The 135,843-nt window shown below is 54.7% G+C and overlaps 7 protein-coding genes and 1 pseudogene across 11 annotated transcripts; 3 read left to right on the top strand and 5 right to left on the bottom strand.

The window, feature by feature from the left end:
• Positions 1 to 6,305: 6,305 nt before the first annotated feature.
• Positions 6,306 to 36,673, top strand: MARK4 (microtubule affinity regulating kinase 4). 2 transcript variants are annotated; one of them, XM_032388360.1, is made up of 18 exons: positions 6,307 to 6,548; positions 10,862 to 11,062; positions 13,916 to 13,969; positions 14,074 to 14,122; positions 14,807 to 14,872; positions 14,949 to 15,019; positions 15,786 to 15,842; positions 17,747 to 17,983; positions 21,030 to 21,149; positions 21,607 to 21,706; positions 23,077 to 23,186; positions 23,293 to 23,452; positions 27,245 to 27,462; positions 29,464 to 29,567; positions 31,880 to 32,158; positions 32,324 to 32,403; positions 33,292 to 33,336; positions 34,611 to 34,766. In XM_032388360.1, the coding sequence occupies exons 1-18, from the start codon at positions 6,498 to 6,500 to the stop codon at positions 34,673 to 34,675; spliced, it is 2,067 nt and encodes a 688-aa protein (XP_032244251.1). In that variant the 5' UTR covers positions 6,307 to 6,497; the 3' UTR covers positions 34,676 to 34,766. The 2 variants fall into 2 exon arrangements, with proteins under 2 accessions (XP_032244250.1, XP_032244251.1); XM_032388359.1 differs by lacking the exon at positions 32,324 to 32,403 and having other exon boundaries at positions 6,306 to 6,548; positions 34,611 to 36,673.
• A 2,429-nt stretch (positions 36,674 to 39,102) lies between these two features.
• CKM (creatine kinase, M-type) lies at positions 39,103 to 48,588 on the bottom strand. The gene is made up of 8 exons (XM_032388033.1): positions 48,535 to 48,588; positions 46,156 to 46,366; positions 45,116 to 45,270; positions 44,588 to 44,720; positions 41,698 to 41,869; positions 40,685 to 40,808; positions 40,137 to 40,326; positions 39,103 to 39,623 (listed from the first exon to the last, which is right to left on the bottom strand). The coding sequence occupies exons 2-8, from the start codon at positions 46,346 to 46,348 to the stop codon at positions 39,445 to 39,447; spliced, it is 1,146 nt and encodes a 381-aa protein (XP_032243924.1). The 5' UTR covers positions 46,349 to 46,366; positions 48,535 to 48,588; the 3' UTR covers positions 39,103 to 39,444.
• A 10,282-nt stretch (positions 48,589 to 58,870) lies between these two features.
• On the top strand, positions 58,871 to 66,842 carry KLC3 (kinesin light chain 3). Its single transcript, XM_032388532.1, has 13 exons — positions 58,871 to 58,953; positions 62,205 to 62,464; positions 62,916 to 63,146; positions 63,480 to 63,549; positions 63,939 to 64,158; positions 64,476 to 64,563; positions 64,649 to 64,750; positions 65,166 to 65,339; positions 65,808 to 65,898; positions 65,974 to 66,011; positions 66,104 to 66,210; positions 66,404 to 66,467; positions 66,686 to 66,842. Exons 2-13 carry the CDS (start codon positions 62,207 to 62,209, stop codon positions 66,755 to 66,757), a joined length of 1,515 nt encoding a protein of 504 aa, XP_032244423.1. The 5' UTR covers positions 58,871 to 58,953; positions 62,205 to 62,206; the 3' UTR covers positions 66,758 to 66,842.
• An 85-nt stretch (positions 66,843 to 66,927) lies between these two features.
• ERCC2 (ERCC excision repair 2, TFIIH core complex helicase subunit) lies at positions 66,928 to 81,142 on the bottom strand. Of its 3 annotated transcripts, none has more exons than XM_032388529.1 (23): positions 81,102 to 81,142; positions 80,663 to 80,762; positions 79,283 to 79,360; positions 79,144 to 79,206; positions 78,865 to 78,978; positions 76,461 to 76,577; positions 76,259 to 76,375; positions 75,926 to 76,049; positions 75,730 to 75,826; positions 75,460 to 75,593; positions 75,212 to 75,380; positions 73,842 to 73,960; positions 71,726 to 71,795; positions 71,582 to 71,651; positions 71,381 to 71,482; positions 70,244 to 70,307; positions 69,607 to 69,728; positions 68,312 to 68,404; positions 68,126 to 68,198; positions 67,924 to 67,994; positions 67,687 to 67,830; positions 67,424 to 67,567; positions 66,928 to 67,121 (listed from the first exon to the last, which is right to left on the bottom strand). In XM_032388529.1, exons 1-23 carry the CDS (start codon positions 81,104 to 81,106, stop codon positions 67,029 to 67,031), a joined length of 2,283 nt encoding a protein of 760 aa, XP_032244420.1. In that variant the 5' UTR covers positions 81,107 to 81,142; the 3' UTR covers positions 66,928 to 67,028. The 3 variants fall into 3 exon arrangements, with proteins under 3 accessions (XP_032244420.1, XP_032244421.1, XP_032244422.1); XM_032388530.1 differs by lacking the exon at positions 81,102 to 81,142 and adding an exon at positions 80,853 to 80,997; XM_032388531.1 differs by lacking the exons at positions 78,865 to 78,978; positions 79,144 to 79,206; positions 79,283 to 79,360; positions 80,663 to 80,762; positions 81,102 to 81,142 and adding an exon at positions 77,155 to 77,183.
• Positions 81,143 to 87,273: 6,131 nt separating this feature from the next.
• Positions 87,274 to 87,649, bottom strand: LOC116622485 (annotated as a pseudogene).
• A 5,005-nt stretch (positions 87,650 to 92,654) lies between these two features.
• PPP1R13L (protein phosphatase 1 regulatory subunit 13 like) lies at positions 92,655 to 108,324 on the bottom strand. Its single transcript, XM_032388369.1, has 13 exons — positions 108,269 to 108,324; positions 103,667 to 103,743; positions 103,419 to 103,561; positions 102,538 to 103,048; positions 102,350 to 102,448; positions 102,181 to 102,272; positions 101,420 to 101,882; positions 99,432 to 99,886; positions 96,696 to 96,827; positions 96,465 to 96,598; positions 96,178 to 96,344; positions 94,093 to 94,292; positions 92,655 to 93,244 (listed from the first exon to the last, which is right to left on the bottom strand). The coding sequence occupies exons 2-13, from the start codon at positions 103,719 to 103,721 to the stop codon at positions 93,206 to 93,208; spliced, it is 2,490 nt and encodes an 829-aa protein (XP_032244260.1). The 5' UTR covers positions 103,722 to 103,743; positions 108,269 to 108,324; the 3' UTR covers positions 92,655 to 93,205.
• Positions 108,325 to 110,018: 1,694 nt separating this feature from the next.
• CD3EAP (CD3e molecule associated protein) lies at positions 110,019 to 112,541 on the top strand. The gene is made up of 3 exons (XM_032388675.1): positions 110,019 to 110,100; positions 110,472 to 110,613; positions 110,971 to 112,541. The coding sequence occupies exons 1-3, from the start codon at positions 110,079 to 110,081 to the stop codon at positions 112,376 to 112,378; spliced, it is 1,572 nt and encodes a 523-aa protein (XP_032244566.1). The 5' UTR covers positions 110,019 to 110,078; the 3' UTR covers positions 112,379 to 112,541.
• Positions 112,519 to 128,253, bottom strand: ERCC1 (ERCC excision repair 1, endonuclease non-catalytic subunit). Of its 2 annotated transcripts, none has more exons than XM_032388676.1 (10): positions 127,941 to 128,253; positions 127,359 to 127,470; positions 126,913 to 127,128; positions 124,092 to 124,195; positions 122,567 to 122,666; positions 120,264 to 120,340; positions 114,540 to 114,639; positions 113,258 to 113,329; positions 112,951 to 113,019; positions 112,519 to 112,625 (listed from the first exon to the last, which is right to left on the bottom strand). In XM_032388676.1, exons 2-10 carry the CDS (start codon positions 127,449 to 127,451, stop codon positions 112,572 to 112,574), a joined length of 885 nt encoding a protein of 294 aa, XP_032244567.1. In that variant the 5' UTR covers positions 127,452 to 127,470; positions 127,941 to 128,253; the 3' UTR covers positions 112,519 to 112,571. The 2 variants fall into 2 exon arrangements, with proteins under 2 accessions (XP_032244567.1, XP_032244568.1); XM_032388677.1 differs by lacking the exon at positions 127,941 to 128,253 and adding an exon at positions 127,674 to 127,744.
• Positions 128,254 to 135,843: the final 7,590 nt, after the last annotated feature.

Genomic DNA, 135,843 nt, shown 5'->3' with positions numbered 1-135,843 from the left:
ATCTAATGCAAACATTTGCTCTATTTGGTTCAGGTTGACTTTATTTATTTATTTATTTTAAGAATCAAGCCTTACAGATGCACCGAAGCCCCCCGACTCTCCTCCTGACCCTGCGTACTCTAGCCCTCCCCCAAGGAAAGCAGATCCGGGATGTGTGTCCCCCATCCAAGCCGACTTTTTACTCTATGCCTCCGCAGACTTGCAGCCAGAAATAATGCATTGTTTCACGTGGTTTCAAGCTCTCTGTAAATGCTATCATACTATGCGTATCCGGCAACTTGCTGTCCGATGGCTGTTTTTTGGCTCACATACAAGTGAGATGTAGCCACGCCTCGCTCTGTGGCTCTAGCTGATTTCTCTTAACTGTTGCGTACTATTCCACCGTAGGGCTGTGGGGCAAACCTGGATCGGCTGTCAGCCGTTCACACGTTCTCCTACTGCTGGCCACGTAGGTTGTTTTGAACTGGGACGGGTTCTGAGCAGGTGAGGGACAGGGTCGGGATTGGGCAGGCGTCAGGGGTCGGCGTCGGGGGGTTGCATGGATCATCTGGAAGGATGCTCAAAGGGCCCTGAGTTGGCTGGGCTGTGAGCGAGGGCATCTCCTTTCGTGGTGGTGACCCCCTTCTTTCCTCCCTGACTTCAGCCTCTAGACCTCAGCTGTTGTCCCTCAAGCTTCTCTCCAGTCTCCATGGTCCGCTGTCCCCCAGGGAGGCAGTCACCATGCCAACCCTTGCCTGGAGCCCCCACGGCTGTGGGAAATCGATACTACCCCCCCATACACACATACACACATACACACACACACACACACACACACACACACAAGCCACACGCCGATTTCTGTCTTTCGTTTTCCAAATAGGCTTCTCTGTGCTTCATCCCCCAAATGGCTTCACTGTCCCCCGGAACTGCCTCCATCATCCCCCCAAAACCCCACCTCCCCCCGCAAAACAGGGGGCTCCCACTTCCCTCTAACAGAAGTCAACATTACCCAAACTGGACTTGCCACTCCCCCACTGGCTCCCACATCCATCCCCAAACTGGATCCCATACCCCCAAACCATTTCCAACATCCTCAGAGCGCACTGCAACATCTTCTGAAAAGCGGCCCCCTCGTCTTTCCCCTTCCTGGCTCCAACACCCGCCTCTGCAAACTGGCTCCGACATCCTGCCCCCTCCAGCCCCCTCATCTGCCTCCCAGTGCCCGGCCCCTGACTCACTTCCGAGGCATCCCTCAAGCCCCCAGCCTCCCGACCTCCCACAGGATGTCTTGGCCACCAGCTTCCCTCTCTGGGCTCCGGCTCCTCCCCCTCCCCTCCCCCCTCCTCCTCCGTGCTGCCAGCCTTTTCCCCCAAAGCCCTAAACCCTCCGCGGGCAGCTTAACCCGTTTGCAGAAGTCCCCAAGTCTGTATCAGAGAACAGCCCTCACACATTGTGTCCACACTGGACCCCAACCACACAACCCCCACCCAGACCTTGCCCCCAAACAATGCTGTCACCAGCCCAGCCTGGTGACACGCACACCTTCCTTCTGAACCCCATCTCCTGCTCCTTCTCCATCCCAGCCCTGTCTTCTCTCCCATCTCCAAGCCCCCATCTCTTGGGGATGGAGCAAAGCACCCATCCCTCTCTGGCCGGTCTTCCCACCTGAACTCAGAGGGCATCAGACCCAGCCATGGCTTGGGTCTCATCTCCCTTGATGGTCCAAACTCTCCCTGCTTCTTCGAAGCTTCTCTGGATCCCCAGGGCCCCCAAATTCTTCCCTGCGCCCTCCTCCTGCTCCCAGTTCCTCCTACCCTCTCGCTGGCACCCTCCTGAGGTCAGACCCCACATTCTCTCTTTGCCTCCTGCCTCTCCTGGCTTCAGGGCATGTGTTCTCACCACCTCTGGTCCAGCCCAGATCCAGGGGGGGCCCCGGGCTGCGGGCATGCGGGTCCTGCCCCCTCCTCCAGCACACTCACCTCGTACGTAGTCAGTGCCTCCGTCCTTCTGTCCCTGCGGCTACTGTCCTGCCCTGAGGACACTTCAGTCAGAACTGCTTAGAGCTTGGAACTGGGGGGGGGGGGTTAGAGGAGGTCAATTTCCTGTCAGGAAACCCCTCCCTCTCTGGGCCCAGGGGCGGGAAGGACTCTTTATCTGTCTGCCCTTTTAGGCCAAGCTGGGGTTGTGCTGGGAAGGACAAGGCCACAGCCCGGCCCCCACCCTCATCCCCACCCGGAATCGGCCCCCCCTCCTGCCTGCTCTTCACGCCTTCCAAGGTGACAACACCATCCTGGGCACCCTGGGGAGACACCAATGCTGGACACGGGCCCAGAGCTCTCCTTCGGGGTCCTCGCTCTGGAGTAGAGACAGGGAGGAAGGTTCTGCTGGCCCAGAAGCTGGGATTAGAGGCCGAAAGGGGGTGGCACTGGGCATGGCTTTGGAATTGTTCTCTCTGCCTAAAAGGCCCTGTCCCCAGGTCCCTGCATGGCTCCCTCCTTCGACATTATCCTGGCCTCAGCTCCAGCATCTGTTCCTCAAAGGAGACATTCCCTGAGCAGCAGAAGCTCTTCTCCACACCCCCCCCCAACCCTTCTCTCTCCCAGGGACTGGCTCTGATTGGTCAATTCCTTTATATCACCTTCCTCAATTTGAATGATAAGCTTTCTGTCTCCCTTGTAGAGTTCTTTTTCTTTTTTTAAGAATTTATTTATTTATTTATTTATTTGTCAGAGGGAGAGGGCAGAAGCAGGGGGAGAGGCAGGCTCCTCGCTGAGCAAGGCTTGACGCCAGGGCCCTGAGATCATGACCTGAGCTGAAGGCAGACGCTTAACTGACTGAGCCACCCAGGTGTCCCTCCCTTGTAGAGTTTCTGACTCTCCCATTGGAATGTGAATTCAAAGCAGATTTTGCTTACCTGTTCATCTTTATATCCCTATAACCGAGTGCACACATGGGGATAGATTAGAGCTAAGGATTGGAAATTGGGGATGCGTGTAGCAGGCGCAGTGGGGGCTGGGAATGGGTTGGGGATTGGGTGGGGTTAGATGCAGGATTAGGGTTACTTTTTTTTTTTTTAGATTTTATTTATTTATTTATTTGAGAGAGAAAGAGAGAGAGAGAGAAACAGCATGAGAGGGGAGAGGGTAAGAGGGAGAAGCAGGCTCCCCATTGAGCAGGGAGCCCGATGTGGGGCTCGATCCCAGGACTCCGGGATCATGACCTGAGCCAGAGGCAGTAGCTTAACCAACTGAGCCACCCAGGCGCCCCTTAGAGTTACTTTTAAGGTTTTAGGTTTAGGGAGTCTTTCGGGAGGTCAGGCCCAGCGTCCCAGGTGTTAGGCCTGGGACAAGAGATCACGTGCCTAGGCAAAGTTGGGGTTGGTGTGGGATTAGGGTCAGGGCTGGATTCAGGGATCACTGCTTCTGTCCCTGGCCCCAGGAAGGGCTCTGTAGACACTCAGGCTGGGAGAAGTGGGTCAGGGGTTAAGATTCCAAGGTCTGAAGCCTTCCGATCAAGGACTGGATTTGCCATACAATGGGCCCTGGGAAAGGAGCTGCTTGAGTGGCCAAGAGGGGAGGGGGAGGCTTTGTCCTCAGCAGGTCAGTGTGGATCGAGGTAATCAGAAGGCGGTGAGTAGCCCTGGCTGGAACCAGCCAGCCTGTTGTGGGCGGGGACAGCTTTCAGATCTCCTCCTCTTTTTTAAAATTTAATTTTTTATTGAGATATAATTCACACGCCATAAAAATTCACCCTTTTTTAGGGGGGGAGGGGCAGAGAGAGCTCTTTTTTTTTTTAGGATTTTATTTATTTATTTGTCAGAGAGAGAGCCCAAGCTGGGGGGAGCAGCAAGCAGAGGGAGAAGCAGGCTCATCATTTTTAAGGTTCAGCATTTTGTAGCTTCCCCCCTCATTTAGCCTCAGTGCCCTCGTCTGGGAAGTGGGGTGGGGCCACTGCTGGGGTCAGGGGAGCCGGGGTGGGGCCTGAGGTGTGGTGGGCAGGTGTGTGGAGGGAGGGGATCTGCTGCCCCCTCGTGGTGCCTGGGAGAACTGCAGCTCTCCCTGCTAAGCCTGGGAAGGAGTGACTCAGCTCCCCCAACCCATCCCCAAGACCCCAGCCCTCACCCTGCAGAGCCCTTGGGATCTCAAAACTTCCAGAACTCCGGCCTGAACTCCTCCCTCTCTGCATCCCACCATCCCTGGGACTCCTTGGGCCCCATCTGCTGAGTAACAACAGTAATGTCATCCACTTATAAAGTTCTAATCTGTTCACACGCGGAGCTTTTACGTATATAGTCTCATTAATTTACTGCAGACTGATTTTTCAGGGACAGGAAGCCATAGTGGTTAAGAGCCCAAGTTCCAGAGTTTGGAGGCACTTTGTTTCAAATCTCAGTCCTGCTGCTCACCAGCCATGTGACCTTCAGCCTGTGATTTTTTTTTTTTTTTAATTCTTAGGCTCTCTGCTTCCTCATGTGTAAGTGGGGCTGATAATGATGGTCCAACCTCACAGGGTGGCAGAAAGGATAAAGGGCTCAGAGCCTGACACAAAGGAAGCCTCTGTGAGTCTATGTAGCTGATAGGATCAACCAGTGATGTGCTGATAAATGTTTCACAACCAGCTCTCTGGGGGGTTGAGGGCAGGGAGCCTTGATTTGTGGCGTGTGCCAATTTCCATGGTGTAAATATTCCCACCATGACTAATTCAAGCTTGAATTCAGTGATGTCAAGCTACAGTGATGTCACTGAAAGAGTTTTGGGGGGCAGAGATGCGCAGTAGCACATCATACAGTTGTATCTCTATGAACGTACAATAGATGTAAATAACCTCAGGATCACAGATAATAGTAAAATGTAGTAAAATAATTGGGTTGTGATGAGTATTTATTACCTTTGTTTTCAGTATAACTTATTTAATTACATGTTTGCATAATTCAATTTTTTATAATGGCTGTTTAACAACCAGTTCCAAAATTCCTGCGACTTTAACAGTCAGCTCACTCGGGCTGACTCCAACACACCGTTGTTGGCATCACACCCCTATTTTAGAAAGGGAAACTGAGGCTTGAGAAGATGATCAGTCAGACAGGGGCAGGGCATGGATCCCGTCCCTCCAAGGGCTGTGGGATTCTGGGGCCAGGGCGGGCTATGCAATGCCCCTCTTTCTTTCATCCCACCCTGGTCTAGAGGGCATGGGTGGTCCCCACAGTACTGGATGACCTCAGGGAAGCCCTTGACTCTCTGGTTTCAATTTGCCCATCCCGACAGCAGCTGCACCCTGCAGGTGAATACTTACACAGGGCTCTCTGACACCTGCTTCAGCCCTGCCAGGAAGGCAACCTGTCTATCCTTCCCCTCACTTTATAGGTTGGGAAACTGAGGTCCGCCCTGAGTCACAGAGCTATAGGGAGAGTCTTCAGATCCCAGCTGGGGTGCACAGGAGAGGAACCGGTAGCCACGACCTGGGGCTCTGGAGTTTTCTGGGAGGTGGGAGGCAACCTGGCTAGAGACGGTGGTCAGGCTTTGCCAGTGGTTCTGCCTAGCACACTCTGCCCCCGGCACCCTTAGCCCTACGCGCCCAAGAACTTCCTGGGCCCCTCGACCGGAGAGAGGGTGGCTGGGAGGGAGAATGTGGACAGCGCCGTCTGCCTGGTTCTCGTCCCTGGGGGCTTCTCTGCCTCTGTCGCTGTCTCCAGTCTCCTCACAGGTCTCTGAGTCTCTGTCTCTCTTTGTCTCTTTTTGCCTCTCCCTCCGTGTCCGTGTGTGGGTCTCTCAGGCTTTGTCGCTCTCTGTGTCTCTGTTCTCTCTGAATCTCTGTCTCTTTGTGTGTGTCTCTTTCCCTGTGTTTTCTCCCTCTTTCTTTCTCTTATTGTCGCTCCGATCTTTCGGCTCCCTTTACATCTCTTTGTGTGTCTGGGTTTCTCCCCACCTCTGTCCCTCTCCCCTTGTGTCTCTTTGTCTCTCCCTATCTCTGCGTCTCTCAGTATCTTTCTCTGCGTCTCTGGCGCTCTGCCCCGGCGTTTCTCCCCTTCTCTTCCGGTGAGTCTCTACACTCCTGTGAGAACACGCTCCCTACCGACGCGCCCCGACCTGCCTCCGCCCCCAGAGCCCCCGGCTAGCCCGGGCCTGCGCCTTTAAGGGCCGGCGGCAGAGGGCGGGGTCTCGGCGGCCCCGCCCTGCCCGCCCCTCCCCCTGACGTCCCTTCCTCCCCAGCCCCTCCACCGCCTCCCTCCGCCGCCGCCCGGGCCGGCTCCGCGCCCCCTCCCCGGCCCCCGCCCGCCCGCCTGCCCGCCGCCCCCATGGCGCCCCGGGCCCCCACTGCACGGGGCCACTAGGACCCTCGGCGTCCCCTTCCCTTCCCCGCCCTGCCCCCCTCTCCCGCGGCGCGAACCCGGGTGTCCACGGCGCCCAGCTTTTGAGCTCGCGTCCCCAGGCCAGCGGGGGGGGAGGGGAAGAGAGGGGACCCCGGGACCCCCGCCCCCCCCACCCGGCCGCCCAGTCCCCCGGGATCCGGAGAAAATGTCTTCGCGGACGGCGCTGGCCCCGGGCAACGATCGGAACTCGGACACGGTGAGTGGGGCCCGGCCCCTTGGGGAGCGCCGGTCGGGTTCAGCCGCCGAACCCCTCGTCCTGGTGTGCCCCTCGCCGCGCGAGCCCCTACCTGCATTCCCCGGGCCCGGCCCAGCTTGCCACCTCCCGACCCCCGCCCGGACTTCCAGGCCTCTCGACCCTCCCCCACTCCAGCTCAGCCCGACCCCTGGGGGCGCCCCTCTCTCGGGACCCCTCTCTTGTCCCTCTGCAGACCGCTTCCGCTCGGGTCTCTTCCCTCCAGGAAGCCCCCTCCTCTGCCTTCCAGGAGCCCCTCCCTTCTCCGGCGTGTTCTTAAGCCCCTTCCCCTCCTGGCCGCCCGCATCCGATAACTCGCCCCCTCCCGGATTTGCAGGGCTCCTGACCCCAAGGCCCGGCCCTGGCCCTCTCCCAGGAAGGCCTGGCCCAGTCCTGCCTCTGGCTCCGGCCTTCCCCATCTGGATGTGGGTGCCGGGCTCCCCAGGAACCCCCCTCTTCTCATTCTCAGCCCTCCGCCCCTCTGGATCCTCCCAGATCCTGTGGGCACCCCCTCACAGGAAGCCGGTTTCCACCTTTTCCTGGGCCCAGGGCCCTTTCTAGCTTGTTCAAGGTCTCTCCACTCCCAGGCCTGGCCCCTATCTTCCAAGCAGCCCTGTCCCTGGATTCCCAGTACCCCGGGTCCCCCCCCCACCCCCCGCAGTAACCCCCAGACCGTCTCTGGCCTTGGCCTCCAACTTCCAGGCCCCTAGCCTAGTCTGGGATTTCTAGGCCCTGAACTAGTCTGACTCCAGGCCTCATCCTCCCTGTATCAACTTCTCAGCTTCAGGCAAGCCCCCTCCCCAAGCCCCCAACCCCTTGATCCCCTCCTAGGCCAGGAGCTTCCTCCCAGGACACCACCTCTTCCCCTAATCTCCAGGTCCCCATCCCTTCTGCCCCAGGGCCTCCCTCTTCCTTCCTGGGGGTCTGGCCTCCCAGGGAAACCCCCTCCTCAGCTTCGGAGGCCTCTCCCCACTCACAAGGCTAGGCCCCAGATCCTCCTTCCAGAAGACTCCCAGACTCGAAGCCTGGGGTCTTGCCCTGGCTGTAAGCCTTCTTCTCTTGGGGTCTGTCTGCTGGAAACCTCCTCCCCAAGTTTCTAGGCCCTTTTGACATCCACAAGGCTCAGGCTTTCTTCTTCTGGGTTGCCCCTTGCCCAGCAAGCCCCTTCTCCAGGACTTGCATGCTCCTGGACCTTTCTCTGCTCCCAAAGACTAGAAACTCCTAGAAACCCCCTCCTTTAACTTCTAGGAGTTTCCTTGGCTCTTCTGAGTTCCACTGCCCCATGGCTTTAATCCTTCCCATTATTCCCAGGCCCTCTGTCCCTATACCACAGCCCAGAACAGTCCTGGGAGACCCCCCCTTCCCATCTCCCCGGTTTCTGATTACTCTCAGCCCTTCCAAAGGGCCTCCCACCACCCCCAGCTGGGGTCTTTGTCCCTTTTCCCCTAGGCCTCTGCTAGGTCCCTGCACCCCCACCCAGCCACCCTCACTCCAGATCTCCCACCGGAGAGACTGATCTCCGTCCCTTCATCCTGCAAGACCCTCCCTCACAGAGAGCACCCCCCCCCCCCCCCCCCCCCCCCCCCCCCCCCCCCCCCCGCTGCCGCCGCTGCAGCCCACCTATGATAGGCCAGACTCTGATTTGGAGTCTCCAGTGAGATCCCCATCCCTCCCCCAAGTCCCTCAGGAAGTGCCAGGGAGCCCACGGGCCCGGGTTCAAATGCTGGCTCTCTCTGCCAGCCGGTTGGCGCTGTGTCCTCAGACTACTCGTTCTTCCTTTCTGTGCCTCGGTTTCCTGCTCTGGAAAGTGGGGATGATCACTTGAGTCCCTCAGAGGATGACTCGAGATGACACGGGGGAAGCCTGGTACATAGGACGCACTCCTCACTTGTCCGCTGCTATCGTGAATAGTCACAATATGAGTCAGATGGGCCATGCGTTCTCCACCTGGGGGCTGTCATCGGGTGGTTGCAGGAGCTCACAGATCCCCTCCCTGCTCCGAGCCTCAGTTTATCTCGAAATAGGGTTGATGATAGCACCTCCCTCTTAGGGATGTTTTAGGGAGCCAAGGAGAGGATGTGAGTAAGATGCACTTCAAATCTAGTTTCTGTCCCTCCCTAGCTGTGTGACCTCAGGCAAGTGACGTCACCGCCGTGAGCCTCGGTGTCCTCATCTGTAAAATGGGGCTCATCCGAGCACTTCCTCCTCTTTCGTGGTCCAGACTTGTGCCTGGTGGGCATTTGAGGAGGGCCAGTCCCCTTCTCTCCTCTTGTCTCCTGTCCTCCCAACTAGTGTGTAAGTCCTGCTTGTCTGTCCTGCCTGGGGCTCACCTCTCCCTCTGGAACTGGAGGTCTCAGGCTCTTCCCGTGCCACCCGGTTACCATGACAACAGCCATGTGGGGTCATGCTCCCCCACCCCAAGTTCTAGCCCCCCCCCACCGCCGAACTCTCTGGAGGTTCCCTAGCAACAGGCCCCGTGTTGGGGCGCCAGCCGGGCGGGAGGGAGGGAGCCGGGCCAGCTGGTGGTGTGGGCCAATTTTAGCTCCCGCCCCCGGCCCCTGGGGGCTCTGTCACCCAATGCCCCAGCCGCCCCTTGCAGGGGTCCCTCAAGCATGCTGCTTTCAGTGGGGTGCCAGCCCACCCCCAGTTTGGCTCCCCTGGTGCCACCTGATGGGGATTCTTCTCCCAGACCTTATCTCGGTGGGGATCAGGGCCTTATCAGCCAGGATCTCCACCTCCCTGCCTGCCCTCCTTCCCCTGGGCTGAGACCTGGGGTTGTGAGCAGCTCAGTGGGATGTGGGTAAGAGCTCAGTACTCAGGAGCCACCAGGCCCGGGATCAAATCCCTGACCTTGGCCAAGGTGCTCACCCTGCCTCAGCCTTGGGGGTCCCTGTCTGGAGAGTGTGGATGGTAACTGGACCCAGGCGGGAGGCCCCGGGTGAGGGCACAGTGGGCAGTGGGCATGTGGTTAGGGCCGCAGCGGCGGCGGTGGTTCTTCTGCGCCTTGTGGGGGAACTGTGTGACCTTGACATGGTACCTTCTCTCTCCAAGCCTCAGTTTCTCCTCTGGAGTGTGAGGATGTAGGTTCCGCCCTCAATGGGCTCCCGTGGGAATTAAATGGAGATGAGGTGCTTACTAGCCCGAGCCTTGGCCCCGTAGTAAAAGCAGCGTAATAAAAACATGTAGGAGTGTGAGTCAGCGTGATAAGGTGATGGTGAGGGTCAGCAACTCTGGGCTAAACTCTGTCTTGCTCCGGGCCTCAGTTTCCCCACCTTAAGACGGGGATGATGACCGAATCAGACAGTAGCCATGCGGATTCCCTGTTGCCTACCTGGCCTTTCTCCTCCTCAGCAACCTTTGTCCCCGCGCTTCCCACCCCCGCCCCGGGAAGCAGGGAGGGCAGCGCAGGGTCTGAGCAGAGCCACCTCTGCTGGGGCCTCTGGCTCCCTCCGCAGCCTGCACCCTGGGCCCCAGCGCTGAAAGGGAGGCACAGTCCCTGGGGCTCACAATCAGGAGCAGGCAGTGACCTGCGGGGGAGAGGCCCAGGAGGGACAGGACAGCAGGAACAGAACGTCGGGGACAGATGGGAGCGCGGGTGTGGGAGACAGCGGTTCCCAGGGCGGTGGGGGGGCCACGAGGGGGAGGCAACAGTGTTTCCACGGGAGGAAGGTAACCGTGTGGGGCTGGAAGGTCAGGGCAGAATGAAAGAGTGTTGGTTACAGTGTTTGGAGTCGAATTTGGGGCAAGAAGAATTGGGAGAAAATGTTAGGGGCAGTAAGCTGGGAATAAAATGCTGTTCTTGGGGTTCAGAGTAGAATCGGGGGGTGGGGGGCTGGCGGATGGGGAGGTGATGGGTGACCCGGGAAGTCGAGAGCAGCGAGAGAGACCTGGGGTGGAGTTGAACCCAGGTTGAGGACACAGATTGGGATTGAGGACCACAGTGTTTAGAGTAAACTACTGTGGTCCCAGCACCTGGAAAAGGAAGTTGGGGGTAGACTGAATGTCGGGATTTGGGGGGTGGGGAGAGGAGCCTGATGTCTGGGACCCCGGATGCTGCAGAGTTGGGGGACCCCAGCGTTTTTGTTCTTGGAGGCGTCTTCTTGTAGCAAGAGATGGGGACCCCCAAAGGCAGTGTGCTTCTCTCTGGCCCGCGTTCGAGAAGGACCACGAAGGGGCCAGTGGCAGTGGCTGGAGCCAACCGCCCCAGCCCACGGGAGCCACCAAAGGCGGGATCAGATGGGCACTGCCCACCACTCACGCTCCGTCCCCCCATCCAGCATGGCACCTTGGGCAGTGGCCGCTCCTCAGACAAGGGACCGTCCTGGTCCAGCCGCTCCCTGGGTGCCCGCTGCCGAAACTCCATCGCCTCCTGTCCCGAGGAGCAGCCCCACGTGGGCAACTACCGCCTGCTGAGAACCATTGGGAAAGGCAACTTTGCCAAAGTCAAGCTGGCCCGGCACATCCTCACCGGCCGGGAGGTGAGTGGGGGGATGGGCGGGGTGCGGGGCCCAGTCCTGCGGCACCAGCATTGTGGGAGGTGGGGCGAAGTCAGACTTGGCCCTCGCTTTGCTTTGTGATCTCAGGTTAAGTCCCTGACTCTCTCCGGGACAGGTCAGGACATCTCAGATTTGTCCAGAAGAATCCAAGTAGAATTGGGCTACCGTGGGAATTAAATGTAGATGAGGTCCTTATTAGCCCAGGACTTGGCCCGTAGTAAAGGCTATTTAATAAAAAACCATGTGGGTGGGGTGCCTGGCTGGCCCAGTCAGTAGAACATGTGCCTCTTTTTTTTTTTTTTTTTTTTTAAAGATTTTATTTATTTGACAGAGAGAGACACAGCGAGAGAGGGAACACAAGCAGGGGAAGTGGGAGAGGGAGAAGCAGGCTTCCTGCTGAGCAGGGAGCCCGATGCAGGGCTCGATCCCAAGACCCTGGGATCATGACCTGAGCCGAAGGCAGACGCTTAACGACTGAGCCACCCAGGCGCCCTAGAACACGTGCCTCTTGATCTCTGAGTCATGAGTTCAAGCCTCACGTTGGGCCTAGAGCTTAAAAAAAAAAAAATGATGTGGGAGTATGAGGTGATGGGAGGACATCAGCTCTAGAATAAACCGTGTTCACCTCTGGGCCTCAGTTTCCCCACCTTAAAACAGGGATGATGGCGCATTAATGGCCAGTGCTCATTAAATATCGGTCATCGTCCCTGGAATTGTTGGGAACTCTCAGATCGCGGGCAGAGCCATGCGTTGTGTTTCTAAGAATTCACACGGCTTTTGTGTCTAAACCCGGACCACCTCCCCGTTGCAGTGGTGGGCTTTGGTTCCGTCAGATCTTGCAGCGATCTTCATGAGACCCCACGAGAACTCACTGGAGTTCTCAATTCCCCACAGTCCCATTCTCCTTGCCCCCAGAGTAGGGCAACATTACTGTGCCCACACAGACCTGACCTTGTAACCTAGATATGAAGCCTCTCACTCACGCCAGGGGGAGGGGGGAACTCCTCTGTTCCCCTTTAATTTTAGAGGACGTGGCTGGAGCGATTTCCGCTGCCTCGGATGAACTCTGTCCTGCCCACACGCCATCCACACCAGACACACAAAAGATACCAGGCTCCTATGGTTTTATGGGCATGTTCTACCAAACATTCCGATTTTATGCCCATCCTTCCAGAGATTAACGAAAGAGGTTCCACTGCCCAGCTGATTGGAAGTGCTAGCTGCATGATGACCAAGACGTCAGAACGAGCTACGGACACCATTATGGGCTGGCCTTACATGTGAACATAGATCCAAAAATCTCAAACAGAATATTAGCAAAGAGACCCGTCACATCAGTTAAAGAAAGCCGTGTGATGACAGAGCTGGGTTCATCCCAGGAATGCACAGTTCTTTTCAAATTGACAATTTATTCGTGTACTTCGCCACGTTCCCAGATTCAAGGAGGGAAACCATATGATCGTCTCAATACTGGCATGAAAAGTGCCAAAATTAAAAACCCGTTCGTGAGGATATGAGAAAAGCTAACGGACCCTCTCCCGCACAAAGAATACGTCGTTCCCCTTGTGTGGATTTTGAACTTGATTCCAGGGGCTTCCTAGAGGATCAGCTTCTAAGGAAACAGGGCCTCTCAGGGGAAGGATTCTGTAATCCAGGGGATCTGGGGGTGGCCCCAAAACCCTTTGGGAAAACTATAGACCTAGAGCTGAGTTAAGACTTTTTTTTTTTTTTTTAAAGATTTTATTTTTATTTATTTATTTGAGACAGAGAGAATGAGAGAGAGAGAGCACATGAGAGGGGGGAGGGTCAGAGGGAGAAGCAGGCTCCCCGCTGAGCAGGGAGCCCGATGCGGGACTCGATCCAGGGACTCCAGGATCATGACCTGAGCCGAAGGCAGTCGCTTAACCAACTGAGCCACCCAGGCGCCCCTGAGTTAAGACTTTTAAAGGTCCCTCACTACTGAAAAAGTTATGGGGCTCTGCCCCAAAGTGCAATTCAAAATAAAAACTTAACCCCACTGCAGGATGCATATAAGGAGAGTTCATTAACTTTCCGATTCTTCCCCCATGGTCACTGCTCAAAGCTCTTTTAAAACTAGGGGTCCCTGGCTGGCTCACTTGGAAGAGCATGCAGCTCTTGATCTTAGGGTCGTGAGTTCGAGCCCCACGTTGGGTATAGAGATTACTTAAAAAAATTTAAAAAGTAAATAAACTATACGTATTTTCTTCAGTTTTAGATGTTTAAGAGGTAAACTTGGTCAGGCTGCATGAGTTCAAACCCCAGCCCACAAACTTCCTAGCCATGTTACCTTGGCCAACTGCCTGAGCAGTTCTGTGCCTCAGTTTCCCAGCTTGTAAAATGGGGATAATTCTAACACTCATACTGTGAGGATTGAAAGAGTTCTCGTTTGTAAAGCACACAGACTGAGGCCCGGTGACTCCTCAGGAAATGTTAGCTACAGTTATTTATTGTTTCACAATTCATGCATGCAAGACAAACAAGACATGCTGGGTGAATGGTCTGAGGTGCCCTCACAGAGGGGCCCTCAAAAGGTCTCACTCTCACACGCATTCACACAGGCCCCTGAGTAGCCCCACCCAGGCCCTGCTGTGGAATAGGGGATATTTCCCTGTAGAAGTCAGGGAGCACTGGACACAGTGGCTTGTGCAAAGGTCCTGAGGCCCAGATCTCCCATCCACCAGGAACGGCCCTGATTGAGGGCTTCCTGTGAGAGGGGGCAAAGGAAGGACACTCCTGGGCAATCTGGGTTGGGAGGGCCTTTCCCAACTCGAGCCCTTGGCACCTTGATCTTTTACCCCTTCCTTCCACCTCCAGGTCGCCATCAAGATCATTGACAAAACCCAGCTGAACCCCAGCAGCCTGCAGAAAGTGAGGCCTAGGGAGAGGGAGCGGGGTGGTGACAAGGTTGGGAAGAGGGTCATCGAAACCGCCCACCCTCATCTTTCTCTTTCTTCTTTTCTGGCCATGCCCAGCTGTTCCGGGAAGTCCGCATCATGAAGGGCCTAAACCATCCCAACATCGGTGAGGAGGGGAAGAGTGTGGGCTCAGAGACTACCAACTGGGGCACTTGGCAGAGGAGAGAGTTGGGGGACAGAAGAATCGGCAGTTTTCACAGTTAGAAAGACCTGTTTTCTCTTAGCGGTGTCGCTGCTCACTGGCTGTGTGACCTTGGGCAAGTCACTTAACCTCTCTGAGCTTCAGTTTCCTCCTCTGGAGTGGGGTTTATAAGAGGGCCTACTTCAAGGTCATTGTGGGGTTTGGATAAGACTGAGCATTCGAAACACTCCATTCAGAACTAAGCTGGGGGACCTGGTCTGATTACTGTCAGCAGCAGTGAGCACTGTCCTTGTCATTGTGAGGCAGAGGGGAGACAAGACTTAGCCTGGCCTGGATGTGGCCACAACATTTATTCATCCACGTGTTTGTTCACTCAGGAAATGTTTATTGAGTGGCTGCTATCTGGCATAAGCAGGAAAGAAAACAGACACAAATCTCGGCCTCAGAGAGCCGACTTTCTTGTGAGAGAGAAAGTAGGAAAGGTGGTGAAGTAGGGCTGAGGAGTTTGGGAAATCTTGCCATCAGTAGGGAGCCATGGAGCGTTCTTGAGTAAGGGGTGTTCTGGTCAGCACATGCGTAGTTACAGAGTGTGGGCGGAGCTGGGGGGTTCTCGTCCCAAATAACCCTGCTCCCCCCGGGTCCTTGCAGTGAAGCTCTTCGAGGTGATCGAGACGGAGAAGACGCTGTACCTGGTGATGGAATATGCAAGTGCCGGTGAGGCGTCCCTCCCCGCCCTGCCCCCTGCGCCCCCCGCGCCCCTCGCTGACCCCACTTGGCCTCTGCCCTGCAGGAGAAGTGTTTGACTACCTCGTGTCCCACGGCCGCATGAAGGAGAAGGAAGCTCGAGCCAAGTTCCGACAGGTGGGGGCGGTCAAGGCCGTGGGCAGGGCTGAGAGTGGCGCCCCATCCCCGGGCAGGAGGGGGTCTGGGGGCGTAAGTCCGGGTGTCCACGAGCCTGCAGACGCCCGGGTGTGAGGATGCCCTAATGCAGGTGTGCGGGTGGCAGACGTGTGGGTGCGAGGGTGGGCCCAGTGCGTAGGAGCGTGGTTAACAGGTGCCAGGGTCCTGAAGCCTGTGAGCGGGGCAGTGCGGATACGGCGTGGGGGAAATAGGGATTTGGGTGCCCAGATACGAAGGGTGTAGCTGTGCGGGTAGAAGTGTATGCGTGAGGGGGGCCCGGGTGTCTGGCTAAGGGGTGCGTGTCTGATGGGGGGAGGGATTTGAGCCAGGGTGTTGGTCCACGACTGTCCAGATGCCCTGACGGGGCTAGACTGGGTGTATTGGGGCAGAGTGTCTGTCTGTGGGTATGCGGTGTTCTTATGTGTGTTTCCAGATGGGAAAGTCGGGAGGGGACCAGTTGTGATGTCCTGGTTCCGAGGCCCCTGCCGGGAGGGTGTCCAGGGGTCTGGGGGTGTCCGGGTGTCTGAGTGGGGATGTGGGTCTGTGCAGGGCCCTTGGCATTTCCCACTGTGATTGAATCGGAGCATGAGGCCCCAGCATCCCGGCCTGTGCCTAGGGGAGGAGGCCTGGGGCTCTGGGTCTTGGTTGTGAGTAGGTTCATGGGGCCGGAGAGAGGCCGAGGGCTTTGGGGCCCCAGGTCACTGACCTTCTCTTCCCTCCGTTCCAGATTGTATCGGCCGTGCACTATTGTCACCAGAAAAACATTGTACACAGGGACCTGAAGGTGAGTCCCCCACCCCACGGCAGGCTCCCCACCGCAGCCCGCACTTGTCCCCAGTCCCGCCTCCAGGCCCCCTGGGGATCCCCTGTAGCCTCCACATTCCCTCGCTCTTCTCCCCGTCCTCCTCCCTCAGCATCCAGGGCCCCTTGACTCTTTCCCAAGCTTCTGCGGCAGAGGAAGGCCAGCAGATGGGGGAGCAGGTAGGGAGGTGGGGGCAGGAGGAGAGAACAAAGGAAAGGAAACAAAACGTCCACGGACACTGCACACGATTACGTGTGTGCCGAACAAGGACTCGATAAAGGGTTCACCGCTCTCAGAGCCTCTAGAGCCTTGGCATCTCTCAGACTTTAGGACATTCAGGAACCTTCGAGAACTGAGGTTTTAGAGCCCCAGAGTCACATGGCCTCTGGGCCTTAGAATCGCAGGCATCTCCGAACTCAAGAAGGACCTTTGAGAGAGAGAGAGAGAGCGAGCCCCTGAGGCTACTCCGAGCAAGGAAGGGACTCAGCCAGCCTGGACCCCCCACCCCCCACCCCGCTCCACACCTTCCACCCTGAGAACCACACGTCTCAGGGCTTCTCGACCCAGACCGGAGAGAGAAATGTTTGTCCTGCTCAGTCGAGTTGTCTTGACTCTCGTTTCTGGAACACCTCCTGTGTGCTAGACGCCGTGCCTTAAGGAAGGTCTTCTCAAGGTATCAATAGTGAAGGACCGGGTTTGTTCTAATATTTTCAATTCCCAGTCCGCCCTGACAAATACTTTTGTGAAGTACAATAAAAATGAAGTGGGGGGGGGGGGGAAGATGTCCAAAATACAAGACCAATTTTTTAAAACTATTATTACATTAAAAAAACAAACAAAAAACCGACTGTCAGATTGCTCTAGAAGTTTCTAGACACATTCCGTGTCTGTACCGACCCCCTGAGAAAGCCCCTTGAGGCTTGGGAGTTTGCCGTCACCTGGAGGAGGCACGCCCCCTGGTGGAGGGTCCTGGAAGTGGCTGAAAGGGATTTGGGGAATCTGATTAGTGCACCCCGGGTGGGGGTGGGGGCCAACCTGACCTGAGGGAGCCACCCAGACACGGGGTTGTGGCTAGGTGACAGAGCTTCAAACGCTAGGAAGGGAAGTGTCACCTCTGAGCAAGGTTGAGATGCCATTACGTTGAGGTGTGTCTTTATGGGTTCTCTGCCCCTGTTGGTTTGGAGGTGGGGAAAGGAGGTAGGGAGACCATGAGGAAGCCGGACGTGCAGGTGGCCTGGCCGGGGGAAGGGCCGTGGCTGGGACCAGCCAGACGTGGGCAACACTTTGAAGGGCTATATGTATCCAAATCTACAAGAGGCAGGAAGCTGGAGGCTCCTTCCACGCTCAAGCCATGGCGAGGCCAGGCCTCTTTTGGAGTCTTGCTGTGGGCACGAGGTGGTCTCCCTAAGGCTCCGTTTCCTTGCTCGCGAAATGGCATTTATAAGAATGCGTGCCACCAAAGGTAGACAGAACCTTGATTTTTTTTTTTCATTTTTATGAGTCTTGAGCAGTCAGTGCTCATGTTGGTTTTTTTTTTTTCCTGCTGGGTAAACTGAGGCTCAGAAAGGGGCAGGAGATTGCCTGAGGACCCCCAGCTCTGCAGACCACATGGCATAATAATGGCTAATGTTATATAGTGCTTATTGGGTACAAAAGATTGTTCTAGGCCTTTTAGGATTCACTTAATGCTCAGACAGCCCTGCGAGGTAGAAGCTATGATTATCCTCCTTCTTTGGATGAGGAACCCGAGGCCCAGACAGATAAAGTCACTGCCCAAGGTCACACGGGGAGTAGGGAACCGGGTCACAGTCAGTACTGGGTTGGGGGGCGGCTCCGGAGCCCGTGCTCCTGTCCACCACACACGTCTACCTTCTACCCCCTCCCAGGCTGAGAACCTCTTGCTGGATGCCGAGGCCAACATCAAGATCGCTGACTTTGGCTTCAGCAACGAGTTTACGCTGGGCTCAAAGTTGGACACGTTCTGTGGGAGCCCCCCGTACGCCGCCCCGGAGCTGTTCCAGGGCAAGAAGTACGACGGGCCAGAGGTGGACATCTGGAGCCTCGGCGTCATCCTGTACACCCTCGTCAGTGGCTCCCTGCCCTTCGACGGGCACAACCTCAAGGTGCTGGGCGGGGCCAGCAGTGGAGGTCTTCATCTCCCGGGAGGGTCTCCCCGGCCCCCTACAGTTGGGCCCGCAGCCCCTCCCCCCACACCTGCTCCGTAGAGGGCCAGAGGGGTGGCGGGGCTGGCCGGGTCAGGTTCTGATTTAGGTTTTACAGATAACGGTGTGAACAAAAGAGACAAAAATCTCTGCCCTCCAACATGCTGGCCCTTGAGAGCCTGCTAAGTGGGAAAAGCCAATCACAAAGGCCACCTGTTGTGTGATGCCATTTCTACGAAACGTCCAGAACGAGCAAATCCAGAGACAGGAAGCAAATGAGCGGTTGCCCCAGGCTGGGGGAGTTGGAGAACAGGCTTTCTCTGGGGGGATGGAAACGTTCTAGAACTGCCCAGTGATGGCCACATAACTCGGTGAGCGCACTCAGAACCTTTGAATCAGGCACTCCAAACGGAAAAATCCCTGCCCTCACGGGAAAGAGCAGAGCAGGTGATATGGGTGGGTTGGGGGGGGCGGGGGGGGAGTCTCTGTGTGGAGCTCTGTGCTGGCGACTGGGGACTGGCCTGGTCTTTGAAAACAAAATAAATAAGCAAAACGTACATCATGTCAGAATCTGGCCAGTGCTGGGGGGTGGGGGCGGGGACGGAGAACTACCTTCCGGAAGGCGCTCTGGTAGCGAGCGTGGGGCCGCGTGGGCCCCGTCGGTCTGTCCGGGCGCATCGTTCCTGATGGACTGTTCGGGGGTTAGTTGCAGCACCACGTCCGTCTGTCCCTGAAGGGGACCCACAGCAGGTACCTCCTGGGACGGGGTTATTTTCCTGTCTGCGGCCACACTTGGGGAGAACCGTGGTGGTGCAGTCCTGGCCACGCTCCGATGTCCTCAGCTGTCCTGAGACTGTCCCTGTAGCTTTCTCTCCCGCCCCAGTGTTTATTCAGGCTTCCGAGTTGCCCGCAGTTGACCGGTGTCTTAAAAGCCTCCTTTCATCTCGAGCAGTTCCTCTGTCTTTCGTGCCGTGGCTTTGTGGAGCTTTGTGGTCCTCGGGCCAGTTGTGCTGCAGGGCCCCCCCTCGGTTTGGGGTGAGCGGCGTTTCCTCGTGATGGGGTTCCGGTGGTGCGAGCAGGAACGCTCGGTCCTCTCGAGGTGGCCCACGAGCTAGGAGCGCTCAGGAGGTCAGGGAGGTCGCTGCCGAGGACAGGCCACAAGAGCAGGGACCTGAGTGATGAGGAGGAGGGAGCCCCCCGAGCGGCCAACCCCTCTGAGCCTCAGGCTCCCGCTCTGTTCCGCATCTCTAGGGTAACCAGCCTTGTAGCCGCGATTGGAGGGCTCGCTGAGATCAGGCGTGCAAAGCGCTCATGATCACAGGATGATCTGAACCCCAAGCATGAAGCCAAGGGACCTTTTCCGAGGGCAAGGCCAGTGTCTCACCTGCCCCAGGCCCTTGTTGCCTCCTGCTGTCCTGGTTCGCCCCCCACAGACCCCCCGAAACCTTTCCGGGGAAAGGAGACAGGCAGCTGGGGGCAGGTCCCCACTCTGTCATTTCCTTGCGAAGCGACCTGGGACATACCCCCGTTTCTGAACCTGTTTCCCCACCTGTAAGATGGGGAGGTGAAGAGTATTCACTTAGGGCCCCACTGGGTGTCTGAAGCCCTCCCCCGGGGACCTGGCACCTGGCCAGGGCGTTAGACTCGGGAGCCTCACCAGTGATGGTGTTGACAGCCCGGTGGCTACTTCTCACCATCTTTGAGGTGAGAAGGGTGGAGCGGTGGTTACACAGCACAGGCTCCGGAGCCGGACTGCCTGGGGTTCAGCCCCGGTCCTGCCATTTTCTGCCCCAGGCTCTTCCCGCAAGTGACTTACCCTCTCTAGGCCTCAGTCTCCTTGTCTGAAAAATGGGCATCATAGTCCTGCTTCGCAGCTTTGTTGTGAGCACAGATGTGCCTTGCATAAAGCACTTAGAACACTGCCCGGCCTCGGGGTAAGTGCTCTGCTCTGAAAGTGATACTCAGTATTATTAAATATGCACGACCCTTCAGGGTTGCGCTGGTCTGCAGACCCAGGAGGCTCCCAGGTGCATGCCTCTTCCAGCCCTTTGAGGAGAATGCGGGGAAGGGGGCTCCCAGGCCAGTCCCCAGCACAGAGCTCCACGCAGAGACGCCCCCCGCCCCAACCCACCCACATCACCTGCCGTCCCTCCATTTCCTGAGGTTGGAAGGGGCTCTCGCTGGTGCGCCATGGCGTGGCGCGTGGGATTTATTTTCTCTGTCTTGGCAGGGCCCCTCATAAAAGGCCCTTTACCAAAAAAAGGTCTGCGTGTAAATCAGTTCTCATTCTTTGGGACTACCAGGGGGGTCTCGTAGTTCTTTGGAAAGACAGGCATGCCTAGGGGAGGGGGAATCCGAGGGGTGGGAGGCGGGTGGGCAGGATCCCGCCGCCCCCACCCCCCCACCCCCACTCTTCACCCTTCCTAAACCTCATATTGAAGTAGCACTTGCTCTGGGCCAGACATGTACTGGACATTTTACTTAAACTCACTCACACCCTGGCCTGGCAAGTGGGCGCTGGGAGCCCTGGGTGCAGAGAAGGAGACTGAGGCCCCGGATGCTGACTCGCGTCTGACCCGGCTTGTAGAATTCGCTTTCTCTGTGAGATTTCCTCGGAACGAAGTCGTATACAGGGCTCCCATTTTAGAGATGGGGAATTGTGCTGAGGAGAGAGGGTGGGGACGCCTGGGTGGCTCAGTCGGTTAAGCGGCTGCCTTCAGCTCGGGTCGTGATCCCAGGGTTCTGGGATCGAGTCCCGCATCGGGCTCTCTGCTCGGCGGGGAGCCTGCTTCTCCCTCTCCCTCTCCCTGCTGCTCCCTCTGCTTGTGCTCTCTCTCTCAAATAAATAAAATCTTAAAAAAAAAAAAAATTAAAAAGGGGTGGGTTTTCGCCACCTGTTGCTTCTGTGAGGGGAGAAAGGTGTGCGTGCGCGCGCATGCATGCGTGTGAGTGAGTGACGGGTGGGGAGGTGGGGTGGACCCCTCCCCCAGTAACCCCGTCCCCCCAGGAGCTGCGGGAGCGAGTCCTCAGAGGGAAGTACCGGGTCCCTTTCTACATGTCAACAGACTGTGAGAGCATCCTGCGGAGATTTTTGGTGCTGAACCCAGCTAAACGCTGTACTCTCGAGGTAAGCCCCAGCCCCGCACCCCTCCCATTTCAACCTTCGTGCCCTCATTTCTCCTCTCCTGTGTCCATCTGCTTAAGATCGCGGCTAGGAGGGGGAGGGGAGCCAGGCAGCCCGGGAAAAGACTCCCGGGCCCGTCTCAACACCACCCCCCAAACAGCTTCGCCCACTCCCCGCCATGCCAGTAATTAGCTAATGAGCTCCTAGGCTTATTATAGGGTGCTGGGGACCCAGATGATGCGGAGGAGGGAGGTGACATCGGGAGGGGTGCTGGGGGTGCGGGTGAGGAGGTGCTAGCTGTCAGGAAGCCCTCGATTCTGGGGTGTTAGGTCTTGGAGGTGGGGGGCAGGGCAGGTGGCCCTACCTGGGGGCCTGCCTGGGCGATGGGGAGCTGTATTTTCCCCCAGTTTCTTCTGACATCTGTCTTCCCCCTTCCCTGTCCTGCCCCCGATTCCTGCAGCAAATCATGAAAGACAAATGGATCAACATCGGCTATGAGGGTGAGGAGTTGAAGCCATACACAGAGCCCGAGGAGGACTTCGGGGACACCAAGCGAATCGGTGAGGGTCAGGGAGAGCAGGTGCCCCAGCTCCTCAGAGCTACGGGCCACAGAGCCAGGGGTGGGAGCTTCCCAGCACCTGCCCCTCGGGTCAGCGCATGAGAGAAGTTTGCAAGGCAATTAGGGAGAGTGGAGAAGTCTAGGCTCCCATCTCTGTGCTGCTACTTTCTAGCTGTGTGACCCTGGGCAAGTGGCTTCTCCTCTCGGTGCTTCTATTTCCTCATCTGTAAAACAGGACAATCGTAGAAACGATCGTAGGGTTGCTGTGAATATATTAAATGCGTTAATCTACGTAAAGTACTTAGTTGTGACTGTTAAGACACAAAAAGAAATTGCAGATCACGTCCAGAAGTATTTGGGCACAAGTCATCAGTAACCCGCATGTTTGGGGAAAACCCCCATGTAGGCATGTGCCTCACCCACCTACCCTTTGATCCCAGATCCTCCAGCCTGGAGCCCTTGACCTCTTGATCCCTAAGGCATTAGCCCTGCAAGAGTCCCTTAGGAACTATCCAGTGACCCTCAAGGCCACCAGCAGAGCTGGCTGCATTAATCAGGATTTTTGTGGTTTTACAGAAGACAAAACCCAAGCCCTTCTACGATCGTTTCAACACCACAGATTACTCTAAGCCAGTAAGAAGAGTAATAGGCTGAACCATTTGAAACTGCCATTTTTATAGGTCAAAAATTGTTAACATCAGCAATTCTGTGTGGTTATAACCTAATCGTGGTAACTGATTCATTCACATAACTAAAAAGCCCAGGGTATGCCGGCCTTCAGGCATGGCTGGATTCAGGTGCTCAGAGACAGTCGTTGGGAATCTTAGTGGTGGCTTCTTTCCCAGGAAGCTCTGGCCACAGGAACGAGCTGGCAACAGCAGATCCTAGCACCTGGACACCCCCTCAAGAATAGGAGCCGCTTTCCTGAATGTGCCAATAGAAGCTCTAGGCTGGTGCCCATTGGCTACCCCTGAACCAATCAGTCTGGCTTTGGGGATGGAATGCTCTGATTGGCCAGAGCCAGGTCATGTGCCCACCCTGAGCCAATCAACGTGATTTTGGGTCTGGAGCGTTCTGAATGGCCAGACCTGGGTCATCTGCCTGCCCTGAGCCAATCAGTGTGGCCTTGGGGGTGGAAGACTCTGGTCAGATCTGGGTTATGTACCTGCCCTTGGGGTTTGGCGCAGGCAGGAGTCTGCCCGGTGATGTGAGCAGGAAAGAAATGTTCTTCCAAGGAAATCAGGGTGCTGCTGGCAGAAGGGGGTACGGATCCTGAACAGGCCAAAGAGCAGGCGTTGCTATGTGATGCAGAAACGAGTGGAAGGGAAGGGTCTGGGGAGATTGAACCTCCTCTCCATCCCCCTCTCCCAGAGGTGATGGTGGGTATGGGCTACACGCGGGAAGAAATCAAAGAGGCCTTGACCAGCCAGAAGTACAACGAAGTGACCGCCACCTACCTCCTGCTGGGCAGGAAGACTGAGGTCAGAAGGCGCCAGGGGCATTTGGGATGCGCGATGCCCGGGGTGGAGGGACTTCTGGGGCAGAGGGGACAGAGGCTGAGGCTCCTCGTCTGTCATCCTCCTGCAGGAGGGTGGGGACCGGGGCACCCCGGGGCTGGCCCTGGCACGGGTGCGGGCGCCCAGCGACACCACCAATGGAACGAGCTCCAGCAAAGGCACCAGCCACAGCAAAGGACAACGGAGCGCCTCCTCCACCTACCACCGGCAGCGCAGGCATAGCGACTTCTGTGAGTATGGCCCCGCTCCCCCACACGCCATCCCGGGCCCCGAGGCCTCAGACCTCTGTTACATCAGGGTTGTCTGGACCACAGGCAACAGAAACCCCTGCTCGAGCCAGCTGCAGAGAAGGGAGGAATTTCATATAAAGATGCAGGGACATTATAGGGAACTTGGAGGCGGGAACACACAGCCAGGGTCAGGAAGGGATTGGAAACTGAAAAAGCAGCCAGAGCAGATACTGTTTTGTTTCTTGCACCCTCTCTGTTCTTGGCTTTTCCTTTCTCTCTTATGTATCTCCCCTTATCTTTTTCCCAGTCTCTCCCCTTCCGTCTCCCAACTCCAATTTAGAGACCAGCCCAAGTGATAGCTGGAATCCCTTTGTTCCACCTGTCAGGGATAGAGCTCTCACAGTCAGGGTCCACTTGGGATCAGGACATAGGAGGACACATTGCACAAAGTGGCTGCTGAGAGCCTGCCCTCTGGCTCTCCTCCACACTGAAAATTTGAAAGGCCCTTCCTAGTGGAAAGGGGCTGGGCAGACACCCACCTGTACCCCACATTCTGTAACTGAAAGATATCACCCACAGAAGATAGAGTTTACCACCACCAACACCACAGATTAGGCGTGGAAACTTCCAAGAGGTCTCTTACCCACACCCTCTTCAAATGTGAATCCTCCCAACTATTCTTTTTTTTTATTTTTTTAAAAGATTTTATTTATTTTTGTGAGAGAGAGTGCACATGTGCATTAGTGGGGGGGGGAGGGTCAGAGAGAGAAGCAGGCTCCCTGCTGAGCAGGGAGCCTGATATGGGGCTCGATCCCAGGACCCCGGGATCATGACCTGAGCTGAAAGCAGACACTTAACTGGCTGAGCCACCCAGACGCCCCCTACCAGCTCTATTGAGAAATAATTCACACACCACACAATCCACCCATTCAAAGCGGACAATTCAGTGGTGTTAGTATCCACAGATACTAACAGCAGCCATCACCACAATCCACTCTAGCACATTTTCATCGCCCCAGGAAGAAACCCCACAAGCCCTAGCTAGCCATCAACCTCCAAACCCCCATCCACCACCCTGTAGCCCCTGACAACCACCAATCCATTCCCTACCTCTACAGATTCCCCTATCCTGGACATTTCGTGTAAGAGGAATTATACAATGCATGGCCTTTTGTGTCTGGTTTCTTTCACTTAGGACAACGTTTTCATCCACGTGTTAGCATGGACGAGCACTTCGTCCCTTTTAATGGCCCAGTAATGTTCCATGTCGTGGATCTACCACATTTTATTTTTCCATTTGTCAGCTGATGGACATTGCATTGTTTTCGCCATTTGGCGCTTGTGAATAACGATGCTGTGACCGTTCACGTGCTGGGTTCCGTATGGACGTATGTGGCCATTTCTCTTGGGCATGTGGTAGGAGTGGACTTGCCGGCTCACGTGGTAACGCCATGTTTAGCCGTGTGAGGAACGGCCAGCGTGGTGTCCAACTCCCCACTTTTTTGCAGCCCTCCTTCGAAATGCTTTACTCTGGGACAGGCATTGGCATGGGGAGGGGGGTGTCAGGGAAACCCACGCGTCACTCCTAAGCAGGAAGTTGTGGGATTCTGGATGGTCAAGTCATTTCCCTTCCCTGGATTTCCTTTTTCCACCTATAAAATAGCCAGATTGGCACAGAAAGTCGCTAAGAAGCTTGTGACCCTGGTTACAACATATCACCTTAAAGAACACTCACATGGAAACTTTCTGGGCTTCTGGGGTTCTCGGAGGATTGTCGACGGGTGCCCCGTGTCCGTCATTGCAGAGCTTGTTACGGTTCTGGGACTTTGGAGCATGAAGGTTCCTGAGGATGTAACACATAGAAGTTTCGACTGTCCGAAGTTCGTGAACATACTTAAACCTGCTGGTTCTAAGACGATAATTTCCTAAGATGTTCCAAGGGACCAGATTTGTTTGTTTTGTTTTTGAGATGAATACAGTCACATCCTTCAAAATTTGATAGTACAAGGAGGGTAGACAGTAAAAAAGTTTTCATTGGACACCCATCTCCAGCCCCCAGTTGTCCTTGGAGGCAGCCACTGTGACCAGTTTGGGAGAGATTTTATTCATAAATCCATGGAGTTAATCCCTGAACAAGGCGGGGGTTAGGGCACCAACCCCCTGTGCAGTCGAAAATCCACATATAACTTTTGACTCCCCCCAAACGTAACTGCTAATGCCTGCCGTTGACTGAAAGCCTCACTGATAACGTAGTCCGTCAACACATTCTTTGTTGTATGTGTTATATACTGTATTCTTACCATAAAGCAAGCTAGAGAACAGAAAATGTCCTTCAGAGAATCTTAGGGAAAAGACCTCTGCAGTACTGTATGGTATTTATTGAAAAACATCCACATAGAAGTGGACCTGCGGAGTTCAAAGCCGTGTTTTCAAGGGTTGACTGTATATAAAGATAGAAACAAAAAGGAGATAGAGAAAAAGAAAAGAAACATAGAGGCACCTGGGTGGCTCAGTCGCTTGAGCGTCAGATTCTTGATTTTGGTTCAGGTCAGCTCAGGTCGTGAGATCGAGCCCTGCGTCGGGCTCCATGCTCAGCGGGGAGTCTGCTTGAGATTCTCTCTCCCTCTGCCCCTCTGCCACTAAAAAAAGTTAAAAAAAAAAAAAAGAGAGAGATAAAGATGTATAAATACAATACTAACATATTCACATACCATAAAGGTAACGTTCTCACCTTTTAAGACATGATAGCCTTTTAAGATGTTCATGTATAAGCAAGTAAATAGAGATAAATAGAAATCTATACGTTTCCCCTTTCACAAATGACAGCATACCTTAGACGTCAGGCCCTGCCTTTTCTGCTCTACAGTCTGTCTTGAAGATCACTGTGTCTTGGTACATAAGCAGCTTCCTCCTTGTACAGAAATAGCTTGACTTCATTTAGCCATTCCCCTCCTAAGGGGCACTTGGGCTGCTCCCAGTCTTTTGGCCTTAAAAAAAAATAGCAATGCGGGGTGCCTGGTGGCTCAATCAGTTAAGCGTCTGCCTTCGGCTCAGGTCATGATCTCAGGGTCCTGGGATCGAGCCCCACTTCGGGCTCCCTGCTCAGTGTGGAGTCTGTCCCTCTCCCTCTGTCCCTCCCCCTGCTCATTCTCTCTCTCTCTCAAATAAATAAAATATTTTTAAAAAATAGTGATGTGGGGGCGCCTGGGTGGCTCAGTTGGTTAAGTGTCTGCTTTCGGCTCAGGTCATGGTCTCAGGGTCCTGGGATCGAGCCCCATGTCGGGCTCCCTGCTCAGTGCGGAGTCTGTCTCTCTCCCTCTGTCCCTCCCCCTGCTCATTCTCTCTCTCTCTCTCTCTCAAATAAATAAAATATTTTTAAAAAATAGTGATGCGGGGCACCTGGGTGGCTCAGTTGGTTAAGGGTCTGCCTTCGGCTCAGGTCATGGTCTCAGGGTCCTGGGATTGAGCCCCACGTCGGACTCCCTGCTCAGCAAGGAGTCTGCTTGTCCCTCTCTCTGGCCCTCTCCCCAACACATGCTTTCTCTCTCTCTCATAAATAAAATCTTAGAAACAAAACAGCGATGCAGTGAATAACCTACACGTGCATCATGTCATTTCCGTGGAGTTGCGGGGGGGTCAGCATGTGCATCTGTCATTGGGACAGATCGTGTCAGCTTGGCCCACGCAGAGCTTGTAGCCTATGTGAGGAATTCTGAGGTTCTAAGGATCACCCCGAGTAGGTTCTGGCCTTTCCAGGTGATGCGAGCCCTGACTGTCCCCTCCCTCCACCAGGTGGCCCATCCCCCGCACCCCTGCACCCCAAGCGCAGCCCAACCAGCACCGGGGAGGCGGAGCTGAAGGAGGAGCGCCTGCCAGGCCGGAAGGCGGGCTGCAGTGCTGCCGGAAGCGGGAGCCGGGGACTGCCCCCCTCCAGCCCCATGGTCAGCAGCGCCCACAACCCCAACAAGGCAGAGATCCCAGAGCGGCGGAAGGACAGCACGAGCACCCCTGTGAGTGGCCAGGGCTGGGGGATGTGACCGCCTGGTTCACACTTTTCAGACCCTGCTGTTCCCTATCCTGTTCCCCAGACCTACCACACAGGACTCCTTGTTCTGTCTGTTCATTCGTTCATCCCGTTGACATTTGAGTGCTCTCTCCGTACCCGAGCTTGTGCTGGAGGCTCGCATATAAATTAGCCTTCAGTGTCAGAAAGAAGCACTCTCCTTGCTTTGGGTAGGAGGGATTTCATACAGGGAATGAGGCACTTACAAAGTTGTAGGAAGGGCTGGTGGGGCAGGCAGTGGATTAGACCCGTAGGAGTGACACATCACCACCGCAGAACTGACCCACTGAGGGGGCTGCCACCTCTGGGGCGGACCCTAGCACTGCTGAATTCCGGGACACATGGTCTTGACTGTAATTCAAGACTCAGAAACACTGTTCTCTCCCAGAAGGGCCCTCGATGCCAGGAACTCTAATAACGGGCACTGAGGCTCTGCTGAGGCAAAGACCCTCATCTCATGACCTTGCCCGTGTAAGCAGGAGTCACAGGGGACAGAAAGGCCACTGCTACCCCAGTGCCACCTTCCAGATCTTCCCGAGTGCAAAGATTGGCAGAACCCATTCATACGCGGATCCTGAGCTGCAGAGGAGTCTGGGAAATGTAGTACTTGGCTTTCCTGCTTCTGCAGCTCCTCAAAAGAGGAGGTGTTAAGACCAGAGCTTGAATTGCACTGGTGAGCTGTGTGGCCTTGAGCAAGTGATTTCACCTCTCTGAGCCTCAGTATTCCACCCTGTGAAATGGGCTCATCAGAGGACTTGGATTGTTGTGAGGCTCTCATAAGATCTTGGACATAAACTAACCGCCCACGGCATCCAGCTCAGTAAGCACTCAATACATGAAGGCTCTGGTTGTTGTTTTTACCTTAAAAAGGTAAAAAAAAAAGAACAGCAAATTAGCCCCCCGCCAAAAGTAGAAGGAAGGAAATAAAAGTCAATAAAGGAATAAGCAGAGGTACACTAGAGAAAACCAACAAAGCCACAATCCGGTTCTTGAAAAGATTAATACTATCATTGAACCCCACGAATTACTAATATCAGAGATCAAAAGGAAAACTCTGCCCCAACATAAAAAGACAGTAAGACGGTATTAGGAGCCACCTTATGCCAATAAATGTGACATCTTAGATGAAATAGACAGATGTCTTTCGAAACACAAGTCACTAAACTTGCTCGAGAAGAAACAGAAAATCTGAACAGTATTATGTTCTTATCCAAGACCTTGAATCCGTAACTTAAAACTGCCCCAGAAAGAAAATTCCAGGCTCTAAGTGGTGGAATTCTGCCAACCACTGAAAGAAGGAATAATACCAACCTTAGAGAAACTTCCAGAGGACAGAAAATGAGGGATCAGTTCCCAGCACATTTGGGGAGGCAGCATGATCCCGACGTGTACTCCCTGACCCGACGGGGGTCGTAGTCCAGGGCAGGTGGGGATGGATAAGGGGACAGATATTGACGATACAAAGTGATCGAGGTGGCAGTGGGGGCCCCAGGAAGGCACCTGACTCAGCCAGCTGTATTATGAACCGACACCTGAAAGATACATAGGTGTGAGTCAAGGGGAAAGGTGGGAGGAATATCCAAGCAGGTGGGCCGGCCGTGCAAAGGCCAGGAGACTGCAAGTGTGCCATGGATAAGTATGCTACGGAAAGCTTCACACGGCTGGCCTGTTACCCAGGTGGGGCAGAGCTGGGAGAGGAGTGGGCAAGGCTGCCCCCTGGGCACCGCCCCTGACCCACTCTCCCTCAGCACCCCTGTCTCAGCTCCGTGACCCTTAGCCTGAGTTGCCGGGCTGGCTCGTTAACCTTTCCTTTCTCCCGGAGTAAACCATCACCTGCTCAGTCTTGGCCCCGGCATCGATCATAATGAAGGAGGCCAGGGAGGATAAGTGGGGAGTAGAGGGGTGTCCTTCCGCCCCCCTCACTCCCTCCTGGCCATGTCTCCCACAGAACAACCTCCCTCCCAGCATGATGACCCGCAGAAACACCTATGTTTGCACAGAACGCCCTGGGGCTGAGCGCCCCTCCCTGTTGCCAAATGGCAAAGAGAACAGGTATGGAGAGGGAGCAGCAGCGGGGAGCGGGGTGTAGGGGAGCGGGGCCCTCCTTGATCGAAGATGATAACCATTGTGGGGAAGGGGTGCCGTGGGGACTGGGGAGTGTGTGTGTGTCTGCCTTTCCCTTGGCAGAATCTACCCATGTCCTCTCGCCCCGCTGCCCGGCCCCCCGAAAATCTTCCCCTCTTAATTAGTTAGTCATCGGCCCCAGGAAAGCAGTCTGCCCTGTTCTCCGCCTACGAGCCTTGGGAAACTGAATTGATTTTTTTTTTTTTTTGAATGATCAATTTTTAGAACTTGAGAGAAGCCCCAGAATGTCACAGCTTCAACATCCTCTTGTTGGCTGGTTTTCAGACTAGTTTTCCTGAGTCTGTTCGGTCTCTTTCAGCTGGCAAGTGAGGGAAACCAATGCGGACTGGCTGGAGCATAAAAGGGGAATGAATTAGGGGCGTCTGGCTGGCTCAGTCGGTAGAGCACGAGACCCTTGATCTCAGGGTCGGGAGTTCAAGCCCCGCATTGGGCGTGGAGCCTACTTAAAAAAACTGGCGTGGGGGGGCGGAGGTTGAATTAGTTCACATCATGATTCAAGTCCAGGAGTGAGGAGTGGGGCGGGCTTCGGGATAATGATACTCCCGCCCACCAGGACTCCAGGGCACGACACCCAGGTGCACTCTGGACAACACCTGACAAACGCGTGTTACTGTTTGGTGGGGACAGGATATGGAGTGGTTGAGAGTAGTGATTCTGTGGCTACTACATTCTGTGTTCAAATCTTGCCTCTGCACTCTGCTAGCAGGATGACCTCGGGCAAGTCTCTGAGCCTCGGTTTCCTCCTCTGTAAGATGGGGCTGATGTTCTCTGCCTCTAGGCCCTGTTAGAGGGATCCGGTGGGGATCAGGTGCGTCCTGTGCTGGGCACAGGGTCTGTGACATAGAGGGCATTCGATGAGTGAGCGCTTATTTCGTGGTCATTAAATAAAAATAATAGTGAGTATTCATCAAGCAGGAACTGTATGCCAGGACTTTGTGTGTATTCGCTGGTTGAATGGCCCTAACAACTCTGTGAGGTAGATCCCGGTATCTCCATTTTACAGCTGAGGAAATGAGGCTCAGAGAGGTTAAGTAACTCGTCCAAGGCCACACAGCTGGCAAGTCAAGGAGCAAAGATTCCAGACTGACTGCAGCGTGTGTGTTTGTAAACACTATAGTGCATAGCCTTCCAGCTTTGGTCGAGAGACAGTGTAGCAGTTGGATTGTAGACTCAGCTGGTGTAACGAAGAGACCCCAAGGGACGGTGGCTTAAATGAGAAGGAGGTTTAGGCCTCTCTGATAGAGCCATCCAGAGGTAGGCAGGCAAGGTCCTCCAAGGACCCAGATTGTTCCTGCCCATCTCAAACCGAGGCTCCAGCTCTGGGACTGAGGCCACTGCACCAGCTGTCACCATTTCTCAACCAGCAAGAAGGATGGGAAGAGTGGAGCGCAAGCTGCATGCTTTTTAGAGGCCTGACCCAGAAATGGGACAAAGCACTTCAGTTTGTATCCTATTGGCCAGAGACTAGTCACATGACCATCCCTAACTGCAAGGGAGCTGGGAAATGTAGTCTCTGGCTGGGTGGCCATGTGCAACGCTCACACCCTTAGGAAGTTTGGTTACTAAAAGTAAAACAAGGAGGACAGATTCCAAGGGAGAGGTAGTAGCATCTGCCACAGTCAGGATTCCCTCTTTGAGACCCAGGCTGGTCCTGGGGTCCTTGGAAGGATAGAAATTGTAGGTCTGGCCCCTCCTGTCAGGACTGGGAGGGTCTGGAGGAGGGTCCTGGGACACTGGAGCCACCACTATCCACACCACATCTTGAGACAATTGGGAAGAGGGTCCTTTCTGACCTGTCAAAAAATTACCATAATGAGTTTAAGTACCTTTGATGTTCATATCTATTCGTATCCCGAGTGAAAAGTGAAAGTTCAGACAGCAAAGTATTTGCAAAATTGACTTGGTTCCTGAGGTTTGGATGGCAAATGGCAAGGGACTCATCAAAAAATATATCTGAACCTATTCCACTGCTGAGTTTGGAGAGAGGAGAGTTAGGATACGTTTGGAGTGGGTAGGGTTTGAAGAAAGGACAGTTCGAAGGAGGGATGACTTAGGAAGAATGAAGAGTCTGTAAAATAGCTAGGGTTGTATAGTACACAGCCTGCCCAACTGTACATGGCAGCCCTGTCTCTGAGCTCTAAGTTTTTTAATGTTTCTGATCTCAAGACAGGACAGTGAAGAATCAGGCCCCACTCAGACTTATTCCTTTCTGCCCACAGCTCGGGTACCCCACGGGTGCCCCCCGCCTCTCCCTCTAGTCACAGCCTGGCTCCCCCATCGGGGGAGCGGAGCCGTCTGGCACGCGGTTCCACCATCCGCAGCACCTTCCACGGTGGCCAGGTCCGGGACCGGAGGGCAGGGGGCGGGGGAGGCGGGGGTGTGCAGAATGGACCCCCCGCCTCTCCCACGCTGGCCCACGAGGCCACACCCCTGCCCACTGGGCGGCCCCGCCCCACCACCAACCTCTTCACCAAGCTGACCTCCAAACTGACCCGAAGGTGAGCCCCATGGGATGTGGGGGGTGGGAGTGGGGTGGGGGGCAATGGGGCCTAACCTGTCTTCTGCTCTGCTCTGCCTCCTCTACCCCCACATCATCTCCTCCTCCTCCTCCTCTCTCTTCTCCTCCTCCTCCGTCACCCTTCACCTCCCTCCTCACACTACAGGGTTACCCTCGATCCCTCTAAACGGCAGAACTCTAACCGCTGCGTTTCGGGCGCCTCTCTGCCCCAGGGATCCAAGATCAGTAAGTCCCGTACACCCTCCGCTGTCCCTGGCTCTGCTTCCCTGTCTGCATGTCAGACCTGTGTGTACAGGGGTGGGGGAGGCGGACTGTGTGCGTGCGGGAGGAGGACTGGTTGTGGGGTCTGGCTGTTCATTTTACTCATTTAATAAACAGTAGTCTGGCCTCTGGAGCCAGACTCTTAAGGCTCAGACCCCAGCTCTGCTGAGTGACCTTGAGTAAGTCACTCAACCTCTCTGGGCCTTGCTTTCCTCTTCTGTAAGGTGGGGATAGAAATAACAGTGCCTTCCTCCTAGGGTTGTCGTGTGGACTAAATGAGGTGATATATGGACTGAGCTTAGAATGCTGCCTTGGAAAATGATTTATGTTTATTCACTGAGCGCCTGGCCCTATCTTAGACCCTGGAGTAGAGTGAACAGAATGTATAAAATCCCAGCCCAGGCAGAGCCGACATTCTCCTCGGAGATCCAGACAGTAAATAAGTACTGAGAAGAAAAGTAGAGCAGGGAAGAGAGGTACAGTTTTAAATGGAGCAGGCCTCACTAAGGAGGTGCCGTTTGAGCAAAGCGTGAAGGAGGGGTGCGTGTGTGTGTCCATGTCCTTCTATATGTAGGTGTGTATCTCTGCCCAATCCCTTTCTCTTTCGTCTTCCGAATTCTTCAGTATCTTTCCTCTGACCTGCACTAACCATTTCAGAAGGGGCTCCCCTTCTGGGCATGGAGAGGGAGTTCAGATCCTGACTCCCAGCCCTCCCCAGCCCAGCTCCAGCCGGCGGGGAGGGACCGGGACCAGGGCTGAGGCAGGGGCTGCCCAGAGTTCTGGAGGCAGTGGGTTGGGGGAGGGGGCGCCGTACGTGCAGATTAGACACTCTGTCCGCCTCCCTTCCCCTAGGGTCACAGACGAACCTGAGAGAATCGGGGGACCTGAGGTCACAAGGTGAGTGCCTGGGCCTACCCCCCTGGCCGCCGCACCAGCCCCTCCCGCTTAGGGTGCCTCAGACCCCACTTCTGTCTGCACCTCCCCGATGCACCATCCCCATACCTTTAGATGGGACCTGAGCCGCCGCCTCCAGGCCAGCTTCCTGAACTCTCCCTCGGGCCCTCCTTCCTCTGCCCGGGCCTCTTATGCCCCGCCCCCCACGACTTCCTCTCATTTCCACCCCCATCCGTGCACACTGTCCCTCGACCGTCCTTACCTCCAGCCTCTTCCATGTGTGACCAAGTCCTGCTGTTGCCACCACACCTCCCTCGCCCTCTCATCCACCGAGGCACAGCTGTTGCAGCGGATGGTCCATAGTTTAGGCTTTGAGGCCCAGGTCATCTCCGTCATGCGTGTTCGGCTCTGCCGTTGTCCCGCAATCAGTGCAAAAACTGATAGGCGTGGCGGGGTTCCAGACACACTTAGTTCCAAAAGCGGGCAGCCCTGTACCTCGCCGGCCCTGCTTCAGTTTGACACAATCCCCCGATGTAAAGACACCCCCCACACCCCACTCGGTGCAAATTAAGAACCTCCCCACCAGTCCCAAAGATCCCAGGACCGACTCTCATTGGCTGGAACTGAGCCACATGTCCATCCCTAAGCCAATGCCTATGGCCAGAAGGGTGGCGTACTCTGATTGGTGGGACCTGGTCATGCGTTTCCCCTTTGAACCAATCGCGGCAGGCAGGGAGGTGGCTTGCTCTCATTGGCCAGAACCGAGCCACGTGCTCAGCTTGGCGCTGAGAGGCGGAGTCAGCCGCGAGGAAACCGGGAAGACTTAAGTGTGCAGTGGTTTTCAAGAGGAGCGCCCTTGGTACTTTAGGCGGGACATTTCTTTGTTGTGCGGGGCCTCTCGCATGTTGCAGAACGTGTATCCGCCCTGAACCTAATAAATGTCAGCGGCACCCGCATCCCAAGACGTTGCGCTAATCAAAAAGCCCCCAGAAATTTCCAGATACCCCTTGGGAGGAGGTGATGGAAGGAGGTTGCAGGCATCACTTCCACTCACATCCAGGAATTGAGAGACAAGGCGGCGCCTGGCTGCCACGGAGGCTGGGAAATGGAGCCTCCAGCTGGCCGGCGATCCGTACGGCTGGACCTCTGTCGCTGTCCCTGGGGTGGGAGAGGGTGGCGGGTTGTGAGGGACGTCTAGGAGTCTGTCCCCAGGTGGGAACACTGGGTCGCCTTCCCCTCCTCTCCCGTCTTTGACCGCTGACATCTTCCCGCCCCAGTTGCCATCTACCTTGGGATCAAACGGAAACCGCCCCCCGGCTACTCCGATTCCCCTGGAGTGTGAAGCTGACCAGCTCGCGCCCGCCCGAGGCCCTGATGGCAGCTCTCCGCCAGGCCACCGCGGCCGCCCGCTGCCGCTGCCGCCAGCCACAGCCGTTCCTGCTGGCCTGCCTGCACGGGGGTGCGGGCGGGCCCGAGCCCCTGTCCCACTTCGAAGTGGAGGTCTGCCAGCTGCCCCGGCCGGGCCTGCGGGGAGTTCTCTTCCGCCGCGTGGCGGGCACCGCCCTGGCCTTCCGCACCCTCGTCACCCGCATCTCCAACGACCTCGAGCTCTGAGCCGCCACGGCCCGGGTCCCCTCCTCTTCCTCTCCCTCGTCCCCTTCACCTCCGCAGCAGGGAGAGGGGTCAGGGAGGGGCGTCTCCCTCTGTCATCACCTCGGTTCCCGCGAGTCCGACGTGGGGACAGACTGTCCCCTGCGTTGTTCTCCGGGGCCGTTGGGCATGAGAGAAGAGTGAGGGGGCCGAGCAGGGGGAGCTGGCCCCTTCCTGGAGCCTCCAGCCGGTCCTGTCCTCCCTCACCCTGCCAGGGGGCACCCAAGGAGACTCTGGGGGCACGGCAAGGGCAGAAAGGGAAACTGAGGAAACTCTTCCATCCCCGCCCCACCCCCACCCCCAAGAGCTCAAGAATTAGGCCTTGGGCAGGGGCAGGAAGGGTTGCTGAGCCTAAAGACTGGAGAATGGGGGGGGCTGGGAGTGGGAGTCAGAGAGGCAGATTCCTTCCCCTCCCCTCATGCTCGAACCCCACCCCCCTTCCTGCCCCAGGCTGGCGCGGGGCACTTTGTACAAATCCTTGTAAATACCCCCACACCCTCCCCTCTGCAGAGATCTCTCAAGGAGCTGCCACTGTCACCTCCGGTTTTTAAGTTATTACACCCCCCCTCCTGTCAGCCCCCTCACCTGCAGCCTGTCGCCCAATAAACTTAGGAGAGTCCCCCTCCCCCACGCTGACCCCGGGCTTTTCCTTCCCTGCCCTCACCTGCGAGTGAGACGAGGAGGAGGTGGTGTGTGACTTTGGGCCAGTGGTTCCTCCTTTCTGAGCCTCGGTTTTCTCAGCTGCAGAATGGGTGTAGTGGGGGTGTGAGGGTCAAGGATGATGGTGGAGGAGGGCAGGACAGAACTCGGCCTCATCCACGAGGCCCCCGGTTCCTATATCGGTCCCCCATTCATCCACTCACGTGCCCACCCACATGTTATACCGGACTCTAAGCCACTTCTTACTCCAGTAGTACATTTATTCAATAAACAGTCATTGACTTGTGCCTACGCCGTGCCAGGCCCAGTGCTGGACACGGAGACACAAGGAGCCCTGTCTGTGGCGGACATGGGTTCTGACACAAAACACTAGAGAAACCAAACCATTGTTTGGTCGCTGACGGGCAGATTTGGATTGCTTTGTGGAGCCCAGAAGAGAGCGGGAGGGAGTCGGGGAAATGGGCTTTGAAGGATGAATAGGAGTTGACCGGGTTTGGGGTATGCCCTGGGCAGAAGCCTGGGGGTGGGAGTGCATGATAGACCTTCAGAGAACTGTGGGTAATTTCGGTGTGGCTGCTGTGTTGGGGGTGGTGGAGAATTAACAAGAGAAATGTTGTATTAGGACTCATAATCCAGCTACACTTAGGCAAAAAGGTTACTCGTTTGCTTATGTTCCTTAATAATGTGGGGGTGCCTGACTTCAGGTATGGCTGAATCCAGGCAGCCGGCCATCTCATCTTGGCTTTTTTCAGTGTGAGTTTAACAGTTTCAGCCTGTAGTTTCATCAGGCACTCCCTGATGGCAGAGATGACCCCAGCAGTTCCAACCTCTCCTCCCTTTGCCTAGTTTCTGCAGCAGAAAGTTCCTCATTGCCAACTTCTGGCAAAAGTCCCAAGACGGACTCTTATTGGCCCAGAGAAGTCATGTGACCATTCCTGACCCAGTCCCTGTTGCTCTGGAGCGGCCAGGCCCCTGCCTGGAGCTGGATTTTTTTTTTTTTTTTTTAAGATTTTATTTATTTGACAGAGAGAGACACCGCGAGAGAGGGAACACAAGCAGGGGGAGTGGGAGAGGGAGAAGCAGACTTCCCGCGGAGCAGGGAGCCCAATGAGGGGCTCGATCCCAGGACCCTGGGATCATGACCAGAGCCAAAGGCAGATGCTTAACAACTGAGCCACCCAGGCACCCCTGGAGCTGGATTTAGGTGGGTTGCTCAGAGGAAAGTCAAGGTGTCCTTAGCCAGAGGAAGGGAAAAGAAGCTCAATAGAGCTAAGCAGTAGAGGGCGGGGGGGTTGTTCACACAGGGCCTTGTAGGCCAAAGGGCCAAAGCGAGCGAGCTGGGCTTTCATCCAAGGGCACTAGGGAGCCATGGAGGGTTGTATGTAGGGAAGAGGCTTAGTCTACTGTGCCTCAGGTGCCCACTTGGGGCAAGGTAGGGTCAACCCTTGTCTTGTGTTCGTCTTGGGGCTAATAGCAAAGTCGAATGAGAAATAAAGGGTGGTAGAAACTGAGTGGTCACTGTTGAAAAATTCAGGGTCTGGGACAGAACCGCATTACTGTCTTATGAGTGAGGCCAGAATAGGGATCTGCTAAAAGGTGTTTCTATTGAGTCAGGTGGCGGGCACCAACCAACGCTGGAAATCTCAATCCCCAAGGGCTTCCTGTGTGCCCAGCTCTGTGCTGGGGACATAGTGGTGACCAAGGCAGCCCCACCCCTGCCCTCGGGGGGCTCAGTCCAGTGGAGAAAGCTGGATTTAGGTGCACCGGTGATGATCCAGAGTGGGCAGGGCTGGGGGGGGGGTGGCAGGGCAGAGGCCGGGGAAGGCCAAGAGGGTGCCTGTCCCAGCCAGGGAGGGCTTCCCAGAGGAGGAACAGCCCAACTGCCACTGGGAGAATGATGAACAGCTAGCTAGACATGGCGTTCTAGGCAGACGGAACAGCTGGTACGATGCCTGGGAAGCAGGAGAGCGAGAGTACAGCAAATGGCAAAAAAATTACAGTGAGTGGAGTCGCTGGCAGAGATGAGACTGGAGGTGTTGGCAGGGCCCTGAAGGTAGTGGAGAGGGGCCCGGGCTTTCTACCAAGGACACTAGGGAGCCATGGCGAGGTTGTGAGCAAGGGGGAGGAAGGGACAGGTTTATGCTGCGAAGGGAGGGAAGGAGACAGGTCAGGAGAGTAGGGAGGAGGTCGGAGTGGGACAGAAGGTGGGGAGAGAAGGGGTGCATTTAAGGCTTATGAGGCAAGATGGGCAGGACAGGCATGGTCGCTGACGGGCAGATTTGGCTGACGGTCCCACTGGAGTGCTTGTGGTCTGTGTGGCCTCGGGGGTGGGGTAGGGGGGTGAAGCTGGGTTAGTGATGCAATCTTCATTTGGGGACAGTGTTGTAAAGGACATCCTGACACCTGACAGGTCTTGTCTTTTTCTTCTAGCCTTCCTGTTTCAGTAATCTCTCTGGGAACGCTTGGGGACATGCCCTGGCCTCAGTTTCCCTTCTGTAAAACAGCACATTTCTTGATCTCTGAGGGCCCTCAGGTTTGAAAAAATGCCTCCTCCAGGTCCCTGGGGCTCTGTCTTCCACTCACCCCGCTTCACATTTCCTTCTGAAACCTTTGTCTCTTTTTGAGGCCACGACGCTGCCCGTGCTGGAGGCCTGGGCGTATTGGGTCGAGTAGAGGTGATTGATGTGGCCAACACCCAGTACGTGTTCAGATGCTTCCGGACTTCGATTACCCACCCCACCGCCCCTCACCACCTCCGTCCTGGGACCAAGTTCTCCAAAAGGCGGGTCCCTCAAGACTTCATGGGGATGCTATGAGCCAAGCCCCAGTCTGGAGGAGGAAAGAGCATGGGCAAAGACGTTAAGGTGGGAGTAGCAGGGTGTAAGGAGCAAGAGTGTATAGAGGAATAATGGGGAAGGAACCAGAAAGAGGAGCCTTCAGCGAATGGTGCACATTTCAGTTTGATCTTGAAGAATTGCAAATAATAGGAGCGCATTCTAGGAGATGTGGGGAGCTATGGCAAGTTCTTGAACAAAGAAAGGGAAGTTTAAGGGAGTGGTAACAGCTATAGAGGGGTGAAGGGAGATCACACAGAAGGAGGCCAGTGACAAATATAATGAGGTATATGTGATGAGATGCACGGTAGGTCTCAAACTGGAGGCCCGCGGGCCAAATTCAAGTCTCAGACATTTTGTTTGGCTTACGTCTCTCCCCCGTGTGGACCCTGTGTTTGAGATCTGAGTATGAGTGATTGGGAGCTGAGGTTGGGAAGGGGCCACACATCTCTGGGTCTCAGATTCCTCACAGAACCTTATCAGTTTTGGATTAGACTGTTCACTAACTTTGCCTCATTTTAGAGATGAGCTAAAACATGACTAGCGAGGGCAAGCCCCTCCGAGATCGCACAGCGGCCATTGCAAACGTCCCTCGTCCTCTTGCTCAGTAACTATCGCACAAAAGTTAGGGCCGCCATTGCTTTTATTTGTTGCTTTGGGTGTAGAAAAAGCAGGAGCTCCGGACGTGTTGGAGCGCTCTCCATTAGCCAGAGCTCCTGGTGGTGGGCAGAGCTCTGGGAAAAGGAGAGGAAGGTGTGAGGAGGTTCTTCATTGGCCAGAACTCAGAGGCTGAAGCCCATTCGTTGGAACTCTGGTTGGAAATCGAATTCCGAGATGGGTGGATAGAGCCCCCAGGTGGCCGAACCCGTTACAGGTGGAGCTCGGGGGGCAATGGGGCGGGCCCCCGACGGGCCGAGTCCTCCCTTTAGCTGGGGCTCCAGCAGTCGGCGGCGAGCGGGCTGGACGCCTATTTCTGGGCGGGGATCATGTCGTCGATGGACTGGCCCTTTTCCAGCTTCTTCTCCATCTCCACCATGAGCTTCACACCGTCCACCACCAGCTGCACCTGCTCTACTTCGGACGAGCCCAGCCGATCGGCGTTGGATACGTCGAACACTGAGCCCACAGCAGCTGTGTCCACACCACCTGAAGGAGCAGGAGCATAAGGAGGGAGCAGAGGCTCAGAAGCGGGGCCCAGGATGCTGCCCCCGTGCCAACGGAGACGGCCGCACGTACTGGGTGCCTACTGCGTAACAGGTTACGTGCATTCAGAGTCTCCTAAATGTCTATTCACGGGCTCCTGTCTCCGGCTCATTTAGATACCTCACCCCTCAACCATCCAACATGAAAATATAGCATAGTGGGGAAGAGTGAGCCCCGGAGCCAGGCTGTCCGGGGTTGAACCCTGACCATCCTCTCCTTTACAGATGGGAAACCGAGGTCCCTAGGGGGCAGGGGACATACACAATGTATATCAGATAGCCATGACATCCTATCGATTCCTGTGAGATAAAGCGTGCTGACGCCCATGTGCAGAGGAAGAAACTGAGGCTCACGGAGGGGTAGCCCTTGTCCACCCCAGAGCTCGCGTGATGCTCCGCCTCCCCCTCCGCAAAGGGCCCGCCCCCGACGCCGCGGTGCGCGGATGCCGAGCCGCACCTGTGCCCCGCTTCTGCAGGCGCAGGCGGGTGAGGATCTCCTCGAACTTGGGGTGCTTGCTCAGGTGCGCCAGCTTGACATGCACGCCTCCACGCAGCCCGGTGCCCAGGTTGGACGGGCAGGTGAGCACGTAGCCCAGGTGCTCGTTCCACATGAAGGGGTGGCCGGCTTTCTTGAAGATCTCCTCAATCTGAGGTAAGGGGACAGGACCTGGGGTCAGCGCCAGCGGGCGCCCCCAAATGCACCCGCAACCGGGACGGGGTTGGGAGGAAGACGGTGTGAGGACGTGGGGGGGTGGGTGGGGGGGGATTCCGAGACGGCGGGGTTGGAAAACCGCGCGAGGGCTGAGCTTCTGAAGGGAGGGGCCGGAGCACCCAGGTGGAGCCTGACGCTGCGGGGGCTGGGCTGGAGGACGCTTCGGAGGCGGGCTCTTGGGGGCGGGGCTTGGGCATAGGGTGGAGCCGGGTTCCCCGCGGGGCGGGGCCTTGGAAAGCGGGTGCGGCGTGCACGGGGAGTCCCAGGTCCGTCGCGAGGGGCAGGCTACCCACCTTCTGCAGCCCCACGCAGAAGCGGCGGAAAACCTCCTTCATGTTGCCCCCCTTCTCCATGGAGATGACTCGGAGGTGGTCCTCCTCGTTCACCCACACCAGGAAGCTCTTGTTGTCATTGTGCCTAGAGTGGGGCGCAGGAAGAGGCCAAGGCATCATCAGCTCCGCGTGGCAACCCCTTTCCCGGCCTCTCGACAACACACCCACCGCTAGGGGGCAGCGGGCCTGAGGAGTTCGAGGTGATGGCACGGGCTCCTCAAAATCGCAGAAGCTTTACCCCCGTAGACCCTAACGTCACAGGATCTGAGAAATCGCCAATCTTAAGATCAAGGGTTTTTAGGGTCTTCGGTCTTTGAACAGCATTAAATTACAGACCCTTAGACTCTCAGAATCTTTGAAGAACAGTAGCTGGGAATCAGAATTGATAAATCTTGGAAGTCCTACATCTGGTCTCGGGACCAACCTTGCCTTCCACCTTGTGACGTCTCAGAAACAGAGTCTTAGAACCACAAAACATTTCCGATCTGGAAATGTCTGAGACCACGGAATCACAGAACCTGAGTTAGTGGCATCCGAGAACCTAAAAACACTCAAAATCTTGGAACCGTAGATTCATCCCATCTGTATATCTTAGAACTCACGCTCTCCAAATCGTCTGAAACCTGTTTCCAAAACCTTTGAAAATCCTTGACTATCACGATCGGGGATTCGAAGGTTCATAGAAACCTAACTAGCAACGATAAAAGATAAAACTAATAGCCGAGATGTCGGGCACTTACTATATCCCGGGCACCGTTCTCAATTACTGTGCTCTCCATTTTACAGACGGGGAAACCAGGGCAGAGAAACGTTAAACAATGTGCCCAAGGTCACACGGGGGGCGGAAGGCAAGGTCATTTTTCAGGGGCACCCGGAAACATCGTTTTTATGGTGTTGGCTTTGGTAGAGGGATGGGGAGGGTAGTGGAAGGCGGCGGAAGGGGAACTGGCAGGGGCTGGGGGAGGAGACCTCACCAGATGCCCCGGGCGTCGGGCCAGTCGCGGGCCATGCCTGAGGCCAGCAGCAGCGGGGACACGGGCTTGTCGAACAGGAAGTGATCGTCGATGAGCTGCTGCTGTTCCTGTTCTGTCATGCTCTTCAGAGGGTAGTACTTCCCCTTGAACTCGCCGGTCAGGCTGTTGAGGGCTGAGGGGCCACACAAGGGAGCAGTCAGCAGCCTGCCCCACCGCACCCTGGGCGCGGAGGCCTGGGCACCCCCAAACTGCCGCCCCTAAAGAGCCTGGGGCTTGGTCCTGTGGGTGTGCTAATGGTGCCTGAACACTAGGGCGAAACCCAAATTCGCGCCCTCTCCCCAAAGCAGGTTCCTCCCCTGCCTGAACAGCCAGGCCATGTGCGCAGCCAGGAGGCATGGACTCTCCCGTTCCGGGACCTTCATGCCCCAGCCCCCTGTGAGCCACAGTGTGCTGGAGGCCCTCCGGCGGGCCAACAAGACAGACAGCCAACATGTTAGGAATTTGGGGAGCCATCAGTAAAAATTATTATAAAATAGCATATATAGGATTTGTATATATTCATAGAATAAATGTATATTATGTATATATTTATGTATGTGCATAATATCTATAATATGTATGTATGTATGTCTATGCATGTTATACATTTTAATATAGTGTACTATATAATGTTATATGTCACGTACTGTATACTGTATTATATGGTTTGTTTGTTTTTTTTAAGATTTTATTTATTTATTTGACGGAGAGAGACACCGCGAGAGAGGGAACACAAGCAGTGGGAGTGGGAGAGGGAGAAGCAGGCTTCCTGCCGAGCAGGGAGCCCGATGCGGGGCTCGATCCCAGGACCCCGGGATCATGACCTGAGCCGAAGGCACTGTATTATACTGTATTATATTGTTAAAAATAATTTATCTAGGGCTCCTGGGTGGCTCAGTTGGTTAAGCAACTGCCTTTGACTCAGATCATAATCCTGGAGTGCCGGGATCGAGTCCCGCATCGGACTCCCTGCTCAGCGGGGAGTCTGCTTCTCCCTCTGACCCTCCCCCCTCTCATGCTCTCTCTTTATCTCATTCTCTGTCTCAAATAAATAAATAAAACCTTGGGGCGCCTGGGTGGCTCAGATGGTTAAGTGTCTGCCTTCAGCTCAGGTCATGATTCCGGGGTCCTGGGATCGAGCCCCACATCGGGCTCCTGGCTCAGCAGGGAGCCTGCTTCTCCCTCTCCCTCTGCCTCTCTCCCTGCTCATGCTCTCTCTCTCTCTTTCTCTCTCTCTGTATCTCTGTGTCTCAGATGAATAAATAAAATCTTTAATAAATAAATAAATAAATAAATAAATAAATAAATAAAACCTTTAAAAAAAATAATTTATCTAGGGGCCCCTGGCTGCCTCAGTCAGTAGAACATGTGACTCTTGATGTCAGGGTCGTGAGTTTAAGCCCCATGTTGGGTGTGGAGCCTAGTTAAAAAATAATAATAATAATTTATGTAAACTTCCAATTAAATAAATTATATTTAAAACACAGGTAATAAGGGGCGCCTGGGTGGCTCTGTCAGTTAAGCATCTGACTCTTAGTTTCAGCTCAGGTTATGATCTCAGGGTTGTGAGACTGGGCCCCACGTCAGGCTCTGTGCTGGGTGTGGACCCTGCTTAAGATTCTCTCTCTCCCTTTGCCCTTCCTCACTCTCTCACTAAAAAAAATTAAAAACTAAAAAAATGAAGTAAAAAAAAACCCACAGATAGTAAATATTCAAAATGATCACTTCCTAATTATTTTACTACATCTTTATTATCTATGTTCTTGAAGCTTTTTCATCTCTATCTGATGATGGGAATACTATGTAACGATGTGTTACTGTGCATCTTTTCCCATCTCTCTATGACATCATGTTCATAGCTTAAAACTGGTCATGGTAGGAGAATTTACACCATGGAAACTGGCAGTCGCTGCAAATTGGGACTTTTTTTTTGAGAGCTGGTTGTTAAACATTTACTAGAACAACATGCTTGGGAGCCCTGATGAGTCTACCTCCCAAACATACCCGCTTTTTCTCTACATCCCACTGCCTATCCTTCACCCCGGAGCCCGGACCACTGTGGTTGCCCCCTTACGGTCCCTCTGTTCCTACTTCTGCCCAGTCTGTTCACTCCCACTCAATGGCCAGAGAACTCCATGTAAGTCCTGTGGACTTACTCTGCTCACCATCTTCCCAAGGCTTCCATCTCCCTCAGAGTCAAAGCCAAAGCCCTCCGGACGGCCCACAGGGCTCTGCACAACCTGGCCACCCATATTCCTCTGACCACATCTCCTCCCCTGGTCCACTCAGCTCCAGCCACACTGGTCTCCTTGCTGTTCCTCCAACACACTTTCCCACCTCAGGGCCTTTGCACTTGCCACTCCACCTGCCTGGAATTCTTCAGGCTCCTTCTTGTCAACTGGGTCTCAACCCCTCCTTTCTAAGAGAGCTCCCCCCAGTCATGCCGTGATGCACCCTTATTTCTTGGCTACATGGCATGTTGGAATTAATCATTCTTTTGTTGGTTTCTGTGTTTCCTCTTATCTCCCCACCGGGCTGACAGCTCTGTGAGAGCAGTGACCTTGTCCATCTTATTCATCATGGGAGCCCCAGCTCCCTACTCAGGACCATAACAATCGTCAGTGTTTGCTGCCTGGCTGGCTGCCTGGCCGGCTGGCTGGCTGGCTGGCTGGATGGATGGATGGAGGTCAGGACCCTGGTACAGTTGAGGGTCTGCAAGGATCTGCTCAGGGTGCCTTGACGGCGCCCCCTGACTCCCACCGGGCACCAAGCACCCTTGCTTTATTTACCAAGCTCTTTCCATGAAGGAGCTGAGCCAGAGCTGGGTGGCCCCAAGGGCGGGCATTCTCACCTTCCACGGAGAGTTTCTCCACCGCCCGGCGCTCGCCCCGGGAACAGTGGGGGGGCAGCGTGTAGCCCTTGATGCTGCGGCCCGTGCGGACACGGCTGCTGAGCACATAGTTGGGGTCCAGGTCGTCTCCACCCTGGAGGGCAGGAGTGGGGGGTCAGGGCTGGGCGTGCTTCCGGTTCTGACTCTCTGCCACTTCCGTTGGTTCCTCCTTGTCCGCTGGCTTCTTCCCACCGCCACCCTGGCTCTGCCTCTTCCTTCTCTGTCTCTCCCTCCATCTTTCTCCCAGCCACTCACCTGTCCCTCTTTTTTTTCCTCCATATATCTCTTTCCCCATCTTTGTCCCCGCTTCCTGTTTCATCTCCCTCCCTGTCCCTCCTCCCATCTGACTCCCCGCTCTGTCCTCGGTCTCCCTGTCTTCTGTGCCTCTCTGTCCCTCTTTCCCTCTGTCTCTGTGTCTCTCTGAATGCTCCTTCCCACCTCCGCCCTCCCTCTCTCCCCCGTCCCTCCCCTGGCCTGGGGGCAGCTGACCTTGAGGTTCTCATGGTTGAGGTCGGTCTTGTGCTTGTCGGTGGGTTTGTAACCCCCGTGCCGGTCCTGGATGATGGGGTCAAAGAGATCCTTGAACACCTGGTAGGACTCCTCGTCACCAGCCACACAGCCCACGGTCATGATGAAGGGGTGACCTGGGGGTTCGGGGTGAGGTCAGAGGTGCTTGTCCCCAGCAGGGAAGGCCCGGGCTCCTGGGTCCAGTGTAGATTGCATGTGCACATGCACACACGTGTGTGTGTATGTGTGTGCGTGGGCAGGGGGTCATTCAAGACCTCTGGGTCAGAACTGCAGAGGCTGGGGGTTGGTGGGATGGAGAGGGAAGGCTGGGAGAGATCGAGATGGCATCTGGGCTGAGGGAAAGGCGCTGGGGGCAGGGCAAAGGAGAAGGAGTCTCGGGAGGCCAGCTACAAGGTACTAAAAATATTACCACGTCAGAATCCCCAAATCACAGACTCTTCCTTCACCAAAAAGTTTTCAGAAACGTATTAGACTATCGGCTCCCACAGATAATAAGAGACTTGAAAGACCTTTGTATTCCCAAATGGGGAACCAGAGGCCCAGAGTGAGGGGGGCCCCTCCTCAATCACACAATGAGTTGGAGGCTAGGATCCGCTCTCGGGGCTCTGGTGTCCTTGGAGAAAGAACATCCCCCGCCAGACCCCGAGTGCACACTTTGTCCCAGAGGCTGCTCCAAGCGCTGTATGTGCGCTGACTCCTTTGTTTTCACCACATGGGTGCCCATTTTTCAGATGTGGAACCTGAGGCCCCGGGGCGATTGAATGATTTCCCCACATTTTACTCGTGTGCATTTGTGAGTGGTTTGCCACGCGCTGGGTCCTGTCCCAAGCCCTTCACACGTGTAGCCTCATTTTTTTCTCACAACAGTCCCTTGGGTATGGCCCCCATCTTCCAGATGGGAAAACTGAGGCCCGGGGAGGTGGGATCGAGGCGTGGCAGGCAGCTTCCAGAGCCCCCCCCCCGCCCCAAGTCCCTGTCCACGCTCCACCAAGGAGGCTTACCTGGGTTGTCCACACCTGTCTGGATGATATCGTCCAGGGTGAAGCCAGATGGAGTCTCCTTGTCCCGAAGCTTCTTGTAGAGCTCAGGGGTCAGCACCTTGGCCATGTGGTTGTTGTGCTTGCTGAGGTCAGGGTACTCCTCCTCAGGCTTGTAGTTCAGCTTGAACTTGTTGTGGGTGTTACCGAATGGCATGGTGGCGGTGTGCGGGGCCTGCTGGGCAGGGAGTGGGGGTGGGGCAGGTTATCTCACATCCAGCAGAGGCCAGCAAGGGAACAGAGCAAGGCTTTGGGGTCAGACAGGCCTGACTCATGTGCTGTGTGACTTGGAACAAGAAGGGTCCCGTCTCTGAGCCCCTGTGTCTTGACAGGAGGCCATCAGGACTCTGGTTAAGATCCCAGCTCTGCCACACCCTGACAGGTGACCCCAGACTAGTAACCTTGCTAGGGACTGTTTCTCCAGCTGGAAGATGAAGGGGGGAGCCTTTGGGACAGGGCAGTAATATTGGCATGGATAAGAGTGTAGGTTCTGGGCGCCTGGGTGGCTCATTCATTAAGCGTCTGCCTTCGGCTCAGGTCATGATTCCCTGCTCGGCGGGAAGCCTGCTTCTCCCTCTCCCACTCCCCCTGCTTGTGTTCCCTCTCTATGATAACTAAAAATCTTTAAAAAAAAAAAAAAAAAAAAAAGAGTGTAGGTTCTGGAATCAGCCTGGGTTTAAATTCTGGCTCCGTCTGTACAATAGCTGTGTGACCTTGGGCACCTGGCTTAACCTCTCTGTGCCTCAGATTACTCATGTGTACAATGAGGGTCATAATAGCCCTCATCTCAGGGAGCTTAAAGGAGTTCCTGTACGTTAGGCACTTGGAATAGTCCTGGCACACGATAAGGATTATTTTGCTTAGCTATTATTGTAATTACCGTTGCTATTATTTTAAAGGGCTGTGTGAGGAGCAGGGGAGAAGGTGGAGGTTAATTGCTGAGAACGAGTATCTGAGCAGAGAAGGGACATTCTCTCCACGAAGGTTCTTGGGTGCTCAGTCAAGGGATGAGGAGCAGGGCAGAAGGGAAGCCTGGGTGGCTGTCCTCTCTGTTTGCCGACAGCTCTCTGGCAGGGCTCAGTTGAGAAGAAAAGCCCAGCCAGTCATCAGAGCTGAGTTCCAATCCCTCCTGTGCCATTCCCCTGCTCTGTGACCCCAAGCCAGGTGCTCAGCCTCTCTGAGCCTCTGTCACCTGGAAACTGAGCCTGGCCCAGGAGTTTGCCAAGAGGGTTCTTCTGGCTGAGGCACGTGGCCGGCTGGGCACACGTCCTCACGCGGAGTCGGGGCCTGCTATCTGGAGGCTATTATTACTTTTACTCATAAGATCCAGGAAGGAAGAGGGAGGTTCAGTGGTGGTGGTGGTGGTGGTGGTGGTGGGAGCGGGAGCTCACTGGCAGCTCCAGGAACAGGAAGCAGGTAGAATGGTGGGAAGGAAATTGGGACCAGGGTGAGCTGAAGGCTGAAGCATCAGGCCAGGGGCGATGGGATTCATGAAAGATCGTTGGAGCTACTATCCAGGGTTGGGGATTATTTATAGAGTCTGGCTGACTCCTCCTCCCCTCCCCAGCTGCTGCCCCCCCACACCCCCCCACATTCCTGGGGCTTCATTTGCAGCAAGTCAGCAGGCTGGAGACAGGTGGGCCAGGGTGGCCAGGAGGACACGCATCCAGGCCTCCGGGTTCAAGGGCTTCCAGCCCAGAAACCCCCCTCCAGGGTGCCCCACCCCCACCCTGCAAGGGACACTTTTAGCAGAGGGGGCTGAGGCAAGGTGGGGGAGCCCCAGAGGCACAAACAGAAAGAGCCCCAGAGCCACACACACACACACACACACCAGTAACCCCCCAGATCACACCGTGAATAGAGTCACACACATGCCTCCAAGCCCAGGGACGCACGCAGGACACAGGCACCCAAGCAGGTGCCACAGAAAGTCAGACACAAGGTCACACCGTTGTGTGGGACACAACCGGGGACCCACAGAATTGCAAATGCAATGACCCCACAGACAGAGGACAGACAGACACCGCCCACGGCTCCGGGCGCCCAGTGCTGGGGACAAAGCATCATGAACCCAGGCCCGGGCTGTAGCCCCTTGGCAGCTGCCAAGGCTCCTTTTGTCTCCAAGATCCCTCCGCATGAGCCTGTGCCACAGACCCTGTGCGAGGTGGCGGGAGGGGGGGGCTCACAGGTGGCGGGGACTCCCAGATGAGGGGCCAACCTTCCCACACACTGACCCCCCTGCGTGCAGGAGGATATGGGGCAGACTCCCGAGACCAGATGCGCTGCGGGCGCCATGGGGGCCCCCAGTCTGGACCCCACCCTGACCCCCACCCCCAGCAGTACCTGGCTGGGCTGTGCGGAAAGGGGCTGTCTCTATCCCGGAGGCGACACTGACCCAAAGGAAGGGCCCGCAGCCCCGGCCTTATATAGGGGGGCCGGGCTGTGTTACTGGCTGGGAGGGGCTGCCCCCAGGGAAGGGAGCTGGAGGGCAGCTGAGCCTCTCACCTCGCTGCCTGGGCACCGTGCCCACCCTGAACCCAGGCATGCCTCGCACCCAACCCCATGGCCTTGTATGGGCTGCCCCAGGGGCTGAGCCCAGCCTCCCTCCCCCGTCCAGCTGATTCCCCAACTGAGTGCTGAGTCGGGCTGGCAGGGACAGCTGGCGCCCCGCCCAGGACACGAGACCCTGGCAGGGGACGTCCCAGGCACGTAGAAGCCACGCCACTAGGCCACCAGCCCCTCGGGTGGCCAGGCCTCTCCTCAGCCCCCAGTAGCCTTGACCTGGATAAACATCGGGTCCTGAGCCCCGTCCCTGGGGAAACCTTGGCAATAGTCCCAAGAGGGCCAAGTCTCTGGGATCCCAGAGACTCGCCCCTCGTCACCCAACTCTAGGGAGCGCTTGGCCAAAGCCCAAACTATGGGGAACGCAGAACAGCCTGACCCCAGAAGCCCGCGCTTGGACGCACTTTCCTGCTTGGGAGTGAGTGGGAGGGAAACGGAGGGTCGCCGGAGCCGAGAAGATTCAAACCCAAGGCCCGCGCTGGAGGCGGCCGTCGCCCTCCCCACTCCAGTCCGCCCCGGGCAGACGCTGGGAGATTTCCCCGGCGGAGCGGACGGGGAGGGACTCATCCTGGAAGGGAGCTTATTTTTAGAGGGCGCTTCGCTGTCGCCTTTTCGAAGACCTAGACCCGAGGTGCTGGGGCTTGGGGGGGGGGGGGGGGGGGGGGGGGGGGGGGGGCAGGTGTTGGGGGGCGGGGTGGCCACGTGTCCGGGTTAATTATAACCAGGAGTGTCGGGTGTCTCCGGCTTCGCCTCCTTACAAGGGCAGCCGGCGTCCCGGGAGGCCGCCCGCAGGGGAAGGGGGCTGGGCGGCCGCTCGGATCCGGGCAGAGCGCCCGCCCGACTCGCGCACCTCCAGGTCCCGGCGCAGCAGGAGCTCTCCACGCGGACCGGGACCTCAAGGGCTGAGGAGGGCATTCCGTGCACGTGGCGACGGCTAGACGAAGCCGTTTCCTCTGCCTGGGAGGCGCCGAGATTGCAGGGCAAGCCGGGCGAGGCCAGGGAGCGGGAGGAGCCCAGGGAGCGCCCAGGATTACAACCAAGAAGAGACCGGCCTTTTCCCTCCGGGGTTCCTCCCTCCTCCCGGGTCTCCCCCATTTCCCCATTTCTTCCCAGGCAGGAGGGGTCTGATCTAGGGAAAGGGGGCCCTCCCTGCCTTTCCCGGGATTCCTGGTGGGGAAGCGGTGCTTAGAAAATTTCTCCTTGGGGCCCAGCCCCTGATCTCTCCACCAAGGTCAGAGTGGCAAAGTTCTCCTTTGTGGCTAGGGAAACTGAGGCTCAGAGAACTAAAAGGAATGGGACTGGAATAGAGAGGCATGTATCATTTCAACAATTCTTTGCTTTTATTTTTTTTTAAGATTTTTTTTTTTATTTATTTATTTGACAGAGAGAGAGAGACAGCGAGAGAGGGGACACAAGCAGGGGGAGTGGGAAAAAGAGAAGCAGGCTTCCCGCCGAGCAGGGAGCCCGATGCGGGGCTCGATCCCAGGATCCTGAGATCATGACCTGAGCCAAAGGCAGTCGCTTAATCAACTGAGCCACCCAGGCGCCCCAACATTTCTTTATTTTTTAAAAAAAGATTTTATTTATTTATTTGCGAGAGAGCACAAGCAGGGGGAGGGGCAGGGGGAGGAGAAGGAGGAGCAGGCTCCTCACTGGGCAGGGAACCCGACTCAGGGCTCCATCCCAGGACCAGGGAATCATGACCTGAGCCAAAGGCAGAGGCTTAACTGATTGAGCCACCCAGGCACCCCAACAATTCTTTATTAAGCACTTATGGGGGACACAGCAAAAAACAAAACCGTTGGCCTCATGGAGGTGACATGGTAGTGAGCACAAACACGTAAATATATGCTGTCGTGGTGGGGTCGACAAGAAGGTAAGGGGTCAGAGTGGTGGCACAGCAGGGGAAGGCAGGTCAGGCTTCTCAGGGGAAGTGAAATCTGAGTGGAGACCTGAGGGAGAGGTGAGAGCCAGCCATGTGAGGATCTGGAAGGGAAATAGCAGGTGCAAAGCCCTGAGGTGGGAGTGGCTTGGCAAATCTGAGAGACAGGGAAGAAGCTGGAAGGCTGGAGCAGATGGGGCAGAGTGGAGAGTGGGAGGAAGAAGATGAGGGATAGGAGCTGACCTGTAGGACCCTAGGGACCATGAAGGAGTTTCCATCCCACTGCAAATGGATGGGAGCCCCTGAGGGCTGTGAGCAGGGGAGAGACAGGATACAGCCCAGCCCACTCCCCTGGAGCCCTCGTAACCACTCATGGGGACATTTGACATTCCTTTTGGCCATAGAACATAGGAAGCACTTTCTGTGTTTGGGGGTTTCCCACCCTATGACAGCCTCCTTTACAAAAGCCAAAAGGTGAGAAACTCAGTTTCCCAGAATCCTTTGCAGCAATATTCCAGTCATGTGATTTGGGCTGAGGGGTCCAAACACTCCAGCAGGACCTTGCATCATGAGCTCTACTCCTTTATCTTTGAGTCTCATAGAAACAGTTGGCCTGTGGGGAGCCAAGACCCCCATGGTGTATCTTCATCCCAACCCCCAACCCTCCAAAGCCATCAGTCTCCAAGACCTGTCCATCCCTCCTCCTACCCTAGCTCAAGAGCTCCTCCACATTCCCTTCTGCCCTAGCCTCCTCCCTGGTCTGCCTCAGTCTGTCCCCTCCTACCTACTCCCTACCTTCTGACCACTCCTGCTAGAACCTGCCATGGCTCCCCAGTGCCCTCAGGATAAATGAGTATTTGTTGACTAAGGAAATAATAGTAGCCTTATCAGTCAATTGGAAACCACTCTACCCAGCTTATGCAGAAAGGGCCTTACTACCAGATATTAGGTGCTTCCAAAATCATTGAAAGGTGGCACGCTCTGGGCTAGGCCACCAGGAACATCTCTCACCCCCAGAACCGTGCTCCCTTTGGACAATTGGACATGCCAGAAAGAGGTTAGCATGGATGTTGAGGGGCCACTCCACAGTCCCCACCCTAATTGTTAAGTATTATGGAGCACTCCCATATGTCAAGTACGATGCTAAGTGCTTTACATATATTAACTCATTGAACACTGCCAACAATAAAGCTCAGAAAGGTAAAATGACTTGCCTAAGGTCACTCAGTGGGGGAGGGATGAGCTGGGAATCAAACTGGCACAGGGCGGCCAAGAGTGGGTTCAGGCTTTGGTGAAGACAATTTACGGGCCTCTCAGCAAAGTCATACTGTCATCCCAGAGTCCCTTTCCAGGTGCGTCTTCAGGCCCTGATAATTTGTACCTACTTCCCCATGCCCCCTTCATCTCCTCGGCCATCTGGCTTCAGGGCCCAAGCACTTTACGTGTATTTAACAGTTTAGTTCCCCGGCAGTCCTATGAGGTGGGTACTGCAAATTTTACACATCAGAAAAGTGAAGCCCAGAGAGATCAAGTCATTTGCCCAAAGTCACCCAGCTGGGAAATAACAGAATCAGATGGAACCACATAGTTAGTCCCTGAGTTTGTATTCCTTATCCCTCCCCGATCCCACCTCTTCATGCTGAAGCCCCATTTTACAGAAGATGGATGCTGAGGCTCAAAAAGGCAAGGAGTTGCCCAAGGCGACAACCAGTATTCTAGAATTTCAGAGTCTGTACTCTTTTCCTTTCACCCCCAAGCCCTGGTGTGTTATAGAGCAACCCTGCTCCCAAACCCTCCCTTTTATCCACTGCCTCCCCTGTCCCTGACCCTCCCCTAGGGATGAGGCTGCCCCCTCCAGGAGAGACTCTGGGAAGCAGTGCTCCACCCCCATGGCCCATCACCCCAGAATGCTCTCCTCCCCCAACCCCAAAATTCCTCTCCCAATCCTGGCAGCCCATGGTACCAACTGGTTCAGGGAAGACAAGTTATAAATCAAAGCCAGCCCCAGAACTGGAGAACCAGAGAGCCAGAGAGTTAAGGACCTGTCCACTCCTTCTTTTTCCCCAAGAGCAAGCCCATTGCAGCCCTGTAACTAACTGGATGTCAGGCCCCCAGTGGTGGCGGTGGTGGTGGGAAGACAGGCAAATAAGATGGTCTTTCATGACTCCCCTCCAGCCCCACTCCAGGCCCTCCAAATCGATCTTTCTCAACATAGCTATACATTTTCCTCTAGGTGTTGCTTTAGCTGCATCTTAATCTCTTAATGTTAGTTTTTGGTTTCAATGTTAGTTTTTGCATTCAATTATTTCAAATTTATCCTTTATTTTGAAAATGTTATATTTGTAATGTGTGGATGGTCACATTTCTTAACATTTTAGTCTCTTGGGGGCACCTAGGTGGCTCAGTCGGTTAAGCATCCGATTCTTGGTTTTGGCTCAGGTCATGATCTCAGGGTTGTGAGATCAAGCCCCACATTGGGCTCTGTGCTGGGTGTGGAGCCTGCTTAAGATTCTCTCCCTCTCCCTCTGCCCCTCCCCAGTCCACTCTGCACTCTTTCTTTCTTTCTTTCTCTCTAAAAAGAAATTAGTCTCTTAAATTTACCTCTTTAATGAGGTATAACTTGTATGCCACAAAGTGCGCTAATCTTAAGATCAATGAACTTCTACGTAGAAGTTGTACAACCGAGTAACCACCACCAAGACCAAGCACTCCAAAAAGCTCTCTCATTCCCCTCTCTTCTCCAGTGGAACCACTATCATGGCTTTTAACACCATAGTCGAGCATCGCCTGTTATTGAACTTCATATAAATACAATCGTACAGGATATCTTCTCTTTTGTTGGATTTCTTTTGCTCAACATTCTGTCTGTTGAGATTAGTTCATGCTGTCACATGCAGCAATAAATTGTTCTTTAGCAGGTTTTGTTACATAGTTTGATTTTTGGTCATTTCTAAATATTTTCTGATTTCTGTTATGCTTTCTTCTTTGTCTTATGAATGGCTTTAACAAAATCTTTTTATTGGGGCACCTGGCTGGCTCAGTCAGTAGAGCATGCAATTCTTGATCTTGGGATCGTGATTTCAAGCCCCATGTTGGGTATAGAGATTACTAAAAATATATATATTTCTATTCATGGATAAAAGATGAGACATCACCTAATGAAATAATATGCAGCTATTAAAAAGAATAAAGCTAGGGCGCCTGGGTGGCTCAGTCGGTTAAGCGTCCAACTTTTTTTTTTTTTAAGTTTAAATTCAATTAACATATAATGTATTATTGGTTTCAGGGGTACAGGTCTGTGATTCATCAGTCCTATGTAATACCCAGTGCTCATTACAACACATACCCTCCCCAGTGAGCGACCAACTCTTGATTTCGGCTCAGGTCATGATCTCAGGGTCGTGGGATGGAGCCCCGCGTAGGGCTCTGCACTCAGCGCTAAGTCTACTGAGATTCTCTCTCCCTTTCTCTCTGCCCCTCCCCCTGTTCACACTCTAAATAAATAAACAAAGAAATAAATAAAAAATTTTTTTTAGGAATAAAGCTAATCTATAGGTACTGCTTTAGAACAATCACCAAGTGTCGTAGTCTATTCGGACTACTATATTACAGACTGGATGGCTTATAAACAACACAAGGTTTTTGCTCATAGTCCTGGAGGCTGGAAGTCCAAGATCGGGGTGCCAGCCTGGTCAAGTGAAGGTTCTCTTCCAGAACACAGACTTCTTTTTTTTTTTTTTTTTTAAGATTTTATTTATTTATTTGAGAGAGAGAATGAGAGCGAGCACATGAGAGGGGTTAGGGTCAGAGGGAGAAGCAGACTCCCCGCTGAGCAGGGAGCCCGATGCGGGACTCGATCCCGGGACTCCAGGATCATGACCTGAGCCAAAGGCAGTCGCTTAACCAACTGAGCCACCCAGGCGCCCCAGAACACAGACTTCTTGTACCCTCACATGGGAGGAGGGACCAGGGAGCTCTGTGGAGCCTCCTTTTTTTTTTTTTTTTAAGATTTATTTTTACTTGAGAGTGAGAGAGAGGGAAGGGAGAGAATCCAAAGTAGATGACCCCCCCCCACAATGAGCGGGGAGCCTGACGCAGGGCTCAATCTCATGACCCTGAGATCATGACCTGAGCAGAAACCAAAAGTTGAACGCTTAACAGACTGAGCCACCCAGGTGCCCGGAGTCTCTTTTCTAAGAGCACTAATCCCATTCATGAGGGCTCCACCCTTATGACCTAATCACCTCCTAAAGGACCCACACACTAATACCATCACCTTTAGGGGTTAGGATTTCAACATATGAATTTGGAGGGAACACATACATTCAGACCATAGCACCAAGGTATGCTGTGGGAAAAATATATATCTTTTGCCACAAAAATGCCGTGAAACACACTACCCCAAAATGCAGTAGCTTTAAAACAGTTGTGGGGTTGGCTGAGAGTTGGCTGATAGGGACTGGGCTCAGCTGGGAAGCTCTGCCCCATACTGTTAAAAACAAGACACCGGGGCCCAAAACGGAGTCACGTATGCTAAGCCCCATGTCACCAAACTAGGACTTAAGGCAGTTTCAGCTTTCCCAGAAATGGAATCTTAAACCACTCAGTCAGGAATCACCTGATCAGCACGAGTGAGGTCATCTGCCTGATAGACCCCTGCCAGTCCCTAAAGGAAAAAGTAACCTTGCAATAATCAACCCACTCTTTGGCATAATTAAATTCCTTGTTCTTGCTCCCTTCTGCCTAAAAGGTCTTTCATTTCAAACTGTTCCTCGGAGCTCCTTTCCATCTGCTAGGTTGGATGCTGCCCAATTCAAATTGATTTTTGCTCAAATAAACTCTTAAAATGTGTATTATGCCTCAGTTTCTCTTTGAACATTGTGGGGTGTGGGCCGAAGAGGGGCAGCCACACAAGGGAAGCCTTTCTCATGCCTGCGTCAATCACAAAAGGAAACACTCTCAGCCTCTGAAGGTCCAAGCTCAGACCCAGCAGGACCGTCGCTCTGCCGTTGGCCAAAGCAAGTCACACGACTGCACCCAACGTCAAGGCCGTCATTCAGCCTACCTCCACAGGTAAGGCTCTTTTTATTTGTGTTTTTCTAAAATGGGCACTCATGCTCATACATACACACACAGTTCATATCCATGAAATATTTCTGGATGGATATTAGAAACCGGTAATCATGTTTGCTTCTGGGAAGGGCGTCTCGGGATCAAGGGGAGACGAAGACCTACTTTTCAGTCTATAGTCTCTTGTTCTCTGTGAATATCATTTCTGACAGTGCTTAACTTCTTTTTTTTTTTTTTTAAGATTTCATTTATTTATTTGACAGAGAGAGACACAGCGAGAGAGGGAACACAAGCAGGGGGAGTGGGAGAGGGAGAAGCAGGCTCATCGCCGAGCAGGGAGCCCGATGCGGGGCCTGATCCCAGGACCCTGGGATCATGACCTGAGCCGAAGGCAAACGCTTAACGACTGACTGAGCCACCCAGGTGCCCCAACAGTGCTTAACTTTTTATATTAAAAAGAGAGTGGTGAGGGCGCCTGGGTGGCTCAGTTAGTTAAGCGATTGTCTTCGGCTCAGGTCATGATACTGGAGTCCCAGGATCGGGTCCCGCATTGGGCTCCCTGCTCAGCGGGGAGTCTGCTTCTCCCTCTGACCCTCCCCCCTCTCATGTGCTCTCTCTCTCTCTCATTCTCTCTCTCAAATAAATAAATAAAATCTTAAAAAAAAAAAAAGTGGTGAGCTTTTTAAAAACTATGGCCAAAAAGGGCACCCAGCTCAATAGAGTCTCAGTCAGTAGAGTGTGCGACTTTTGATCTCAGGGCTGTAAGTCTGAGCCCCACATTGGGTGTAGAGATTACTTAAAAATAAAATCTTAAAAAAATGAAAAAAAATAAAAACTGTGGCCAGGAGGTGAAGAGAAAAATCCCCCAACTCATCTACCCATTTTCCTGACATGGCAAACTGAGGCCTTCAGTGATAGGATGGGGGTTTTGTTGAGTGCCTTCTTGGTGGTGGTCGTGGGCAACAGATCTTCCTCTGAGCCTCAGCTTCCTCATCTTTAGATGGGGCTAGTAATAATGCCTACCTCAGGGGGTGGCTGTATGGATTCAGGGGCTCTGCTAATCCTTGGCTGTGTGATCTTGGACAAGTCACTTGGCCTCTCTGTGCCTCATCTCCTTCACCTGTGGAATGGAGATAATCATGGCACCTACCCTATCCGGTTGGTGTACATTCACAGAGTTAATTTACAAGACGTGGCATAGGGCCCACCCTGGGTAAGAACTCAGAACCGCCAGCCCTCATTGGTGTTGTGCAAAAGTGCTTGACATAGGACCGGCTGAAAGAAATGGTCACCTTAGTCAACACTGTCTCCTTTCAGCCTTGATCCCATTTAATCCTCAGCACTACGCTATGTGGGGAACGTGATCATTCAGGTTTTATAGACTTGAAAAATAGGTGCTCAGAAACATTGCTTGCCCCAGGTTATATGGAAAGGAAGTGGCAAGATCAGAATTTGAACTCAGATCTGCCTGGCTCCAATTGCCACCCCCACCCCCACCCCCCATACACACAGTGTTTACCACGTGCTACTCTGTTCTAAGCCTTTTACAGGGATTATTCACTAATCCCCACAAGAGCCTCACAAAGTAGGTTACCTGGAACCTGGAACCTGAGGCCCAGAGAAGTTTGTTCCCGGCTCAGGGGTCACACAGCCCGCAAATGATGGAGCTGGGACCTGCACCCGGCTCCAGGCCCTGCACTGCCTCTTCGTAAGCTCGTGGCAGATCCAGAACTGATGTTCAGCACCCTGAGGCCAACCCAGTGCGGGGAGGAGGGAAGGGTTTGTCTGCCCCCTTCTAGCCTGTTCCCTAGAAATACCTGGGGAAGTTAGAGGGTGAGTTTGAGTTTTATTTCCCATTATTCAATCAACAGCTCTTCGCCCAACAATTCGCTCTGTGTTCAGCCTGTGCTGGGTAGCCCTGGGGACACAATGGTGCCTGAGACCGTCCCCTCCTGGGACTTGCATTCCAATGTTGGAGACAGACCTGTCCTCAAGACAGCGATGACCCAGAGTGGCAGGGCTGAGTCTTGGGAGCCCAGGGGGCTGCCAGAGCCGGGGAGGAATGTCTCATCCAGCCTTGGGGGTCGGAGAGGGCTTCCTGGAGGAGGGAACATCTGCACTGGGGCTCAGAGAACAAGGTAGCAGAGAGCAGGTTGGCCGTGGCTCTGAGGAAAGGCGCGGATCTGCGCTGTAGTCTGGGGTCTGGACCACGGGCCAGCAGCGCCCTCTGCTGGACGCATCCTGTAGTGCAGCGACCCAGGTACTGCAGGAGTTTGGAAAAGCCTCGCGTTGAACCACATTCTATGATGTGAGAATCCTGTGCGCCCAGCTTTGGCCAATTTACGTTTCTAAGACTTGATTCATTCAGTCAACCATTCAGCAAATACTTATTGAGCGCGTACTTTGCACCAGGCCCTGTTCTACTGCTAAAGATACAGTGCTGACAATACAGAGCCCTATCCATACGCCAACTCATTCAATCCTCGCAGCCTTTGACCTTCCCCATTTTACAGATTCAGAAAATTGACACACAGAGAAGTTACGTTACTTGCCCAAGGCCTTCACAGCCAGTAAGTGCTGGAATCAGCTTCAAACCCAGAGCCCAATTTTTAGCCATTACAATTACCTCGCCAATAATGTGATGAAACATCATAATATGACCACGTTACATAAAATAATTTTAGGTCCTGAAAAGTTTTGTGAACAAGATCAAGCAGGGGAATGCGGTAGTGTTTTGGTGAGACGGTGTAATTTGGGAGGGGCAGTCAGGGAAGGCCTCTCGGAGGAAGCGGCCTTTGAGAAGCTCCCAGACTAACGGATGGGATCTGTGGGAGGAGAGGTCCAAGCAGGGAGCACAGCCAAAGGAAAGGCCGGGCGGCAGGCACTGAAAGAAAGCCGTCGGTCTGGGATCCAAAGTTTCCAAGATTCCAGCTGCGCTGAAAGCCGGCTTTCCAGACTCCAGCGCGCTGGAATCGTCCTCGGATTCCCCGGGCCCGAGAGGCCACGGGTTCGTCGGTGCGGATTCTGCTACTGCCTCAGGGCCGGGGCCGCTGGGCTCCAGTGGAGCCGGGCGGTGGGCGGGGTCGGCCTCACCTGCGGGGGCGGGGCTCCCGGCCGCCCCGCCCCTCGGAGGAGCCGCCAGCGGCCAGACACCCGGGGCTCAGCTGGGAGCTGCGGGGCGTGCGCGGTGTGCTGGACGCGGCCGGGCGCATCGCGGCGGAGCGGGTCCCGGAGCCGCCCGCGCTCAGGTGGGCCCCCCGAGTGCCGGGCGGGAGTCCCGGGGACCGCGAGGATGGGGCGGGGGCGGAGGGGGAGGGCTGGGCCCGGCGCACCCTTGGGCCCGCTGGCTTGGCGACGGGGACGGGCCTTGGGGCCCCTGGGAGCCCCCTGCCCCGCCCTGGGGCTCCCCCCCGCGGGTCCGGAGGCCCAGCTGGGGCGCCCCCCCCGCCCAGGGCGCAGGTAAACAGGAGCGAAGACGGGGCGGGGCCTGGGGGGAGGGAGGGGGCCCTTGTGACGGCCTGGCTGGGGAAGCCCGGGTGCGCGGGACTGGGCCCGCCCGCCAGGGGCAAGGTGTGTGGTTTAGGGGGCTGGCCGTGGTGGGGGCCACCTGCCTGCTGGTGTGGGAGTGGAGCTGGTGCGTGTGAGAGACGGTGTAGGAAGCCCAGGTGTGTGTGATGGTGTCTCAGGTGTGTCTGATGGTGTAAGAGGCTCAGGTGTGCGAGCGATGGCCTCAGGCGGTGGGTACCGGTGAGAAAGGCAGACGGACGGTCCGTGGAACCCTGCGCGGGCGCCGAGGGACTGTGGGAATGATGTGGGGCTGTTGCGGAGATAGGAACACGTGGGCGACCTCTGACTGTGAGTCTAATGCGGGGGGTGGGGGCTGGGGGCGGGGGAGGGAGGTGAACTGTTTGTAGGATTAGGTGCGTGACCCAGAGCTTGCGGGGCTGGGCAGTCTGTCTGCCTGTAAGGTGCGGGGAGCCGTATGGATGGCCAGCGCGTGCCTGTGATTAACGCCGTCAGCTGTGCGGTTGTGCGTGCGTGAAAGGGAGTTGTTGTTCGCGGGACTGAGTGTGGGCAAAATCGTGTGAAAAATGGTTGGAGCTGTCAGAATGACTCTCCGTGAACTTGTGTGAACCTGACTTTGTGGGGCTTGTGTGTGACTCTGAGTACGGTGTGATATGCACACACATACGTATAGCGAGAGGGCTTGGCCAATGCCCCACATATACGTAGAGATTGATGGCAAGTGAGAACCTGCAGAATATAAAATCCATGCCTTATGTGCCTTCCCTACTGTGTGTCTCAGGGTATATGATCGTGAGCACGTGCGGAGGTACCCAAACCACTGGGCTGCTTATGGTGGACTAGAGGGTACACGCAGAAACCGTGGGATCTGTCTCCACCGCTGCCTGTGCCGGTCGTGGGCACCCCCCTGGGACAGGACGGCTGAGTCTGTGTTCAGGAACCACTGATATGCCCACATTTGGAGCTCTGTGTGTCTGCGTGCGTGCTGCGGGCGGGTGTGTGAATCCCTGGCTGGCCCGGCGAGGTGTTGGAGGAAGTGGGGAAGGAGGTGACGGGTCCGCAGTGACTCCTAGGAGTGTGTGTGCGTGTGCACACGTGCCTGGAGGAGGCACGTGATGGAGAGTTAGCTGCTTGCAGGACCGTGTGAGTGTGGGAGAGGGGTGTGTCGTGGGGGTAAGTGCAAGGAGACAGGCTGAATGTGAGTGATTTGGTTATCTTTTCACGGCGGGGGGTGGGGGGTGGACAGAGCTTCTGTGTGTGTGTGTTGGCTTTTATTCCTGAGAGGAAAATAGACCTGTGTGTGGGGTTGTCTTTCCAAGAGGAGAGCGTACATGTGTTATTTCTTTTTTTTTTTTTTTTTTTTTTAAGATTTTATGTATTTATTTGACAGAGACACAGTGAGAGAGGGAACACAAGCAGGGAGAGTGGGAGAGGGAGAAGCAGGCTTCTCGCAGAGCAGGGAGCCCGATGCAGGGCTCGATCCCAGGACCCTGGGATCATGACCTGAGCCGAAGGCAGACGCTTAATGACTGAGCCACCCAGGCGCCCCTACATGTGTTATTTCTAAAGAGTATATGTGTGTGTGTGCCCGAGTTAGTGTGTTAGTTTTTTTTTAAGATTTTATTTGAGAGAGAGAGCAAGAACGAGCCGGGGGAAGAGTAGAGGGAGAAGCAGACGCACCGCTGAGCAGGGAGCCCGATGCGGGGCTCGATCCCAGGACCCCGGGATCATGACCTGAGCCGGAGGCAGACGCTTAACGACTGAGCCACCCAGGCGCCCCTGTATTAGGTTTTTTGAAAGGAAAATGCGGATGTGTGGGACTGTATTCAGTTTTATTTTTTAGAGGAGACAGAGCGTGTCCAGAGTATGTCATGTTTCTGAGAGGAGAATGTTTATCACGTTCTATTTTTAAGAAAGGAGTGTGTGTACGTCGAGTTGTATTTCTGAGAGGGGAGCGTGTGTATGAGCGGGTGTGTTTCTGAGAAAGTATGTATATATTGCACTGTATTTGAAAGAAGAAAGCATGTCTTCGATTTCTGAGAGGAGAATGTGTGTCGCGTTGCGTAAGAAGGGAGGGTGTGCGTGTGTTGGGGTCTATTTCTGGGAGCGGACTGTGTGTGTGTGTGTGTGGTGTGTGTGTAAGGGCTCCAGGGGCACCACGAGCTGTCATTGACTTTGTCACCCACAGACAACCACATTGTTGGGACCCCCACCCATTAGCATCGAGGCCTCAGACTCTGAGTTGTCACATGGCTAGTGAGACATCCCTGGGCTGTGGCTGCCACACGTGCGTCCCAACATGCCTTGGGCTGGCTGAGCCTGTCTGCAGTGGAGGGTGGAGCCCCTGTTTCCTTGGGTCTGTCAGCTCCTCAGGTCCTGGGAGCTGACACATGAGCCCCCCCCCCGTTCTGATCCCCCCAAACCTAGAGGGCTCCTCTGCTTCCGGCGCCCCAGCCCCTTGGCCCTGTCCTCCCGCCCCACCCCACCCCCAGTGGTCTGACTGGTTCCCAACAAAACACCCTAAGAATGAGCTCACGGAGAGGCTACCGCCTCCACACGCCCCGCCCCAAGCGCCCGGCAGAGGCGGGGGCCTCCAGTCCAGGTCACACGGCTGGGAGGTGTTCTGGGCCCGGGGATCTGGGGCCCTTGGGGTGGACGGGGCTGGCCAGGTGAGCTGAGGGCAGGTGAGAGGCCACGAGACCACTGTTTGCCCTCTTTGGGTTAGTTATACGTGGGGTTTTGGACTTGCCCTTGGGGCAGGGCCCGGGGCTGAGGACAGAGCTAGACTAGGATGTTTCCAGTTGCCGGCTGGCTGGGACGGGTGTGGGACAGGGAGCCAGCCAGAGTGAGGAGGGCACGGGGACAGAGGGCCAGCTGGGATGGCTGGACAGGGAGACAGTCGGGAAGGGTCCTGCTGGGCCCGAATGGCATACGGGCTGACGATTCCCCAACCCCCCCCCCCCCCCCGGAGCAGCAATGTCAGTGCAGGTGGCAGCCCCTGGGAGCGTGGGGCTGGGCCCAGAGCGCCTGAGCCCCGAGGAGCTGGTGCGGCAGACCCGACAAGTGGTGCAGGGGTTGGAGGCCCTGCGGGCCGAGCACCATGGCCTGGCCAGGCACCTGGCTGAGGCCCTGGCGGGACAGGGCCTGGTGGCCGGCTTGGAGCTGCTGGAAGAAAAGCAGCAGGTGGTGAGCCACGCGCTGGAGGCCATCGAGCTGGGACTGGGTGAGGCCCAGGTATGAAGGGACCAGCTCTCCAGCTATGGGGGTGAGGCCAGAGCGGGGAGGAGGCCCGGGGATGAGGGAGACAGGTATGCGGTGGGGGTGGGGGGGCAAGGCTGGAGTAGGGGAGGCCTAGGGGAGCCAGGCCTGGGGAGGAGAGGCGCTAGGCCGGAAACGGGATTCCTGGGCAGCATTAGGGGGTCCTGGTGTGGTGCAGGGGCCCCTGAACCAAATGGCATCCATCTATAGAACTCTGGGTCCTGGGGAGACTTTGGGGTCACGTGGGTAGAAAATGAAGTGTCCCTACATGTAATTTGTGTGGCTGGGTGAGATCAGAAGGGTCCCCGAACAGGATCTGGGTATGGCCCTGGGAGCCCCTGCACAACCTTGAGTACCATGGAAGCGGGGGACCCTGGGTGGAGTGGGGGTGCTCGGGGCCGGGCCCCTGACCCCCGGGCCCACGCAGGTGCTGCTCGCCCTGTCGGCGCATGTGGGCTCGCTGGAGGCCGAGAAGCAGCGGCTGCGAGCGCAGGCCCGGCGGCTGGCCCAGGAAAACTCATGGCTGCGGGAGGAGCTGGGGGAGACGCAGCGGCGGCTCCGGGCCAGTGAGGCGGCCGTGGCCCAACTGGAGGAGGAGAAGAGCCACCTGGAGTTCCTGGGGCAGCTGCGGCAGTATGACCCGCCCGCGGAGAGCCAGGTGCTGCCGGGCTGGGCCGGGCACTGGGCGCCCATGCTCCTTAGACACCCCACAGACCTGTACCCCCCCAGGAGCCCCCCGCCATGCCCTAGACCCTCCCTCCAGAGCTCTGGACCCCTCACAGAGTTCCACAACCTCCAGACCCACTAGAATGTCCACAGAAGCGCCCCTCCCCCGGCTTCCACAAAGCCCCCAGATCCTCCCCAAGCCCTCAGGAACACCCCCCCGCCGAGGCTCCTGACCACTGCTTCCCTCAAACCCTGAGATCCAGGACCCCGGTCTCTAAAGCAAACTCCCAGCCCTCTTGACCCCCCACTTTCCTGCCCTCCGCAGCAGCCTGAATCCCCCCCTCGCCGAGACAGCCTGGCCTCCCTGTTCCCCAGTGAGGAGGAAGAAAGGAAAGGTGGGTGTCGGGGATCCTGCAGTTGTGGGGCCGCTTAGCCCCGGAGGACGAGAGGCTGAGGCTGGGGAGGGACCGTGAGACCCCGAGGTGGGTGTCCGCGCAGGGGAGCGGGAGCACGAGGCCAAGGGGCTGGGTCAGGGCGGGTGACGGCCGAGGCCGGAAGCCGTGAAACCAGGCATGGTGGCCGCCGCGCCGCCGGCCAGGCAGACCCCGTGTTCAGGTCCCACGGACCAGCTAGACGCCTGCGATCCCGATCTCAGAGGCCCGGTGCGGGGCCCGTCACCCCAGGCGCCCGTGGGGCAGCTGTAGTCCTGGGGGAGGTGTCCCCTTTTACGGGGTGGGAAGGCCAGGAGGCCGGCGGCGCCCTGATGCCCGGCTGCCGCCCGCAGGCCCCGAGGAAGTGGGGGCTGCCGCGGCGCAGCAGGGGGGCTACGAGATCCCCGCCCGCCTTCGGACCCTGCACAACCTTGTGATCCAGTACGCGGGCCAGGGCCGCTACGAGGTTGCCGTACCGCTGTGCCGCCAGGCCCTGGAGGACCTGGAGCGGAGCTCAGGCCACTGCCACCCCGACGTGGCCACCATGCTCAACATCCTGGCGCTGGTGTACCGGTGAGACCGCAGCCGGCCCTGGACCCGTCGTCGGGGGCGGGGGAGCTGGGGTCCTGCTCTGCCAGCATGGGGCACCTGGATGGGTGGGGGCCGGGGGAAGCCACTGTGACCCAGGCGAGGGGTCGTCAGAGAACGTGGGCAAGAGACCCCAACAGAGCGGGGAAGAGACCGGGGCGGGGGGGGGGGGGGGGGCAGAGGCTTGCCAGCAGAGGGAGCCTGTGCTCGACTTGGAAGGTAGTGGAGACACCCACAGGGGACCGCGGAGGGGTGACAGCCCAGCGTGGCTGATCCCCCTCCGTCCCTGGGCCACCTCACAGGGACCAGAACAAGTACAAGGAGGCCACAGACCTTCTCCACGATGCCCTGCAGATCCGGGAGCAGACGCTAGGCCCTGAGCACCCTGCGGTGAGTGGGGGCCCAGGAGTGAGGGCTGTGGGGCCCTGCCTCTCCCCGCACACACACACCCTGACCTGCCTCCCCTACCCTGCAGGTGGCCGCCACCCTCAACAACCTGGCGGTGCTCTATGGGAAGCGGGGGCGGTACCGGGAGGCGGAGCCCCTGTGCCAGCGAGCCCTGGAGATCCGGGAGAAGGTACTGCCCCCGCTGCCCCCCCCGCGGAGTCCCTGGTCCACGGGCCCTTCCCACTCGATCCTGATGCGCTCATTTCAGTGGCTCGTGCCTTGTAACCCTGATCCTATGATGTCCTTCCCATCTGCTCTTGTGAGCCCCCAGTTTGAGCCTAGATAATCTCATGACCCCACTATGCTTGACCTTTAATGAACTCCATCTGATCTTGACTCTAATCGTCCTTCTACATCACTTCACATGCCTCCCAGCCCAGTCCTGACCTTCCAATCCCATATGACCACCTTGACCTGATTAAGCCTGTTTGTGCAACTTCTACCCTCTGGCCTCCAATCTCCTAACTCCCCACTGATCCTATGAACCTTTCCTCATGACCCCCCTTGCGGCTACCAGTATCACACCCATCCCCCTCAACCCCTAGGTCCTGGGCAGCGACCACCCGGACGTGGCCAAGCAGCTCAACAACCTGGCCTTGCTCTGCCAGAACCAGGGAAAGTTCGAGGAGGTGGAGCAGCACTATGCCCGAGCCCTGAGCATTTATGAGGCCCTGGGAGGGCCCAACGACCCAAACGTGGCCAAGACCAAGAACAACCTGGTAGGGCGCTGCGGGGCACAGGTACAACTCGGCCCTGGGGCCGACCGCCAGGGGTCCCCCAGGAGACACACCCACTGGCTCAAGTGAGCCCCTGGAGCAAGGGCCCTCTAAGACTTGGCCTCTGAGCTGGGCCCGGACTCATGAGATCACTAGGCACATAGAGGACATGGAAGCCACAGGAAACACACAAGTTGGTGGGGCCAGATGACAGTGTCAGATGTTTATTGAACTCTAGACCCCCTTCTTAGTCCTTAAGGGAAAGGACCATCCATTTCTTAAAGGACCCTAAGAGGCAGGTGCTCCTTTCGTCCCATTTTGCAAATAAGGAAACTGAGGCACAAAGGTGGTGTCACTAGCCCAGGGTGGAGCAGGAACCAGTCACCTGCCCTAGGTCACGAGGTGGGGGGGAGGGGAAGATGCGCCGGGGGCGCTCCAGAGCTGAGCCACGATCACCCACCCTCCCCGCAGGCCTCGGCCTACCTGAAACAGAACAAGTACCAGCAAGCAGAAGAGCTGTACCGAGAGATCCTGAGCCGCGAGGACCTGCCTGCCCCTCTGGGTGAGCCCCCGGCCCCGCCCTTGCCCCCCAGGTGACTGCTCCATGTCCCCACTGCACTGTCCCCTCTGTTCCTAGGAGCCCCCAACACAGGCACAGCTGGTGACGCAGAACAGGTGAGGAGGGAGGATGGGCTTCGCTCCGGCTCCTGGGGCGGGGACTGGAGGAGAAGGGGGGGACTGACTGGTGTCCTGGGCGCCCTCCCCAGACCCTTCGTCGGAGCAGCTCCTTCTCCAAGATCCGGGAGTCGCTAAGGCGTGGAAGTGAGAAGCTGGTCTCCCGTCTCCGAGGCGAGGGGGTGGCAGGGGCAGCCGGGTGAGTGAGTGATCCAAGCAGGAAAGAGCCCCACTGCTGCAGCTTCTGCAACCCACCCCACTCCCTGTCCTGTTCCAGAACCTTCCACGGTTCCCCTCTCCTACCCGTACAGTCACATCCAGTGTCAGGCAGGTCTTGCCCGGAGTGGGAGGCAGACACTCGGGGGACTCACCCTGCCACCCTCTCTTCACAGGATGAAGAGAGCCCTGTCGCTCAACATGCTAGACGTGGATGTTCCAAAGGCTGCTGGGCCCCAGGTGAGAGGGGCTGGGGGGCACGCTGGCAGGCCCAGAGGGAGGGGTGGGGAGGGACAGGCTGGTGTGGGAACGGACCCAAGAACAGAAGGGCCGGGGGAGGGACAAGCCCGGAGCAGGGCCGGGTCCTGCCCCTTGCCCACCCCTCCCGGGGGAGGGACAAGCCCGGAGCAGGGCCGGGTCCTGCCCCTTGCCCACCCCTCCCCTGCGCCTGTCCGCAGTTCCCCAGTCAGCACCCGAGCGAGGTCTCGCGGACCCTCAGCACCAACACCCAGGACCTGGGCCCCCGCTGAAGGTGACAGGACTGCGTGGCTGCAGCTTCTCAGGAAGAATGGGGAAGGGGTGGCCTTTCATCTCCCCAAGTTGCTCCCCACCTCTTGGGGGCACCCACGGTATGGGGCTCCCCGTTCTTCTCTGATTAAAGGCTGTAGATCTGGAAGCCAGGAATGTCTGCCTGAGGTTTCCTGTAAGGACCTGAGGCCACCTCCCATCTGCTGGGCCCCAGGGCCAGGTGAGCCCCCGGAGTCGCTGCACGCGCTGCTCCGGCCCTGTCCGCACCGTGAGCTACAGCTGCTGGGCAATCTGCTCTATCCTCCGCAGCGTCTCCTCCGATTCCAGCTGCTCCCGGCTGAGCAGGGACAGGCCCAGCTGGTCCTCCTGGAGGGGGGAGAGGAGTCAGCTCCGGCGTGGGCCGGACGACTGGAGCGCCTCCCCACAGGCCCCCCCGGGACAGCGGGGGTCAAGGGGCAGGATGTTTGAATCTAGAAACACCCATCTAAGGGGGAACATCCCCCTGGAAGCAGAAGCCAGGCCTGAGGAGGGAGAGGGAAGCCAGCTGCTTTCCCAGATGGAGGAGGGCGCTGGCCGCGCCCCTGGGCCCCCAGCCCCGGCCTGTGGGCGCGCACACACACACACACACACCTCTGTGTTGAGGGCAGGCCAGGCCCCCTCCAGCTCACCCGGTGGAATGGCTGAGCCATCTGCCTCAGGAAGTACTTGGCAACCTGGACTCCCTCATCCACGGTCAGGTTGAGGTTGGCGTCAGTGAGGTGCTCCTGGATCCAGCGGGGCAGTTTCCCGCGCTTGTCTGCCCGGGCAAACCGCTTTCAGCAGGAGGGCGAGGGAGAGAGGGAAGACATCAGGCCCCCAGTGCAGGGGGGAGCCCAGGCCTCCTTCCCCATCTAGAAAAGGGGGACAGCCTGGTAGGCAGAGGCCCCTGCACCTTATCGGCAAAGACCATGAGGCCGTAGTCCGTCTTGCCCCGGATGGCCCGGCCCACACACTGGGCCGCATGGCGCATGGCGTCGAAGGTGAGAAAGTCGTTCTCTCGGATCTGGAACTGGTCCCGCAGGTACTCCAGCCGCGCCTGCCCGAGAGAAGAGAGCAGAGCGGTCCCTCCTGCCCCTCCCGCACGCCAGCCCAGGCCCGGTCCCTCCGAGCGGCCCCCGGGGCTGCTCACCTTGAGGATGCGGCTCTGCGTGTAGACGTAGGGGACGCCGAACATGATGACCGCGCGCCCATAATGGTGCACTGGGGGGGCAAGCACAGGAGGGGGGCCGGAGGGAAGGGGAGGTCAGGCTGTGTGTGGGGGGGGTCGGCTGGGGGAAACAGCCAGAGCCTCATGCAGGCACCTGGGGACGGGGAGAGCCTGGCCCACTCACCAAAGTCGATTCCCTCGGACACTTTGCCCCGGGCCACGGACAGCAGGATGGCTCCACGGCCATTCTCACAGGCCTGGGGAGGGGAGGCCGAGACAGGAGCTAGGTCCCCCAGAGCTGCGTCCTCCGGGCCCCCTGCATGCAGTCTCCTGGCCATCCCCCCCCCCCCCCCCCCGCGCCCATGCCCACCTCCTGGTACTTCTCCAGGGCGACGCTGGTCTCGGCCCCATCTTGCGTCTCAATGAAGAGGAGCTTATTCCTCTGGATGTTTTCAAGAATGCCCTGGGGAAGGACAGCAGGCAGGTCAGGCTGTGGGTTGGCAGAAAGGGGCTTAAGGGCACAGGCATCCTGGCTCCGGTCAACTCTGCCCCGATTCCTGTGCGGCCACCCCCTTCGGTCCCAGGGTCCCAGCGGCCAGCAGAGACTCGGGGGGTTGCGGGCCAGTCTCACTCCTGGAGGAAAGCTCTGTGATTCCAGGCACGGAACCCATCCCCGCACTCCATCTTTCAGGCAAGTGGGGCAGGCACATGGCCCAAGATGGCCCATTGGGACACTCCGCCCCCCCAGCTGGTGCTTAGTGGAGGGGCTGATGTAGGCCAGGCCGGGGCTGCCCAGAGATTTCCGTGACACTGCACTAGCTTTGTGACAGCAACCAAGGACAGACGCAGGGACAGACCGGTGTGACAGAATGAAGGGTCCAGAAACACCCCCACACCGATACCATTCAGGGGGAACAGTGCTTTACAGTGAATGGGGCTGCGGCAACTGGAGTTCCACAGAGGGAGACAAAGAACCTCGACCCTGACCTTACACCACACACAAAGATGTGAGGTACCTCACAGACCAGATGTGAAAGCTAACATGAGGCTTCTAGAAGAAACACAGGTGGTGATCTTCAGGACCTTGGGGCAGACAAAGCTTCCTTAAATAGGACATACAAGACTCAGGATGTGGACTTGAGTGGCCAGCAGCCACCTTTCCCACGGTGTGGAAAGCGCCCATCTGAGGACAAGACCAAGGTCTTGACCAAGTGGACAAGGCTCCCCCACCCCGCTCCCTGGAGTGTGGCTCAGCCAAGTTCTCTCATCTCACCCTAAAGAAGCGCCTGCTTTCACTACCCGAGAGCTGGGCCATGATGCACGAGAAGTGGAGAGGTCACGACGGCGCCCTCCCACCCCCATCCTGCCGGCCCCCCAGGGCCTGGCTGCGGTGAGCCCCATTTCCAGAACACTCTGTGACCTCACCCCTGCACTGTCCCGCAGAGGCTCTTGAGTTTTTAACCTGGATGCGGGGGGAAGGCAGGGGGGACTAAGGTATACACCGTTTGTTCTGTGAACTGTTCGTATGTGTTTTATACACTGTCCTGTCACCTACGATACATGTCACCACTTAAAACGCGAGACGAACGAAGCCAACACACAGAGGAAGAGAGCCGGGGGCTGAAAAAAGCGGAGCCCCCCCGGGGAGCGGGCGGCTGGGCGTACCTGCTCATACCAGGAGGCCACGGTGCTCTCCATGTACTGGTAGCTAGTGAAGAAGGCCACGATGCCGTCAGGGACCACGGCGGACATCTCCAGCAGGAGGTTCCCATAGTTCCGGATCACCGCTGGTGGGGGCGGGGGGGGGGGCAGTCAGAGGTTGTGCGCAGGTCCCGCTCCCCCTCCATCAGAACTTTCCTATCTAATGCCCCGTCTTGAACTTGGGGTTCCTAGAAATCCCCGAGGCCACCTGGAGGGCTGTTCACACACATTCCACTTGTCTTTCCAGGCCCCTGGAAGGACGGCACCACCTCCCCCCCCCCCCCCCCCCGCCCCTGGAGTTAGGTGTGACCATGTGACTTGCCCTGGCCAATGAGCACAGAAGCTGCCGTGGGTCACTTCCCGGTGAACACCTTTATGAGCACAGCACCATTACCAGGATCCTTCCTGCCACCCCTCACCCTCGTAGTGACGCATCCAGTGGGGAAGGTCCCCAGGGGGAGGAGACACGGGGCAGGCCCCCACCAACCCACGGCGGCACATACTGGGAGCAAGTGTAACCCCACTGGGACTCGGGGCTACGTGCCAGCTTGCTGCAGCCTGGCCTAGCCCGCTGACCCACCCGCGCCCACGAGCAGCATACCAATATCTTCCCGGGTCTCAAACTTGGAGCTGATGGCCACCTGGTCGTTGCCACGACCAATGATCTGCAGAGAGTGAGAGGCGTCACGCTAAGCAAACGGCAGCACCCACTGCTGGTGCCGGGCTCAGCTTCTCACAGACACGAGGTCACGGACTGAGCCGTCGGCTCCCCTGTTATCTGCACGGCACGGGTGACGACCTCCGGCCCGGAGAAGGGGAGCTGCCTGCCCCAGGGCACGTGGCAGACCCGTGGCGGTGGCAGAACTGAGCCCGGGTCTGCACGCGGCGGACCAGCAAGCACGCGCTCCCGGCCCCGGCAGGTCCCGGAGAAAGCGTCTCACCACGACCCCGGCAGCCACCAGCCACGGGTGCGCCCCCCTCCCCCGCCAGCAACTCCACAGAATACACGGTGCAGGACGTGGCCGTCACCAGTCCCCAACCCATGAAGGGCAATTCCAAAGGCCAAGAAACTCCAGACAGTTCACTCCGGCGCCAACTCCTACAGTGGCAGGAGGCCCTCGCCTGAGTCTGTCCGGAGTCCTGACTTAGCCGCCTGAGTCTGAAGTCCCAAAACATGCTCCTGCTGAACTAGGACTTCCGCTGGCGGGAGCTGCCCCAACCCCGCTGGGAAGGCCACATAGCACACAGCATGTGCTTTGTTTTTTAGTCTGGAAAATTCTCAATTCTAAAATACATCTGGCCCAAGGGATTCAGATAAGGGACGGAGGACCCACATTATGATGCCTGTTTTACAAAGGAGACTGAGGCAGAGCAGAAGAGTCGTCATCATCAAGGTCATGGCCAGAGGACAAACTAGGCAGAGCCCATGTTAACCAAGACGTTGACTGAGTGCCGACCGGCACCAGGCCCTGGGCCACATAAGCGTTTTATACCCACCCTCTCACTATCCCCTCAACCACCCTGGGAGGTCAGGGATGATGCATTCCCATTTTACAGATTAGAAACTGAGGCTTGGGGAGTCACACCCACAGGGAGAGGTACCATCCAGCCCCGATCTGTCTGAATCCAGAGTGTGTGCCCTCGGCTGTAACACTCTCCTGCCTCAACAGCAGGGGGGGACAGAGGGAGGAAAGGCGGCCCACCTCCCCTGGCCCAGCACCCACCCTCTCCCACGCACCATGGGGCAGAGGCAGACCCGGGCCAGCGTCATGGTGAAGGTTGCCAGGGTGACAGGGTGGAAGTCCAGAATCTTGGGGTAGATGTCCAGTGGGGACAGGGTCTGCAGCAGGGACAGCAGGAGGGATCTTAGCAGAACTGGGCAACAACCAGGAGCCCCACACTGGAGGGCTGGGCACTAGGGGCGGAGAAGGGTCCTTACCCCAGATGTGATGATGACAGACTGGAAGCGCTCGAACACAGGTTTGATGGCCAGTGAGGCGTCCATGCAGCTGTAGGAAGCAGACGAGGTGGTGAGGACCACGCTGGGGTCCGTTCACACCCCCAACACTGGGTCGGGTCTCACCTGAAGTGCAGGATGGGGTTGGCAATGGTGGGGGTCCTGTCATCAAAGGGCTCGATGATGATGGTGAAACCTACAAGCGGGTGAGATTCCTGGTCACCAGTCGTTGCCACACCCACCTGGCCACTCTCTCCTGCCCCATTAGTGACTGGTGGGCCACAATTCTTAAGCTTAAAACCCAGGCATCGGGAGTTCAAAGTACACCCCAACTGCCCGCTTCTCCCAGGGCTGACACCCACTCAGGGAGCATCATGAGCAGAGAGCACCAAACGGTCACTCCTCAGACTCTCGCACACCGCGACTCAAGCCCAAGCCTGGAGCCTTCCCCCATGATCCTTGTATCTAAACCATCAGGCGGGTCAGCTCTGCTTCCAAAGCCTATCTGCAATCTGACCACTCTCCCCACCCCCTCCCCCACTATCAACTCTAGCCTGGACTATTGCAGTCACCTCCCTGGGCTTCCAGCTCCCAGCCCTGCTCCCTTCCCAGCAGCCAGAGGCACCCTGTGAAATCCTGAGTCAGGTCACATCCCTGCCCTGCTCAGAAGCCCTGCACAGCTCCCCAGGCCCCTTCCAGAGTCCAAAATTATCTGTGAGACCCTGCCACGCTGACCCATTTCCTCCTGGCTCATAGGCCACCTCCTGCCTAACTTTCAAAAACCACCAGGCTCACTCCACCCCAGGGCCTTTGCGCTTGCTGGCCCCACAGCCTGAAAAGTTTTCCCAGGCAGCTGGTTCCATTTGGTCATTTGGAACTCAGCTCCAATGCCAGCGCCTCAGGCCTTCCTTGGCCACTGCAGGCATGCTCCAACATGGCAACACTGTTTCTTGTGAAAACTATCCCTTTCTGGAATTATTTTGTTTGAGTCTTTGCTACCTGTCTTCCTCTCTGCAATGTTAGTTCCAGAGATCAGGAATAAGGTCCCTCCGTGTTCCTGTCACTTCCTCAGTGTTAGGCCTGGCCCATTTTTTGAAAAAATAGGTGAATGAATGAATTCACATATTCAATTTCACTTAATTAAAAACAAAAACAAAAACAAAAATGTCCTCTGTGCCCAGCCCTGTACTGGGGAAACAGTGGGAACCAAGACAGTTCCGGCCCTGCCCTCTCAGGGCTCAAAGTCTGATGATGGGGACACAGTCCTGTCCCCAGAGAGTGACCACTCAAAGTAGACAGGGCTGGGACAGGGGAGCCAAAAGGAGGGGAGCTTGACCCAGCCTAGGGGTCAGGGCGGGCTTCCTGGAAGAGGGGACATCTCTAACAAAGCAAGAACTGAAAAAGAGGAGGAGGTAAGTAGTTGGGGCCTGAGGAATATTGGGACAGATGTTCCAGGTAAAAGAACGTGAAGTGTTGGTGGATGGGGAAGTGGGGAGGAGAAGAGAAAGCCAGTCCCAGAAGGAAGATGGGGTGGGACAGGGGGATGGACACAGAAGGAAGCTTCTCGTGGGACTCGCTGCTAACAGGTGCTGGGGTTGGGGGACAGCCTCTCCATCCTCTGGGCTGGTGCAGGGTGTCAGGAGGCCTGACCTGGTTTCCGGGATAGAGCAGTAATCGCCAGGGATCAGACTGAGCCCTTGGCCAGCTTAACGCTGAGGAGGGGAGGGAGTGCTGACCAGTGAAGCCTCAGGACCACTTCCCCTCTTCCTGGCACGCTGGATACCTGAGCACTGCACTCAGCTCCCCGCCCCCAACCCCAAGCACTGGTCCCACCTCTCTCTCCAGCCCCTCTCCTCCTCCCATCGTGCCCCAGATCCCGGCCCCTCCCTTGCTCAGAACCTCCCATGGCTCCCCACTTCCCGGGAGTAGAAGGGCCAACTCCTTACCACACCCTACAGGGTGAGCGACGCCCCCCCAGAGCTTCTCTGGCCTCACCCCCCATCCTACTCCACTCTGCAGCCAGAGGGAGCCTCCGAAAATATTAATCTGAGCACGAGGCTTGGCCAACTCAAGACCTATCTGTGGAACCTCCCTGCACTCGAAACAAAGCCCAAACTCCTGAGCCTGGCCCTACAGGGTCCTGAATGTCCCAGTCCCACAGACAAGCCTCTGGACTCTGCTGGGACCCTGATTCTGGCTGCCGGGGGTGGGGGGTGGGGGGTGGGCCGAGGCAGGAGCTTACCCTTGGCGTAGGTGCTGACGAGGGTGGCGAAGTTTGCCAGGAGGGTGAGGGGAGAGAAGTCGGCAAGGTCAGAGATCTCCAGCGTGTACAGCAGGGAGCGGAGACGCTCGGCACAGAATCTGGGGCGGAGGCCAGGCGGGGTCAGGGGGCGGCGGAGCGCCAACGGGACAGTGACGCCCCTCCGCCGTCAGCCCGCACACACGCCTTCCCGGGTGACTGGGTGCTTGGCGGGGACAGACTGGGGCTGTTTCAGTCACCCGTGCCTCCACACCCTACAGCTGCACACACCGACCAGCGAGCAGACGCTCTAGTCACGTGGTCACACAATCTCATGCGGGTCCTTGGTCACAGAGCACAGAGCAGGCGCTCAGGGAACATGACTGGCTCGGATCCCATCTTTGCCCTCACGAGTCCCTCACGGAGGAGGACAGACGACGCCACCCCGAGGGCCTTCGGAGCCCTACAGGCCTGGCTTCACACGACTCCCCCGCGAGGTGCTGTGTGACCCTGGGCGATGGCTTGCCGTCTCTAGGCCACACTGTCCTCATCTGCGGCCAGGGACGCCGTACTGAGACTCCACAAGATGCAGAAAGTCAAGTGCTTAGCTCATCATTGGTGCTCAAGACAGGGTGAGTTACTTCTACCACTGCTTTCTCATTTAACCACCACAGAAACCGGAGAGAGTAAAGGTGATGACCCCCTACCCATTCAACAGAGGAGGAAACGGAGATTCAGAAAAGACCCGTGACTTATCCAAAACAGCAAAGGAACAGTAGAGAAGGCCCCACCCCACTCCCAGGTCCACGCTCTGCTTGCTCTGTGCTGGGGAGACTGACCCACCCCACAGTCTGCCTGGGGGGGGGGGGGGGTCCGCCCCCCAGACTTCCGGGGGACGAGGGAAAGCACCAGCAGGAGGAGACGGGGGTCCAGGGGATCCACGGCATTTCTACCCCCTCCCCAGCTCCCCCCTACTGGGTCTTGTCAGGAGCCCCGCTCCAGGACCACTCCCTCCCGTGCCACCGTGGCTTGAGGTGGGAATTCCTGAGCTCTTACAAGTGCCCAGGCCCCCTGTGGGCCCTTCTGCCCTGCCCACCCGTGTCAGCAGTCCCTCCAACAAGCGCTCTTCAGGTAAGCCCTCTGAGGAAGCCACGTGTCGCCTGCCAGTTTCCTGCCCAGCACAGGGACCCAGGAGCAGCTCAGAGGCGGCCCGTGGGTCTGCCATCACCCGCGATCCTCCTACCCGGATCACTGACTCCCGACACCGGCAACGTGGTGGCCCCAGCCACGGAGGCCAAGGTCGGGGAGGGCCCGGGGTCTGCCCCACGCCCCCGTGGGGACCCGACACCACCCCCAGCCGCGTGGGGCCTCACCTGAGGGGCTTGCGCTGGATGCACACGCGCTGGGCCAGGCCGCTGAGGAAGGCGGGGGGGCTCTCCTGCACCACGTGCTGGACCCGCAGCCGCCACTTGACGTACTCCAGCAGCCGCCGCAGGAAGCCCAGGAAGTGCTCGGCCGTGCGGATGGAGCCGGGCACAGCCTCTGCGGGACGACGGCGTCAGCCCCCACGGCGGCGCGGGCAGGGGACGGGGAGCGGGGGGCGGGGGGATGCGCGGCTCACCCTGCAGCACCTCATCGGGAAGCACGGGGTTGGCCAGGTGGGCGTCGGTCTCCCGGGCCGCACTGGCCTCCCGCAGCCCCTCCACCAGGCGGCGGTACTCCTCCCGCAGCCGCTGCTCATCGGTCTCCTTGATCCTGCGGGGGAGGGGGGCATGTGGGGGCGGGGGCGCGGGAACAGGGCTGGTGGCCCTGGAGGCAAGGCGGGCAGAAGGGGCGGGGGCCAGACGGCAGGGGCGGGGTGGGCACCAGGTGGGGCGGGCAGAGCCCCCACCTGAGCACCGTCTTCTGTAAGGTGTCCAGGTTGCCCTGGCAGCGGTCGAGGGTCCGGCGGGTGATGTTGACGCTCATGGAGTCGATGCAGACGTTGTCTAGAGAAGACAAGGGCGGAGGCCGGGCTCAGGCCGCTGGAGCTGCGGGAGCGGCGGCGGAGGGCCCGGACTCACCGGCCGCCCGCGCCCCCGACTCACCGATATTGTGGGCCTCGTCAAAGACCACGACGGCCTTGCGGGCCAGCTCCTTAGACACCAGCTCTGCAATCTTGGGGTCCAAGAGGTAGTGGTAGCTGTAAACCACCACATTGGCGTGCAGGATCTGGGGGCCGAGGAGGGCAGGGTTAGCCCAGCCTACCCGAGCGCGCCCTGCCCCGCCACCCCCCACCCTACACCCCACCGCGTCTGCCCTCCCAGGCCCACAGAGGCGAGGCGAGACAGACACGGGCAAGGGGCAGATAGAAGCTAACGGACAGACAGACGGATGCGCAGGCAGGCGGGCTGCAGGCCGGCCCCCAGCAGCCTCCTCACCGAATAGCGGGCGAGGAAGTAGGGGCACCAGCCCTGGCGCCGTCCCAGGGCCTTCAGGTCATCCAGGTTGTAGATGCCAGCAGAGAGGGGCACCTGGCGCCCATGGACATCAAACTCCTGGGGTGAGAGGGTACCGGCGGGTCAGGGAGGCTGGCTGCTGCAGCTGTCTTGCCCTCCCTCCCTCAGCCCAGTTGGCAGGTACCTCGTAGAAGCGGCAGTGGGGCAGGCTGGGGTCCTGCTGGTACTGCGCCCGCACGTACGAGGCCGTGAGGCTGTGGCATTTCCCGTCGACGTCTTTCCCAAAGCGCAGGGGCATCACCTGGGGGCGGGGTGGGGGGTGGGCAGGGACAGCTTAGTGCCAAGAAGCTCAACCATTCCTCAAACTCGGGGCTCTACACCTGCCAGCTAGGTGGGATAGGGGGCTGTCCTGTTCCGTCTGGGGGGAGAATGAGGAAGTCTGGGGGAAACTTTTAAGACACCTGAGAACTTAACCATGGTTGGGGGGGTGTGTAAGAGCAGTGCAACTGTTAGGCTCTTACAGTGATCTTGGGGTTATGAGTTCGAGCCCCATGTCAGGTACAGAAATTATTTTTTAATTTAAATTTTTTTATTGTTATGTTAATCAGGTACAGAAATTATTTAAAAAATAAAATCTTGGGGCATCTGGGTGGCTCAGTCGTTAAGCGTCTGCCTTCAGCTCAGGTCATGATCCCAGGGTCCTGGGATCGAACCCCGCACTGGGCTCCCTGCTCTGCAGGAAGCCTGCTTCTCCCTCTCCCACTCTCCCTGCTTGTGCTCCCTCTCTCACTGTGTCTGTCTCTGTCAAATAAATAAAATCTTTAAAAATAAATAAATAAAAATAAAAAATAAAATCTTAAGAAAAAAAAAGGGGACACCTGGGTGTCTCAGTCGTTAAGCATCTGCCTTCAGCTCAGGTCATGATCCCAGAGTGCTGGGATCAAGTCCCGTGTCGGGCTCCAGGCTCCTTGCTCAGCGGGGAGCCTGCTTCTCCCCCTGCTTGTGCTCTGACAAATAAATAAAATCTTTAAAAAAATATATATATATACAAAGAACAAATTCATGGTTGCCAGAGGTGAGGGGGTAGGGGTGAAGGTGTTCAAAAGGTGCAAACTTCCAGTTATAAAATAAGTAAGTCCTAGGAATGTAACATACAGCATGGAGACTCTAGTTCAAAATACCATATTGCATATTTGCAAGCTCCTGACGGAGATCTTAAAAGTTCTCATTACAAGAAAAAAAATTGTTGTAACTATGTAAAGTGACAGATATTAACTAGACTTACCATGCTGATCATTTTGCAATATATACAAATACCGAATCATTATACTGTACACCTGAAACTAATGTTATATGTCAATTTTACCTCGATTAAAAAAAAAAAATCAAGTCTTGAATAATCTTTAGCATGCAGATTAAGAATAACTGCTTTATCTTTGCAAACACTAAAACACCCAGAATCTTGGCCAGTCTAAAAATCAGGGGAGGTTCTTTTTTTTTTTTTAATAAATCTATTTTTATTTATTTATGAAAGAAAGAGAGAGAGAAAGCGCACACAAGCAGGGGGAGGGGCAGAGGGAGAGGGAGAAACAGACTCTCTGCTGAGAGGGAGCCCGATGCGGGGCTCGATCCCAGGACCCTGGGATCATGACCTGAGCAGAAGGCAGACGCTTAACGACTAAGCCACCCAGGCGCCCCAAGAACAACAGTTTTGTAACATAATTTAATAATAACTAATATTCTACGTGTCATATGTTATCATATATAAATATCATGATGATTTCTAATGTTTTAGTATTTTGTACGTGCTAAGGGCCGTACACTACATTATCTCGCCTAATCTTTTTTTAATGATTGAGATACAATGGACTTATAATACTCTATTAGTTTCAGGGGTACAACATAATGATCTGATACTTGTAAATAATGCAAAATGACCACCACAGTAAGTCTAATTAATATCCATTACCACACAGTTACAATTTTTCTTTTCTATCTCCTTTTTTTAAGTAAGCTCTACACCCAACGTGGGGCTTGCACTCATGACTGGGAGATGAAGCATCGCATGCTCTACAGACTGAGCCAGCCAGGCGCCTCTCTTAGTGACTTTCAAATAGACAATACGGTATTATTAATTATAGTCACCATGCTGCACATTACATCCCCATGACCTATTTGTTTTATAACTGAAGTCTGTACATTTTGACCCCCTTTGCCCATCTCACCCACACTCTCCCCGCCTTGCCCAATCGGATCAACTGTATGGAGCCAATAATTAATTACCCTCATTTTACAGAAAGGAAGACTGAAGCCCCACCGTAAAAATCACCTATCCAAGAACCATGACTATTAAGTTTCAAAGCCAGGAAACCTGACCTGCCAGACTCCAGGAACTGCCTTTTAACCTCTCAGGCTAGGGAGAAGGTGTGTTTGGGCTGCCTCATCAGAAGTCAGAATTTGATGCATGGGAAGTCTGCAAGTGGTCCCTGCCTGTCTCCCTGAGAGGTCTGGTTTGGGGATCTAGGACTGGTTGGATGGAAGTTTCCTCAACCCTGAGGCTTGGGGCAAGGGGAGAAATGGGCACGCACCTCAGGATGAATACACAGGTTCTTCCGGGAGCTCAGAGCCAGCCCCAAAAATGGTAGCTTCTCACCCTCCTGCTTCTCATAGAAGTTGAGCAACTTTCGCAGCTCTTCGATCACCTGTTCTCGTCGAGGACGGAGGGGACTCCAGCATGAGACCCTGCCCAGCCTGGCCCAGCCCCTTCTCCAGCTTCCCCAACACCCCCTAAAGCTATGAGGGCAACCACCAGGGGGATCAACAAGTCCTGCAGGACTGGGGGAGCCCCAGGATTGGCCCTGGCTCACCTTCTCAATCTCAGGCACAGTCCTGGAGCAGTAGATGAGTTTAGTCACTTCCAGTGGATACGCCTGCCGGTGACAATGGGCTCAGCCCCCGCTGGACCCCTTCCCTCTGCCCGCCTCCGCAGGCCCAGGAGTCACTTACCCTCTGGTATGCCATGATCAGGGCCAACAGGGACACTGTCTTCCCAGTGCCTGAGGGCATCTCTAGGACTCCATGACCCTGCATGTTGAGATGAGAGAGACAGAACTTCAGGGACACAAACTCTGGGGACCATTCCCAGAATGCCACCATCTTGAAAATACCAGCACAACAGCAGTTAAAAGTCTAGGCCCCAAGGGCAGTGGGTTTGAACCCCACTTTTGCCACCTCTTTGTTGAGTGGTCTTAGGCAAGAGCCTTCACCCATCCGGCCTCAGTATCCTCATCTCTAAAACGGGCCTAGAGGGCGCCTGGCTGGCTCAGTCGGAAGAGCATGTGACTCTTGATCTCAGGATTGTGAGATCGAGCCCCACGTTGGCTGTAGAGATTATGTGTAAAAAAAAAAAGAAACAAAAAAACCCCCACAAACTTAAAAAATAAATAAATAAATTAAATGGGCCTAATAAGCACTTCTTCAGATCACGACTGTGAGGACTAATGAGAAACTGGCGGTTAAATATTTAGCATAGTAACTGATACGTAGTGACCTGTTTTTTCTTTTAATTTAGCAAACACTTCCACAGCACTTACTCTGTGCCTGGCACCCCTTCTAAAAGTGTCTTACTTACATCTCCGTTTCTCAACCTAGGCTCCACTGACATTGGGGGGGGGGGTCTGTCCTGTGCACTGCAGGATATTTAGCAGCGCCCATGACCTCTACCTACCACTAGCAGCCCCACTCCGCTAGTATGACAACCAGGAATGTCTCTGGACTCTGCCTCTGGGGGGTCAAAAGCATCCCCACTTCAGAACTGCTGCCCTGGGGCGCCTGGGTGGCTCAGTCGTTAAGCATCTGCCTTCGCTCAGGTCATTATCTCAGGGTCCTGGGATTGAGCCCCGCATGGGGCTCCCTGCTCAGCGGGAAGCCTGCTTCGCCCTCTCCCACTCCCCCTGCTTGTGTTCCCTCTCTCGCTGTGTCTCTGTCAAATAAATAAATAAAATCTTAAAAAAAAAAAACTGCTGCCTTACTTACCGAATTAACTCCCATAACCTTCACGTGAACCTCTGAGAGTAGGCAATCATACTAAGCCCATTTTACAGAGGTGAAAACTGTGAAACAGGGAGATTAAGGGATTCGCCCAGGGGCACACAGCTGTGGGTCTAGGATTCCAACCCAGAGAGCCGGCTCCAAAGTAGCGCAGCCTTCGATAAACGTCAGGTGCTGCTGTTATGAACTATTCTTTCAGGTAACAGGAGGTCTGGGAGCGCCGGCTTCCCAAGGACCTCACATGCCTAACACCTCGCGGTCCAGCAATCTCCGTTCTTAGACGCGCGGGCCGCTGTGCACCTGTCAGGTGGGAAGCGGCGGGCCGGGCCCACCCACCTTGGCGTCCAGCGTGCGCTTGAGCTCCAGCATGTACGAGAACTGCTCGGGGTAGATGTAGTCGTAAGGGAAGTACACCAGCAGCCCGTCCACGTTGAGCCTGGCGGCAGGGGGCGGTGCGTCAGTCCCCCGCCCCCGCAGCCCCTCTCCAGCCCCCACACTCTCCTGCCGTCCGGCCGAGAGCGGTTACCTGCCGGCGCCGTCCCCACCGCCCCCGGGCGTCCCCCAGTTCCCCGGGAGCCTCGGGTCTCTTCGGCATCTCTAAGCTGGCCATTCCCGTTACCGCCCCGCGGGTCCCCGCGGTTCTCCTCACCCCACTCCTCCAGCACCCCCTCGCCCCGCCGGGGCCCCGGGCGCGCCCACTGGTCCCCCCATCTTTCAGACCCCACCCCCACCCCCAAGCCGGCTAGCGAACAGCGAACTCCGGACCCCTTCTTACTTCATGGCGCCGGCCGCGGCGACAAGCGGCGTCGACCCGCCTCCCTCATAAATATTCAGAGCGCAGGATCCGTGGGGAGTCCTCGTGGTGCCGCTCCACCTTTCTCACGACTCCATTGGCTGATCCCGCCCGTCACTCTACTGGGGCGCGGGACAATGCGCGTGCGCACGGCAATGCGGGGGCGGGCTCCCGGGAGAGGAGGCGTAGCTGAGGATCGCAGAGTACCGAGAACAGCACATGAAGGAAGAGAACCGAGATAATCGATCCCATTCATTAGGATTTGGTCTTTCTGCATCTACTCAGATCATCTAGCAGCGAATAGAGTCTAAAGGAACTAACAAGGAAATTGAGGACCCTTAGGAGCCCACGAGTTAGGAATGGCTTCGTCGCACTAGACTAACGTGCACCTCTAAAATGCCCGCTGTGTCCTAGACTTCTCTGGGATAAATAACTCCTCCCATTTAGAGAACCCCTACTGTTTGCCAGCTACTGTCCTCATCAGGCAGTAATGCAAAGGCATTGTGGCTTGGTGGCTAAGGTGTGGACTCTGGAACCAGAATGCCTGGGTCCAAATCCTGGCTCCACTGTCTACCAGCTCTGTGACCTCGGTCAAATTAACTTGTCATCTGCAATGTAGGAACAATTAGATTATCCACAGTGTAGGGGCACCTGGCTGGCTCAGACGGTACAGCACCGGACTCTTGATCTCAGAGTCATGAGTTCAAGCCCCACATTGGGCACAGAGCTTACATTAAAAAAAAAAAAAAAAAAAGTAAAAACAAATATTAAAAAGAAAGATTACGATGTAGATGATGCTTAAATTAACCCGCATGAAGCATTTAAAACTGAGTTTAGCTCATACTCAGCATTCAGTAGCTAGGAGCTTTTATGCCATTGTTCAACAAATAGATATGGGGCCTCTACTGTGTGCCTGACCTTGTCCTAGGCCCTGGGAACACAAAGGTGACCAAGACAGCCCCTGTTTGTGTCCTCAAAGAACAGATTTTAAACATATATGTTATTATATGGTTACAAGTATGACAAGTGCTGTGATGGGAAAATTCTGGAAACCATAAGGGCTGCATACAGGAAACGTGCTGTCAACTATGGGGGTGTGGAGTGGTCAGAAAAGCCTTCTTTGAGGAAATGAGGTTTGAGTAGACACAGGAAGTATGAGAAGGAACTAACCAGCCAAAGGGGATAGATGAGAGAAGGGGAAAGGGTGTTGGTGTTCCAGCCAGAGGGAAGATGGTATACAAAAGTTCTGCCACCACAAGAAAGCTAATGCCTCAAAGGGCTAAAGGGAAGCCTGCGTGGTAGAAGGACAGAGGCAAGGACAGAGTAGAGAGAATGCAGCTGCAGGGAGAGGCAGGGCCAGGCCAAAAATCCTTAGAATGGCCTGCAGAACCCTGTCTAGCCAGTGTACCCCCTCATCACCCCCGCACCAACCCACTTTATCTCTCTGATCCCCTCCTCTCTTGCTTAGCTCATTCCATTTCAGCCACATTATCCTCCATTCTGTTTCCAGAACATCCAGGCACAACCTACCTTAGGGCCTTTGCACCTGCTATGTCCTCTGCCTGGAATGCTCTTTCCCCTGATGTCCCCATGGCTGGACTTCATCACATCCTTCGGGTCCTTGCTCTGGTGTCACCTTCTCAGTGGCACCAAATTAAATTCAAGCCCCCCCCCACACACAAACTCATATGCTACCCACTGCAGCTCCCTCCCCCGCTTTGTTTTTCTTCAGAGCCCATCTAACCATCTGACATATTAAATATTCGACTTATTTAGTTTAGAAGGTCAGTTCCATAAGGGCAGGGATTTTGCCCATTTTACTCACTCCTACATCTGCGGTCCTTGCCATTGTGCTTGGCACACAGTGGGGAATCAATAAATATTTGTTGAAGAGGTGAATGAGCGGGGGCAGGGGAATGGTCAAATTTGCATTCTGAACCCATAAGTCTTGGAGTGCCTTGTGACACATGAACCGGAAGGACTGAGACTGGCAAGCAGAGCCAGTCTGTGGCTAAGGCCAGGATAGCAGAGAGAATTATGACATTGAATCCTCATGACGGTCCTATAAATCACATGCTTTGATTATCCCCATTTTACAGATGAAAAAGCAGGCTCAGAGAGGTGAGGTGAGTTGCCCAAAGCCCATTTTATTCCAGTGTCTGTGTGTCTATGTCTGTGTGCATGATAGTTTCTGGAGCTGATCTAGGCAGAGAAGGAGAGTGAGGCTCAAATTCTCTGTTTAGCCGGTTAGAGAAGGAGCTTCGTTGATATAACCATAGGGCTCAGCGAGAGAGCCAGAAAGCGGGAGGCAGTGGGCCACCTAAGGTTGTGACTTCCTTCATAATTCCCTCTCTTTCTCTCATTTGTTAATTCATTCACTCATCCTGTATTACCTGAGCCCCGTACACATCCTGAGCTGGGGAGCCAAAGGCACCCAGTGGTCACCGAGACAGCCTCAGCCCTGTCCTCCTGGGGCACATAATCCAGTGGAGGAGACAAAACCATCCCGACGGTGACGACCCAAAGTGAGCAGGGCTGGGACAGGCGTGGGATGGGGATAATTGGTGCTTATCTCAACAAATGACATTTATTACACAGTCATACAAATGAGGACATATTTCCAAAGTTAGACAAAGTCTCTAAAAACAGGTCGTAGGGAGACTCACAGTGGTGCGGATGGTGGAGACAGGTGTTGAGCATTAGTGAGGCTGCTGACATGACCCTGAGCCTTAACCAAAGCCACACACACACACACACACACACACAGATGCTCCTTGCAGTATGACGTCCAAGGAGAATAAAATGGGGAAAACCTGCACAACATGACCTCAGACAGGAGTAAATCATGGTGATGCCTTCCCGTTGTTTGCACTCACCATGCAGCAGCTAGCCCCATCTTGCTGCTTACTCCTCTGCTTTCTACTCATCTCCAGTGGTGTCCTGTCCCTGCAGCGCCATCACCCCCACCTTACCCTGCCTCGCTATTCCTCTCTCCTCCAGGTCTCAGAGACATCCCCTCCTCCAGGAAGCCCTCCCTAAACCCCCCCAGGCTGGGTCAGGCACCTTCTCTGGACTCCCCCATCCTATCCGTGGTTACTCTGTTCAAGCAGGGGGGAAGAGAGGAAGAACATCTTAAAACCAAGAATATAAGAAAATGAAATTGGGTATTGGACTGACGTGAGCCAGTCGCATCGTAGTAAGCGTTCTGCTACCTGCCTGACGTCCTTTCTCACTGTTCCCCCTGCCCCCAAGCCACTCCTCCCAGCCACACTGGCTTCCTGGCTCTTCCACGCAGGCACCAGACCTGCAGGAGCCAGCTCATCTGTACAACAAATTACCCCCAAGTGTAATGGTGGAGAACAACAGCATTTATTATCTCACGGTTTCTGTAGGTCAGGAATTGCACGCAGCTGCAGACATCCCAGCTCATCTCGGAAATGATCGGCCGCTAAGCTCACCAGGTGGTTGCTGGCAAGATTCATTTCCTTGCTGGCTGTTGGCCAGGACCACCGGCGGGTCCCTCCCACAGGGGCACCTCTGAAGACAGCCCGCTTCATCCAATGGAGAAGCAAGAGGAGCCCAAGAGAGAGGCAAGGAAGATGGAAGTCACTGTCTTTTTTTAATCTGATGTCAGAAGTGAAAGCCCGGGGGCGCCTGGGTGGCTCAGTCGTTAAGCGTCTGCCTTCGGCTCTGGTCATGATCTCGGGGTCCTGGGATCGAGCCCCGCATCAGGCTCCCTGCTCTGCGGGAAGCCTGCTTCTCCCTCTCCCGCTCCCCCTGCTTGTCGTTCCTGCTCTCGCTGTCTCTCTATCAAATAAATAAAATCTTAAAAAAAAAAAAAAAAAAGAAGTGACAGCCCGTCACTTTTGCTGTATTCCGTTTCTTAGAAAGCATCCTGGGGCACCTGGGTGGCTCAGTCGGTTGAGTGTCTGACTCTTGGTTTCAGCTTGGGTCCTGATCTCAGGGTCTCAGGGTCTCAGGGTCATGGGATGGAGCTTGGCATGCAGTCTGCTTGAGATTCTCTCTCTGCCCCTCTCCCCATTTCTGCTCTCTCTCTCAAAATACATTTTAAAAATCTTTAAAAAACAAAAACAAAAACAAAAAACAAGAATACATCCCTACATCCAGCCCATGGGCAAGGGGAGGGGTTACTCAAGGGCATGAACACCAGGAGGGAGGGATGATTCAGACCCTTCTCCTCCAGGCCCCTGTGGTCACTGGTCCCTCTGTCTGGAAGGCTTTTTCCCCAGATCTCTGCGTGCCTTCCTCCCTCACCTCTCTCAAGCCTTCCATAAAGGTCCTTTCCTCAGCAAGACCTTCCTGACTACTCATTTAAATTGCATTACTCCCTGGGTAGACTGAGTAGTGGTCCCCAAAGATCTCCAGGCCCTGATCTCTGGAACCTGTGGACATTCCTTTATATGGCAAAAGAGACTTTGCAGGTGTGATGAAGTCAAGGCGCTTGAGATATCCTGGTGTGCCCTAAGTGTAATCACAGATGTCTTTATAAGGGGGGAGATCCAACGGCGGGACAGAGACAGAGGCAACGTAACAGCATTAAGATGCTACACTGCAGGCTCTGAGGATGGAGGAAGGGGGCAGAGCCAAAGAATACAAGGAACACAGCTCTAGAAGCTGAAAAAGGCGAGGAAATGGATTCTCCCACAGAGCCTCCAGGAGCGCAGCCCTGCCAACACCTGGATTTCAGCCGGTGAAACTGATTTTGGACTTCCGACCTTCAGAACTGTATGAAAATAAATGTGTGTTGTTTTAAGCCACTGAGTTGGGGGTCATTTGTTACAGGAGCCACAGGAAATGAATATACCTCCCAATCAGGTGCAAGAATATATCTGCCCCACCTGATTTGGTTTTTTTCCATAACAATGATCAGCACCTGAGATATTACTTTTGTGCTTATTATTCTATTTATCGTCTGACTCTTCCACTAGAATATCAGCTAATATCTAGTATCACGGTCATTTTATAACTGTTTATTAGGGACAATTTCAAATGGACACAAAAGTTGAGAGAACCGTATGAAGACCCACATCCACCAAGCTTCATTGTCAAATGTGGACTGATCCTGCTTCATCTACACCCACATCACTCCCCCAGCCAACATTTTGGGGCAAATCCCAGACACCATATCATTTTATGATAGGTATTTCATAATAAATCTCTAAAAGTAAAGACTCCGTAAAAACATAACCACTCTATCATTAGCACACCTCCAACAGAAGTAGTAATCGCTGATTAATTTCATTCAAAGGTCCATATGGTGTTTGAATTCGAGGGCAGGGACTCCTGTCTCGTTTACTTCTTCTCCTTTGCTGTCTTATGTGGGCAAAAAGGACTTTGCAAACATGACTAAGGATCCTGAGGTGGGGAGATCATCCTGGATTATCTGGTGGGACCTGTGTAAGCACAAGAGTCCCTATTAGTTAAAGAGGGAGTTAGGAGCCACGAGCCAAGGAATGCAAGCAACTTCTAGTAGCTGGAGAAGGCAAGGCGAGAGCTTCTTCCTTAGAGTCTCTAAAAGGGAGCTCAGCCCTGCCACCGCCTGGATGGTAGTTCCATGAGACCCATTTCAAATGCCTGACCTCCAGACTGTAAGATGATACATTTGTATTGTTGAAGCCTCCAAGCTTGTGATACTTTGTTATAGCAGTAATGGGAAACTAACACAGACTTTGCTCCTGGAAGCCGGATGTCAATGCAACAAATACCTAAACACGTGGATTTGGAACTGGGCAATGGGCAGAGGCTGGAAGAATGTTGAGAAGATAATAGGAAAAGCCTCGATTGCCTTGAACAGACTGTTAGTAGAAGTATGGATGTTAACAATTCTGCTGGTGGGGACTCGGCAGGAAGTGAGGAGCAAGGTAGAGAAAACCTGTATCATCTCAGAGAATACCTAACTCATCATAAACAGACCGTTGGTAGAAATGCAGGCAACCTCTAGAAACTGGAAAAGGAGGGCGCCTGGGTGGCTTAGTGGGTTAAGCGTCTGCCTTCAGCTCAGGTCATGATCTCAGGGTCATGGGATTGAGCCCCACATCGGACTCCCCGCTCAGCGCAGAGTCTGCTTGTCCCTCTACCTCTGCTCCTTCCTGGGCTCACACTCTCCCCGCCCCTAAAATAAATAAATAAAACCTTAAAAAATAAATAAAATGCCAAGCCATGCGCAGAGCTGCTCCTTCCTTCCCTCTCTATTTATGCGGTAGTTTTCATGGATTTCTGGCCAGATGTCACAGATGAAGGCCAAGAAGTTATCCGGGATTTCATCCCTGTTCTGCTGGAAGTAGGTCTGGAGGATGGTCATCTTCTCCTGTGTCTCCTTCTCCACTCCACAGTACAGCTTCCTTGGCCTTGAACTTCTCTCTTTGCAGGCAGTACTGTTCAGTTTCAGTCTGAGCTTCTTTGGTCTGCTTCAGCCTCCAGTTCTTTTGCTTGCAGGCCTCTGACACCTTCTCAGTCTCCCAATTCTGAGCCCACAGCAGTTGCTAGATACCCTGGCACTGGCTGGTCATGCTGGCAGCCACTCAGAGGCCAAGGTGAGTGGCCTAAATCGGCTCAATCACCCCCTCAGGTCCCCATTTCTGATTTCTGACTCCAAGAATTGCAAGATAATAAATCTGTGTTATTTAAGCTACCATGTTCCTGGTAATTTGTTAGAGCAATAATAGGAAACTAACATACCTCTGCTGTGAAAAAAAGAGATCAGACTGAATAAAGAAGCCCGGAAGAAACAAACATTATACAGAAAAAAACAAGAAAGCTTACAAAAGAATCACAAAACACCTGTAACTAAATGCTTTGTGAAATACTTTGCAAGATACCACTAAATATCTGCATTTATAAAGTAAGGGCTGGAGGGTATGCCAAGAATGAATAATTAAGTAACAAGAAAGGTTCTTGGGAATTCAAAATTACAGATGACACTTAAATTTTAAGAGAAGGATTAAAGTCTAGGGAATCTAGAAAGTAAGGGGAAATTGACAAAGGACTGGAAAATAGTAGTGAAAACATAAGAAAATTGAAGGCTGAACTCAGAAGGTCCAACATCCAAATAATGAAGATTCCAGAAAAAAGGCAAGAAAATGAAGGGGAAGAAATCAGCACAGAAATATATAAGAAAATTTCCTGGAACCAAAGGGTAGGACTCTCCAGATCGAAAGGACAGACTTAAGGTCAAAATGACTAATGAATAAAGACTACAGTAAGGCATATGAATGAATTTTCAGACCCAGAGAAAAAGGGAAGATTCCAAAATCTTCCAGAAAAAAAGCCAAAAGGCCAAAAAGCTAAAAAAAAAAAAAAAAAAAAAGAGGCAAGCTACTTAAAAAAAAAGTCAAGAGGCACCTGGGTGGCTTGGTTAAGTGTCCAGCTCTTGATATTGGCTCAGGTCATGAGATCAAGCCCCACGCCAGGCTCCATGCTGAGTGTGGAGTCTGTTTGAGATTCTTCCTCTCCCTGTGCCCCTCCCCCATCCACCGTCAGGCACACACGTTCTCTCCCTTAAAAAAAAAAAAGTCAAATACAAGTTCAAAGGAAAGGAAAGGGAGAATGGAAACAAATCTAAGGGAAAAAAACAGCTTTCTCTTGTTCTCTAAACTTGCATTCCAACTCAGGGTGCAAACAGATTTGAATGAAAAAGGATACATATATTTCCAACCTAGAACTTTACGCCCCACCCAAACTATAATAAAGTGGGAGGGTAGAATGAAGCTATATTTAGTTTTTAAGAACCCAAAAATATTTACCTCTTCTTCACCCTTTTAAGAGAACAACTGGAGGATGTGCTCCACCAAAATGAAGAGTCAACCAAGTAAGACAAAGACATGGGATCCAGGAAATAGTGTCCAACTCGGGGATGTCCCAGGAAAGCTTAGCACAGGCCTAGAGAGCAGCAGGCCCAGATTAAAGTAAGAGAGAGGACTTCAAGAGGGAGGGAAAAAAAGAAACAAAGCTTGTGAACTGATAGGAGTATGGACGATCCCATGGAACATTTGAAAAATACATATAAAATTAAGCATGTGACAAAGGTAATTATTAATTCTCAAAAATTTTGAAGTTTGTATGAGAAAGAAAATGCTAGTATATTACAAGGCTCTACAGTAAAAACATTTACGTATCACACTGTAAAAACTATTGACTGATATAAAAATTATGACATGATTTCATTGGGAGAGGGAAAGTTGTGGCTGCATGAGCTCAAGCATCAGTAGAGAATGTCTACAATCGGCTATCAAGAAATAGCAGGTCAGGGGCGCCTGGGTGGCTCAGTCGTTTAGCGTCTACCTTCGGCTTGGGTCATGATCCCAGGGTCCTGGAATCGAGCCCCACGTAAGGCTCCCTGCTCCGCGGGAAGCCTGCTTCTCCCTCTCCCACTCCCCCTGCTTGTGTTCCCTCTCTCACTGTGTCTCTCTCTGTCAAATAAATACATAAAATCTTTAAAAAAAAAAAAAAAAAAGAAAGAAATAGCAGGTCAGGGACGCCTGGGTGGCTCAGTCGTTAAGCTTCTGCCTTCGGCTCAGGTCATGATCCCAGGGTCCTGGGATCGAGTCCCACATCGGGCTCCTTGCTCAGTGAGGAGCCTGCTTCTCTCTCTCCCTCTGCTGCTCCCCCCTGCTTGTGCTCTCTCTGACAAATAAATAAAAATCTTAAAAAAAAGAAAAGAAAAAGAAATAGCAGGTCAGCCTATTTAGAAACATGGAAGAAAATACTAGAAGAAACAGGTAAAGCAGTTGAAAGTGGTTGCCTCTAGAGAGCAGAGGGGAGTGGAGAGAGATGGCACAGAGGACTGCTTTTTTCTTTATTTTTATTTTTATTTTTTATTTTTTAAAGATTTTATTTATTTATTTGACAGGGAGAGACACAGCGAGAGCAGGAACACAAGCAGGGAGAGTGGGAGAGGGAGAAGCAGGCTTCCTGCTGAGTAGGGAGCCCGATGCGGGACTCGATCCCGGGATCATGACCTGAGCCGAAGGCAGACGCTTAACGACTGAGCCACCCAGGTGCCTGAGGACTGCTTTTTTTCATAAACATTTTAGTACAGTTTGATTTTTTTTTTTTTTTCAGCAATCTCTACACCCAACGTGGGGATCAAACTCACGACCCCAAGATCGAGAATCGCATGCTCTTCCAACTGAGCCAGTCTGGTACCCCAGTACTATTTGGTTTTTAAAGTATATTCATTGGGGACGCCTGGGTGGCTCAGTTGGTTAAGCGTCTGCCTTCGGCTCAGGTCATGATCCCAGGGTCCTGGGATCGAGCCCTGAGTTGGGCTCTCTGCCCACCGGGGAGCCTGCTTCTCCCTCTCCTACTGCTCGCCCTGCTTGTGCTCTCTCACTCTCTCTCTCTATCAAATAAATAAATAAAATCTTTGGGGCGCCTGGGTGACTCAGTCGGTTAAGCGTCTGCCTTCGGCTCGGGTCATGATCCTGGGGTCCTGGGATCCAGCCCCGCGTCTGGCTCCCTGCTCCGTGGGAAGCCTGCTTCTCCCTCTCCCACTCCCCCTGCTTGTGTTCCCTCTCGCACGGTCTCTCTCTGTCAGATGAATGAATAAAATCTTTAAAAAATAAAAAATAAATAAAATCTTTTAAAAAAATAAAGTATATTCATTGGGGCACCCTGGTGGCTCAGTCGGTTAAGCATCTGCCTTTGGTTCCAGTCATGATCCTGGGGTCCTGGGATTGAGTCCCACATCAGAGCTCCCTGCTCAGCAGGGAGTCTGCTTCTCCCTCTCCCTCTGCCCCTCTCCCTGCTCCTTCTCTCTCTCTCTCACTCTTTTTTTTTTTTTTTAAAGATTTTATTCATTTGACAGACACACAGCAAGAGAGGGAACACAAGCAGGGGGAGTGGGAGAGGGAGAAGCAGGCTCCCCACCGAACAGGAAGCCTGATGCGGGGCTCGATCCCAGGACCTCGGGATCAGGACCTGAGCTGAAGGCAGACACTTAATGACTGAGACACCCAAGCGCCCCTCACTCGCTCTCTTAAATGAATGAACAAAATCTTTTTAAAAAAGTAAAAATAAGGCGCCTGGGTGGCTCAGTCGTTAAGCGTCTGCCTTCAGTTCAGGTCATGATCCCAGGGTCCTGGGATCGAGTCCCACATCGGGCTCCCTGCTCCGCGGGAAGCCTGCTTCTCCCTCTCCCACTCCCCCTGCTTGTGTTCCTGCTCTCGCTATGTCTCTCTCTGTCAAATAAATAAATAAAATCTTAAAAAAAAAAAAAGTAAAAATAAAGTATATTCACGAAAACTAATCAATAGTGATAGAAATCACAACTGTGGTTGACTGGGAGGAGGCACCATGGAACTTCTTTATAATGGAAATGTTGCATATCAGCTCTATCCAGTAGAACTTTCTGGGATGATCAAAATGTTCTCTTATCTGCACTGCCCAAAATGGTAGCCACTAGCCACACGTGGCTACCGAGTATTAGAAAAGTGGCCAGCGTGACTGAGAGATGATCCTTAATTTTTAATTTTTTTTTAAAGATTTTATTTATTTATTTGACAGAGAGAGACACAGCAAGAGAGGGAACACAAGCAGGGGGAGGGGGAGAGGGAGAAGCAGGCTTCCCGCTGAGCAGGGAGCCCGATGTGGGGCTCGATCCCAGGACCCTGGGATCATGACCTGAGCAGAAGGCAGAGACTTAACCACTGAGCCACCCAGGTGCCCCAATTTTTATTTAATTTTAATTAATTTAAATTTAAATAGCCATATGAGGTTGGTGGCTATGGTACTGGACATCTCAGACAACAACAATGCTGTTGCCTTAGGATTTGTCAAGAAATACACAGAGGAGGGGCGCCTGGGTGGTTCGGTCATTAAGCGTCTGCCTTCGGCTCAGGTCGTGATCCCAGGGTCCTGGGATCGAGCCCCGCATTGGACTCCCTGCTCTGCAGGAAGCCTGCTTCTCCCTCTCCCACTCCCCCGCTTGTGTTCCCTCTCTCGCTGTGTCTCTGTCAAATAAATAAAATCTTAAAAAAAAAAAAAAAGAAAGAAATACACAGAGGAGATATATGCCTGTGCTTTACCAAAAATCAGTTTACACAATAAAGAAGTGGGGCAGAAGCAAAGGAAAGTCACTCTTCAGGGTCATACCCTCAACAAGGCCACCTGGATTTCAGGAAGAAAAAGCCTTGTCGAAGACGGTCTCCCAATCCATGATTTCAACACACACGAGGAAAAAATCCACCATGAGTGAGAACCAGCAGACACAGCAAATTATAAAAGTAGATGGCCCCAAACTTCAGACGATAGAATTATCATACATATACTATAAAATAAGCTTAACATGTTTAAAGACATAAAGAATCCAAAACATGAAAAAAGATCAAGACACTACCAAAAAAACAAAAAACTCTCCCCCATAAAAAAAAAAACCCCACAAAAAACAGGTGTGTTTGGAAGAGGAAGTATTGGATTTACATGACAGAAATCCCTTAGAAAGGGGCTTCCTTAAAACTGGTTTGTCGAACTCCGAACTCCGTAAGGGTGATGAGCACTTATTAGGTCAGAGGGGGATCCAAAGAGAGGGAAGTCAATTTTGGTGCAAACTACCTTTATTTATAAGGGAAAACGTCCCCATTTGGTTATAAAACCAGCACTGGGTGAAGGCACTTGACTGGGGAGAGGTGGGAGACCAGTGTGTCTCACCCAGCCCTGGAGAGGCGGGGGCAGAGGTGACTCCCAGGGAAATCCAGTGGAGGTGACACATCCCAGGCTCCCCTAGGATGGTGTGTTGGCTTGTTTTGAAGGGGTGGGAGGGGTTGGCAGTAGGAGTGGGAGGCACTTTGGACGGGATCTGATTTGGCAAATGGAGGAAGATGGGGGGAGTCTCTTGCCTCCAATGATTCCCAGCTTCAAGGTGATCTCCCGTGGCTAAGGCAGTTTCTAAATGCAAGGCTGAGGTTCTCCTTCTCCCTTAGGCTTCCAGGGAAGCAGAGAGCTGGAGGTGAGGACCCCAACCCTGTAGGCTTGGGGCCCAAGGAGATGCAGCAGTTACTGAGGGAGAGGTCTGGGGCAAAGGCAAGGCTGCTCCCTCCTGCCTCCCTTGGCAACGTCCTTCTGTGCAGCTAGACCTTATTCCTCTGAGTCTTCACCCTGGGAAAGAGCTGAGGGAAGGCAGGATCTTTAGACGCCAGGAACTCTCACTCTTTCATCCCACCCCCAACTTTAATGGAGTCACCTAATCCACCCCCAAATAGGTGGGCTGTCTCCATCCTCCCCTCCCTGCCTAACAGACTCCTTCAGCTGACTCCCAAATCACTCCAGAATCCCCAAGGCCCCTGTCACAACCAAGCACCAGATGGAGCCTTAGACTCAGCAGCCCAGTTGATGAAATTGCGTTTTCCGAGTCTTCCATACTGCCATGAAAGAAACACCTGCTTCTCCCTACCACCATGACTGTCTCGTTGAGACCCACCGCCGCCCATCCCCAAATTAAAAGAATCTTCTCCCCTAGGAATATAATGGGATCTTCTGGTCTCTTCCCTTAACCTAGTACAACCTCCCTCAATTCTACCATCATTTTAATAATGGATTCCTCCTCTCCCTGCCCCCTGCAGTGTAACATAGGTTCCTCACCACTACACCAGTAATACACAATTCTTTAACTTCCCCTCGGTTACTAAAATGGGATTCTTCACGGCTTCCCTTGGCTAAAATACATTCTTCCTTGCCTCCCCAGTAATATAACTAGGGATGATAAAAAATATTTGACTGAGCATGAACCAATCAAATAACTAGTAAGGCAGTGAGTTCCCCACAAAGTACCACCAGGAAGGGGCTCTTTCTCCCCTAACTGTAAGGTCCTTATCTCCCCACGACCCATAATGGATTCTTCTGACCTCCCTTGCCCCCAGTGTGGACTGTCCCTTTTGCTCCTCTTTTTCCCAGAATCAATCCCTTTCCCCAAATAGCCCCAGGACGCTGATACAATATATATCTCTTCCGGGCTCACCCCGAAGTAGTTACGGGGTACGTAGCCCTCCTGGCCATGTAGAGCGGCCCACCACCAGTCCGTCTCCTCGGGTCCGTCCCTCCGCAGCACGGTGACCGACTCGCCCTCGCGGAAGGACAGCTCGTCCCCGAACTCCGCGCTGTAGTCCCAGAGGGCGTACACCACCCCGTTGTGCATCAGCCCCATGCTCTGCTCCACATCTGAAACATACACGGGCAGAGATCGTGAACACCCGGTTGGGGGTGGGGGGTGGAGGGGTTAGAACACTCAGGGACACAAGACACGCTGAGGACAGGGACAGGCCCTGGGATGTGGCATCCCGCCCACACATACACACAGCTGAGGGATGAGCCACCTCCAAAGTTGTGTACCCCTGTCTGGAGAGGGGCGCCAAAGCTGGAGTCACGTGCCAGGGACTGGCAGTCTCTGGAATTCGAGAACATCAGGGTGCATCAAACTGGGGCCTCCAACCCCCGAGGCAGGGTCAGTGGTCCCCATCCCCTCATGGACATCATCCAGTCCCTGTGTCACTCCCAGAGGTGCGGTCGGCTGCATACCACCTCCCCCCGCCCGCATACCACCTCCCCCCGCCCGCCAAGCTGTACAGTTTCTAATCTCAACCCCTCCTTCCGATGGTACAGCCCTTCCCCGCCTCCCCCTAAGTGCTCCCACCTCCCCCTTCCCAGATGGTGAGTCCACATTGCTTCCCCCTCCCCAAGTGACAAAATGTCCAGAGGATGCAATAACCTCTCCAGAGGGTACAGCCCATCCCCCACCCCCGCCCCGTTAAGTGGTAATATTTCCATCAAGAATTTAGCCCTCCCTTGGGCGCCTGGGTGGCTCAGTTGGTTAAGCGACTGCCTTCGGCTCAGGTCATGGTCCTGGAGTCCCGGGATCGAGTCCCACATCAGGCTCCCTGCTCGGCGGGGAGTCTGCTTCTCCCTCTGACCCTCCTCCCTCTCATGCTCTCTGTCTCTCGTTCTCTCTCAAATAAATAAATAAAATCTTCAAAAAAAAAAAAAAAAGAATTTAGCCCCCCCCTCCAAATGGTACAGTCCACCCTGTTCCCTCTCTCTAGTGGTTTAGTCCACCGGGTTCCGTTCCGGCTCCCTTCCCAGCCAGGTCGGGTGTCCAACCTCTACTTGACCCTCACAGAACTCTCCATGTCCGAGGCAGACAGAAGAGTCCAAGCTCCACATCTCATAGGCTCCCCCTCCCTGTACAAATGTGTAAGGGCCCAATGCCCCTCCCCGAAGCTTACAGTCTATTTCGTGCCCCAGTGGTGCAGTCCCTGTCTACCGCTGCTCACCCATAAGCCCCAAGGCTCTCGTCCAGTTCCTGCCATTAGGTGGCACAGCAGGCTCTTGTGTGGCCCTAGAGGCTCACCTCTGAAAAACATTGTCCCCCCCACCCCGATCCTAGAGCCTGACTCCAGCTCTGTGATGTTCCTAACCCCACCCTATGATACAGTTTGCCCACCCACCCCAGGTGTGTAATACGGACAAGCCCTTGGTACAGGCTACCTACTTCCTCCCATCACCTGGTTAGGTGATCTGCCCCCTCCCCCCATAAGGGAAGCCTCGTGTCTCCCCCCAAGTGGAAGAGTCCCCAAGCCCCTCCCCAGAAGCCATGGCCTGCTCACCTGCCAGGTGTGTGGCCCTGTGTCTCCCACACGGAGCACGGCCCACCTGCCCAGCCCTATGCCCGGTAAGTGGTATCAATGGAACGGCCAACTCCCCACGGCCGCAGGTGAGAAAGCAGGTGAACAGTGCAATCTCCAAGACCTCTCTTCTCCCTACAGGTGTCCAGTTTGCATGGCACAGTGCCCGTTCCCCCCATCCCTCGAGGTTGGCAGTCTGCTCACCCCACACAGCCCGCTTGCACCTGCCAGCTGGGCCGCCCTGTCCCCCTCCCCCGCAGGTGGTCCATCCCGCCGCCCTTCCTCTGTGATCCTGCCACTTGATTGGTACAGCCCCCACGACTTCCCTCCCGCGACCCGCAATCTGCCGCCTCCCTCTCCGCAATTGCCAGCTGGGCGGCCCAGTCCCCACGACGTCCTCCCTCCCCCAGAGGCGTGCCTCGCACCTGCCAGGTAAGTGGCGCAGTCAGCGTAACCCTCGCGGTAGGGGTCGCACTTCTCGATGGCGGTGGCTCCGTCACTGAGCGTGGTGGCGAAGATTGCTGCGCCATGCTGCACCAGCGCCATGCAGATGGCCGTGTCGTTGCACGACGCCGCGCAGTGCAACGGTGTCCTAGGCGTGGAGGCGTGCGTGGGTGGCCGCGCATTCGCCCGCGGGTGCCCCGGCCAGCAGCGCGGTCCCGCCCCGCGCCCGCCCCGTGCCCGCCCCGCGCGGGTCAAGGTCAGAGCTCACCAGCCATGGCTGTCGGGGGAGTTGACGTTGGCGCCGGCCGCGATGAGGAAGTCCACGATGGGGTAATTGGCGCCGCAGATGGCGTTGTGCAGGGCGGTGATGCCCTCCTCGTTGGGCTGGCTCGGGTCGTTCATCTGGGTGGGAGGGGGACGCGGAGGCTCAGTCCCCAGCGGCGGCCATCGCGCGTCCGCCGCCCCCACCCCGCCTGCCCTGCGCTCTGGCAGCACGCACCTCCTTCATCGCCTGCTGCACCACGTCCAGCTCCCCGGTCAGCGCGGCGTCCAGCAGGAGCACAAGCGGGTTGAGGCGCGCGCGGCGGACCTTGCGCGGGGAGCCCGCCTTCCGCAGCACCGAGCGCATCTCCTGGGGGGACAGGGCAGGGGGTGGGGGCGGGCTTCAGTGACTTGGGGGGATTGTTAATATACCCATTACTTACAGAGGAAAACAGAGGTTCAGGGACCCGGCGGCAGCCGCCCCAGGTCAACCAACTAGGCAGAGGTAGGGCTGGGATTGGAAGGTGCAGAAGGGAAGTATAGAGCCTGAGTCCAGACGGCCATGGGGAAGGGGATGCCTTAGTTCTATAGCCTTTGATTCCTTACAACAGTCAGGGAATCTGGTGAGTATAGGATCTTGGCCCCTGAGACCTGAAAGGAAGCTGATAAGTTGATGATTCATAGAAGCCAGATTATTCAACCCGTCCACAGTCTTACTGCTTTTATAAAACATAAATACTGTGAAACACACATGACAAACTGTTGTCCAATGGTAATTCCAGATGTTTGGAATGAGATTATTTAGCCTATTATTCCTTGTGTTTGCTTTCTTTCTTTCTTTTTTTTTAATTCCTTGTGTTTTCTTATTATTTTTTTTAATATTTTATTTATTTATCTGACAGAGAGAGACACAGCAAGAGAGGGAACACAAGCAGGGGGGTGGGAGAGGGAGAAGCAGGGTTCCTGCCGAGCAGGGAGCCTGATGCGGGGCTCGATCCCAGGACCCTGGGACCATGACCTGAGCTGAAGGCAGCCGCTTAACTGACTGAGCCACCCAGGTGCCCCTGTGTTTTCTTATTTTTGATGTTCATGGGTCCTCCTACCAGATTCATTTATTCGGAGCGTGTAGCATTTTGTGATTCTGGTCTTTTATGTCGATGATTTCAAGATCCCGGAATTTGAAGATCCCAAGAGCCACGGATTTCAAAATTCTCTGAGGTTCAGCTATTTCAAATTTCCAATATCGTTGTGAGTCCAGGAATGCTAAGTTATGCCATGTCAAACTGCTGAAGACCCAAGATGCTGCATTCCCAAGATTCTATGATTGGGAACTTTCATGTTTTATGGTTAGAATTTCATTCCGACAAACTGGAAGGAGATACTTAAAATGTTAATCATGGTTCTGAGTGCCGTGATTTTTGGCCTCTTTATTCTTTTTTCTATTTCCTCCTAGTTACTATGGTGTTTGTGTATTCTTTTCTAGTGGAAAATGTTCATTTACAATACAATTTTGGGGGTACCCAGTTGGCACAGTTGGTACGGCGTGAGATTCTTGATCTCAGGGCTGTGAGTTCAGGCCCCACGATGGGTGTAGAGATTACTTAAAAAAAATAATCTTTAAAAAAATGATAAAACAGAATTCTGTATTTCAACATATTAGCGCACTAATCTGTAATTTTCAGATTCAAATGAGAAGAGTCTTTAATTTTCAGTTTTGGTGACTTCACGGATCACTTAATAACCACGGTCGGTGTTACTAACTTTTAAATTCTAAGATCCTGTTCTTTGAAACTTCGGCTCTTCAGGATTCTGAAGGTTCACTGCTCTGAGACTGAGAACAGGATTTAATTCTTGAATTCTGTGAATTTTCAAGTTTCTTTATGGCCAGGACTTTGTGATTCTATAAGGTGATTTCATTCTTCTGTTCTTGATTTCAAGATCCTGGATCTCAACATTTCCTGGCTCCAACTTTAGGAGGGCTTGGGAATAGGCATTTTGGGTGTCAGTACCAGGCCCCTGCTTCTTCCCTGGAAATCGTTCGCCTCTCTCTGTCCATCCACACCGAGAGAACAGGACTGTTCCATAGACACCACCCACCCCCAGCCAAGACACAGGGACTGGAGCAAGTTTAGAAGGCAACCATCCCCTGGTCAAATGCTAACAATAATAATAGTGGTTAACAATTAAGTGCCAAGCACTATTGTAAGCGCTATATTCATATACTTAATGTTCACAGCAATCCTATGGTTAGTCTCATCCCCATTTTACAGATGAAGACACCGAGGCCCAGAGCGGCTAAGTGTCTTGCACAACAAGGTCGCACAGCTGATACATGCCATGGAGCTGGGATATGAACCAGGCAGCCTGGCTCTGCAGCTGGTGCCCTTTATCATAATGCCCACAGCCTCAGAGATCAGAGACTTGCTCTTGCAATTCTGAATGAAAGCAGCTCTGAACAGCATCAGAGGACACCATGGGCCTGAAGTGAGAGGTCATTTTGAGTCGCCATTTCTAGCCATGGCAGGGGCTTGCTGAGGTCTGAGGGGAGAGAGCGATCCCCAGAGAAGGCAGACATGAGAGACCGTGCAGCAGCTGGGGAGAGAAATGGTGACTGTCTCGATTCAGGCAGGCTTTTCAGGTCCTGGAAGAAACCCACTGACACACTCATTTCCAGGTGGTAAGACTCCAAGATTCCTGAAGAGATGCCCTTGGGGGCCGGTTAGTGGGGGGGGGGGAGCAGAGAGAGTCTCTGTGTGGCCAAGACTTGTGAATGCCTCTCCCTAGACATTCTCCCTGTCTTCAGAACCCAGGCAACACCTAGATTAAAGACTACATTTCCCAGCCTCCCTTGCAGCCGGGTTCCTGACCCATTGGAAGAGGCAGATGTGATGGGTGCAATTTCCAGGTCCTGTCCTAAAAGGGAAGGGGCGCTTCCATGTGCTAACAGACCCCTGTGTGTTCCTGTATTACGTACCATGCTCTGCAGCTGCTCTGGTGGGCTGATCTGGGGCAGGGCCGGGGGTGGGATGAGAGCCGGTGGGGCAGGAGCAGGGGGCCCTGCCCTTGCTTCGGATCCCTCACTGATGGGCGACAGTTCGGGCTCAGGCCCCCCAGGCCCGCTGTGACGATGGAAGAGGCGGCTGATGATCTGCTGGTACTGCTTCTTGTGGGTGGGGGGCAGGGCTACCGCCGGGCTCTGCTCCATGGAGCCCCTCCGTTTGAGGGGCCGCGGTATCTCCGCCAGCACTCGTGCCACCTCCTCCAGCTCGGGCACTGACTGAGCCTCGGGGGGCAGTGCCGGCTGCAGCCTCGTGGGGCTCAGGGGCCGGGTTACGGCGCCTTCATCTGCGTCACCAGCCTCCAGCACTGGAGGCAGCAGCCCCTCGAGCTCCGGCTCGGGCTCCAGCTCAGGGGGCGGCTTGGGCGGGCCTAGAAGGAACAAGGAGCCCATCAGAGAATGGGTCCCTGGGAGAACCCCAAGACTCCCCTCTCCAAGTCCGCAACTTCCCGGACCCGTAGCCAGCATCCGATTTGCTGTGTGACCTCAGGGCAGTTCCTTGCTCTCTCTGCGCTACTTTCCATGGGCTGTGAATAATATATGATTGTGACATCTCCCATTTATCAAGCACTTAGCACGTGCCTGCCTTACTGAATTCTCACCACTACCTTGTGAGGTAGCTACTGCTATCACTTCCTTATTACAGACAGGGAAGCTGAGCGTCAGAGAGCGGAAGTCAGAGAGGGGAAGTCAGTTGCCCAAAGCCAATGGATTTGCACTCCGGTCCCCCTGACTTCTGAATCTTGTGCTCCTACCATCAGATTGCCTTGACTTGCTGAGATTCTTTTTTTTTTCTTTTTTAAAGATTTTATTTATTTATTTGACAGAGAGAGACACAGTGAGAGAGGGAACACAAGCAGGGGGAATGGGAGAGGGAGAAGCAGGCTTCCCGCGGAGCAGGGAGCCTGATGCGGGGCTCGATCCCAGGAGCCTGGGATCATGACCTGAGCCGAAGGCAGACGCTTAACCAACTGAGCCATCCAGGCGCCCCACTTGCTGAGATTCTAAGAACTTCCTTGCCGACCCTCTCAGGCAGAATACTCTTGCTGGGGGACGCCTGGGTGGCTCAGTCGTTAAGCGCCTGCCTTCGGCTCAGGTCATGATCCCGGGCTCCCTGCTCGGCGGGAAGCCTGCTTCTCCCTCTCCCACTCTCCCTGCTTGTGTTCCCTCTCTCGCTGTGTCTCTGTCAAATAAATACATAAAATCTTTAAAAAAAAAAGAATACTCTTGCTGGGACTAGAGTCCTGGTGCCTGATGGTCTCTTGGTCTTATTTCTCTCTATCAGAGCTTCTAAAGCAGGTAAAAACAGTAATGATCACTCTCTACACAAGTTATTTCATTGAATGTCCCTCACAATCTACGAGGTAGATATTATTAATCTCTTTTCACAGATGACAAAACAGAAGCTCAGATAGGTTAGCTAATTTATCCTGAGTCATACAGCAAGTCAGCAGTGGAGAGGGGCTCAAAACCCATTTTGTTTTAACTCTAGGCCCTGTGCTGGTCTCACGCACACAAACATATTAATAATTATTATAACCAATATAATAGCTATTGAGATCTTCCTACACGTCAGACCCTATTTCAATGACTTTATATGGATTAAATAATCTAATACCATAATCAGTAAGACGGGCTCTATCACCTTTTACACTCAAGGAAACTGAGGTCCAGAGAGGTTAAGTGACTTGTCCAAGGTCACACAGCATGGAGCCAGGCAGTCTGATTCAGGGTCCATGCTTAACCACCGTGCTATACCTAGCTCCTGAGCAAATTCCCAAGCTCCTGTAGCCTTGCTCTCTGCAGGGACAATGTCTGGCTGTGATGGCTCCCCCAGATGTTCTGGTCCCCAGCCATTTGTCCTCCCTCTAAGCAGCCCTCTGGGCCCCCCAGTGCTGACTCACCTTCGTTCACAGGGGGCCAAGTCTGTTGGGGAGGTTGGGGGGCAGGGGGTTGAGGCTGGGGCTGTGGTTGGGGTTGGGGCTGGGGAGGAAGCTGGGGCTGGGGCTGAGGGGGCGGCTGGGGCTGAGGGGGTGCCTGGGGCTGGGGAGGCAGCTTAGGTGGTGGTGCTCGGGAGAAGATGGGGGAGCCAGGGAGCATGGCCCTGCTGGCCCCATGCTCCCAGAAGGCATTCTGCAGCTTGAATATCATGCTGAGGGGGATGGGGCGCTGGCGCGGGGCACTGCGGGGCTGGGGGCTGGAAGGGGGCATGGGGATGCGGCTGACAGGCTGCCAGCTGCGGGGCAAAGTGCCTGATGGCCCCGCGGAGCCCAGCGATCTGCGGTAGCTGCCCACATCAGATCGCCTGTCATTGGCCAGAGGCGAGACCTTGTAATTGCGGGGCAGAGTGGCACTGGTGAGGTTGTCCTGGGGGAGAAAGAGGGAAGGAGGAAAGAAGGGGCTCAGGTGGGAGGAAGTTAGGCGGAGGGAATGATAAAGGAGGAGGGGGAAGGAGGTAAGGACAAAAGGTCAAGAAGGGAGAGAAGGTGAGGGAAACCAGAGGGAGTGAGGCAAAGGGGGTCAGGGAGGGGGTGGAAATCCAGGATAAAAAAGGAAGAGCCTGGGGTGAAGGGCACGGAGACTGGGGGTGCAGCCAGGAATGGGAGGTGGTCCTGACCGCACTCCCGGCCCCTGCCCACCAGCCTCCTCCCCAGCCACCCCTCACCTTGCTGGTGGCCCCCAGCCCGTCCAGGCTGCTCTCTCTCCAGGGTAACAGCTGCAGGCCTGGCGAAGCAGGCCGCGAGAAGACGTCCAGGCCTGCGAGGCGGGAATCATTAGGGTCTGGGGGCTGCCTCTCCTGGCTTCCCCCCACCCCCCAGCCTCCTACCACTCACGTTCGTAGCTCGCTGTCTGTGAAGGTTTCTTCTCGTATGCCACGTCCAGGTCAGACTCATTCCAGGCTTTGGGGGGCCGCCGGCGCAGCGTTAAGTCGTCTAGGGAGAGGTGGCGAATCGGGATGTACCGGGAGACTGGTCCCAGGCCTGCATCCTTCCCACCCCCCAAAGGAGGCCCCCTCGTTCACCTTGAGCACGCAGAGGTGGGGCGAAAGCGCTACCGCCCGCGCCCAGTAGGGGGCTCCCAAAGGCCACTGGCGCATCGTAGGCTGAAGTCTGGGGGCGTGGCGAGGGCCCGCGCTCGGGGAAGAAGGCCTGGTGCCCCTCGGCCAGGGGGCTGCCCCGCGGGGAACCAGCGCGGCCCAGGAAGTCGAAGGGCGTGGGGGGACCCTGCTGGCGGAGCGGGCCCGATCCGGGCCGCGGGGAGGGCGCACGGCCGAGGGAACTGCCTGTGCCATCGAAGGGGCGGGGCCGGGGCGAGGGCGCGCGGTCCAGGCTGCCGTAGGAATCCGGCTGCAGGTAGAGCGGGGTGCGCGGTGACGAGGGCCGGCCTTTAGGGGACAGCGGGCTGTAGGGGTGCAAAGCCGGGGCGCTCTCGGAGCGTCCGAACGAGGTGTCTGCACCGTCGGTGGCCACCTTCCGGGGAGACCCGCGGCTGCTGAAGGGCTCGGGGACCGGGCTGGAGCTGTACCGGGACAACTGTGGGGAGGCCGGGACATTGAGGGGTCAAAGGAGACATTAGGAGGGGGGTTAGTAGATCAGAAGAGGTCATCGGAAATTAACCTAGGGGAGTTGGACCGGGGCCGGAGTCAGGCATAGGGAGCCCTGGTGAGCGGTACTGGTAAGACAGCCCTGAAATCAGGGCTGAGATGGCCGGTACGGTGTCCTTCTGCCTCTTAGAAAAAGACCCTTTTCTTCCAAGGGTCCTGTGAGATGTCCATTTATACTGGTCCCCTCTTTCAAGTGCTCTTAAACAGCTCACGGCCTGTACAACCCGATGGGGCAGAACCCCAGGCAGAAAGAAGCTGGCTTTGGGGGCCAAGGTGGGGACCGAGGCGAGTAGGCTCACCCTAGATGGGGCTCCAGCCTGTGAGCCGGGAGGCGTGGGCGAGTCTGACCACAGCGACTCCAGCTGTTTGGTCAGTTCGTCCACCTTGGCCGCCGCTGTGTCCAGCTCCATCTGCTTCAGGTCCATGTGCTTCATGGCCAGAGCTGGGCAGGAGGGAGTAGCGGTAAGGACCCGGGCCTCCGGGCAGCGCCCCGCCTCTACCCTTGAGGGCCTCTCCGGGGCAAGCCCCGCCCCCTACCCCAGCTCACACTGGAAGTTCAGGTCCAGAAGGTCCCTCGTGCTCTGGAATGCCTCGCTGTCCATGGTGCCGGCGGAAGCGGGGCGCCTGCGGAGGTGTGTGGGTGGGTGGGTGGGAAGCCTTCTCAGACCCCGCCCACAGGGAACCAGGGGTCGTAGAGCAGCCAGACAGAGCCTTGACTCTCCTAGCTCCTTCCACTGGAAGCACTATGCCCCTCCACTTCCCTGGCTGGAAAATGCCAACTCCTTCAAATCCTCCTGGATGGCTCTGGACAATTCACTCTCTTTACGTAGCTCCTTGTCCGTCTTTCTAGGTCAGTCCTAATAAGCCTTGAATCACTCCTTCAACAATTATGCACTGATTACCTACTGTGTGCCAGGCATTTGGGGGAACAAAGGAGGCAAAAGTAACTATCAATTACTGAGTGCCTACTAGGGCCAGGAGACCCTATGCTAGATGTTAGGGATATCATTTCTTTTATGTTAGGGATCTTTTCATTTTTTTGAAGATTTTATGTATTTATTAGAGAGAGCGAGCGAGCACACGCGCGCACAAGCAGGGGGAGCAGCAGAAGCAGAGGGAGAAGCAGGCTGCCAAGCAGGGAGGCCGACTTAGCACTTGACCCCGGGACCACTGGGATCATGACCTGAGCCAAAGGCAGATGCTGAACTGACTGAGCCACCCAGGCACCCCACTAGGGATATTTTTTTAAAAATAATAATTGTGCTGCCTACCGTGTGCCTGTGATACTTGAGGGGATAATGAAATAAAATAACAACTATTAACTGAGGGGCCACGGCCTCCTAGAACTGTGCCAAAGGCTTGCACCCGATACCACATTTAATGGTCAAAGTCACAGTAGCAGGCAAAAAAATGGGGCTAAGAACTATTTGTTCAAGATCAGCTTGCAAGGAGTCGGCAGTATTAGGTTTCACACCTGGATCCAACTTGTTAGTCTAGGTCGCCTCGACCAGACTTGGAAGAGTCCCAGAGGGCAGGGACCACTCAGCTTCCTCTCCCCAGAGTCGACCTTGTTCACGGGGACCCAATGCTCACAGGAAGAACAGGGAGGTGGCTGGGGGTGGCTGGGCTGCTGTGGTCACTGGTTCAGTGGGAAGGAGCCAGGCCACAAGGAGCCAGTCAAGCCAGCACCATCCCCATCCCCATGGTAGCCACCACGCCCGCCACCTCGGCCACCTCCCCAGGCTGCACCAACCGCTTAGCTTTGGAGGTGCAGGCGTGGGCAGCGGGGCGGGCTGGGGCATGCTGATTCTGGCTTCTGTCTGGGAAGCCTTGGAACAGAACCTGTTGGGGCTGGTGGTTCATTTGGGTGTGTTGGGAGCGTGTGACCTTGGGCAACAAGTCCCATCCACTCCTCGGGCCTCAGTTTCCCCAACAGTGAAAGGAGGAGGCAAACCAGCAATTCTAAGAGGCCTCTTCAATCTCTCAGAGGCCTAGATTCTGAAATTGTAAGGACTTTGAGGTTGTTATTAAAGCTCTACAGAGCCTAAAACTCTCAGCTTGAGAGTCTCCTGTCCAAAAGTTCTGAGTCCAAGATTCTATCTTTGGAACATTCTAGAATTCTCCAGTTTTGCTAGCTTCGATTTCTCCATCTTCCTGCACCATGTTCTATCTATCCCAGGATTCCGCTGCCCTAAAAGTCTAGCTGAATGCACGGTCAGGGGAGTGGGTAACATCACAAGTAAGGAGCCAGACTTCCAGGGTTCAAATCTGGTGGCACCACTGACCCTGACAAGAGTGCCTCTTGATCTGTAAAATGAAGCTATGGACTATGGTGAGGATCCAACTGGCCAGAAGGTGCAAGAGGAATTAAGGCTCTGAGAATTCAGGCCTCAGAAAGTATGGACTCCAGGAATCAGAACTCGGGGCTTTTAGAAGCTCAGATACACAGGAAACACTCTGCGTCTGTTAAAATAGGAAAACGAACAATTCTATGCAGCCTCCGGTGCCAGCATTCTGGCAGCGAGATGTTCTTTTGGGGGATTTCAGGGTTCCCAAATTTCTAAGACTCTCCGATCCCACGCTGACATCTTCTGGCTCTAAGGAAATGCCAAGGCTGGGCGTGGGGCCCTCCCAGGGCTGGTGCGGCCCAGAGGGGTTGTCGGGGCCACGAGGGGGCGCTCCGGGTCACGGCCCGCGGGCGGACAGCGCCTGAGCTCAGACCCCGGGAATGCGCTGCGGGCCTGGGCAGGTGCCTCACCTCCCGCGGCAGGGGAGCGGGGCCGGGCGGGGCGCAAGGGCGGGGCGCAGGGGCGGCGCGGGCCGCGCCTCCGTTCCCAGGCCTCAGCCCTGCACCTCCAGCTCCCGCTCCCCCTCCTGCGGGCTCTAGTCCACCCCTGGGTACCCTCTAACCCCAGCTCCCGTTCCTCCCCTTCCCCTCCACCCCTAACTCTCGGTCCCCCGGACTCGTGCACACGGCCAGGCCAAGCAAGTTCTTCGGGGTTAAGGATCCCGGGGGCTTCCTGGAGGAATCATCATCCTCAGTGGGAACCGAGAGAGAGCGCCAGGCTAGGCTGGGAATACCCGGGTTGGACTCGTACATTTCTGTCCGGACAGACTGACGCTGGAAGAGACCCCATCCTCTCCGGGACTTGGTTTTCCTCTCTGTGGACGACTGTGGAACAAGCTAGGACCTTCCCCCTCTCTAAGTCTCTACCCTGGACTAGTTATATAGTTTCTCTGTGCCTCAGTTTCTTGGTGTGTATGATGGGAGAATTAGTACCTTCTCCTCAGAAGGGTGTGAGGTTTGAGTGACATAATTTATGTACAGTGTTTAGAACAACGCAGGGCACCAAATAAAGTTCACACATAGGATTCTTAATTACTGACCTTCCTTGGCTGTTCATTAAGATAACATAGGATCTGCCACACAGTGAAGGCTCAAGACCCAGAGGAATCTTGTTTTTTCCCCAAAAGAGCCCTTTCAACTCTTTCTGAGTCTAAAAGCCCTGGGTTTTGACCTCTGGAGTCTCAACTTCCTAAACCCTAAATTCTCCCTGTACATTAGTGAGTTCTGGCTCGTGGTCATGCCCAAAAATTCTGGCAGAGGGGTACAGGTGCCCTGGAAGATCCCACAGAGAAGGTGGCAAAAGCCCAGGGTGTGGGCTCTCCAGCCTTAGTTTCCCCAGTGGAGTAGAGAGAAGTCATTGCCTGGGGTGCAGTCAGCAAGCCACCTTTGGGCAGTTGCCTGAGACCTCTGTAGACAGTGGGAACCATCTCCTACCAGCGCTGAGCCTGGCACGCTGTGAGCTCTGTCTTGGCAGCCATGGTTGGTTATTATTTTTAATTTCATCTCAGGCTATCACCGAATGCCCTTCAAGCCCAGACAATTAGGAAGTTCTTCCCTCTCTCATCAGAACCCCCTGCCTCCCCCACCCCCTTGTTCAATCCCCTCACATGACGCATGGGGGTGGAGAGAAGGGGGAGACAGCCAGAGGGAGGCGCCAGTCCCTGCCCTCCCCCACTTCAAGGACAGACACACACCTCCAGAATTAGCCTCTATCCCTCGCTTATCTCCCACACTACCTCAGGTCAGACAGATGGGGGTGGAGGTGACATTTCTCACCTCAGGGTCAGGGCGTGGAGCCCTAGGAGTGGGGGAGGTTAGTCAGAAAATCTGGTGGGAATGGATGGAATCCCGTCCCCCAGACAGCTGCAGAAGAAAGAGGAAGCCAAACTCTGATCAGCTCTGCTATCTGAGACAGCTGCTCAGAAGGGGCCAAACGCTAATCAACTCTACCTGTGTGACCTCTTAGCCTCAGTTTACCCCTGTCCTCTCTGTCGTGCCTGTGTAGTGCCCAGCCATGCAAGCCTCCCAGAATCCAATCCCACTTCTGGAATTCTGCCCTGGGTTCTAGAACCCCCTCTGCAAACCCCAAGTATCTCCCACCTCCAAGGGGTAATGGGAGGCTCCCGCCCCCACGAGGGGGCGCCCTGGGGTGGAGGTCCCTCCTCTGGTTAGGCAGGTCTGACGCCCCAGTTAATGATATGTTGGGGATCTCGCAGCCGCACGCAGGTTGGAGAGCTGCCGCGGTCCCCCCTCCCCCGGCCCCCACCCCAGAGCCGGAAAGCGTAGGGAGCGCCGGAACCCAGCCTCTAGAGGGACCTCGGGGGCTTGTCCTGCTACATTTCAGGGCCCCGAGTTCCACTATCCCCATCCCACTCCTAATTCTGCCTCGAGACCTAGAGGCTCGGTGGAGAAAGCAGCTGGAGGGCGTCAGGGATGGCCGCCCTTTCCAGAGCCCCATCAGTCCGAGTCTTGTCATTTCTACCCAGGACTCAGGCATCTGATACCCCAATTCTCCTCAAAGACTCAGGCTTCTGAGAACACCCAATTCGTGGGATTCAGGAGTCCCAGCTCCAGCGTCTCCCCGGGACCATGGCGTCCGAGCCCTCCATCCCAAGAACTCAGGCATCAGAGTTCCCTTTACTTTTGCCCAGTAAATATGAGTTCTTTCCTTCGAAGGGCCCTGGCATCTGCGCACCCCCAATTCTACCCTGGGACTCGGCGTCCGAGTCCCCTCCCAGTCCTCCCAGGGACGCGGTGTCGGCCTCCTCCAGAGCCGCTGGACCCCAGGGGGGTGGAACTCACGGATCCCGGGGAGATCCTGGCACCGGGGGACTTCCTCCGGCTCCGGCTCCGGCTGCGGGGAGCGCAGGACGGGGCGGGGCAGGCGCCGGGAACAGGTTAGACGACGTGACTCCGGCTGGAGGGAGGCGGGTCCCGGTGGGGAGGAGGAGTAGGGGTCGCCTCGAGCACCTTGGGACTTGTAGTCCTGGAGGGGCAGTACGCAGCCTGAGACGTTCCCATTGGGAATCACCCAAAGTCCATTTCACAGACAGAAAGGGCGAGGTCCGGAAGCCGAGGCCGACCGGACCACGTAGACAGAATCGACCTTAACCTCGCGGTGACTGAGGGAGACAGCCTCCTGAATCCCTGCCCCACCCCTCCAGGCTTAGTTTCCCCCTTCTAGAAAGAAGATGTGGACGCCACCAAAGGGGTAGAAGTTTAGAGGCTGGGGAAGACTCACATGCCCTGCCCCTAAGGCGAGAAGAGAGCCTCGCTAAATCAGTATCCCCTCGAGTCTCTGAGCCTCGATCTCCCCGTCGGTAAAAAGGATGGGTTGGATCTTTACAGATTTTCCCAGCAACTGAGTCCAAAGTCGTAGGCTGGGACTACAATCCCCAGCAGCTTCCGCGACGGACGTCGGGCGGCTCCCCTCCTCGCGTCCTCTGGGAATTGTAGTTCGGAGCCCGCAGGGGCGGCGCCCGGGTGTCTCGCCCACGCTGGGGAACTGCCTGGTGATCCCCGGCTGAAGGAACGCGTCCCCTTCCCCTGACCCTCTTTCCGCTCTGGGTAGCCGCTCACACCCTGAGAAACGGGGACGCCCCAATTCTCGAATAGGATCCGAAATCACGGCAGAGGGGGCGGGAAGTGGCGCTGACACACCGGCCAGGAATGCAGTCGGGTCACCCTGTCTAGCCGCCGTCCCGCGGCTCCGCCCGCTGCCCCAAGCGGCGCGGTCTCTGTGGAAAGGGGCGTGGACGCGAACCCCAAATCTGTGTCCACGTGCCGCTGTTTACACGCGCCCCCCCCCAACCCGGCGGAGAAAGGGAGCTGATCAAGCCTTCTTCTCCCTCTCCCATCCTCAAAGCCTTCGGGAATGTCCCCCACGCACTAGACTAAGTCCTCGGGGGATCTATCTGTCTCCTTTGGTCCACAAACCCCGCCCCTAGCCCGCACCGCCCCACGCGTGTTTAGCTCGAGTCTGGAGGCCCCGCCCCGAGGCCCACAGGCTCCTCCCCCAACGTTTCCCGCTCCCTAGAAGTTCAGAAGCCCCGCCCCTAAGCTGGTACTTCACGCCCTCCGGAGGAATTATCCCATTTCTCCATTTTCCCACTTGTCCCACTCAAGTTCTGAATTTCCCAGGCATCTGGGCCTCCCAAGAAGGGATTGTAACACTGAAAGCACGGCCCTGCCAACCTAGACTCTTACCTGTCTCTTTAAGAATCTCAGACCACTCGAGCTTCCTGTCTCTTTAAGAGTTGGGAGCTACCAATGTGGCTGCCCCTTTAAGGCGACGTTGGAGCAAATAATGTCTGAGAGATTGGGGGGGATACCCGCAGGGACCCCGTGAGGCTCTAACTCCCGCCAAGCAGCCAAGCAGCTGCTTTGGGGAGCAGATTTTCGGGAAAAGACGTCTTCCTGGTTATCTGCTCTGCACAAGTGGAAATTCTCCCCAGTTCTGCTCGTAGAGCGAGCAGGCCCTGAGTGACACCCCCGCGCTCCCGCACCACATGGGCGCTCCCGGATGAAGCCCCACCCCCCCCGGTTCCACGTGGTCAGCAGCGCCGCTCCCCGGCTCTTGGCGGCTAGGTCTGAGGGAGGCGTGGGTCCCGGCATGGCGGGGACCCCGTCCGGCGGTGAGTGGCATCAGGGCGGGCTGGCGGGGTGCAAAGAGTTGGCTGCCTGGAGGAGAAAGGGGCCCCCGGGGGCATGCGGACGGAAAAACGGACGTTCCCAGAGACAGGACCTGCGGAGAGAGTATTTCCCGCGAGGAAGGGACTTCGGACTGAGGGAGGGTATGGGGTGGGGGAAACTACCGGTGGAGGGAAGGGCGCCCCCAGGAATTGGCTCGGTGGAGGTTGGGGTGCCTCTGGGGAACAGGCAGGAGAGAAGAGGCCGGGTGAGGGGACTGAGGCGCTCAGGAGGCCGGGACCAATGGGCCGATGGGCGTCCTGGAGGATTGGATCCGCGGGGAAGTGTCAGCAGGCTCCCGTTTCCTCTTCTGCAGGTGCTGCTCTGTTCTCCTGTCCCCCCAACTTTACCGCGACGTCCCCAGCTTCAGAGCCCACTCGTTTCTCTTTGGAGGTGTTAAGGGATCCAGATACGGAACTGTGGCTTATCCAGGCTCCTGTAGACTTCGCCCCAGACTGGTGAGTGGTCCCAGGCCACCTCCTGGGGAATACGCCCCACCGCAGTGGCTGAATTTGGGTGGAATTTAGAGGGGCTTTCCTCAGGCATTCAGGGCGCCTGGGTGGCTCAGTTGGTTAAGAGTCTGATTTTGGCTCAGGTCATGATCTCAGGGTCCGGGATCAAGCCCGGCATCTGGCTCCCCACTCAGCGGGAGTTGGCTTCTCCCTCTCCCTCTGCCCCTCTCCCATGCTGGTGCTCCCTCTCTCTCAAATGGATGAATAAACCTTTTTTAAAAAATGCTGTTTCTCAGCTCCTTTCCTCCCTTTCACCATTGGAATCTGATGAAGCTTCTGCCTTCTTCTCCTTTCTCCTTTCAGCCTCAATGGGCGGCTAGTGCCTCTCTTGGGCTCCCGGATTGTGAAGGGCAAGTTGGCGGGCAAGCGGCACCGCTACCGGGTCCTCAGAAGCAGCGGCCCCCAGGCTGGAGAAGCAATCCTGCTGGCTCCCTCAGGGGAAGCGGGAGGCGGACTCACCTGTGCACCAGCCCCCCAGGGCAGCCTGAGGATCTTTGACGGTCCCCAAGAATCCCCCTCCGGGACCCTGCTGCAGCCCATCCCAGCAAGCCCCCCACCACAGATCCCCCCTGGCCTGAGGCCTCGGTTCTGTGCCTTTGGAGGTAGCCTCCCGGTAACAGGGCCTGGATCAGTCTTGGCACTGAGGTCACCAGCCTCAAGGAAGAGGAAGAAGAAGAGCCATATACCAGAGGCCTCGGTTCCCCAGGAGGCGGTGAATGGGCTTGGGGCCCTGGAGGTGGACACAGCTTTGGGGTCCCCAGAGGTGGATGTGAGGAAGAAGAAAAAAAAACAGGAGCTAAAACAACTAGAGGTGATGGATCCCGTAGCAGCAGAACCCACGGCTGAGATGCCGGAGCCCCCGGGGGCACCGTTTCTGTCCCCCACCAAGAAGAAGAAAAAGAAGCCCAAAGGGGCAGAAACGGTCGAACCAGAAGAGCAGACACCGGCGCCTGAAGAAAAGCCGGCGGAGCCGGAACTCACAATTAAAAGGGAGCCTCTGGAAGCGACAGTCTTCTCTCCCACCAGGAAGAGGAAGAGGCAGAAGGGGACAGAAGGGAGGGAGCCAGGGGAAGGGATGCCGGCCGAGTCTCCGCTGCAGCTGCGGCCACAGGAGGAAGCCAACCCGCTGCCATCCTCCAAGAAGAAGAAAAAAGAAAAGGGGTACAAAGTAATGATGGAGCCAGGGACCGAGGCGATAGAGCCGGAGATGGGCCCTCTGGAGCTCCCAGGGTGGGTGATGGAGCCTGAACTACCACACGAAGTTGAGCCTCAGGCTGAGGCAGCTCTGGCGTCCACCAAAAAGAGAAGGAAGACAGAGAAATGGCAAAACGCGGCAGGGGAGCCGGGGGCAGAGGTGGGGGAGCCTCAGGTGGAGCCTGAGCCACCAGGGGACCTTGAGCCGCAGCCATCCACCAAGAAGAAGAAGAAGAAGAAAGAACGGGGCCACAAAGCAACGGAGCCAAGGGCCGAGATGAGTGACCCACAGGGGGAGGTGCTGGAGCTGCAGCTGCCGGATGAGGGGGAGCCTGAGGCCAGGGCAGATCCAGCGCCCACCAAGAAGAGGAAGAAGCGGGGCCAGGGGAGTGGGGTGCCAGAGACGGCATCCCAGGACCAGATGCCCGAGCCGCCGCTGAGTCTGGAGTCGGGGGAGGAGGTGGCTCCCGCAGGATGGGAGAAGAAGCGGAAGAAGCTACAGCGGGATCCTGTGTAGTCTCCTCCAGGGAAACTGAGGGCTGCAGTGAAGAAAAGCTGGAGGTGACCGCCTGGGCCAGCAGAGAGCGAGCGCAGAGGACTCCCCCACCCCCACCCCACCCCCGCTCCCGGTGACTGCCCAGCACGCCAGCAGCAGCCTGAGCCAGAAAACGGCTTTATTATTACACCGAGGGCCTTCTTCACAGCTGCGGTCATCGGGGCACTTTCAAGAAGGGCTCGTGTAGGACATCAAACAGCCTCCGGGCCTGGGTGAGAGCAATAAAGAAAGGCGGGGCGGGTCATTAAATGAGCCATCTGTTTGCTATATCGGCAGTGGGCTTTGCTTCTTTCCCTCTCAACCAGACGGGGCTCTGGGGGCCAGGAGAGAAAGAGCCGGATCTTGAACCTCTCCCAGACTTGCTGTGTGAGTTTGGGCTGGTCCCCACCTTCCCCGGGCCTCGGTCTTCCCCAGCTGTAGGAGAAGCACTGTGGGTCTTCCAAAACCTTGTTAGAGCTTTGGGATCTGAGGTCCCATTTATTTGGTGCTCCCTCCTGCCCCTGGCCCCTCAAGCCCATTTCCACAGCTCTTACCTTCTGGGGTCCCAGGCCCGGGCACAAAGCCAGATCTTCCCGCGACGCGGCCACAAGCTGTTCCAGAGACTGAGGAAAGTGGGAGTGAAGGGTCAGAGATGGGGAGCACAAGACTACCCTGCCCCAGCTGATCAGGGGTCTAAGAGATCCCTGGAAGGAGGTGAGGTCCTGTGGGAGGGCAGGGGAGGCAGGAAGGATGGGGAGAAGGGGGCAGTGAGGTGGAAGGAAACAGGTGTGTGTGGGGTGGGGGTTCCTTGAAAAGGCAAGGGGTTCAAAATGCCATTGGGATAAGGGAATCATTCCTTACCCCAAAAGTAGTCAGAAGGGTCTGGCTGTCTGTTTTACTGACTGACTTCACTGTGGTCAGGCATTCAGTCACCTGGAAGGGGAGGAGAAGGCAGAGATGCATCATAAGAGAAATGACTGCGAGTGAGCCCGCAGGGCAGCACTGGGTCACCACTGTGTCCCCAGACTGCCTGCATGCAGGAGATGCTCAATAAATGGCCTTTTTCTTTGATTAAAAGTTCCTCTTAGTAGGGTGCCTGGGTGGCTCAGTTAAGTGTCTGCCTTCGGCTCAGGTCATGATCCCAGGGTCCTGGGATCGAGCCCCGCATCGCAGAGCCTGCTTCTCCTTCTGCCTCTGCTCCTCCCCCCACTGCGCTCGCTCTCTCAAATAAATAAAATATTTAAATAAATAAATAAATAATATAAGTTCATCTCAGAGTGGTCCCCAACTAGGTGAGAGGGTGTCGGTCACATGATGAGAAGATAAATGCCATTTCTCCTGAGTTGTTCTGCCCAGGGGAAGACCACAGGCTCTGAGTTCAAAACCAGGGCCCACTGCTTACTTCCTGTGAGGCCTGGGCATGGGAACTGACCCCTCTGGGCCTCTTTTCAGGCTAGTGGGGGGCCCTCATAGTACCCACCTCAGGGGTGGTGGTGGATGTCCACCATTACTCAGTCGTTGGAGCCCAGGTTAAACACTTCATTCAGCCAATACTCCCTGAGCACCCACTGAATGCTGCGTGGTGCTGGGGACACAGTAGAGACGAAGCCCGGCCCGGCCCTCCTGGGGCTCCCAGTCCAGTGTGGGAGACAGATCAGCTCCTGACAGTGGTGACCCACATGGGCAGGGCTGGAGGGGGCACCCCAGCAGGGGCACTAGACCTGGCCTGGGGATCAGGGAGGGCTTCCTGGAGAAGGAGGAATCAGAGCCGAGATGTGAAAGATGGGATTAGGTGGGTAGTCAGGCAGAGGGAACAAAAAGGCACAAGCTTAGAGGAGTGAGCCAGGTCTGGGAGAAGTGACAGAATGCGAGGCCAGGGGCGGACGGGGCTGCTGGGCAGAATAGGCAGGGCCTTGTAGAGTGTGATGAGAAGGCCAGGCTTTCCCTGAAGGCACTGGGGAGCCATGGGAGGGTTTTGAGCTGGGGAGGGCAGAATGAAGTTTATGCTTAGGAAGACCCCTCTAGCTGCCGTGTGAGTGAGAAAGGGGAGAGGGAGCTGAGGGTGGGATGGGGAGGAGAGGCTGGATTCAAGCCCCAGGAAGGAGTTGGGGGAGGCCCAGGCGGGGAGGTGCGGTGCCCTCACCCGGGAGACGAAGTCCTGCTCCAGCTTCTCCATCAGGAGGTCCGCCGGCTTCTGCTCATAGGCCTTGTAGGTCTCCAGGTACCGCCCGGCCTCCTCAGGGCTGGGGTGAGAACATTCAGGTCAGCCAGGGGGAGGGGGGCATGTGTTAGATTCAGTTCATTATGACGCTAACTCTAATATAGAGAAAAAAATAAACTTTGCTCCTCTAAATGTCCCCTGGTGATAACCCAGGCCAGGCGCACCTTTGCTGGCTAAGGGGCAGAGCTTGAGAGCCTGACCCGTTGGCTTTAGGTTCCCCCTTCCCACCTGAGTGACCCCGGGGCCAGTGATTTTCTCTCTCTGGGCCTCAGTCTCCTCATCTGTAGAGTGGAGCGGATGGTAGAACTGGCTCCAAGCGCTTAGAACGGTGCTGGGGGCTCAGAGACCTGTTTAAGAAATGTGAGCTATTCTGGAAGTGAAGTGGGTATGTGGAGTTTGAGAAGGAGAAAAAACCAGAAACACTGTTATTCTTTTCCCAACCCCAGGAAGACAAATTTAGGAGGCATTCAGTTCCCACTGTCGGTTCTTAATCTAGCATGCCTTCGAGAGAAAGGCTGCGGGCGGGCAGGCGGGCGAGCTGACTGCTGAATCTTATAGCAGCTAACATGATCTGATGATCGCCATTAATTTTCACATCAGGCATGGGTTCTTCTGACATGTAACGGACTGCTTCAGAGGTAGGTGACATAACCAAATCTTAAAAAGGCTCTATCTGTGTGCGGAAGAAAGTAACTCAACTTTATTGGCGCTGGGAAGAAGCTGGCCTTTTTTGTTTGGGGAACTTGAGTGAGTTGAGTCGAAGTAAATAAAGGATTCAGGGTTGAGGCATCTTGGCCTTCAGATCCTAGCTAATAAGCAGTGTTTTTTTGATTAAGCGACGGTTCATATTCTTGAAAGAAACGTTCATTTTTCTAATTCTATTTTTTTTCCTTGTTAAATGGGCTTTGCGGCTTTTCACTGCAGCAGGATTATTGTTATGGTTCTTAATAATTTGTTCAGGACCCTCAGGTTAGCACGCTGTGTCTGGTTCTAGAATTTGCTTTCATTTTTGCACTCTGCAATATAAGCAGGATGTCTTTCCATGTCAGCAGAAGGAGCTTGACCTCTTTTATTTAACGGTTGCAAAACATTCCATGATTTGGATGTAAAGACGTAGGAAACATTCCCTCTTGTGGGGGCCTAGCTGCATGCCAGGCGCTGCTCTAACTCATTATGCTCAGAAGCTTCCAGAACCGAGAGCTCCTATAAGGCACTTATTATTTTCAAACCATTATACAGAGGGGGAAGCAGACCAGCGGGGTGGAGTCACTTGCCCAAAATTACACAGCTGGCTAGGAGAAACAGCACCCTTAACTTTACATGACACTACTTCCCACAAAACAGAGTAATGTTTACACTTGCTTTTGTTTTAATATACAACTAAGACAGGGGCACTCAGCTGGCTCCATTGGTAGAGTATGCGACTCTTGATCTCTCTGGGTCGTGAGTTCAAGGTCGTGACGTGGCCTGGCTGCCTGATGGAATATTACACAGCTGGGAAAGAATGTGCATCCAGACAATGGGATATTCAGCAGTAAGAAGTGAGCTACCAAATCATGAGAAGGCATGGAGAAACCTTAGAAGCATATTGCTAAGTGAGAGAAGCCAATCTGAAAAGGCTTCTGTGAGGTTAGAGGAAACTTCTACGGTCTCTGCCCCTGGTTCCCAGCACAGAGCTCCAGAGACCCTTGTACATTCCTCAGTGAAAAGAGCAGTAGGAGCATCTTTGTTCTGTTTTTTTTTTTTTTAAAGATTTTATTTATTTGAGAGAGAGAGTGACTGGGGTAGGGGAAGAGGGAGAAGCAGACTCCCCGCTGAGCAGGGAGCCCAATGCAAGACTCGATCCCAGGACCACAGGATCACGACCTGAGCTGAAGGCAGATGCTTAACCAACTGAGCTACCCAGGCGCCCCCATATCTGTTCTATTGAGATGACTCTGGGTGGGCTCCTGGATGGGAGCTGGATGGGGGCTGGTCACCAGAACTGATTAGAAGCTTGGGATTTTCAGCCCCACCCATGTAGGGGCTGGAAACGGACTAACAGTTGACTGTGCCATAAAATCCCAATACCAGGGGGTTCAGAGCTTCCAGATGGGCAAACACGTCAACACGGGGAGGGTCACGCACCCCAATTCCACAGGGACGGAAACTCCTGCACTCAGAACCCTTCTGTACATCTCATCCTATGTCTCTCACCATCTTGATGTTGATTCTTACCTTTTAACAAATTCTTTACTAAACCAATAAATGTGTTACCCTGAGTTCTGTGAGCCACTCGAGCAAACCGAACCCGAGGCGGGGGTGGGGGTGGGGGTCCCTGGAAGCGGGCTGGTCAGAAGTACAAGCTGGGCTTGTGACAGGCGACTGAAGTCGGGGGCGATCTTGGACTGAGCCCTTCACCTATGGGATCTGGTGCCATCTCCGGGCAGACGGCGTCAGAACTGCGTTAAACCGTAGGACACCCGACGGGTGTTGCAGAGAACGGCTGGGCATGGGGAAAAAGCTTGACACATCTGGTGGCCAGAAGTGAAGTGTTTTGTGCGAGTAGTAAAAGCAACACATGAAAAAGACCCACATTAGGGAAGAACTGGGTTGTTTTTTTTTCTACACACGAGGACAATACTCGTATTCTATACTATATATATATGTATATTCCAACTATATGATATCCTGAAAAAGGCAAAACTATGGAGACTACAAGGATGAGGGGTTTGGGGGTGGGAGGGATGAATGAGTAGAGCACAGGGGAATCTTTAGGGCAGCGCAACTCTTCTGTATGGTACAGTAATTATGGACACATACCGACCCACAAAATGTACAACACAGAGCGTGAACCCTGATGTAAGCTATGGGCTTTGGTTAATATATCGATACTGGATGGGGCGACTGGGTGGCTCAGTTGGTTAAGCATCTGCCTTCGGTTCAGGTCATGATCCCAGGGTCCTGGGATCGAGTCTCGCATCTGGCTCCCTGCTCAGCGGGGTACCTGCTTTTCCCTCTCCCTCTGCTGCTCCCCCGCTCTCTCTTAAATAAATAAAATCTTTAAAAGTAAAAAAAAAAAAAAAAAAAATATATATATATATATATCAATATTGGCTCATGAGTTGTAACAAATGTACCACGTGAATTCATACAAGATATAAATAAAAGGAGAAAACACATTCAGGGGGAGAGAGGCTGTGTGGCAACTCTCTGCAGTTCCTGATGACTCTCTATAAACTGAAAACTGCTCTAAAAAATTAATATTTTTAGGGGTGCGTGGGTGGCTCAGTCGATTAAGAGTCTGCCTTCTGCTCGGTCATGATCCCAGGGTCCTGGGATCGAGTCCCGCATCAGGCTCCCTGCTCTGCGGGGAGCCTGCTTCTCCCTCTCTCTCCGCTCATGCTCTCTCTCTCTCTCAAATAAAGTCTTTAAAAAAAATTAAAATTTTTAAAAATGTGAACACTATATCGGGATACTACACAGCCATAAAAAAAGAAGGTGGCTGTTCTCTATACTGATAGAGAAAAAAACCTCCGGGGGGGGGGGCGCCTGGGAGGCTCAGTCGGTTAAGCGTCTGCCTTCGGCTCAGGTCATGATCCCAGGGTCCTGGGATCGAGCCCTGCATCGGGGCTTCTCCCTCACCCTCTGCCTGCCGCTCCCCCCTGCTTGTGCTTGCTCTCTCTTTGTCAAATAAAATCTTTAAAAAAAAAAAAAGCAAAGAAAAGACTTCCAGGTGACGACACGACAGTGCAAGGCACCGAACAGCAAACACACATATATGTCTATGTCACCACCTACAAATATGCCGTGTATATCCCATATACACGTATGTATATATGTATGCACACAAACCGCTTTCATATCGCTTCTGATTTTAGAACTACATGAACACGCCATTTATTTAACAAAAGAAAGTCTAACCAGTCTATATTCGGAAGAAAGCCAGAAGCAGAGAGAGTAAATCCCACCCCCCAGCCCCATCACTGCCGACCTCATACCCTCCCCAGAGGTCAACGCTGTCCAGGGCCTGGAGCCTTTGTAGCCCTTTCTAGTTTATCTACATACGTGTCTGTTCAGAAACACAGCTCCCTTTCCTCCCTTCTGTCTATAAATAAAAATATGGTACTGTTTGGTTCTGCAACTCTGGTTCCCACGCTCTGATGTGCAGTGATGGCCCACGTCATCGCGGATGGACATCTGCACACGCAAGCAGGGCTAATCCTGGTGCGGGAATGTCTGCATTGAAGAGCGGTGTCTATTTTGTGTAAATAGCGAATCAAGTCTCCCACCAACCAAACGCGCAGGTGCCCGTTTCATGCTATCCATCTGAGACGTTTTCACCAAATTTACGGGAGAAAGACGGCACCTCATTTTTTAAAATTTACTTTTTTCGGGCGCCTGGGTGACTCAGTCGGTTAAGCGTCTGCCTTCAGCTCAGGTCATGATCTCAGGGTCCTGGGATCAAGCCCCACATCGGGCTCCCTGCTCAGCGGAGAGTCTGCTTCTCCCTCTGCCTCTGCCCCTCCCCCACTACTTGTGCTCTCTCTCTCAAATAAATAAAATCTTAAAAAAATAGAATAAAATAAAATTTACTTTTTTCTTGATAAACTATAAGGTTGATATATTTTCATGTGTTTTGGCAATCTGAATTAGACTCTTATTTAGGCTCTTATTGACCTGTGGGAATTTCTTTACATAGATAAATATATAATAAATAGGTTTAAATATGTGCATATAAGTATTTAAATATATTAACACTGTATAAATATAACTTACATGTACATATATAAATTAGAAATGTTAAGTTTTGGGGCGCCTGGGTGGCTCAGTCATTAGGCGTCTGCCTTCGGCTCAGGTCATGATCCCAGGGTCCTGGGATCGAGTCCCGCATCGGGCTCCCTGCTCCGTGGGAAGCCTGCTTCTCCCTTTCCCACCACCCCCCCGCTTGTGTTCCCTCTCTCGCTGTCTCTCTCTATCAAAATAAATAAATAAAATCTTAAAAAAAAAAAAAAGAAATGTTAAGTTTTTATTTTTTATATATATATATATATGCACAGCAAGTACTTTTTCATAATTTGTCACTTGTCTTTTAACTTTATTTACAGTATCTCTTACTACCCAGAAGTTTTAGAGTTTTAATATTCTCAAATCAGCCAACCTTTTCCTTTATGGCTTCGGGGTTTTGCGTCTTGCTTTAGAAGAATTTTCCTACCCCAAGATTATAAAAAATATCCTCCTGTAAGATTTTTTGAACACCTTTTTTTTTAATGTCTATAATTTGTCAGGATTTAATTTTTTTTTTTATGGTGTGAGGAAGGGATATCTTTTTTCCAATTAGAAATTAGCCAATCTAAATAATCTTTAGAAACCTAGATGTGGAATTAATTATTCAGACAGACTTGATGTCTAACTCATCAGTGCCTGGTATGGTCCTGGCAATTTGATTTACGTCACCTGCTTTTGTAACCACAGCCCTCTAAGATATTAAGACCCTATTTTAAAGGGTCTTAATGAAGATGAAGAAATTGAGGCCCAGAGGGAGGCAGTGCCTGGATCAGGCTCATACGGGGAGTTCATGGCAGGAGAAGGAAAGGTCTACGGGGGCAGAGCGGCTGAATGACTCTCGGGATAGAGCCTGACCTGGGCGGGGAGCCTCAGTCTCACCTCCAGGCAAGGACCAGGGTGCAGTCAGCCAGGATGCACATCTTGGCCAGCTCCTTGAGGGCCTGCTGAGGATCTTTCTGGGTGGAAAAGAAAATCAGAATGAGAAATCTGGTAGAAAGCAAGGGATTATAGGCTTGAAAACACAGTAGGTTAGGATGCCAAGAACCTTCCACTCGACTGACACTTCCTAAGCTGACTGGGTGCCCACCTGTGCTGGGCAATGCCGGGACCCCGCAGGAACCATGACAGCCCAGGCTCCGCCTGCTGGGGCTCACGGTTTGATGAGGTAGATGAAACTGTCCCCGTACAGTGATGAGCCAGAGTGACCAGGACTGGGATGGGAGAGCAGGAGCATGTGACCTGCCTAGGGGATCAGGGAGAGCTTCCTGGAGGAAAGGACATTTGAGCTGAGACCTGAAGGAGGATGAGGAGGAGCGAAGGAGGCAAAGGAGAGCAAAAACAGAATTCCAGATATAGGGAACAACTTGTCCAAAGGATGGGAGGGGAAAGAGGGCTTGAGGAATTGTGATTCACAGAGTACGTGATGGAGAATATAAAGGGGTGACCACACGGAAGCTTAGAAATGACCCCAGAGTAAATCCAAATCAAAACCTCAATGAGGGCGCCTGGGTGGCTCAGTTGGTTGGGGGACTGCCTTCGGCTCAGGTCATGATACTGGAGTCCCTGGATCGAGTACCGTATCGGGCTCCCTGCTTGGCAGGGAGTCTGCTTCTCCCTCTGACCCTCCCCCCTTTCATGTGCTCTCTCTCTCTCTCATTCTCTCTCAAATAAATAAAATCTTTAAAAAAAAAAAAAAAAACCTCAATGAGATACCACCTCACACCAGTCAGAATGGCTAAAATTAACAAGTCAGGAAATGACAGATGTTGGCGGGGATGCGGAGAAAGGGGAACCCTCCTACACTGTTGGTGGGAATGCAAGCTGGTGCAGCCACTCTGGAAAATAGTATGGAGGTTCCTCAAAAAGTTGAAAATAGAGCTACCATACGATCCAGCAATTGCACTACTGGGTATTTACCCCAAAGATACAAATGTAGGGATCCGAACGGGTACGTGCACCCCAATGTTTATAGCAGCAATGTCCACAATAGCCAAACTGTGGAAAGAGCCAAGATGTCCATCAACAGATGAATGGATAAAGAAGATGTGATATATATATATATAAATATATATATATATATATATACATATACACACAATAGAATATTATGCAGCCATCAAAAGGAATGAGATCTTGCCATTTGCAATGACGTGGATGGAATTGGAGGGTATTATGCTGAGCGAAATAAGTCCAACAGAGAAAGACATGTATCATATGACCTCACTGATATGAGGAATTCTTAATCTCAGGAAACAAACTGAGGGTTGCTGGAGTAGGGGGTGGGGTGGGAGGGATGGGGTGACTGGGTGATAGACACTGGGGAGGGTATGTGCCCTGGTAAGCGCTGTGAATTGTGCAAGACTGTTGAATCTCAGATCTGTACCTCTGAAACAAATAATGCAATATATGTTAAGAAAAAAAAAAGAAGATAGCAGGAGGGGAAGAATGAAGGGGGGAAACCGGAGGGGGAGACAAACCATGAGAGACGATGGACTCTGAAAAACAAACTGAGGGTTCTAGAGGGGAGGGGGGTGGGAGGATGGGTTAGCCTGGTGATGGGTATTAAAGAGGGCACGTTCTGCATGGAGCACTGGGTGTTATGCACAAACAATGAATCATGGAACACTACATCTAAAACTAATGATGTAATGTATGGTGATTAACATGACAATAAAAAATTTAAAAAAAGAGAGAGAGAAAGAAATGACTCCAGGGAGTGGGGCAGGAGGGCAGTCGCACAAGGCCTCATGGGCCACAGAGGGCACTGGGGAGCCACGGAGGGATCTGGACAGCAGATCTGTGCTTTAGGTTGGTGTAAGGAGGGGAGGGGTTGAAGCTGGAAGCCAGGAGACAAGGGAAGAGGCTGGAGTCAGGGCCCAGGTGGGCCGGGCTGGGTGGACAGAGAGGATGACACAGATTCAAGACACGTTTAGGTAGCAGAGGGCTGGGCTTGGCCGAAGTGGCGTGGGGAAGGAGGAGACGGATGATTTTACCCTCCTACCCCCTGGGCCAACACAGGGTGTCAATCTCGGATGTGAGAAGTGGTTCCTCACTGAGGTTTCAACTTGGCATCTTCCCTCGTGATTCAACAGTCCACTTGGCTGCTGTGAGGCCCCCTCCTCCCTCAGACCCATTTCACAGATGGGGTCAACAAGGCCAGTGGGGAAGTGACCGCTGCTTACCACGTCCACCTGGATGAGCAGGACCCGCAGGGCGAAGCTCTTCCCCAGGCTCTGCAGCCGCTCGTGGATGTAGTCTGGGTGGAGGTTGTGGTAGCGGAGGCTGAGGGGGCAAGGGAAAGGGAGGGATTGGGAGGTCTCGGTCTCCTCGAGACCCCAGGAGCCCTTCTTCACTCTCCCTGGAAGGCAGAGGGCGTGGCCAACACAGGGATCTGAGGCTCAGAGAAGTGAAGTGATTTGTCCCAGGTCACCCAGCAAGGCAGGCGCACAGTGGGATTGGCAGCAAGGGCTGCCTGGCTCTGGTTCCCCAGGGGGATGGACCCCAGGTTCTTCGCGGAGGCAGGGAAGAGACTTGGGCTTTGGGTAGAGGATAGGAGACCAGGGCTTAGAGAGCGGGGACTGGGGGACACTGTGCAGCTAGTCTTGGGAGGCAGGCCCATCCCAGGCACTGTCTGCTTTGGCCTCAGAGGGCGCTGGCAGGGAGGGGGTGGGGTGGCTTCTCCACCCAGGGAACTAGGGGACAGGACATCTCTGCCCAGCAGCCGCCAGCCCTCCTACTTTGCAGGGAGGACAGCAACCTAGAAGTTTCACTTCCCCCCTCTAGCTCCGTCTGGAGAAGGGCCCCGGGGAGTAGAGAGGGAATGTGTTTCATGGGGGTAGAGATTAGAGAAATCCTGGCTCTCATTGACGTGGCCTGGATGTCTGGGACATGAGTGACCCGACCCCCAACTTGCTCAGAGCCAGGAGCCCAGGCCCCCAGCCCCCTCCTCCCTCAGACCCAGGAGTCCAGGCCCCCAGCCCCTCCTCCCTCAGACCCAGGAGTCCAAACTCCCAGCCGCCTCCTCCCTCAGACCCAGGAGTCCAGGCCCCCAGCCCCCTCCTCCTTCAGACCCAAGAGCCCAGGCCCCCAGCCCCCTCCTCCCTCAGACCCCCAGCCCCTTCCTCCCTCAGACCCAGGAGCCCAGGCCCCCAGCCCCCTCCTCCTTCAGACCCAAGAGCCCAGGCCGCCAGCCCCCTCCTCCCTCAGACCCAGGAGTCCAGGCCCCTAGCCCCCTCCTCCTTCAGACCCAAGAGCCCAGGCCCCCAGCCCCCTCCTCCCTCAGACCCAGGAGCCCAGGCCCCCAGCCCCTCCTCCCTCAGACCCAGGAATCCAGGCCCCCAGGCCCCTCCTCCCTCAGACCCAGGAGTCCAGGCCCCCAGCCCCTCCTCCCTCAGACCCAGGAGTCCAGGCCCCCAGCCCCTTCCTCCCTCAGGCCAAGGAACCCAAGCCCCCAGCCCCCTCCTCCCTCAGACCCAGGGGTCCAAGCACCCAGCCCCTCCTCCCTCAGACCCAGAGTCTGGGCCCGCAGCTCTTCTTGCTCTGGGCACCTCCAGGCGAAGACCTCTTCCTCCCACACAAGGTCCCACCGAGGCCTAGAGCCAACAGGGCCACACCCAAAGGTCTCCCACTGAATGGTCCAAAACACGGGGGCATACCCTCCCAGGCCTCCCAGGTCTCTGGAAGGTGCGGCAGCCCCTCAGAGCTCACCTGAGGAACAGGGCACAGGTGCTCTGGCCCAGCACGTAGTCGGGAAGCACGTCACCAAACTCCCAGGGCACGTTACGCACAAACTTCAGCACGGGGTTGCCTCTCTGGGGACGGAGGAAGGGCCAAAGCCATTAACCAGGATGGCCCTGGGACCACTGCCACCCCAGGGCCCCCCTCCCCCATCGCTGTCAACACCTCCCCACCTGCTCCCTGCCTGTGCCTGTCCTCCTCCTCTTCAGAGTCTACCTCCTCAGCCTGAAATGTCCTTGGTGCTCTGGCTCTGACCTAGGCCCCTCCCCCCAGCCCTGGGCCTTAACTAAAGGGTCCCTGAATCTCTCCAGCTCAGCCCTCTCCCCTGGCCCCACGTGTGTGTCCTGGGGTTGCGGGACACTTCCTCCAGGATGTCTGCCTCATTGCATCCCAAGTGCCTTCAGCATCAGCCCTTACACCTGCCCCTCCTCCTTCGGAGACAGCCCCACCATCCAGAGACCAGAGCCTGGTCATGGACACATCCCTCTCCTCCTCCTCCTCCAGGTGGGATGTCTACCTGAGACAGGATCCTATTTTCATTTTTAAAGGATTACTTTGGGATGCCTGGTTGGCTCAGTCGGTTAAGCGTCTGCCTTCGGATCAGGTCATGATCTCAGGGTCCTGGGATCAAGCCCCGCATCAGGCTCTCCGCTCAGTGGGGAGTCTGCTCCTCCCTCTACCCCTACCCCCTGCTCGTGCTCTCTTTCTCAAATAAATAAATAAAATATTTTTTAAAAAAGGAATCCTTTGTCCCCTTCACACCCACTAGAATGGGCAAAACGGTCAAAAAGACAGACAAGGACAGGTAGTGAGGATCTGGGCAAACTGGAACCCCCGCCCACTGCTGGTGGGAACGTAAAATGATGCCTCGACGGATAAAATGGTTTGGGAGTTCCTAAAAAAGCTCAACACAGACTCACCCCATGACCTAGCCTGCATAAATCCCCAAGAGAACTGAAAACCCGCGTCTACCAAAAAACCCGAACGCAGATGTTCAGGGCAGCATCTTCAGAATAACCAACAAGTACAAACAGCCCGACGGACAGCCCATCAGCTAAGGGATGTGAACCCCGGCAGGGCGCCTCAATACGCCGGGATGCTATTGGGCCCGCAAAGGGAAGGAAGGAAGCCTGGACACGCGCTACCTCGTGGAGGAACCGGAAGCCTTATGCTGGGTGAAAGGAGCCAGACGTCAGCTGACAGACATGTGATTTGTTTGCACTTTTTGGCTATTGGGAACAAAGCTGTGGGGACTGCTCAGGCACCAGATTTTGTACGGATGTATGTTGCCATTTCTCCTGAACATCTACCTAGAAGTAGACTTGCTGGGTCATTCGGTAACTCTTATGTTTATTTATTTATTTTTTAAAGATTTTATTTTGGGGGGGGATGTCTGGGTGGCTCAGTTGGTTACGCATCTGACTCTTGGTTTCGGCTCAGGTAGTGATCTCAGGGTCATGGGATCAAGCCCTGCGTCAGGCTCCATGCTCAGCGGGGAGTCTGCTGGAGGTTCTCTCTCTCCCTTTGCCACCTCCCCCCCAGCTTGCTCTCTTTTGCGCGCGCGCAAATAAATGAAATCTTTAAAATAAATTATATTTTTTAAAGTAATTACACCTAACATGGGGTTCGAATCTACAACCCTGAGATTAAGAGTCACGCGCTCCACCAACTGAGCCAGCCAGGCACCCCGATAACTCTATGTTTAAGTGTTTGAGGAACTGCCAGACTGTTTTCCAAAGCAGCTGCACCATTGTGCATTCCCACCAGCAGCCTAGGAGGGTTCCAATTGCTCCACAGCCTCGAGACCCTTCTTTGGCCAATTGATGAGAGCCATCCTCATGGGGGTAAACTGGTACCTCAGTGTGATCACAAGCAGACGAAACCTCATTTTAAGGGCACAGATGAGTTAAGGCACTTGCTCAAGATCACACAGCTGCTGCATGCCAGAGCAGGATTCGAACTCGGGCCTGCGTTCAAGAAATCGTCTTTGAATGAAAGAACAAACCCGGAGGACAGGAAATGTAGCTGCACTAATGCGGTCGCACCCCCAAAAAGAAGAGTCAGGGTGGTATAGACTAAACTTTTGTGTCCCCCCCAAAACTCACATGTGGAAATCTAACCCCCAATGGGATGGTATTAGGAGGTGAGGAGAGGCAATTAGGTCATGAGGGTGGAGCCCCCGGGAATGGGACTAGCGCCCTCATAAAAGGGACCCCAGAGAGCTTCTTCACCCCTTCTGCCATCTGAGGACACAATAAGACAGCAGTGTATGAACAAGGGTCCTTCCCGGACACTTTGACTGCGGCGCCTTGATCTTGGACTTCCCAGGCTCCAGAATCGTGAGAAATAAATGTTTGCTGTTTAAACTACCCAGTCTATGGTACTTTTGTTCTAACAAAACAATAGGACATGGAGCAATCTCATCCCACACGCAGTACTTGAATGGATCAATGAAAGAGGGGCCTAGCCCAGAGCACAATGGCCAGAACTCAGGGGCGCCTCGGGGGCTCAGTCGTTAAGCATCTGCCTTCGGCTCAGGTCTAAATCGCAGGGTCCTGGGATCAAGCCCCACATCAGGCTCCCTGCTCAGCGGGAAGCCTGCTTCTCCCTCTCCCACTCCCCCTGCTTGTGTTCCCTGTCTCGCTGTCTCTCTGTCAAACAAATAAATAAAATCTTAAAAAAAAAAAAGGCCAGAGCTCAGCCTTCCTTCCACTGCCCACCAGAACTCCCCCCCATAACCCGTGTTTCCCACCAGAAACCTCAAAGCCCCACTTCTCCATCCCCTCCTCACCTGGCGGGGGCTCACAATGATGCTGCTGGATTTCGCCCCCGGTTTGGGGGCCTGATTGGGGGTCTCTCCTGCCAGGGGCTCTGGCCCCGTGTGGTGTGGAGCTCCAACCCCTCCTGGAGGTCCCGAGATGGCATACTCCGCATACGTCTGAGGGGCTGCCTGAGGTGAGGCCTCCACGGTGGGCAGGCTCCGGGTGGATTTGAATAAGGGCTTGACCTGTGCAGGGGAGGAGAGTGTCAAAATCTAAATCGAGCCCCTTCTCCCCACTCCTCAGCCTCTGCACTGGTCCCGGCCACCACCTTCTCTCCCTTGGACCACTGCAGTCACCTCCTCACCAGCTCCCTGTCTACACCCTTACTGTCTGTTCACTGTCATTTCACGTCCCTCTGCTCAGCGACCTCCGTGGCTCCCATCTCCCCAGTGTTCTCCCCATCTCCTCGTCCTACCCCTGCAGGAGGGGCCTCATCTTCGCCCAGCGGTATGAAGAATTTCTTCCTCGTGGGTGGCCCGGAGGGCTGCCGCACTCCCTCTTCGTCCATCCCAAGGTTCTTCTGGGGCCTGAAAATGAAGACATGGCGGCGGGCGCGAGTGAGACACCAGCGCCGGCATTCCCATCCTCCCAGCAGGAACCCCCACTCCCAGCTATCCCGCCCCAAAAATCCCGGGGCTCCATAGCATCAAGTTCCAAACACCCAGTGCCCTAGATTCTTTAAAGCCCCGCCCACACGGAGCCGCCACCTTCAGCTCGCCCCGCCCCTTACCGGTCCAGATGCTTCGTTAGCCCCGCCCCTCGAAGGCCCCACTTTCTATTCGCCCCGCCCTCACTGTTCCCCGCCTTCCGTTTGCCCAGTCCAGCCTCTGTCCCCTCCGCCCCGCCCCCAGGGCTTGCACCTGATACCCTCCCCTCGCTGCATCCCGTCCATCTCTCAGACACTGCAACGACTGATTGGCTCCTGTGGCTGCCGGTCGCCTCTCCCCACCCGCCCCTCTCGACCCAGCCCCACTGTCGGAGCGCCGCGAGGACTCACCTCCTTGCCCCCGAGCCGCGGGTGAAAAACCGGAGAGGGACCGAGGCGTCCCACCGCCGACGCGGCCAGCGCGTCCCCGGGCTCGCCCTACTTCCGGCCTCTCTAGCCCTCGAGCCCGCCCTCACCGTTCCCCAGAGGGGTAGAGCTTCGAGAGGGGCGGTCCCCGCGCAGCTCTCTATGGTCCTGGAGGACTGCGGAGGTCTGGGTTGGAGAGAGCCGTCGACCCAGCCGCCTGAACGTCCCTGGTTGCCGAGAAGTTCAATTTCGATGCCCTTATGAGGCACCTCCTTGTGCTCGGCCTCCGGACAGGATTCAGTGGGGGGGAAAATGACGGGAGATCAAATTAGGTTCCTCCTCTCAGTCCAGACTTGGGTTCACATCCCAGCTCTGCCATTGACCTGGCCTCGGTTTCCACATTCATTCACTCTCTCATTCCACCCGTACCGCCCGAGCGCCGCCTCTGTTCCCGGCCGTGTGCCGGGCAGTGCTAGCGACTCAGCGGTGACCACTGACAACCATAGCTCCCTCCTGTCCTTCTGGAGTTCCCAGTCCAGTGGGAGAGACACACTCGAGGTCCCAAACAGTGACGACCCGCGGAGTGAGCAAGGCTGGGACGGGAGACCCCAGAGGGCCGCCGGGGAGAGGGGAGGGGAGGGGAGAGGAGGGGCCGCCCAACCCAGCCCCAGGGTAGGGAAGGGCTTCCTGGAGGAAGGGACATCTGAGCAGAGACCTGGTTGATGAGTTAGAATTAGTCATTTCCTGAAAGAACAGTATCACACTGTTCTAACTTGCGGCCCTCTGGTTACTAAGGAGAGAGAACATCTTTTTGTGAGTTTATTGGTCTTATGTAGTTTGTCTTCTGTGGATGGCTTGCTCATATCCTTTGCCCATTTTTTTAAATGGGGTTGTGTGCCTTTTTTTATTAGTCTTAATTTGTGGAGTACTTTATGGATTCCGATTTTAATTCTTAGTTATGTATATTCTAAGTATTCCCTCCTAGTTTGTACTTTGTATTTTAACTATTTATTTATTTATGTCACAGAGAATTCATAGTGTTTATTCACACCTGTTTATCAGTCCGTTCGGTGCTGACTTTGGCTTTTGGTGTGTTGTTTAAGAGACCTGCCATACCCCCAAGGTCATAAATATATCCTGTAATTACTTTTTTGGTAAAGATTTTATTTATTTATTTGACAGAGAGAGACAGAGTGAGAGAAGGAACACAAGCAGGGGGAATGGGAGAGGGAGAAGCAGGCTTCCCGCTGAGCAGGGAGCCCGACGCGGGGCTCGACCCCAGGACCCTGGGATCATGACCTGAGCTGAAGGCAGACGCTTAACGACTGAGCCACCCAGGCGCCCCTGTAATTACTTTTAATACTTTCAGAGTCTCGATTTTGTTTCTGTCTTTAATCTATATAAGACTTATTTTTGAAAATGCACTACGGTAGGAATTTATGATGAATGCAGCCAATTGTCCCAATACCATTTTTTAAAAAAATCAATCCCCAATTTTGATATTTCACCTTTATCATGAACCAAATTCCCATATATACACAGGTCTATTTCTGACATTTCTGTTAAGTTTTATTAATTTCTTTATCTGTTCCATCTGTTCCTTGCCTCCATGCTGTACTGTTTAATGATTTTATTTTGATACGTTTTGTGATCCCATCAGGCAAGACCCCTCTGTTCAGTTTCAAACCTGTCTTTACCGTTCTTACACCTTTTCTCTTCTAGATGGATTGTAGCAGCTGCTTTTCTACTTCCAGGAAGAATCCTATTGAGATTGAGATTGGAATTTCAATGAATTGATGGTTTAATTTTTTTAAAAGATTTTATTTATTTATTTGAAAAGGAGAGAGAGCATGAGAGAGAGAGCACAAACAGGGGGAGTGGCAGGCAGAGGGAGAGGGAGGGGGAGAAGCAGACTCCTGGCTGAGCACGGAGCCCAACATGGGGGTGGGGGGGGGTGGGCCTTGATCCCAGGACTCTGGGATCATGACCTGAGCCAAAGGCAGATGCTTAACCGACCGAGCCACCCAGGTGCCCCAATTGATGAGTTCATTAAAAGGCATCTTTTTCATATACCTGAATATATTGTCTCCATCTCTCAATGATTCCAGCTTTTGTTAGGAGCCTACTATAAAAGTTTTTTATAAATAATTTTTATTTGTAAAATTGATTCATAAATACAGTTTTGTGTTAGTCTCCTAGGAGAGCTGTAACAAAGTACCCAAAACTGGGTGGCTTAAGTAACAGAAATGAATTGTCTCACCGTTCTGGAGGCTACAGGTCCAAAGTCAAAGTGTTGGCAGGGTTGTGTTCCCTCCGAAAGCACAAGGGAAGGATCTCTTCCAGGCCTCTCTCCTAGCTGCGGGTAGCCTCAGGAGTTTCCTGGCTTGTAGATGGCCATCTTTTCTCTGTGTATGGTCTTTTCTCTGTGTGTCTTTCTCTGTGTCTAAACTTCCCTGTTTTATAAAGACACCAGTCATATTGGATTAGGGCCCATGCTAATGACCTCATTTTAACTTGATTATCTCTATGTAAAGACCTTATTTCCAAATAAGGTCACATTCTGAAGTACCAGGGGTTAGGACTCCAACGTATCTTTTTTGGAGGACAGGAGTCAACCCATAACAATTCTGTTACTTTTTATAACTTTCTTCCTTCTAAATTTATTTTACTACTTGCTAGAGTCCATTCACTTCTAATTCTTTCAGAGAGCATTCTGCATAGTCATGTTCTGAGTCTTGCTACTCTCAAAATACTTTCATTTCATCCTCACAATTGGAATCTCCGATTCTGGGTTCCTAGCTATTTTTCTTGCAAAGTTAGAAGACATCAGTACTCTGTCTCCCTGGCTTTTGGATCCCTGATAGGAAGCGTACCATTCCCCTGATTCTCCCTCCTACCTATGCAGGCTCATCACTGGGTGTAATTCCCCCCCAAGGTCATCTACTAGCAGTGTGACCTTGTGCCAGTAACTCAGCTTCTCTGTGTATATCAGTTTGCTCATCTCAAAAATGGGGATGGGGTGCCTGGCTGGCTCAGTCAGTAGAGCGAGTGACTTTTGATCTCCAGACTGTGAGTTTGAGCCCCATGTTGGATGTAGCGATTACTTCAAAATAAATAAGATTGGGGGGACGCCTGGGTGGATCAGTTGGTTGCGTCTGCCTTCCGCTCAGGTCATGATCCCAGGGTCCTGGGATCTAGCCCCGCACCGGGCTCCCTGCTTGGTGGGAAGCCTGCTTCTCCCTCTCCCAGTCCCCCTGCTTGTGTTCCCTCTCTCGCTGTCTCTCTCTCTTGCTGTCAAATAAATAAATAAATAATCTTTAAAAAAATAAAAACAAATAAATAAATAAGATGGGGATAACAATAGTGGATGGATTCCGAGGATGAGTTACGAGTAACGTGCCTAAAACTGTACTTGGCACACAGTAGGTGCTTTATTTGAGTTTGTCATATATATAAAATAGCCCTAACCAAGTCCTGGACAGCAGGGGCTGGAGCTGTTGTGGCTATAATAAGCAACTACACTGCTGGGAGCCTCAGTTTCCCCATCCGTACTGCTGAGGACTCAGTAAGACCACAGCGAACTGTATTGAGATGGACGGTTCACCCATTCCTCGAATACCTAGATATTGAGCACGTACTATGGGCCAGGCAGCGGAGACACAGCGGTGAACAAGTCGGCCCAGGTCCCTGCCCTGTGGAGCTGATGGTCTCACGGAGGAGACATACCATGAGAAAGAAGCACACAAATCAGAGTTTCAGGCGGCCACCCGGCTACGAAGAAGATAAAGCACGGTGCTGCGAAGCAGGTGATGCGGGAGGGGGGCTCACACTGTCACAGGATGAGAGCTCTATAAATAATAAAAATACTGCCACCAACTGGAGTCCCATCAAAATAGGTTGAGCACTTAACTATGAGCTAAGGCCTCACAATAATCTTCCCCTTAGGTATCAATAGGTCATTTGACATATGAGGGGACTGAGGCCCCAGCGACACAGAGAAGGACCATGGTAATGTACCCCTGAAATCCAAGGGCAAGAGAGTGTATTCTAGAAGGAGGCCAACCTGGGCGGGACTTAGTTTCTCCCTTTGGGGAATGGAATTGCCAAACAAACCTGCAACTCGAGCCTTTTCCGCCAGGGGGCGATGGCGCCCCGCAAGAGGATTTGGGGTGTAGGGACGCGGGGAGCTGCTCCTCCAGAATCCCCCCGCCCGGCCCCGGGACAAGACCCCGCGCAGGCGGCCCCTTCGCTACTTCCGACTCGTTTCTTTGTGGCAGAAGGGCGACAAAGGCCCCGCCGCGTGCGGTTAATGTGACGCTGAGCCTGTTAGTATTAGTTCGCGTGCGGCAAAGTTGCCCTCGGTTCTACATCATTTCCAAGTTTGATTTCTACTCGATTCCCCAACAGAACTTTCGGATCCTGGATTCGAAGCTTCCCGGCTCCCAGAGTTGAGAGCTTGAGTATTCCACCTGTCCTCACTCTGATTCCGCGTCTCCTTCCAAACGCTCCAAGTTCAAATCCCAGCTGCAATTCCAGTTCCCCGGGTGACTTCTCGAATCTGGCCCCTGCTCCAGTCCCAAACCCTCCCCTAATCCTAACTTTGAGTTTCCTCTGCGCGTCGGAGGCATTGGAGTGGGGATGGAGAATATGGGGACCCCCGCCCCTAATTCCGCCGAAGGAACTCTGGGCGGGGGGCACAGAGCCGCCATTCGAAGGCTCTGGAAGCGGGGGTGCGGCCGAGGGGCGCAGTGACCAGGCCGGCTTCCCCACCCGCCTCTAAACTTAGCCGCAGTGACGCGCGGCCCGGCGATCGCGCGGCGGGGCTGGGGACGCAGGGGGGCCAGAGCGGAGGGGGGCGGCTCTGCTCCGCGAGCCTCTATTTATAGCGCCCGGAGCCCGAAATAGCGCCGAGCGGAGCGGCCTGCATGACGCGGGAGCCGCCGGGGACTGACTCACCCGGCCCCGAGCGGCGGCCCCCGGATGGGGGGCAGTGGAGGCGCCCGGTCGCGACCCCGCGCTGTGCCGGGCACCCCTTCTGCCGGGCCGTCCCAAGTTTGCACCGGTCGCTGGGGTTGGATATGCAGCAAAAGGGAGGATCTGCAGCACGAGAGACTGAGGTTAGATCAGAGGTGGGACTTCCCCCGAAGGGCCCAGAACCAAGGAACTAACTTTATTTTTTTAAGTAAGCTCTATGCCCAGTGCGGGGCTTGAGCTCACGACCCTGAGATCCAGAGTCGCATGCTCTACGGACTGAGCCAGCCAGGCGCCCCTCCAGGAACTAGCTTTTTACAAAAAGAGAGGTTGGGAAGGAAGGGATTTAAAACAAAACAACAAAACAAAACAACAACAACAACAACAACAAAAAACACCCCAAATATGCACACCTATTTCCCACCAACAACAGGACCAAAGCATCTTGGGGGCAGAGAAACGCAATAACCTGGCCAGTCAGTTCGCCAGACCAGAGCTGTCCCCCTCTCTACGGCTCCTTGCATGCTCCTCCCACTGCCTAGAATGCCCTTGCCTGTTTCCCCATTTTTAAGAACTCGTGTCCCTGTGTCCCTTCGGGACCTGGTGCTAAGGGCAGTCCCTCACAAATGAAAACTCTGTGACCCACAAGGGCAGGGCCACGCCTGTCTCAGTCATCACTGCGTCCCTAGCACTGCCCAGCACAAGACAGGCCTCGGGGGAAATTAGCTACATGCATAAAAATTGTTGGTAATAAAATGATGTTTCCCAAATTACAATAGCAAATGTTTATTGTATGCCAGACATGAGTCGGAGAGTCATCTCCTCTGGATCTCACTATAACCTTAGTAGGGAGAGGTGCTTTTACTATTTTAATGACTACTATCCCCATGTTAGAGATGAAGAAACCACAGCTCAGAGAATATCTGAGCTCAGAGAGTATCTCAGCTCAGAAAACATAAAGCTCATCTTGCTCGTAGTCAGAGCTTTCTTTTGAACCAGGTCACCTGGTCCCCAAAGGTGTTCAGTTTCCCAGGATACTGTCTCTCAGCTTTATCGAACCCGAAGCTAAGGAATGATTCTCAAAGTGCAGTCCACGGAACCCTGGGGGGGTTCCCCAGCATTCTTTCAAGGGGTTCAAGAGGTTAAGATGTTTATAATAATATTAAGACACTTACCTGCCTTTTTCACATTCACAGTGCCGTCTGTATAATATCACACTTAACACAGCAGCAGATAGGAGGACACACAGCTCTCTTCTGTTGAGCCAGACATTAAAGTGATCTGCAAAAATTATAAAACGATGTCCCTCTTCTCATTAAATTTTTTCTTGTTTTGGAGTATATGGTTATTTCAATTAAAAAATATATGATTTTATGTTGACATGAAATTGTTTATTTTTTAGCTTTTTTTTATTTTTTTAAAGATTTTATTTATTCGTTTGAGAGAGAGAGTAGAGAGAGAGAGAACGCGCACGAGCAGGGGTGAAGGGCAGAGGGAAGAGGGACAAGTAGACTCCCCGCTAAGCAGGGAGCCTGACGCAGGGCTTGGTCCCAGGACCCTGGGATCATGACCTGAGCAAAAGGCAGATGCTTAACTGACTGAGCCACCCAGGTGCCCCTAAATTACTTTTTTTAATTTTTTTTTTTTTAGTTTTGACTCTTTAAATTATTTATTTTTTTAATGAATCAAATGTTTTTTAAATTTCTTAGTTTTAATTTATAATGCAATAAATATTGAAAGATATAATGCACATTAAAAATAACTCTTTGAAGGAAAAAAAAATCCCAACTCTTTGGAGTCCTCAATAATTTTTAAGAGCATAAGGGGTCCTGAGACCAAAAAGTTTACAAATCACTGAACTAATAATCATATACACCTGATAAGTGTTATATAACGGACAAGGATGTGAAACATTGGGGCGCCTGGGTGGCTCAGCTGGTTAAGCGTCTGCCTTCAGCTCAGGTTATGATCCCAGGACCCTGGGATCGAGCCCCACATCGGGCTCCTTGCTCGGTGGGGAGCCTGCTTCTCCCTCTCCCACTCCCCCTGCTTGTGCTCTCTCTCTCTGTCAAATAAATAAATAACATCTTTTAAAAAAAGAAGAAGAATGTGGAACATCATTTCAACTGAGGACAGGAGAGGTTTCTCTATCAAAGGAACATTTAAGAAGAGATCTAAAGGGGCACCTGGCTGGCTCAGGCAGTAGAGCATGCAACTCTTGATCTTGGGGTTGTGCTTTCAAGTCCCACAACTGGGTGTGGAGCCTACTTAAATAAATAAATACACACATACCTACATACATACATAAAATAAAAGACCTAAAGAATGAATGGCAATTGGCTAGGTGAAGGGTGGGAGAGCTTTCAAGGTGGTAGGAATGGCTTGTGCAAAGATCCTGTGGTAAGAAACTGGCTGGGTGAGTTTGAAAAACACAAGGCTAAGCAATCAAGGGACCAGATTTTGTAAGGCCTTGAAAGCTACAGTTAGTACTTTAGATTTTATTCTGAGTGGAGAATGAACTGTAGGGGAAGCAAGGATGGAAGCAGGAAGACCGGTGAGAAAGTGACTACCAGTAAGATGGTAACCTGGACTAGGGTGACAGAGAGTCAATGGCAAAGCTTAGGTTTGAGGGACTAGCAGTAACAGGAACCAGAATTGCAGACTGGGGAAGAAAGATGAGAATTCCGGCTGAGCCTCCTCAGGTTGTTGAAACCTTTGCGACATCCCAGGGGGAAGGTCAAAGAGTCAGAAGGGAGTTCCAGGTTCAAGACTAAAATCTGAGAGTCACAAGGGGGCACCTTGGTGGCTCAGTCGGTTGAACATCCAACTCTTCGTTTTGGCTCAGGTCATGATCTCAGGGTTGTGGGATCAAGCCCCGTGTCTGGCTCAGTGTGAAGTCGGCTTGTTCCTCTCCCTC

This window comes from Phoca vitulina, unplaced genomic scaffold, assembly GCF_004348235.1.
Source record: "Phoca vitulina isolate PV1807 unplaced genomic scaffold, GSC_HSeal_1.0 scaffold52, whole genome shotgun sequence".
Classification (NCBI taxonomy): domain Eukaryota; kingdom Metazoa; phylum Chordata; class Mammalia; order Carnivora; family Phocidae; genus Phoca; species Phoca vitulina.
The sequence above is the reverse complement of the archived record's forward strand: the minus strand, read 5'-3'. Positions and strand labels throughout refer to the sequence as shown.

Bases quoted from the DNA above. Each gene is read 5' to 3' on its own strand.
- ERCC1 (XM_032388676.1), bottom strand. From the start codon at position 127,451: ATGGACGAAGAGGGAGTGCGGCAGCCCTCCGGGCCACCCACGAGGAAG. The intron at 124,196-126,912 runs GTGAGGAGGGGA...CTCCGTCCCCAG, and splicing joins TCATTGTGAGCCCCCGCCAG to AGAGGCAACCCCGTGCTGAA. The intron at 112,626-112,950 runs GTAAGAGCTGTG...GCTCTCACCCAG, and splicing joins CGGGCCTGGGACCCCAGAAG to GCCCGGAGGCTGTTTGATGT.
- CD3EAP (XM_032388675.1), top strand. From the start codon at position 110,079: ATGGCGGGGACCCCGTCCGGCG. The intron at 110,101-110,471 runs GTGAGTGGCATC...CCTCTTCTGCAG, and splicing joins GGCGGGGACCCCGTCCGGCG to GTGCTGCTCTGTTCTCCTGT. The intron at 110,614-110,970 runs GTGAGTGGTCCC...TTCTCCTTTCAG, and splicing joins GTAGACTTCGCCCCAGACTG to CCTCAATGGGCGGCTAGTGC.
- KLC3 (XM_032388532.1), top strand. From the start codon at position 62,207: ATGTCAGTGCAGGTGGCAGCCCCTGGGAGCGTGGGGCTGGGCCCAGAG. The intron at 65,340-65,807 runs GTAGGGCGCTGC...CCCTCCCCGCAG, and splicing joins CCAAGACCAAGAACAACCTG to GCCTCGGCCTACCTGAAACA. The intron at 66,211-66,403 runs GTGAGTGAGTGA...CTCTCTTCACAG, and splicing joins GGGGTGGCAGGGGCAGCCGG to GATGAAGAGAGCCCTGTCGC.
- MARK4 (XM_032388359.1), top strand. From the start codon at position 6,498: ATGTCTTCGCGGACGGCGCTGGCCCCGGGCAACGATCGGAACTCGGAC. The intron at 17,984-21,029 runs GTGCTGGGCGGG...CCGTCCCCCCAG, and splicing joins TCGACGGGCACAACCTCAAG to GAGCTGCGGGAGCGAGTCCT. The intron at 33,337-34,610 runs GTGAGTGCCTGG...TTCCCGCCCCAG, and splicing joins GGGGGACCTGAGGTCACAAG to TTGCCATCTACCTTGGGATC.
- ERCC2 (XM_032388529.1), bottom strand. The intron at 71,796-73,841 runs GTAAGCTCCTGC...ACCCGCTTGTAG, and splicing joins CGTCAGCACCTACGCCAAGG to GTTTCACCATCATCATCGAG. The intron at 70,308-71,380 runs GTGCGTGGGAGA...CACTCTCTGCAG, and splicing joins GGGTCTGCCTCTGCCCCATG to ATCATTGGTCGTGGCAACGA.
- CKM (XM_032388033.1), bottom strand. From the start codon at position 46,348: ATGCCATTCGGTAACACCCACAACAAGTTCAAGCTGAACTACAAGCCT. The intron at 41,870-44,587 runs GTGAGAATGCCC...GTGGCCCCTCAG, and splicing joins GGAGAAACTCTCCGTGGAAG to CCCTCAACAGCCTGACCGGC. The intron at 40,809-41,697 runs GTGAGGTCTCCT...GCCCCACTCTAG, and splicing joins CCCGACGCCCGGGGCATCTG to GCACAATGACAACAAGAGCT.
- PPP1R13L (XM_032388369.1), bottom strand. From the start codon at position 103,721: ATGGACAGCGAGGCATTCCAGAGCACGAGGGACCTTCTGGACCTGAAC. The intron at 96,345-96,464 runs GTGAGCTCTGAC...CTCCACGCCTAG, and splicing joins TCCCCCGACAGCCATGGCTG to GACACCGTTGCACTGCGCGG. The intron at 93,245-94,092 runs GTGAGCCCGGAA...GCCTTCCCTCAG, and splicing joins TACCCCGTAACTACTTCGGG to CTCTTTCCCAGGGTGAAGAC.